Raw genomic sequence first — 144,179 nt, forward strand, 5'->3', positions numbered from 1 at the left:
TTGGTAAATTAATCCAATTTCACAGTGTTGTCTTTTGTATTGTGGTTCATAACAATTATCACAGTATGTACGTGGAAATGTTTTTAAAATAATAAATTCTAGCTCATGATTTTAAGTGGTCGTTTCAATGGGAGGTTATATTGGAAAGATGATCACAAATGGATAATTTACTGCAAGACACAAGAGCTGAATATAAGTGAGTGTTCCGTTGAAAGTGAAAGTGAAAATTTCGTTTTACAAGAGCTAAGTAGGCGTACACGCACTAAAATACTACAGCGTTTACTATTACTATGCTCAATAGATTAATCAGTAGGCCTATAGAAATGTTTTCACCACTGCAAGAAAAAATCGCGCAATAATTATACTTCTCAGTTATTGTGACGTCCGTATTTTTTTTTAAAAGAGAGGGAAAAGTTAGGCCTTCTTGCAAATGCGTAATTATGAATTCAAGGAAATTAAAGATAATGCAGTACCTTAATTAGTTGCAATACCTTATTTAATAACAATATTAATAATATTAGGTGAAAAGGGTAGGCTATAGTGCGTATATGTAAGATGTCAAGTTAATTTATTTCTGGAAATGTTTGGTGTATGAACTGAAGTACAGAGCAGACAGTCCCTCAGTTTATATGTAATATGTTTTAATATCAAGAATGACAGCCTTTTATTGTAATATAATTGAGGAGTAGAAGTTTGCAAATTACGTCTATTGTCCATAAAATATTGTACGAAGCATTTAATAAGCAATGATGAGTCCTTTAAATGTCCCAAATGTCAATGTCTTTTAAGTGTTCTGCTATGAATATATAGGGCAGAACAGCGCTCCGAGCGGCGGAATTGGCATTACGAGGGAACCACTTCAGACTCGTTTTTCAAGCTCTATGCGCCAGCTTGTATAATCTCGTAAGCAACGATCTACACAGTTCAATATTCCAATCGCGTATGCGTGCAATCTGGGAAGAATAGAATCAAGTTTAAAAGGTACGTGCATAAGGATTTTGTATCTACATGGTGAGCCGTTTTGAACGTGGTCTTCACTGCGTAAAGATATTAATTAATATTACATATCAATCTTGCATTCATTGCTTTAAAGTTGAAAGAAACGTTTAACCGTATAGTTGCATCTTAATGTATTCATGATCATCAATTTACGGGGAAACAGTTGGCGACAACGACTAAACGAAAGAACGACCATGCGATAAATTGATAGCGATAAATCTAGCTGCAGAAATTATCGCAAAGCCTGACTGTGATTGGTTGGAATTCAAAATTTCATTACACTTCATTGGTCGAAAATGGAATGACGTCATATAAACGAAATAGTCAATAAAAAACATGTTTTATTTGTAATTATTTTAAGTGGCAGTCTTTGTATGTAAGTAATTTACTTACGCCGTATTCTGAAGTATAGCTAATTGATTGCAATAAAACACTATTTTCGAATCCACAATAATTTACATCACTATTCTGAATCTTGATCTTACTTTTGTGCATAAAATAATATAAAAAAACATACGTTGCATATAACGAAAGCAATGAGCAAGCACAAGTACATCAATATCACTTTAGAATTTCCCGCCTCCATTCAGAGTTGCCAGACCATAGACTTACTAAATAACCGCCAGACCGCTCACTGGCGCTAGTGTTATGCTCCCAAATTGAACAGTCGACGAGCGGCCATTTGTTTGGTAGAGCTGAATAAGTATGGTTCTTTCGTGTGCTGCTTTTTATTGCAGCAATGCACACGGATGTAACGATAAAGAAGGAAGGAATGTTATATTTTTTCACTGGTTAGTTAATCCTTAATTTCTACGACGATTTTTTCTCCATATTATGTTACAGAAGACAAAATATTGTACTTGCCATGGGACTCTTTATGCTTCAAGTTTCCTCTGAATAAAGATTCCCTTAACCGAAAGTGGATAGGTGCAATCCGCAGAGAGAATTTCTACCCTACATTGAATCATTCAGTGTGTTCAACTCATTTCGAAGATAGTAATTACCTTTCAAACTACGTTATTATATACTGTTATTGTCCTTCACTCACTCTATAACATTCATTTTCTTCAAACACCTGACGTTTCAGTGCATACATGAATAATAAAATTATTCACCGAACTGAAACATACAGAAACTGCATTAATATATATATATATATATAATCACATAATACCACACAACATAAAACATCAACTCAGACCAATCAAACCAGCAGCACCTAAACTCAATGCACTACCCAAAATACACAAAGAAAACATACCTATCAGACCCCTAATCAACTACAGACAGGCACCAGCACACAAACTAGCCACACACATGGACAAAATCATCAGAAACAACATAAAATTCAGAGAACAGACAACAATAAAGATCACTATAGACCTCGTCAACAAAACAAAACAACAACACATACCACACAGTGCAACACTAGCATAATTCGATATCACCAACTTATACACTAATATACCAATACAGGACACATTACAGATACTAAAACAAATGCTCACAGATAACAACACACCACAAGAATACACCGAAGAAATCATCGAAATCACAGACATAACAAAGCAAAACTATTTCACACACAACAACAAATACTACACCCAAACAGAAGGATTGCCAATGGGATCACCCATATCCAGCATACTAGCAGAGATATTTTTACACAACATAGAACAAACATACATACTCAACAATGAACACAACAAATATGCAGACAACATAATATACTGGCACAGATATGTAGATGATATACTCATACTATACAAAGGAAACAAAAGACAAATACACAAACTACACCAATACATAAACAAATTACACCCAAAACTTCAATACACACTAGAACTTGAAAACAACAACTCCATAAATGTCCTAGACATCACCATAACAAAAATCGCCAACAAACACACCTTCAAATTATACAGAAAACCAATCACCACCACCACACACATACACAACACATCTAACCACCCCATACAACACAAACATGCTGCATTCAGGACAATGGTACACAGATTACTCAACATACCCATGAACCAACAACACTACAATGAAGAAGTGAACACAATCAAATACATAGCACAAGAAAACGGATACAATCCAAACATAATAGACAACATCATAAGGAAGACAAAACAAAAACTTAACAAACACAAAAGTACACAAAACACAACACAAACACAAGAACACAAGAAATACATCACACTAACATATGAAAACAAAAGCACACATAAGATCGCATCTTCATTCAGAAAACAGAAATACAACATAACATACAGAACAGAAAACACACTACAAAGACATCTCAACACACAAAAACACAAACAAATAAATACGACCACACAGGTGCATACAAACTCAAATGTCATAGTTGCGACAAGTTCTACATAGGACAGACAGGCAGATCATTCCAAACACACTACAAAGAACATATTAAAGCTATAACCAGAGGACACAATACATCTACATACGCCAACCACATAACCAACGCTAACCATACATACAATAACATAAATACGGACATGGAAATCCTACACACACAACCCAAGAACCAAAAACTCAACACACTAGAATAATACGAAATATATTATAAACACACTAAAACACACCCCGATCAAATCCTCAACACACAGATCAATTTCTGTACACACACTCTATTCGACTCCACACTTCAACACCTTCCAACAATAAAACACACCCTCTTAACAGGCAGAGAAGTTCGAGATGGCGCCGCGATCTAGTAGGCTCTGATGATGGTGCGTGAAGCACTGAAACAGCTATAAGCCGGATAAATATTACATATTTAAGACGAGTAAGTCCACTAGTTCATCTATTAATTATATTTAAGTGTTAAAATTGGTGTACGCAAGATTAACATGGATAATTTGTTTAAATATGTTCAACGCTGATATCTGTAAAATCGGGATTTTTGCCATTCCCGACTCTCTTTAATCGGGACTCAACCAGGAAATTGGGAGAATCCCGTTTAATTTGGGATACCCGACAACCCTGGCTGTCAGACATAGGTACTGTGTTCAGACTTGCATAATTTTCATAGGAACTCTCAATGTGAACATACGTAATCACGGGTAATAAAAGAATTAATATGTCAACTTTTTAATTCTATCTGTAAGTTAAGCTGCTGTATGAAGTCAAAAAAGTAGTAGCAGCAGTAGCAGGAATAGTAGTAGTAATAATAGCAGTAGCAGCAGCAATAGCATAAGAAAATGTTTCATTAATCCGTAACTAAGACAGGAATTACTTTCAATCAGTTATATATATATATATATATATATATATATATATATATATATATATATATATATATATATATATTAATGCAGTTTCTGTATGTTTCAGTTCGGTGAATAATTTTATTATTCATGTATGCACTGAAACGTCAGGTTTTTGAAGAAAATGAATGTTATAGAGTGAGTGAAGGACAATAGCAGTGTATAATAACGTAGTTTGAAAGGTAATTACTATCTTCGAAATGAATTGAACACACTGAATGATTCAATGTAGGGTAGAAATTCTCTCTGCGGATTGCACCTATCCACTTTCGGTTAAGGGAATCTTTATTCAGAGGAAACTTGAAGCATAAAGAGTCCCATGGCAAGTACAATATTTTGTCTTCTGTAACATAATATGGAGAAAAAATCGTCGTAGAAATTAAGGATTAACTAACCAGTGAAAAAATATAACATTCCTTCCTTCTTTATCGTTACATCCGTGTGCATTGCTGCAATAAAAAGCAGCACACGAAAGAACCATACTTATTCAGCTCTACCAAACAAATGGCCGCTCGTCGACTGTTCAATTTGGGAGCATAACACTAGCGCCAGTGTGTATTTTCTATTATCCGATATTTTTTATTTATATAGTGACTCAAATGGTAACATTGTAAACACGGAGATAACCTGCAGATATTTAGTAAGTGTATGAGGTAGCCCAGCTGATTGCCGTAAGGCAAATAAACTCGCAAAATAATACTTCTTCTAGTTCTACCGCATTGTTGATTATTCCGTTCCGGTCCCTAGTCGCTGTTCTCGCAATTAGTAAAAATTGTGTATTTCAAGTGTGTTTTCTGACAAGAAAGATAGCGTTTTGATATCGTACTTTACACTAATAGCATAGACATACAATTGCTGCGTTTTATAGTTTAGTGAAATATGTTTAAACATGGATTCATCGTCAGATAGTGAAACTGTTGCAGTACCGGTTTCAAAATTAATTTATTAGCAAATTGTTAAAACATGGGCTATTCGCGGTTAGTAAAAGAAAAAATTATTATAGTGTTCACTGTACTGCGTGTCCTTCGTATTTTAGTGTTTCTCACGGAGGCGAATAGGCCTATTACATTAAAAAGCACGTGAACACTATGCAGAATACTGCTATAAATCTTATGATAGGCTAAATTGTTGACAAGTCTAATGTCTTAGGTTAGCTTCTGATATCCCGACTTCCCTCGCAGAAAACCTAGCAACTCTGCTGATAGTAGAGACACGGTATTAAAGGTATCGCAAAGGAAGCATTGTTCCTTTAAACAAAAACATTTAGCTTTCGGATACGCAATACAACACGTATTCAAATAGCGGTTTCGAAATCCCGCGCGTTTTCTACGTAACAAATGGCGGCTTTCTGCTGCTTTTTTTTTTATTTACATGCCATTTTACAACCTGTGTTTTGCCATAGGCATATCACAAGATATTTACATTAGTGGTGACTACAATTTGATTGTTCAGAGTCTATTCTTGAAGTGTGCGGAAGATGTTGCTGATAAAGTTTGTGACAGCGACAGTGTTGATGTGGAACTTCAGTATCTAGGGCAGCGTTTGGGTTGTTAGAACACAAGGCCGGTCTGTTGAGTACAAGGAGCATTCTGTCAGAAGGTGTCTTGCTGTCTGAGGTGACTTTTCTGGGCAGTTACATAGGGGAGATGGTGCCTTGTTGATCCTGTGAAGATATGTACGGAAACAACTGTGATTGGTCAGGAATTGGGTGATAATGTAATTAGGCCATAGGGATATAGAGAGCCTGTGGTGGATAGAGGGGATGAACTGTTTTGTGTGATGTGCTACCTCGGAGTTGATATAAGTTGCATTCCAAATGTTTGTGTAGTAATTTTCCAGAAGTTGCTTGGCTCGAGACATAGGGATGGAGTTGTAGGCTATAGTACTTTTATAATTGGCAGCAATCTTTGCTAGGTAGTCGGCTCGTTCATTACCCCTGATTCCTGTATGTCCTCTGACCCAGTTTAATGAAATATGAGTTGACTTCTTGAGAGTGATAATTTTCTTTCTAATGTAGACTGCTATTGGTTGTGTAGTTCTTTTGTTTGCGATGGCAAAGAGTGCTGCTTGCGAGTCTACGTGTATTGCATGTGAGATTTTATCTTTACTTTGCTGTTGAATCCAGTCGACTGCCATTTGGATGCCTAGAAGTTTTGCATGGAATACCGAGCAATCGTTGTCCAGTCTACGTGCTTCGGTGTAGATCTCCATTGAATTTTCTACTGCGACCATGCCTGCTCCGACGTGTTTTTCAGTTTTTGACCCGTCCGTGAATATCTGTATATTGGCTGGGATGACTGTACCACTGTTGCCTATTGTTACGCTGTTGTCTTTCGGATGGATTCCTCCGTATCTTGTTGGTAGTTCAGTCTTCTTGAGTTTGGGCAGAACTGCATTGGTGGGTAAGCCTCTTCTAACAGTCTTCATATCTTTAATCAGATGCAGGGCTTGCTCTATCGGCATAATCCCTGCTATTGCCTGCATTGCAACGTTGGACACAGTTTTGTAGGATTTGATCGTAAACATTAGAAATGATCTTTGGATCTGCGTTAGTTTGATGGAGGCTGTTCTGGATATTGTCTGGCACCAGGCCTCCGCAGCATACGAGACGACTGGAAAGATGGCGTGGTTATACATGGTGAGAAGGTGGTAGTACGATATGCCCCAGGATGCTTTGGAACATCGGATTAAATTATTTCGAAGCCTTATTATTTTGTTCTCTAGAAACTGCGCGTGAGGAAACCAATTCATCTTGCAGTCGAGCATAACTCCCAAGTATTTCAATCTTGAAACATCGGTTAAACCCCACTTAATGACTGTCGGGTGGGTATTGTACTCTGTCCTTTTTCGAATGTACATTGGCATAAGTGCTGTTTTGTCCTGTGCTATTTCCAGTTTCTGTGTTTGACACCATTCCTCTATATTTTGTAGAGCAGTTTGGAGAGTGTAGAGGATGTGTGAGTGAGAGTGACCTTTGAGCATGATCATTATGTCATCCGCGTACACTATTATATCCAGGTCTGGTATGTTAGAAAGCTGTTCAATTAAACAACTGATTATAATATTCCATAGGGTGGGACCAGCAACCGATCCTTGGGGGCATCCTTTGGTGACTTGTTTGGAGATGGTCACGTTGCCTAGTTTGTAGGAGGCGGTACGATTTCGAAGGAAATCTTGGATGGTGCGAAAAATATTCGGAGGACACTCAAGGTTCCATAGTCTCTCAAGTAGGCCTGGATGCCAGGCGTTGTCGAATGCCCCAGCGATGTCTAGTTTGAGGAGGCAGCATTTTAGCCCTTGCTGTCTGTTGTGGTGGACATAATTCGTGACGGCTTTTATGGCGTCTGCGGTGTATTTTCCTGCTGTAAAGCCGTATTGTTGCCGTGGTATCCGTCCGGTGGATTCCAAGTGGAAGTTGAGTCTGTCCATTATTAGTTTTTCCAGACATTTTCCAGGAATTGACAACAGGCTGATACCCCGGTACCCTGTTATGAAGTGGTGTTTACTCTTGTCCGCTTTAGGAATTGCTATTATCGGGGCGTTTTTCCAGCTCGACGGGAAGGAGCCTAATCTCAGACATTTGTTAAATAACATTTTCCAGAAAGTTGGTAAAATCGTATGTATTGTTTGGATGATCGTGCCTTCGATGCCGTCGGGTCCTGGGCACTTATGGTTATTTAGGTGTGTTATAGTATCTTCGACTTCATGATGAGCGAACTACGGTTCTGGCTGATTGGCTGGCGTACCTCTTGCTGCTACTTGGATTCTGACAGTATTTTGTGCTTCATTGTCCAGGGCGGGAACATCGTCTGGGAAGAATTTGTTGAGCAGGGCTGTAGCTGTGTCCTCTGCGTTCAGGGTTGAGACTCCATCTTGGAGAATTAATGTTTAAGGTGCTTGCTTCCTTTCCAACTCCCTTTTGCAGGCCTTGTAAATTTTCCAGGGCGAGTCTTTAGAGCTTTCTGTACAAAACTTTTTCCATGATTCCTGCTTCGCCTTGAGGAGTTCGGTCTTGTAATTCCTTGTGATGGCATTGAGTTTTTCTTTGTAGATTTCTTTTAGCGTTTGATTTTTACATGCTTGAACCTGCGTTTTGCTGCATTAGTTTGTTTTCTGAGTACGTTTAGTTCAGTGGACCACCAAGGCTCGAATTTGTTTGTAGGGAGTAATGGAGGGAAGCAGCTACTGTTTATTTCTTCCAGATCGCGCCATATCTTATTAATTGAATTCTCTAGGTGTTCTTTGGTGTTTGATTTGTGTATCAGATTCATCCATGGAGTGCTGGAGTTTCTGTTGGTACAGGTTCCACTTCCCCACTTGGATTGCGAACTTCCTGGTAGAGTGGCTTACTTGTCGGGTTATGTTGACATACGAGCGTCGAATTATTATGTCATAGATTATTAGGTTGTGATCAGATAGTGTCTCTTCTTTGCTGATATGCCAGTTCTGGATGTTGTGTACCGCGCTGGTTGTTGTGGCAGTGATGTCGATCCAGCTGTTTCCCTGGGCTCCGGAGAAAGTGGGGCCGTCCTTTTCATTTACGGTGATCAAGCTCTGTGCTGTTAAGAATTCAGTCATCTTCCTTCCCCTGGGGTCGTTGATCGGGCTATGCCACATGCTATGTTTGCTGTTTGCGTCCAGCTCCCAGACAAAATTAGTAGGTTTTGTGGATGTTAGAAAGCACTCGATAGTACTGAGGTCCTGTTCAAGAGTGTCATAAGGAGGGAGATAGGAACTAGCGAGGTACAGGGGGGGATTAGTTGAAGTTGAAGCTATTATTATGTTATCAGGAGTGGAGTGAGTATGGATCATGATAAAATTGTGGACTGCTGCTTCAATTTGGGAACATATTTCTCACTTCTCCGCTACGGCGTGGTAGGGGCTCGTGCCAGATCTACCCATGCTCCGGCTTGTAAAGCCTGGTTCAGACGGTGCGTGTTTCTGTGATGGATTCCAAGGTGGCTAGCAGGCTGGGTGCCGTGGTGGCTACGGTGCTGGGTTCCGTGGTGGCTGCGGTGATGGTTTTCGTTCACACGGAGCGAGCTGCCTTGCATGCTGGATCCAAAGAGTTTGAAGTATTACAAACTCTTTGGCTGGATCCCAGTTTGGAAGTTGGAGATGCTGGCGCGGTACGATTTGTAAACATCAAATATGGAAGCTGTATGTGAAGCTGTTCGAAGAAGACGTTTAGCAGCCTTTGCTGTTTTGCTAGCTTTGAACGCTGAGGAGACGGAGCAAATTAAAAAGAGTAGAATGTGGAGCCGAAAATGGTTACTGCGTAGAAATACGGGTCAAGATATCTTAACAATGCTGTTTGTATAGCATATAAACATGTTTCTTCTCTGTACGCCTCAATTAAAGTTCTGACTTGATCTTTGGTCCAACCGTAGGAATTCATAATCAAAATTTTCGACTTGCTCTCTTTAAGGGGAGAGGATGGTATTTTTCAAAACTTTTTTCCTATTTGGTGTAAATTATTAATTTTTTGTATGTAGAGAGCTCATAGCTCTGGTAACTCAACTAAATAAAAATATTTTGAAAAAAAAAAAAAGAATTATTTGGGGTCCCAAATTTGAAAAAAAATATACCCAATGCAGGATTGTACTAAAACCGATATATCTAAACCGTTTTTAAAGATAGATTCAAACAGTTTTTGCAATGTATTTGCAAAAGTATGTTCTACAAACTATATGTAACAGAATTTTGATATTAGTCCCTACGTTGGTAAAATAAACAATTAAAATTTAATAACAATTTTCTGATTTCCTTTCTTGCAAACAAACGGACGTATTTTTAAAATTAAATCAATTAACAAAATTCTGTTACAGAGAAAAGTTTCCTAATAGCCTAAAGAATGTGTGTTCTAAATATCATGCATGTATCTTTAATAGTTCAGAAATTATATTCATTTTGTCTGGCAATGTAGCAAAAAAAAAAATGAAGTTACTGGAAACCAATAAAACCGGGCGTGTGATATAAAAATCCATAGCGCAGGAAGTTTAAAAATGACGTCTCAACATCCAATAAGGGCACAAATACCCACAAAATGTTATGCAATGTATTCCACACATATGAAAGGGTATTTTGAAGAAAAAAAAACAATTTTTTGAAAATTTAATTTACCGAAAACAACAATAAAAGTGGGCGAGTGATTTAAAAATCCATAATGCAGGAAGTTTAAAAATGGCGATCCACACATATCACAGAGTATTTTAAAGAATTTTTTTTTTAATTTAGTAATTTTTCATCAAAAATACCATCCTCTCCCCTTAAAATAGTAGCTTATGCAACCTTCCCGAGGTTGATCCACACTGTTGTTTTCTCGCTTCCAAGGTCCCAGAACAGTATAGATAACACTCATGATAAACAAGAAACTAACCATTAGGGGAAAACAACTAAAATTCTACATTAACAATAGTAAATGTTGCAACAAAGCAATTAAACAAGAAGTTTAAAACAACTGAAGTTCTATATTTCATTATTCTATCCTTAGAAACTAAGAAATACATAAAAAAAAAATAGTTGGAAAAACAACTATTTTGGTGACACTGAACCAGCACAGACGCACACAGGAAAAATAGCAAGAAACCTACCCTCGAAATCCAGCAAGCTAGCCATCCACGGAGCCACCAGAGCGCATTATTTAAACGGTGAGTGACCACGCAGGCGACCCATCCGCGCAGCCACCTTGGAATCCATCACAGAAACACGCACCGTCTGAACCGGGCTTAACTTAAGAAGGCTCTGGCAGGCAGGTATTTTCACGACACGATAAAAGTCACCCTCGGCTCCCTTTATTGAGCATGCGCTATCGGTGAAGAAATTCCGCTTCCGGTGTGACGCTGAGCCCCGTTGTAAGCATAAAAATGTTTTATTTACCGCAGTAATTGTGAACTGGATTTCTTTTACTTTCATTCGAGATTGATGGATTAGTTTTCAAACTTCTGTAATAATGCCTGTGGTATGCAAACATTGCAGTACCATATTTAGTAAACAGTCGAATTTAAACAGACATTTAAGACATGTACATAAAATAGAGCACGTGAACATGATATCGTATCAGTAATATTATATCTTTCTCTTGTAAAATTTCTAGTTTTGGAATTACAAGGTTTTGATCGCCACCCGACGATGAGCCATTAGTTTCACTGTCATTAATAAAACCCAATTTATCATTGTATTCCCGTTCACTGCACTTTCAGTGGGGACAATTTTCTTTATTTATCATTTATTCATTATCAGTAGTTATATAGCCGTTGCTAATCAATTAACGAGCACACACCTACGACGACGATCATAACAAAAAAAAATCAACCTAAAAACGAGTGTTGATAATGGTTAGTTTTAAATTTTGGGTAATTAAGTAGTAATCATCAGCCAGGCCATCTTCCCGTAATAGAGATCCAGGATAGATACATCACCAAGTATATACATATATTTTAATAATTGTGTAGAAACAAACCATCGACAGGTCATATTGGCCAGGCCATCATCTTACTACAACAGAGATCCAAGGTGTAAAGTGGATACTAGATGACAAGTTAATCATATACAAACGAAATTTAATAAAAGAAAATACATATGATAACGAAGGTGCCCTGGACCTCTATTGCGGGAATATGGAGGCCTGGCCGATTATTACTACATAATTACCATACACTGTTAATTAACTGTTAGCTCTGTGTTATTTCCGCTTGGTAAGACTTAGGACCATTACTGTTCGATCCCAATAGTTCATAGATTTGAACTGAACTACAAAAATGTGGATCATGGATAGAGAAGTGGAGTCACTCTGTTGCATGTGTGAAGATTCACCGATCTCAAATTCAGGAAAGATAGCGGCATTGTGAATTGCTTTACTAACATGTTCGACAGCTGACCTCCTCTATCAGTGATTTAGATGGATAAAAACATCTAGGGCCTACAGGAACTCATAAAGTTAGTGGTATGTTTCCTAATTTACCATGATATTTAAAATACTATTGTTCTAAGGGTGTCCCGATTTGTTCTTTTGGATGGTTCCTTGTCCATTTTGTTACTCAACTGTGGAATAATAAATAATAATGAATATAGGTCTATACCGGTAATAATAAAAATATATATATATCTTCTTTTTTCCGAGATGTTCCAGTCGAACCAAACCACTACTCTCTATAGAGTTCAAATAATAATCTTTGGCCTATAACCTACTTCATCTTTCAAACAAATTAATTCAATTTTTGGCTAAACCATAGACAAATAAATAGAAAGACCCCCAACTCAATGCATTACCTTCGACACGCTATTGACGCGACGTCGAGACACTTGGCGGCAAAACATCGGAACTACATCTCGTTACACATAGTGGCAGAATGCGGAACTACATCCCTTGCTACACGGCCCGATCGGTATTACAGGTATCCGTTATGCCAACATTAGAGCATGATCGGTACTGCAGATACCTATTATACCAACACATACTGGTATTTTTCATATCGCCAAAGGAGTGTGTAATGGTTTATCAGTTTAAATAACATGTTTAACCACAAAATTTATATCACATTTTTGTTTTAACATGTGAATATAAATATAATGGTTGAACATGAAACTGAAAACCATTAACACACTCCCTCTTTTAACACCGTCATTTAACACTTTTATTAAATTGATTTATCAAATTTGACTAATAAAAGTTTTTGCATCTTCTAGATCAAATATGTAATTGAGATACAGGATGCGAATAGGATAGGATACTTCTCTCCAAAACACTTAAGCACTATTTTTAAATAATGTTATGTATCATGTATTGGAAGATGAAAACAAAGATTGACTTTGGAATATTGACTTCGAAGTTATTATTGGTCAGTTATATAATTCGCTCTTAATTTTATTATGTCAAACATTAGCTTGAATATAGTCATAAGATGTTTTGCTGTGACATAGTACAACGCACATTCATAAACATTTATAAAACACCACTTTATTTGTTTTACACCGTCAGAGCTGAACATCTATTTCTAAAAGTAACTGCCATTAGTTTAATATATGGATATTAAAAATCTAAGTAATCAATAATCACCACTGATAAAGAATACAAAGAAAACTATTTGTCTACAACAGACATAAAATTAACTTAGACTTTTAATAAAAACACCATTAAGAAATAAAAGTAAAAAAATTATTTTTCATTCTCTGATGTATAGTTGATTCAAAACACTGAACATATTAGAAAAAATGCAATACAATTTATTAGAGATAAGTCTATACTTCGCAACATTTCCTAATTTTGAGCTTTGATACTGAATGTTTGATTTGGTTGTGGCCCCATTGCTCAAAATATGTTGTTGTATTCTAATGCCAGGGGTTTGACAAAGTCATTTGACCTCTTGCACTCCAATATTTTTGGAATATATCAGTCTCCTAACTGTCCATTGTGCTACTCAAACTAAGAAATGGATTCGGAACACCTCAAAATCTGTGCTTCAGTGGCTGACCATGACAATAATTTTGAAAAATACTGGAGTGCAAGAGGTCAAATGACTTTATTGTGAAATGCCTGGCATTAGAAAACATCAACATATTTACTCTGGTCATGATAATATCTTTGAAAAATATTGGAGTGCAAGAGGTCAAATGACTTTATTGTCAAACACGTGACATTAGAAAACAACAACATATTTACTCTCTAAAAATTCTAAATAATGCACCAAAATCTCACCAGTTTCAGAAGCTGCAGATTCGTATCGCTGCCACTGGACTCCGTCCTATGCCCTATAGATGAGACAACTGAAATGCTCATTGTACTAGTAATTATTATTTGTATTTATATTACTATGTAATGTTAACTTAGAGTCTTAAAGATCGTTAGATTTATCATTGCCCTATATATTACAAAAATTATATTGCTCATAATGTAGAAGTCAAGTACTCTACTTTTTTTTCAGATGAATGAATGAATTCCCCTTATTTTCCTTCAATTAACTGAAGAAATCAACACATTAAACGAATGAGATAACAATGATGATGATGATAATAATAATAATAATAATAATAATAATAATAATAATAATAATAATAATAATAATTCATTCTAGTACCGAGGTCATGGAAAGCATGGGGCTCTACCTCCATGCCCCCCAAATGCCTTCTTGGCATGTTACGGGGATACCTTTACTTTTTACCTTTAATAATAATAATAATAATAATAATAATAATAATAATAATGAAGTCCATTACCATACCCTTGTCAACAAAATTAAACACAATTTTGTTAAAAGATAAAGACAATGAATGAATCACTCAATGAAAGAGAATACAGGTTCAAATTGATGCCACAGTGAAGTGCAATGAATGAAGCAATTATGTTAGGTGGTGAAAAAGGTTAATGTAAGTAGGCTGGTGATGAAGTGGGTCGTAGTTCTTGAGTGGGATACCAAGCATCCCTTGATGGAATGGCCCCTCTTAGTAAGTTACATCTGAAGTCACCGTTATACTGATTACTGCGAAAATGGCTTGCACATATATAGGCCCTTCTGTAAGGATGAGGATTTTCTGCCACAGCTGCCCACATGTGGTACCTGTTACAATCAAAATTCTATTATTATCTTAAAAAAAAAATACACAAACCAGGGTTGGTATTAATTTAAATTAATGATTTAATCATGATGTAAATAAAATAATTTTCATTTTATTTACATCAAATAATTGTTACTACTTAAATCATAGATTAAAATTATATGCACCTAACATGATTAAGATGAGAAATTAACTTCCTGAAAAAAAATATATAAACGTTTTTACATATGACTGTTCTGCTGCTTCTTAAAACTATTAGCAATATATATGAGTAGCAAACTTGCATCTCTGCAATGAACAAAATATTTTCTATGGTGAAATATATTTTTCTTCCTATGAATTCATATAAAATTTCACCACAGAAAAATCTTTGTTTATTACAGACATATAATTCTAGAATTTTCTGAAGAAATGGACAGGTTTTGAAAGTTTGCTTCTCATATGTCTTTTCCCAACTCCTAATTAAGGAGCAACAGAACACATGGTACAGGTAGTCAAGTAGAGTTTACTTTCGGAATCACCACCTAATTAAAGCACAGTATGATGCTGAGGATTGAAATGAATAGTTGTAGCTCATAACAATATTCAAAGCAAAAGTTGCACAATGCCAAATGGACTACGTATTTATTCTGAAAACACACAATGCTAAGCTCTTCTGATAAATTTATTTGTAAATATTAATCTCCCTAAATAGTTGAATTCTTTTCTAATGAATAACAAACTGAGCATAATATCTTGCCTAAGTCTAAGGTAATTATTATTATCATTAAATGCAGGTTATTAGTGCTGTAACTCTTTATGTATTAATAATGAGGCCTATGTGTAAACATAGTAAATTATTTTTGAAGCGATGTTGTTAATTACTTAAAATAACACATTAACAAAATACACAATTATGTAGGAACTAATGCACAAATTAAGTTTAAATGAATTACAAAAGAAGGCAAAAACTCATTTTAATAAAAAGAAATATGAATTTGACAAATAATTCTCACTTAAATTTAAAAATCACTACAGTTTACCAACCCTGACTATTTACTGATGATATATAAGGATATCTTTGCATTGAGCTTATGCCAATGCCATTGCTTACCTTTTAAGCTGTGCTGCATTACTTGGCACAGGAAACAGGAATAACCAGGTCTTCTCATTACTATCCGATTTCTGACAGTACACTGCAGCACATTCACAGTGTAAAACTCCGCCATTTGTCTTTCTATTAACTGAAACAAACCAGCAGTAGCCTAGTATCATATAATGCATTAATAACACTACATTTCATAGAACAATTGAAGGATTGCAGTATAATCAACGTTTGTGAAATATTCCTGGAAGAATTCTATCCACGAGTCTATAAAAATAATAAATATCTCCGGCAATTTAACTCTTTTTATTTTATCAAAATTATTCCAGTAAAGGTACTACTGTTAACTGTAAAGTCAAATTTCTAAAATATATCTTTTCGGGAAGAACACTTCTTTACTATTGCGTTGCCAAGCTAAGGTACCCCGCCATCCTTTGGTAACGCAACTGTAAAGAATTACACCGGGAACAACATATTTAGTCATATCAGATTCTGTCCCAAGAATTTTAAGATGTCTGACCAACTTAACTTAGCTATATACAAAAATAAGATGTTCGTTCATACCCAGAGTGTATATTAACTCTGTTAGCTTACCTTTAAAGCTCTTGGCGTAATTGCAGTTAGGCCTAATACACTGTTGTAATTCAACACAGAAGTCAGTTCATCATGTGGTAGTGGTAGTAGGAAGGTAATCGCGTTCTGAAGTTTATCCCTGAAAACAATTACAGATCTCAGTTTAATAAACGTTAAAGATATGATGGAAGAATTCAGTTTAAATGAGAAAACATGACGGTGCAGTTTAGCTGCATCTACACGGTTCAGTTTTTCATGCTCGTACGCACGCAGTCTGGGAAGAATATTGAAAGAATCAAGTTTAAAGCGCATGTTGAATTAAGATACATTAAGATTTTCTATTTACAAGGTACGCCATATTAATATTAAAATACCAAAATACCATGTGATGGAGTGTAAAAACCGATTATAGTTTCACTGACCAAGTTCTGCAGCAGCGAAAGCTAAAATAATATATTATCCTGCACATTGTGTGCACTTCCGTTATTATTAAATACCAATCTTGCAGGCATTGCTTGAATGTGTGAAGTTGAAGGAAAAGTTGAACCGTGTAGATGTAATCTCAAACATATTTCTTTCTTACCTTTAACGTTGCGAATTATTTCTTGTTGCAGGAAAGCACCAGTAACTTCTCAATTAACTCGATCTGTTCAAATTTCTTCCTTAAGCAGCCATGTTCGTCCATTCCATAATTTATACAAGATTTAAACAGAATAGGAATGCCAACATCCAACAATTGATCAACTGAACAAATGAGGTTAATAGGTCATACACAGTACACTAATATGGCTACTTTGTCCTCTAATGAAAATGCAAATTAGCTATATAGTAATAGTAATAATAATCCGAATATTATAAAACTGACACATTCTGTAAATAATGGCTATTAATAATATCTGTTTAAAACTGTCATATTGGCAAAACTTATACCAAAGAACTTTCGAAACCAAAAAGTTTTGTACTGCTAATTTTACAAACTCTGTGATCGAAATACAGCCAGCGCTGTCCTGACCACATGCGGCAAACTATGGAACGTCTATGAGCATCCAACATCTATCATTTGAGTTAAACCCCCCTGGCTAAACTAGTGCTGAAGTAGTTCCCCGCTTATATACATGTTGCATATACGAATCTGTGACAGGTTAGATTTGGTTAGTTTAGGGTTTTGTTACGTCATGCATATATTTGTCTATGATGCATATACGATCAACTGTATCTACATAAAAAGAAACCCTTATAAATTCAACAATTTTCACTTCCGAAATCACCAGAACTACTTCAGCGCTAGTTTCGCCGCTTTATTTACATAGGAATATCTCTTCGAATTGTTAACAAGGTTGAGATCACTCTTAATTTTACTGGATGTGATGCCCCTGGTTTTATAAATTTGGACACAAAGTGTCTTGCAGCCCCTCTAAAGTTGGCACCTACGTTTGGTGATATTTATTTGCATATCACGAGATTCGTAAGTTGGTTTACAGTTGAAATATCCAGAACTACCTCAGCGCTAGTTCTTGCCGCCCCTCTGAAGTTGTAGATGGAATATTGTGTTAGCAAGTTTAATATCAATACTACTAACAGAAATTAAGGTTAAACGAGCGTTGAGCGGATTCTGCCGATTTTGGAATAGACACCGACGCACTTAGGTTAGGTTAGGTTAGTTTAGGCTTTTATTATCCCGTCAAGATGAAGGTGAAAGCGATTGAGTGTGATTTTTTGTTTTCTATGTTGGCATTTCAAGTACGTCGGTGTCTATTCCAAAATCGGCGGAATCCGCTCAACGCTCGAAATTAACTCTTAATACATATAGCCTATCAAGACTTATGAGGAAATATTCTGGAATACAATTATACGAAAATAACGTTTGACTTGGATAACAGGAGCTGGAGTAATAATTGTGAAATCTATCAATGCACTATTATTATAATTACGTAACTTGTATCACCGAAATGTAAATAATATATGATCGTGACGAAGGTGAATCTAGAATGCGGTGAATAAAACAATTTTTATGCTTACAACGAGGCCCAGCATCACATCGGAAGCGGAAATACTACACCGATGGCGCATGCGCAAAAAGAGAGCCGAGGGTGACTTTTATCGTCTCGTGGTATTTTCGGTGCAATCCAGAGGGCGTCGAGCAAAAACAATTGAAATAAGTTTTGCCAACTGTATTTCGTCTCTTTCCAACTGTTAAGATTACATCGTGAGTTGATTGGCAACTCTTATTGATAATCAGTAGTAGTTAACAGGTACTTGTAACAATATCAAGGGAGAAGCGTGCTTTTTTTTTAATAGGAACATTGCCACAAAGGAAATTATTTAACTTTTCATATAATTATAACTACGTGTAAGTGACATGGCTACGGAAATCATGAAGTCCTTCGGGGCTCTGCAAGCAGAACTCGAGAAAGCTAAGGATAACCTTAAAGGAGTGGATGAACACATTAAAAAACTCATAGGAAGGGATCCCAGTGAAGGACAACAGCGGTAAGTTGTCTAATATTTCACTAATTTTTTTCTGTTTTACTGAGTTGTATGAACATTGAAAAGGGTAAGTATAGAAAAGCCGGGAAAAACGAGCGTTGAGGTAGTTACGGTGATTTTGATAGTGAAAATGATCGAATTTGTAAGGGATTTCTTGCGGAGATGAATTTCCAAGTTAAGGATTTTATATGGAAAAATTTCGAGAAAAGGAAATTGTTCGGAAATGTAAGTTACGTGTGAAATGACAGCTGCGTGGTAATGGAAATGCAAACGTTGTGATTTGTAGTGAAGGAAAGGAACGTAGGGACATAAAACATACGATACGATGTAATGTGAAGAACGTAAAACTTGTGTTATCCATTCACTAACCACTGGAATACAGTGAATCACAACAAATAATAAAATAGACACACAATTCCTTTATTGGGTCATTCCACGATTTCGCGACATTTTACTATTTTATCTTTCTGCAATGGTAACGTGTTACATAGGCTATATCAGTCATTCCACGAAAAGTGGGAATTGTAGTTAAAAATATAAAATTTAGAAAGAAGTATTATTTCATACTACAAATAGTTTAAAACACATTAAATTTTAAGGTTCCACCTTGATTTCCTCAATTTTATAGAGGTAAAAGAAGTTTTAGGCATCTTTCTTGTAGGTACTTTTCATGTACCCAACACCGATTCCAAAATATGTGGGTTGGGCAGCCTATAGCATTCAATCTTATCAGCTGATATCAGCCATTTTTGTTTTAAAGCATGGCATAAACATTGTAGTTTCTTGAACTGATTGTTACATTTTCAAGGTATGTACCAAATTATATTTAAATCTTATTTGAAATTCAGTTAACCAATGTAGCATCCGTTACATGAAAGTTGTCTTTTTTTACTATAACATTGTAAGTATTATTAGAAACAAAACCACAGCTCATGAAAGTAATTATACAGTTCCAACATTGCCTTTACATATATTTTTGCATTTCTAAAGTGAATTAAAAACATAATGGACTGTAACGGATTCTACACTGTAACGGATTCTACATGACAACCTGTTTTCTTTTTTTACGATTTTAGGCCTAATTTTCTACAGAATCATGGCAGATCACAGTAAATACAATAATCGTATGGCTAAGCTGAAATTTAGGGCTAAGAAGAAAGAAGATAAAAAAAATGGACTGAATATCTGAAGAAAGATCGAGATAGAAATATTGGTGGATTAAACCAATTTTCAATCCGAAAAATTTTTGACATATTCTTCAATTAATCATATAGGGTGAATATTAGTACTATAAATATTGGAGAAAATATATTATTCATTTACTTTCTAATCTATTCAATACTAACTTTAACAATCATTACAATCGTTAGATCACATCAAATTTAATTTATTAATCAAACATTTTTAATAGGGAATGAAATATCCACAGTAAAAGTCCTAATATTCACCACTTTATTGTCATTAGGGGGATTAAAGTAAAAGGGACCAATTAAAGGTAAGGCGTCAGTCAGATAGAATATTGGATAATATGCTAAAACGGGCAAAGAGAGAAGCAATGAGGAAATATAGAAAAAAGAAAGCAGAAGAAAATAAGACAATAGATGGGTCAAAACCAGAAAAGGCTTTTGGGTCTTACCAGTGTACCAGCACTTTAAGAAAAGCTGTAAAAAAAGTACAAAATGTACCGTACTCAGTCCTACCACTGAGTCCTTCAAAGAAAAGGGCATGCTGTGTATGGCTCCCAAATGAGGAAGTGATATGTTGTGGTGAGATATTGCCAACTCCTGATTTCAAGACTCAAGGACATAGAGCAATGCACGAGTTTCACAAAGACGTTAATGTTAATGAGAAATAAACTTGTAAATATTATTGAGACTGTAAATATAAATTAAAGCTATTTTTAGTGTATGGTATAAGTTTATAACAAATTTAAGTGATAAGTACTTTTTTTTTTTCGGAGAAATTGTAGAAATATTCCCAACATTTGATTTCAGGACTCAACAGCACAGCTTAAATGTAAGAGTTTCTCAACGATGTTAATGTTATAATGAGAAGTAACCTTGAAAGTATTAATGAGACTAAAAACAGCTAATAATTCTTTGTACACAAAAATAAAACTCTTTTTAGTGTATGCTATATCTAACCAACAGTATTACATCGTTTTCCTATACATTTTTCCTTTAAACTTTATAATTTAATTTATTGTCAGAGTTCATTTATTTAATTTCAAATAGTAAATATTAAATTACTACACTTCAAAAATTAATTTTTTACTATCTTATACTTCATAAAAGATCCATAGCTACATATCAAAGTGACTTGTAGAATCCGTTACAATTGAATGTAGAATCCGTTACACTGTATAAAATTCATTAATAAATTACCTTTTTATCATTTCTAAAAAATTCTTGTAAAGAAATGAAGTGCAATTCTTAATATATAAACAAGAAAGAGATGAATTTGCTAACCTGATCCTAGAACCTGAACTTTCAGTGAGAATAATGGTAAGTCATGAATTTAACAGAGAGGCGGTAGCATCCGTTACAGCAGCTAAAAACAGTCAGTCTCCTTTATAACTAAGAACTGTAAAACAAAATTTTTCAGAATGAATGTTTGGCTTCCATATAATCAGAGAATTATAAAATATTTCGTAAAACTGAATTATTTTTTAGAAGAAAAGGGATTTAACGTGTGAACATGTAGAATCCGTTACAAATGGATTGGCTGATATAGTTTTAAAGCTAAATTATTGAAGAATCTCAATTTGACAACCTTGATTTATTTTAGATTGCCATTTTCATGTTAATCAGCAATGAAACACGTGAACTACGAAAGGAAGAAATAGTATAACATTTTTATGTCATTTTATGCCATGAAAGGGGGGGGGAGTTAAACATTATATAGTTATATTGTCATTTTAAATTTGTCATATACTAGTAGAGATATTGAGAGCATAAACGCATATTTTAAACGTTGGTAATCCACGTGACGCTTTTTAAAGTAGTGGCAATTGATGTTACATTTGTCACGAAAAACTGAAATGTTTGACATTTTCGAAAAAGTTAAAGTGAAATTGTAAAATATCTATAAAAGTTTGACCAATAACAGAAAGAACAACTTCGTTAATAAAACTTGTTTCAATGTTTGGCATTAATCCTACTAAAATGCCGTGACTAACGTAACCTCAGATGCGTTGTTAATCTTTCGAATAGTCCTATAGACCTAAATTATACAGGTATTTGAATTGAAAATATAATAGGTCTATTGGTCAATTCCACTGTGACGGGTGTTACTTTCAGAAAGAGATTCTTCGAAATTTAATTGGAATACAATAATTAATAAAATATTTTTACTAGTTCTTTTATACTCCAATGAATCTCCACTTCTTGCTTGTCAGACACAACTAATTATTTTTTTTGTAACCATTATTTGTCAGGTGATATAAGTGAAATAAACAATGTGACGGGGGTAACATAAAAAGACATGCATAAATTAATGATACAGTTTAACTGATAACTCTGTGAAGTTCACAGTTTGAATTAATTGTGTTACCTATTTTCAGTGAGAGGAAAGTTCGAGGAATCGAGTGATATAATGGATGTAATTAAAATATTAAGTCCTACACTTACAATTTAATTAACCTTATGTGATGGGTGTTACTTAATAATGTGACGGGTGTTACTTGTCTGAAGAAATTTCACATTTGGTTTTTTTTTTTGGTTCAAATCATAGAACATACATTTTCTGTAGTTCACTACATAGACTTAAGAGTACTGGTAGCCTAATATCAATGGTAGACATATGTTTTCAGAGTGTGCAATTTTTTTTAAGTTAACTTTCACTTAGTAAATTACAGATATGATGTTTACAGCTTCAAAATTGTACTTCTGACGCTCTAAAGTAAATTAATACAAATATTTAATAGAAACAATAAAAAATACAGCCATAAAATCAAAATAGTGTGACTAGAAGTACAGATTCGCTTTTGATATTAAACTGTTGTTCCTAACATAAATTTACTTTTTAGTACCTATATATGCTCACTTCAACAAATGCTAAATATAAATTTATATTTCTCACAATGGAATTTAATAAATTTTACTAAAACTGTAATTACAAAACAAAATACATCAACTTAAGCAGCATCATACTCAGAGCTGTCTCAATTTTTGCTATTTGGACAGCTTTTCCTAGTGACTGGAATGTTGTTTCACTGAAAACACTAGTGTTTATTAATGCAGCTTTTCTTGCCCTTTAGTTTTAAACTTTCAGTTTTGTTTTCTTACTGTGAGCAGTAAATTCTTTTCTTGATAGCTTCTTTGTTCTCCTAAGCTTGTCCCTCTCTTTCTCCTTCTGCAAATAGTCTTCATATCTGTGTTGTTTGGGTAAAGGGAGATGTCATAAAATGAGCTTGGTGATAAGTGAAATTTAAACTTGGAACTCTTACTGAAAATACTTTTCTACACAAAACACAACAACTGCTAGTATTATTTTCATTTTTGCACACTAACGTGTATAATTTAACTTGTGTGTTCATCTGGGGAACAAAATTCCATCTGCACAAAAAATTACTTATTCCCCTTTACTCGAACACCACAGAATTTTATCTTTATTTAATTTTCTTCGCCTAGGGCATTCAGGTTGCCTCTCAGCTGCTGATTTCCCCATTCTGCAAATAAATATATACGGTATCCAGCTATCTCAAAACGTTAAAATAAATAATTGCATGGTTAACATGCAGCTTTGTTTATCCTAAAAATGCAGCAGCTCAATCTACATTTATTTTTAGGTTATGCTGGTGGTTAATATCTTCAGTAATTCATTCCTTGTTAAGTAAGCAAGAAATAATGTTATAGAATAGAAAAGTACTATGATTAACTAAAATAGAACATAAGTACATTTACGTTTGTAGCCTATAATTTTTTATGTAAATCAGAACTTTCGACCAAACACTCAGCTTAATGTAAATTTGGTGGGAAATCTTTCAGACAAGTAAGATTTTGGAGGAAACAGGTATTGACGACTGTTGATAACTTAAACTTCAGATTTACCAACATTTGAAACCTATTTAATAATGTGTTGTGGGAACTACCTGCAATAAATCAAAATATAGAATTCCTGTGTTCTCCGTGCTCTAATTTTGTAACACCCGTCACATTAAAACACTTGTTATTTTTAGTTTAAAAAAAATTTAAAAAATACTGTACTTTTGGCATCATATTTCGACTTTTCTTTCAAAAATTGGTGCCTTCAGGACAAAAACTGAGAGCAAGAGAGTATGGTAACTTTAAGCATATTCTGTGACGGGTGTTACATAAAAACACTTATTTTAAAAATAGCAAATATTTAAACTCACTGACATTCATAAAAGTAAATTGACACTGATTTTAAAGTCTTTTCTTTCTGTTAATAGAATTACAACAGAGAACAGCCTTGTTTATTAATTTTAAGTTATGGTTTGGCAACAAACTACCAAAGTAAATTTGACAGATCAAAAGTACACACTAAAAATATTCACTTCGGATGTATGTAAAACAAAGATGAATTAAATAAATCGAACTTTTCTGTTAATTTCTGAAAATATGATCTTTCCTGAAGAAAATTATATAAAGAACATATATTGAACACGAAATTTAATTTTTAACTTCAATGTCCAACCTATCATTGAATTGACCTATTATTAAAAAGTAATAATAGTAATTAATGTTGAGCGGTAGTTAACTGTACAATGTAGGTCTAAATGTTACGTTGGTAGCGCTAAATGAATATAAAATAAGGACAGTAGGCCTAATTACAGTAATAGAAATCATAACTAAAAGAAAACCTTGTTTAAATGAGTCTACATTTAAGTCAGTGTAAGTCTTTACAGTTTCGTTACAAAAGGAAAGTGGGTAACTGTCCATATCCACCTACCGACCAAAATGCATATAGATCTATGCAAGACTTACCAAAACCTCAACTAACCACCATAACCTGTCACCGATACCCGACCTTACAGAAACTAGCTTTCCATTTATCTGTAGCCTACCTACCAAAAAGCTTACATGCAAGGTATGCGATCTCGTCTGTCTGCTTGTCACCACTTTCACAGCAACTTTCCACCCTTATTCTTCAGTGCGAAATTGGCGTTGCTGTTCAATTTGTCTTTATTTACGGTACATGTAACTCGACTAAATGCAAGGTAAATATATGCTACCTTTCTTTGGTAATGGAATTTAAAAAAAATACCAAAATCAGTAAAATGTCTTAAAGAATCTACCACTAAGAAAAAAAGACGCTGCATTGTTTTCTTGGATATCTTCAAGGCTTACTATAATGTATGTCAACACCTGAAAAGGTGTATGGCACGGACTGATATGTCAAATAACTTAAGGCAGTTGATTATTAATCTCATCCAGGATAACAGTATAACTGTAGAAAGTGGGATTAAAACATGAACTACATAAAGGTGTTGCTCAGGGCTCGCCTCTTTCTCCTACATTATTTAACAGCAATTGATGACATCATTAAGGACTTAACAGATACTGAGATTGAAGAATTATACGGCTTTGAACTTTGCCCTGAAGTTAAGAATGTATTGGCTATGGCATTTGATGACGATATTGCCATAGTTGCGAAGAATGAATCATCTGCTCAGTCACAGATATGGCCGTCATTAGCTTGTCCACAATAGGTTTGATTGTAAATTCAGTAAAGTGTAATGTCATCATCAAGAATGGTCAGCTGAGTGAAACCTTTGGTATCCGATTGGGGAACAAATTTTTACAACACGCATTAAGGCAGGTGATACGGTACCATCAAGTACCTTGGTGTAAGCTTTTCTGATGAAATCCAACTTGATATGAAGAAAATCATAAATAGGCTAATTTAGAGAAAGATTTAAATTTGCTAACACTGTCCAACTAACTCAAAGCAGATTAAAAATTAAACACAATTTGTATGGCCAGGCCTAGTCTATTCTCTTCAAAGTACATCTTTAAACAAAATCCCCTTCTCTTTCCTAAATGATGTTGATAAGATGTTAAGAACAGCAGTAAAAGAAATAATTGGCTTACCTCATAACTGCCCTAATGACATGGTATATACATCAAGGAATCATCGAGGGTTAGGACTGGTTAGAGCTGAATGGGAAGCTTACAGCGAGCATTTTAATATAGCTACAAAATTAATGAGAGTACAAGATGAACATTTGCACTTATGTAGGAATTTTCAAGAAGAGAAAAAAGAAGTGCTATCTCATTTAAGTATTACGTGCGATGAGATCTTGTCCAAATCTGGTTGTTGGCTTTGTAAGAAAATGCAGATAAATTCCTATGAGGCATGGTGTAGATTATCTCACAAGGGGAAAGGAGTCGAAGTTTACAACGACTGTCCCAAAACAAATAAGTGGGTGAGTAACAGGAAAAATCTCTCGTGTTCCAAGTGGACAAATGCTCTTAAAATATCCTGTAATGTATCACAAGTTCTTTCTGTTCCTGGGAGGAGTCAGCAAATAACGCTTTGCCACCAGCCTGGCTGTAAAGTCATAGAGATCCTTGGCCATGTAGTAGGGTTTTGCCCAAAAGGAGAACTCCTTCGTAACACCTGTCACCACCGTGTGTAGTCCTATGGAAAGCTAAATGGGAGGTGTATGAAGAAGTGCATTGCGTTTCTACTGATGGCAGACACCAATGAGCTGATATTGTAGCGATCAACAGGAAGAGAGAAGGAGGCCTTATTCTGGATCCCACCATGAGAATGGAGCAGCACATACAGCAGACAACACAAGTGAGCGATGAAAAGGAGGCAATTTATCGTCCATGCATCCCTCACTTCAGTGAGAGTTCTAATATATATACACATGCATGGGAGGTAAAGGGTCGTCTTTTTGGAGCTCGGGGAATTTGTTTTAAATATAATAATAATTAATTTGAAATCTCTAGGTACTTATAGTGCAGCATGATATAGAAAGTATTTGTCTACAAATTGTTAAGGACTCTATACTTATACTAAAACTCATTTGTATTCTATATATTAATATGATTGTATTAAAATGTTATGGCAATTTTTATAGTTGATAATACTAATTTCTGGTAATTTCCTAGAAGGCGGGCAAAATCCAACATGATGATGGAAGAGTGGAACAGAGAAAAATTCTCTCCGGCACCTGGATTTGAACCCGGGTTTTCAGCTCTATCCACTAAGCCACACAGGATTCCCATCCCGATGTTGGATTGAATCCTCTCAGTTTAAGTTCCACCCCTTGGGTTCCCTCTAGTGGCCTACCCTCATGCATTGCGTCATAGATATGACAGTGGCACAATGTCCACACATATGCAGAGGTGCACTTGTTATGAGTGACTAAGTGGCCAGGATCCGACGGAATAAGCGCTGTCTTAAATCACAAAGTGATTATTTTTCGCATATCATATATTAAGATGTACCGAAGTACATATGATATTTCAATGCAGAAATTCTGCGTCATCATATGATGATGGAAGAGTGGAACAGAGAAAAATTCTCTCCGGCACTGACATTTGAACCCTGGTTTTCAACTCTACGTGCTGATGCTCTATCCACTAAGCCACACCAGATTCCCATCTGTTCCACTCTTATTCCGTCGGATCCTGGCCACTTAGTCACACATAACGAGTGCACCTCTGCACATGTGTGGACATTGTGCCAACCAGGTGCCCGTCTTCTATGAAATTACCTAATTTCTAAATTAGTACAGTTTTCTTGTTAATTAAATTAAATTCTTGTATGTTTGTAATTTGGATCTGAATGGTCATCTGGTTTGTCAGGCAGATGTCTCCCTCTCTTTGTGAGAAGTTATTATTACTTATATTATTTTATAAACATAAATATAACTTAACCAACTATTTAATATGAGATCTCACAAAGATCCCTAAAAATTTAGTACTGATTCCTACTTTTTTCATTTTATACCAGAATATTAATTGAATAGACAATTTCATAGTTACGGGTGAGACAGTCTTACAGTAATTAGCTTCATTTATCTTGCTTGAATAACCTTTAAAATATTTGAAAGTGAGAGGAAAACTGTTTCATTCAAATCTTTTACCCTCTATTTAACTAGGTGGCCTGGATTCGAATCCCAGTCGGGGCAAGTTACCTGGTTGAGGTTTTTTCTGGGGTTTTCCCTCAACCCAATACGAGCAAATGCTGGGTAACTTTCGGTACTGGACCCCGGCCTCATTTCACCGGCATTATCACCTTCATTTCATTCAACGCTAAATAACCTATATGTTGATACAGCGTCCTAAAATAACCCAATAAAATAAAATAAAATCTATTTAACTGTGACATAAGTGATGAACTCATATACTGATTTGTAAGTGATAATTATGCTAAGCCAATTTTATTATGGGTGGGACACACTTCTGACCTGTGTTTTTTTTTTTAAATAATATGAACATGTAATAAGTTCTGCTCTGTTTGTGAATATATTCAAGTTTCTTCTTTTTGAGTTTCAACATTAGACCTTTTTGGTTTAAGAAACATTCATGTTTACAAAAGTCGCGTTCATACTATTATGTATTGAACTAACATAAATGTATTTTGTTATCATTATGGGTGGGACATAAAGATTTCTTAAACGTTTCTGTTTGTTATTTATTTTATCACAAAATCAAGATGTAGTTTTAAAATCTTACACTTTTAAATAAATTACACAAAGAATATAGATTAAAAGTAATATGCCATAAATATTGAATATAGGTCTATTAGTTCTGAAACGTCTACACCTGTGGAGTAACGGCTAGTGCGTCTGGCCACGAAACCAGGTGGCCCAGGTTCGATTCCCGGTTGGGGCAAGTTACCTGATTGAGGTTTTTTCCGGGGTTTTCCCTCAACCCAATATGAGCAAATGCTGGATAACTTTCGGTGCTGGACTCCGGACTTATTTCACCAACATTATCACCTTCATCTCATTCAGATGCTAAATAACCTAAGCTTTTTATAAAGCATCGTAAAATAACCTACTAAAAAAAAGTTCTGAAACTATCAACATGAGCAATAAAAAGTATCAGTAACAAGATTACGAATATTATCCTCACAATCTATAATTAAGTACTTTTTAGACATTGAGAGAAATGTACATACATGTTTATACTAATTGGAGAGCGGACGGGGAAAAGTGCCAAAAAATTAAATTTTCACTTTTTCCTTGAAAAGTGATATTAGGCCTCATGTTTATACAGAGTCATCAGAGCAAGAATTTGACTACACAATTGGTGAAAAGCTCAGTAAATGCCGCAGGATACAACTCTATCAGCTTAATCCATGGAGAACGATACAAGTACCAGTTGTTAATGTTAATTTTTTGACACTTCAACCTTTTTTCCATCCACTCTTCAGTTGAACATCTTTCTACATATTAAGCATACCAATTTTACAAATAAAAGTAGGTACAAGAATTAAGTGGACTATATTTCAGTTATCTTTGACCTGTAACATATTATATGATGGTAACTGAGCTTAAACAACAGATCTAACTACTGTAATCTAAAAGCTCCTTGAAAACATGTGTCCCCTGTTTTAGGTTCTGATAGGATCTTTGTTATTACTGTATAATCTTCTGTTAATCACTGCCCTTAGCATTTTCTTCTGTAAACAATTGAAAGGCTTCCCTTACAATAACCACGCATTTCTTCTGGAGTATATGCCACTTGCCTATTTTTGGATCTTTGACACACTTTGTATCTCTTTTCTCCGGAGTCTGATAACTAATGTCATCTCTGCAATAAAGGTTGTACACGAGTTCAATTTGTTCTTTTCTAATAGCTCTTTGGGACCTACATTTGCTGCCTTCAATCTTCTTAAACACAGGTGGAATTTTCGATGTTCATTTCATGAGAACAGCTTGCTGCTTCAGTGGACTTTTGGGCATTGACTTCTTTACTCTGCTGACAGCCTTTCTGAGTAACTGAATGGACTGATAAGAACCCAATGGCGACATTTCTTGCTTTGGTGGTTGCTGCATGAAAGCAAGTTTTTTTTCTTTTCCGACATTATTTTCTTCTGACGAGTACTATCTCTTGCTCATTTATCTTTTAACTTTTTAGAATTTGATAACAATTCAATTTTTTTTCTTGTTTCTTCATTTCTTTTTTTTTTTTTCAGTAAATAAGTTTCTTTTAAGTCAGAATCAGCCAACAAGCAGTGACTCTTTTACACGAAGCATTTACACACAAAGATATCCACGAGAAGTTGCATTATTTTTGGGATTGTATTGAATAAATCTACTTCACTTACTCTGCAATTAACCTATTACTATTAATAAAGAACCATCATTTTAGGCTTATGCTTAGTGCCATAGACTAAATTCCTAGAATATCGGAGAACTCCATTTAAAAAGTAACATTGATCAAACTGTTAACAAAATAGCAAGTTAAATTAAATTAAAATATTTTTTCCCGCATTGCTGACTGGATTCATAGCATAAACTGCATTCGTTGATTATTATTAAACAGTTGAAAGTGTTCAACATTTATAAAATCAGTGTATGTAATGTCATATTTCTTGAATGAATACTTCAGTTTGTTACGTTAGTCACCATGGAATGACGCTATTGTAACTTCGTTTTCACATAGGCCATTACACTGACATCACTAAATAAAAATTACCAGGCTTTGAAAGTCCTGCAGAGATTCGTATATGCAAAGCATAATAAAAGTCTTAACCTGTCACAGATTCGTATATACAAGACATAACAAAAGCCTAAACTAACCTAACACAGATTCGTATATGCAAGGCATAACCTGAGTATACACTAGCGTGAAACTTTCGTAATGTCACCAAAGTTATGTTGGTATTACATAGGAGACAACTGCAGATGTGGAAGCAAAGTGGGAAGGGAACTACTTCAGCGCTCATTTAATCAAAAGCTATAAGTTAATTTACTTTTGCATTGATGTTTGTTGGTGGTTAAGCAATGAATTTTTCTTGTGTAGGCCTAATTGTATCAACAAGAGTTCATGGCGGATCTTAAGTGAAATAATTGGGTATAACAAGTTCTTGTATATTGATATTTATTGTGGAATTTTTATGTATATAGCTAATTAACACATTATACAGAATGGGATAACATTTTCCTAATCTGTAAAACATATCCAAGATAATTTTCTGTAAAAGATGAGAATTAGCCTACTTCTACAGTTATGTCCCTGTTGACGTATATAAAATAATTAATCATACTTGCATGCATTATAGACCTAATGATACTATTAGCCTAATGGTAGTGCAATCTTTCTCTTCTTTTATTCCAGGCCAGGTGTGAAGCGTCCTGTCACACAACCTGAGGAATTTAGGGGAAGAGGTCGTGGATTCACCCCTGCCAGGTGAATACTCCTTTAATGTTTTATCGATAGAGGCGCCTTTAAGATGAATGTTTCTGTATTTGGTTTTCTGCTTGTCACTTTCTTTGGCTCCTACTGGACACTTTTGTATGTGTGAGCAGATTTTAATCGAACTTAATACAAGCACAGTGTAAGTATTCATACAGTAAGGAAACTGTATGTTAATAGAGCTATGACAACATGTTAGCTGAGCATCATTAGCACAACTGGTGATGAATAACTATAACTATATGCTCACTGTATCTATTAACTTGGAAAAATAAACACATCACAAAATATGTAATATTAAATAAAAAGATGCACATTATTTTTTATTTTTTGATTGCATATCTGATGTTTTAAATTTAAATAAATTTAAACAAAGGAACAATATGGAAAGCATAGAATTTTACTTGAGAACTGACACTAATTTCAAATGCCACTTAACCTGTAATGAAATATACTGCAGGTCCTATTATTACAAGTTTAATGACGCCAAAATGATTCATTGGAAGGTCAATATCACTGATTTTATTAAAAATAAAAAAGATACGTTAATAGAGTAGAAATATTATTATACAATAAATTCAATTCAACAGTCATAACAAACAATTACTAAATACCCATACCATGATATTACCAATAATCCTCATATTCAACACTCCAATTGGGAAATGTAAATATAGTACAGAGTTCAGTGACAGGAAAGACTTGTTCCCGATACTAAACAGAAAAGAATTAGAATATACAGATGTCCAAGAATACTGTCGGTATGGCAGTTTAGTTCTTTTTATAAGCATTGATTTATCCAAGTTTTAACATCAATGTCATATGGGATGTGTAGGATCTTTGGGTATATCAATAGCCTGTTGAGTATTGTTGAGATTCTGTTTCTATTGTGTTCATGTACCTAACTGATTTGGATTTTGTTTTAACATGTATGATATAATCTTTGGGCCATCCACTGAAACGATTGAGTGAGACCGCAAAAGGCCACCAGGCTTAATATGTGATAAGAAGAAAAAGATGTATTATATACCTGATTAAGGCAGTGATAAATCATGGTATGTAAATTTACAATCCAATATTTGGCTTAGTGGACTGGGAGAAACCATGAAACAAGAAACCTAGTCAAGTTGGTTGGGTATAGATTTCGAACCTGGGACTTCCCAAATACGAGTCTCAAGCGTTACCATCTGAGCCATTTTGCTCGGTTATAGAATTTTTAATTAATAAGCACTAATTGAAATTCATAAACTGGCTGTTATCAAAGTCTTCCGTGTATGGATGGCAATTTGCACGCAAATATTTTGTATTTTATTTTACCAAGTTCTCTCGCCGAATATTTATAACCCATTTTTTACATCTGAAATCATTATAGCAAAATTTAACTTAACAATTAAATGAAATAAAAAGATAAAAATCTTAAACTTAACTACGTTATGAGTACACACCAAGCCTAAGCCAGTATGCTTACTCTGAAATATGTATTGATTTTTTATTTCTTTTTTAAATCTTTGAAGAATGCGAATTTATGCAATTCTGGGTTTCGTCCTTTTTTGATGCTGCAATTTAAAGCCCAAATATCACCGAGGTAGCTCAGTCAGCTAAGGCCCATGCCTGCTGATCCGAAGTTGTGCTCGGGCGTGGGTTCGATTTCCGCTTGGGCTGATTACCTGGTTGGGTTTTTTCCGAGGTTTTTCCCAACCGTAAGGCAAATGTCAGGTGATCTATGGCGAATCCTTGGCCTCATATCGCCAAATATCATCTCTCACTATCACCAATTCCATCGACACTAAATAACCTCGTTGATACAGCGTCGTTAAATAACCAAGTAAAAAAAAAGCCTGAACAATACAGTTCCTTCGAAACCCTCATTCTTCTAATAAATCCTTCTCTTCTGTATTATCACCATAACATATAAATAATTGAGTATTAGCCTAGATCATATATAAAACAGATCGCTCAAGCTTATGTTAAATTTGGACGCAACTGGAAAATAACGGACGCTATGCGTCGCTAGTGTCGAGAAATGAGCTTGCGATAACAAACACTAGATGGCAGAGTACCTGAAAAGTACATAGAGTAATACGACTGTGGGAAGACTTTTTTACGTGATGCCACCTCCAAATTTCTTTCTCATTGTAAAGTGAGGTTATGTTACAATAAGACTTTGATGTGTCGCTAAATTGTAGCATACAGAAGCTTGTTTTACCCAAATTCATCAACACACATAGATGACATTTTGGTACATGGCTGATATAATGTTGTTTGCGTTCAATATATAAATCTGTCATCATTTGATGTACGATAACTAATTGTTTTTAATTTTCAGTATACAATACCTCCCTAGCAACAACTATCACAAAATACTAAAAAGAGCAGATTTGTCTGCGTTTGTTGAATGCACATCATGATGCTCACGAAAAGGCACTAATTTATTTTGTGTGACCAAGATTACAATTTTTGAATATGAAGGAAAAGCAGGTATCCCTCTTCTGAAATTTATCCGAAAGGGGAAGAATTACAACTCCCTCTCCCTACACGTTTTCATTTTACAGGTGTATTATATGATGCGATATTGAAGCAGATAAATAATAACTGTACATTTCTCGTCCACATTAAATTCAACGTGTTCATAACGTAGACCTGATATATTGCTTCATGTAGGCTACACAGCTGGCAGTGTTCTTTTTACAAATAAGCGGTCGTACTAATCATTTTCTTTTCATCTGAACTATTGCTAGAATATGCGTTTGTGTTTTTATTTGCTCTGTATGTTGTTAAATAACTACTGAACATCGTCTTTGTTTAACAAATTGTTCTAGTATTCGTTTCATATCAGTCTTACGGTATTGAATTATGTCCATAACGTGGGCGAGATATTATCAGGCTGGAAAATTCGCTCTGAATGCATTTTTTTTACACAATTTTCTAATTTTCAACAGATTTAAGATACCCTGTGCGGTTTCTCTGCCAATGCAGAGTTAATTGCAATATACGGTAATTCTGTTATTTTCCTGGAACTTTTATATCCGTTCTCATAAACGTACTGATTTAGATTCTTTACCCTACTGTAGGTATTTTGCTCTCTACAAATAATCGTTAGTCAAATGAAATAGCCTATAATAGTTGTTTGTAACGAATTAGTAGACAACCTCAATCCCTCCTGACCGCCTCCCTTACGAATTTCTTTCTCGCTTTAATCAAATTTACTTTATACTGGTCCTTAAATTACTGAAACTAGTGCTGAGGTAGTTACGGTGATTTCTGAAGTGAAAATAGTTCAATTTATAAGGGTGAAATCAAAAATAATTTTTGTAGCCTTTCCTTGTCCTTAATTGGAAATTTGAGTAACTTCATATGACGACAATATTTCTTCCTTCTTCTGCAGTTAACATAATCGCAGATGGACATTTCTAAATGAAGTTTGTTACACAGAAACCTTTGAGACAATATTGACACTTGAAATTCTTTATATAGTTCATCTATAAGAGTTAAACTAGCGCTGAGGTAGTTTCCTTCATACTCCGCTTATTCACCTTGCATACATGAGTCTGTAAACAGGTTAGGTTTGGTCAGTGCTGTCATGGTAATTTTTTTCTTGGCCATACACCCCACCCCTTGTTTTCTCCCTTGAAATATATTTTACTCTCCTCTCTCTATCTCTCCAATTGCCATTTAATTATTTTTTTTTAATATTAAAGAAGAAGTAAATAAATTGTTTTGCTTTACAATTTAATTGTACAAGTTTGATTTAAAGAATACACCATGTAGCACCACCATAGATGCACACTTGTCTCGATGAATCTTGGAGTGTATATTTGCAGCACTTCTTGTTTTTCAACCATTATTTTATATAATTCTGGATTCCAGTGCTGAAGAGGTGGATAATTTTTGTTTATGAACATCAAACAAAATAGGTACAGTAGGAACAGGAAGAGATGATCTAAGATCTGTATAGCTCTCCACATACAAAACTTAGGCACCATATGCCGTATGGCTCCTTACAGACAAAATGTTCATTTCCCCATACGATTAATTAAAAAAAAATTGTAGGTTCCATACGATATATGGCCTCATGTGGCCTCCATGACATCACTGGGGTCAGTTAGTTTAGGCACTTTTACACCTTGCATATACAATCAACTGCATCTCCACAAAAAAATTCCTTATAAATTGAACGGTTTTCACTTCAGAAATCACAGGAACCGCTTCACCCAGGTAAGTAGTTAGCAGTTAATCATTTCAAAGCTCTTGTTATATTATGAAATAGCATCACACAATGCTGCCAAAATAAATGTTCCCAGTGTTAAAATTACAGAGTGTAAATTTCGCTTAGGACAGTTTTTGCTCTGGAAAATTAAAGGAAACAAACAGTATATCAAACCAGCAGCTGAGACACAAAGCACCTGAAATTCGAAAGTGGTTAAAAATTTTTATATTTCGTTCTTTCTTATTTACCAGCAACAGAAGTACCGGTATCAGATTTTTTGCAGAGCTAATATCAGAGGCCCCTCCTATTAGAGAATGTTTTGAATATTATTATATTCTGGAAAACTACATTGGCACATCAACCTCCCCTCCCCCCGCCTGAATTCTGGGCTGAAGCACGAAAATTTCGAAATGTACAAACTACAGATGCGGCAGAATATTACCACAATGGTCTTCAGCAAGAATTTTGTAAGACATATCCAAATATCTTCATGGTCATTACTTACTTACTTACTTACAAATGGCTTTTAAGGAACCCGAAGGTTCATTGCCGCCCTCACATAAGCCCGCCATCGGTCCCTATCCTGTGCAAGATTAATCCAGTCTCTATCATCATACCCCACCTCCCTCAAATCCATTTTATCTTCATGGTCATTATATGTATTAAAATAAAACATATATTACATGTGAAGTACCTACTAAAAATGAGAGAAATAGAAATGGGAAGGACAATAAAAAAAGTGGAATGGACAAACACTAAGAAATTATTCATCTTGAATCAGTATGAACAATAGGATACTTTTTTTTGGTGCTAGTGGTATAGAATATGAAATTAAGTTGCATCAATAAGTTTTTCGAGTTTAGCATTACTTTAAGTATTTATTGTCCCCTGTTGGAAAGATGGAATTACTTTGTTTGAAACTTGATGAAATTTTATTGTACCTTAACTCAATTTATTAAGGTAAAATAAAATTCAAAATAATAACTGCAGGCCATTTTAAAATAAATCTGTTGGATGTAAATTATTTCTTAATTTATTAGGACCATAAAGGTATTGTTACAAGCGATAGATTGAATCATTTTTATCTTAATAATTTAATGTAGGATGATTATTTCGGGAATTGTTATGCTCTAAATTGTGAGGATATTTTAATACTTTTTTAAAATATAAATTTGGAATATGTTTCCAGTTAGTAAAGAGTAATTCAGAGAGACAGAGGTCTCAAGCATATTTAATGACACATGCCAGAATTATTAAATATGAAAAAAAGAGTTCTTGCACTAACATACTGTTTATAAAGTAACCAAATCTTAAGAAATACAGTATATGTACTGGTATTCTATATAAAGGCATAGGAGTGAATATAAATCTGTTTTAAGGAATTCCTATTTAATATTCCTGCTATAGGAACATGACAAAATAAATACAACGCAGCATGGAAGCTAATTCAACTTTATCGAGTATTGTTGATGAGATGTGTTATGAAGGTAGACCGAATCATTCAATATAAATGTATAAATAGGACGAATAATAATAGATTAATTTCAATGTATGTAGTATCAAAACTGAAAGCGGTAACTAGTCTATGAATGATGTCTTAACAAGTATAAATAAAATGGACTCTTGACAATAGACACACATTTGGCTTCAATAATAACTAGGACTTCAAGGAATTTATGGTAGCTCACCTGTCAGGCAAAACTCTGAATAGTCTGCATTGTCGAACTATAGAAGCGCGATTAAAAAGTATTTTTTTCCCCACCCATTACATATGATTGCTTTTTTCAAGTCCCGGTAATAACATTATTAAATTAATTATCCCACATATTTGGGTGGTGCCTTTCTCTTTGTTTCTGACATAATTTATGAGAGTTTCTCTTTTACACTTCAATAGAGAAATACAACTTTCAGTGGACAATGAACGTGTAACTCTAATGGAACTCTAAGAACCACAGCATTAATGTTTTCTTCTTTTCTTTCATGCCCTTTAGTTTTTGTTGCAGATAACATCATGCTATTGGATAATTATACATGCACCTTTCTAATAAAATTGGCATATATTTCACTGGTCTCAGAAGTAAAATTAAATGTATAATAGCTTCTCGGTGCAAAATATTTACTGAAAATTATTGTAGGATTTGAATAGAAATGCCACTTCTCAGGCAAGGTTATTCGTGGATGACTGTATAATATATAGAAAAAATTAGTGATAAATCTTGTATCACCGCCTTGCAAAACTAGCTTGACGTTATTGAAAACTGGACTACAACAAATAAAATTAAAATCAATGTGAGCAAAAGTAAATCAATATGTATCCTTCTGTAAAACACAAAATTAAATTCGTCTCATATACCAATTAAATGGATCACCAGTGCCACAAGTAAACACTTAGGTACTGTATATATTTTAGTAACAAACTGGTTGAAATAAGTCACTAATATTACAAGGATAGCCTGAAAACACTACATTTCTTTATGCGTATTCTTAAGAAAGCTAACTGAAAGTCAAAAGAATTAATGTACATAACCCATGTTCGGTCCACTGCTGTGGAGTAATGGTAGGCACATCTGACCGTGAAATGAGTGGGCCCAGGTTCAAATCCTGATTGGGGCAAGTTACCTGGTTGAGGTTTTTTCCGAGGTTTTCCCCAATTGTAAGGCGAATGTCATGTAATCTATGGCGAATCCTCAACCTCATCTCGCCAAATATCATTTCACTATCACCAATCCCATCGAGGCTAAATAACCTAGTAGTTGATACAACATCGTTAAATAATCAATTTAAAAAAAAGACGTCAGATAAGCAGAGGAAGTTACAAAAGCTTGTGGTGGTGAATTTAAAGTTTCCGTGATGTTCAAGAAAGGAAAGTACTACAAATGGGAGGAAAAATAGATAGCCTATATTGGTATATTCAGCACATGATATTACACAGGAGATATCACCACATATGGTTGTAAATAACCAAGAACATTTTAAATCTGAATGTGTATTTTAGTGTAATCAAGTGTTGCTTTGTATAATAAGAACTGTAGGCACTGTGTATAAATCTCGATATGCATCTGAAAAAAATAGTAATCAACTTGGCAGAAATGTTCGTGTGTCACAATATAATTCGTAATATTTTATTTGTTAATGGCACTGTTATTTTGATTAAAGTATGTCAGCAGTTACATGTACTACACAAGTGTCTTAATTCTTTGGAAAACAACTATTTATGTCATTTGGAACAATAATATGAACATTTTCCATTTTGGTAATAAATTAAGTGGCAAGAAAATGTTCGTCACACCATATAATATTTCATATTTTTTACACGATTAATTATTCCTTTTCATTAAGATTTTCTGTTTATATTTTGGAATGCTTACGTTAAAAGACAGTGATGTCTCTTTCATAAACTCTTAAGTATTTAATTAAATATCCTGTGAAGATCATAGTTACTTCGAAAATGTTATGTGTGTCACTATGGAATGACCCATCAGTATTGTTGGTATTGTTACAAATTACAAAACCTGAAACTGTTAAAATGGGATCAGGAGTAGTGACAAAAAAATGTAATGTTTTAGGCCTACATCAACATGACTATTTTAATCCAGTGTCTAATAGTTTTTAAGATTTTAAGGCCTTTTGAGGTAAACAGTATTGAAAATGTGAGGGAAGGGGTATTTCTTGGTAATGGATTAGGCCTGTATATTTTATATTATTAACTATATATTGTTAAAGTACCTAGTAAATATCGTAATATGTATATTATATAATACTGTAAACGAGACATCACAGGCTGCAAACTAGATTATTCTTGTTTTTGTATAATTATACGAACATGTATGAAATAAACAAGACTACTATTGCTTAGGTTAGGATAGTATTACTTATATATTGTAATCAGGCTATATGCACAAATTTTCCAATATACTACTATCATAACTAAATAGGTAATGTTAACATTAATTTTCATACGTTTTTGTGGTGCAAGTTAAAATAATTCAAAGTAAAGTATAACGAAACTCCGACAACATTATAATTATGAACGTCAAATTCTCTTATTTTATTTATTTTTCAGTGTTTGGTCCCTTATTTCCCATTATTCTTTGGATTTATCTTAGTAAAATATCAATTAACGGATAAATTATGTTATACACTCAGTTGATAATATAAATAATATTCACGACAAATATATAAAAACAGAAGAGATAACGAATCATAATTTAGCCGACCGATAACTTTATAACATGGTCTACATATTCTATATTCTATATAGGTACATTGGCTTTGCGCCGAGAGATTGTATTGCATTCTATTCAATACAAAGGCGTACTTTATCTTATCTCTTAGCTTCGCCCACGTGACAACTATATTTAGCTCCCTCGTTCCGAACTTGCCGAGGTCATATAGGCCAATAATATTTATCCATGGTCATCAGTTGTCGACAGTACATACGAGATAATCTCGTAAGCAGGAAATAATCGATTTAGACCGACCAGACCGGTTCAGAGTTCGTGTCTCGTGATGGTGTTTGTCGTTGTGCCATCTGTTGACGATTATTGAACTACATCAAGCCGGCCTCGACTGCAAACCCTAAAGCCTATATAAAAGAGCTATCTGTTAGTATATATGATCTAGGGTATTAGTTATGTTACTTGGGTCACTAGCTGTATGCATGCGTATGTCTGTCTGGCAGAAAAAATGGTGAAGTTTCCTTACTGTATGAATACCTATGCTGTGGTACAAGTAAGCCTGAAATTCATTGCATTCCTGTTAGAACCTGATATTAGTTGTGAAATTTTTGTATGGTTCCATGTAGATTAATGCTTTAACCAAAAAACCTAGTGGTTGCTGATCTATGATGCCATTGAGTAGAAATCATATGTGCTTCTGACATGAGTACATCTCATGTCACAAGTGAACATTTTTCTTAGTGGTCTAGTAACATGCAAGAAAATATTGCTTCACCCCTTGAAGCACCTAAACACTTTCTACCTCTTAAATTGAAAAAGAATCTTATACACACACACTTGTGATGCCTCATTTCTAGTACTATGATTCCTTGTTAACAAATTTAAGCTCTAACTTAAATGGAAGATTGCAACATGTTCATAATGTGTGTAGAGTAGAACCCCAATTATCCATCACCCTATTAACCGATTGGTGGATTATATGTTTTTCTCTCGGTCTATTTTTTTTCTCTAGAAAAGTGTAGGCTTACTGTGCATTATGTTAGTAAGATTTTTTTTCTAGAGAGGGTCATTGCAAGCCTATACCTTTACCAGCATGTAGCAGGAATGCTATTACTGGCAACAGGAACAGTTACTTGTGGGAGGAGATGTTTTTCTCAATTTATAAAATAGTCACTGCCTGCTTTCATAGAAATGTTCCCAAGAACTTCCACACAGTTCAAACTTGTGCGCCATTCAGTCCTTCCAACTGTTTAAGTGTCCATACTGTATAACTTGTATGTAAAATGTCTTCCACGGGCATCAAAAGAAAACATGTTATACTAAGTATCGTAAAAAAGTGTAAATAATTCAGCTGTTTGGAAAAGGATAAACTATAGCTTACCTCGCATCAGAATACGAGACTGATGTTACAAGTGTGCGTGATGTAATAAGGAAACAAAGGTTAAAGTGCTAAGTAGTGCTGTATTTTCCTGTATTTGTGTTTATTATAACCATAATATTGTATAGTGTGGTTTGTAGTATACAAACACCAGTGAATGCAGTACAGTAGGAGCTTCAGATTAGGGCACTGTAAGGGCTGATGTTCTTAATTTATGAAAATCTTTTATGGTATGGATTATCCGATTTTTTTGATTAACCGTTGAGTTCACCCCCTTCATTACCACAGATAATAGGAATTCTACTTTATAAGATTCATCTATAATATTCGGAAATTTGGCCATGTAATACCATCTCTTGAACTGCTTTCATGGGCTCGTCTAAAGGGACAAAGAATCATACATGCTCCTTCACTTCTATACAAAATTTTACATAACTCTTCTCCAAATTACTTGTCTTCATGCTTTCAGTTCCTCACTACTTCATGAAATCAGCATCGATCTCTTCTTTCTAATCCTTATCACAGAACTTGCCTATAGTCATCTTTCTACACATTGCCTCACCATCCTGCAATACATTACTTAGTGATGTCAGGGATTGCCGGACACTGTCACAGTTTCAAATTAAAGCAGAAAAGTATGTTTTGTCTCACGAAATCTGTTACTGAGAAGTTGCTAGATTTATGCTGACAATGTTTTATCTTTAACATTAATTTATTTCTGTTTGATTAATGCTTTCTCTTGTCTTTGTGCCAGGATACTAGAACAATTTATCTTCCTTTGATTAATAATAATGAAGCTGAGTATCACTGTTATTTTGTGTCTGTTTTTGATTAAAAAATTTTTTTTGTACAATTCCTTAATATGCTAGAATAATTTTTATTATTTTGAATTTCTACTGTATGTTCAATTGTTTTTTTAATATTATATTAATTTTGTCACACATTATTATATTAGATTAATTTATGTGGTGGTGTACAATTTTTCTTGTAGTTGTATTGCATTTCTAGTGGTGTGGAAGAGAAGGCCTGATGGCCTTAACTGCACCAGAGTAAATAAATAAATGAATATGAATGAATAAGTGAGTAACTAAACTTGGACATCACAAAGAGTAAATAAAATACATATTTATACGTATTTATGCAAGATTTTACATTTTCTATTATCTGTTAGTCTGTCTCAGTTTGAAACTGTAATGAGTTACCATCACTGCAGTTAGTGAGAAGGAAGCAGGGTGGGAAAAAAATTGTGAATATTTTGAATTAAAATGAAAATCAGTGATTTTTTTTATTTAAATCAGATATTTTTATTTCAATAAAATTGTTTTACTTAAATACTTTTAATTAATTTTTTAATTGGATTTATTACAGTAAAGAAAATATTGTTAACAAATCATACCAATGACCAAACAGGAGTTAGACTTTTTCGAGTTTTAAGTTTAAAAAATTCCATACTTGAAACAAATGAAACCAAAAGCTTCACAAATGAATGCTCAACCTAAAATACACAAGCATAATATACCGATCAGACTCCTAGTTAATCACATGACTGCACCTGCATAAAAGCTAGCTAAATACATGGAAAACATAATCAGGAACAACATACAATTCATCAGTCACACTACAGTCAAGAACACAGACCTAGTCAACTACATCAAGGACAAAAACATATCCCACAATTCAATACTATCATCATTTGAAATCACCAATCTATACACTCACTAAAAAAAATCATACACGAAACAATAAAAATACTAGAACATAATATGTACCGTTAAAAGACAACACACCACAACCACAAGTAGATGAAAACTCAGCAAATTATTTTTAAATAGTTTCTTCGTCTTGGATTGTGTTTATTGGTGTCTGCTTATTCAAATGTTTGTATAGAAACACAAGTTTTGATGCTTTGTCTGTACCAAGCCTGTTGCGTAACTTAGAATGCACAACACCAAATGTAGAGAAAACACGTTCTACACCAGCAGAAGATGCTCTTGCAGTTAGCAGCTGACTAATTGCATTCATGATGTCTTTGCCGTTAATAAGATAGATTCTTGTGATTTCCACCACTGCAGTGCAGACACACCATCTGAGTACATAATTTTTGAAAATGGGCAAGACATTTACTTATATTTCACTATTGTAAGTTAGTTTGAGTAAACTGAAGTGCAGATTCACGTTTTTCTGCAGTTAGTTTATATTTGGACAAATGTTGAAGCTTAGGATCAACCAAAAAAGCTAAAAAATGTGATGGTGTAAGTGCTTGAGTATAGTGCTTTTGAAGTATTTGTTGTGAGATGATTCTTGTTTTTGTGTAGTATTATATTTGGTCTTTCCAAGTTATCTTTCAGGGCTTTCCATTGTTCGACAGCTTGGCCAATTGTGCAATCATTTTTCTGACATATGCCAAGTGCTACTGATATAGGTTTTAACATATTTAACAAGTCTTCTGCATTACGCATAATTTGAAAGTCACTCACTTATTTCGAAATTGAGCTGTGAATTTTGTCTCTGTTCTCTTCACAAATTTTCATGAACAAATTTTTATGTATGCAGTGAGACAGCCTACAAGTTTGTATCATCTCACATCTTGTAGTAATATTAACTTTTTTTTTTACTTGGTTATTTAACGACTGTATCAACTACGAGGTTATTTAGCGTCGATAGAATTGGTGATAGCGAGATGTTATTTAGCGAGATGAGGCCGAGGATTCACATAGATTACCTGACATTTGCCTTATGGTTGGGGAGAACCTCGGAAAAAACCCAACCAGGTAATCAGCCCAAGCGGGAATTGAACCCACACCTGAATGCAACATCGAATCGGCAGGCAAGTGTCTTAGCCGACTGAGCTATGCCAGTGGCTTTAACCTTTTAATGGCTGATTTTTATACATCTTGATTACATGCTTTTAATATTTGTATTACTAGTAATTTGGTGAATTTGTTATATAAACAGCTTCCCTATGTTAATGAAAACTATTATGGTATTTTACCTTAGTTAATGATGAATTTTGGCTTGATTGCGTCACCCGCGCCATCAGAGTGACGGTCGATGTAAGGATACATAGTGAATTTGTCTGCTGTTACTCTGACAACCTAAACAGCGAAAAGGTTAATAACTGTCTACTTTCATTTTTTAATTTAGCATTTTCAAAATGATTGTTGCAAAAGTATTTTACAATTTCTGTGACATGTTCTTTCACATTTGGAACATTGTTTTTGTATAAATCTTGAGGTAAAAGATTCAAAGTATGGGCAGAACAACCATAAGTAATCACATCAAGGTCTTCACGATTCTTAAGAGCATCCTTAATTTTTTACATATTACTTGCGTTATCAGTAACAAACTTCTAACACTACATCTGAATTCTCTCTCACAACTTTTCGCAGAATCCATAGTAATTTCAGTCATTTAATGTGAAGTGTATGGGTAAACTGATATATCAGTTGTGTTGCATGAGTTCGCATCACCAGCCTCTGTGGTCAGTCACACAAACTATTGGTTCATTATGAATATTTGACCAGCCATCCAAATTCATACAAACAGTTTGTTCACTCATATTTCCGAAACATTCATCTTGTTCACTCCTATAAATATCTTCAAATATCTTCAAGAAGGAGTCCAGCAACATCCTTGAGTGAGGGAGAACAGTAACCAGGTCATAACATTTGTGTTAACTTGATAAATTCTGGATGTTGAATGTATTAAAATGAAATGTTTGTTGCATAACAAAATTTAGCTACTTGCTTGTCCAGTGTATCTTTCTGTTGGACAGTTGTTTTGACAAAAAAGGAGCCGAGTTGACTTTGAGTAATGTTTTTGCATTGAATTACATGACCTGACTCCATTTCTTCTGCAGCTGAAAATCTTCTCAGCTTCATTGCTGATGGTGTTTTGCACATTTCATTACTGGTACTAGCGGATGAGCTTGGCCTAATTGAATCACCTGTAAGAAATGACTACTTCGTAAATTTCCAATAGCAGATGAACTTGGCCTAGTTGGATCACCAATAAGAAAATGACTACTTTATAAATTTTCAATAGGATATCGACTATATACATACCTACTTTTACTTTATCACTTGTAAATTGTAATAAATCAGATAACAACACACTTGGAAATCTAATCTAATATGAAATAATATTTTAATATCCTACTTAATACTGGAGAAGAGAGTAAGTATCCATTACAATTAAATCAATTTTAATTCATTTATTCAAACTTACTTTCATTAAATGGTGCTTGTTCTTTAGAATCAGAAAAAACTTCACAATCTTTATCTTCCTGAATCTTCTTACATTTCAGAAGATGGTTTCATTCTTGCTACTAAACATTGCATTTCTAAACCACATATTTTACATTTTGCTTTGGAACCTATGCCACTGTTTATTGAAAGCTTTATAAAATATTCCCATTCTTCCATTCATAGCATTCCGCACAAGAACAGGTCTTTCATTGCAAATCCAGCATTCTCCAGTCTCTATTTTCTGCCTTCCTCTTTGTTCCTTCATATGACCCATATATCTTAATGTCGTCTATCATCTGATATCTTCTTCTGCCCGGAGCTCTTCTCCCGTTCACCATTCCTTCCAGTGCATCCTTCAGAAGACAGTTTCTTCTCAACCAGTGACCCAGCTAGTTTCTTTTCCTCTTTGCGATCAGTTTCAGCATCATTCTTTCTTCATCCACAGCTTCGTTTCTTATTCTGTCTGTCCATTTCACATGCTCCACCCTTCTCCATATCCACATTTCAAATGCTTCTATTCACTCCACTTCGTCGTAATGTCCATGTTTCTGTCCCATACCATGCTACACTCCACACAAAGCACTTCACTAGTATCTTCTTTAGTTCTTTCTCCAGAGTTCCGCAGAAGATGCTCCTTTTTGTATTAAAAGCTTCCTTGACCATTGTTAATCTCATTTTGACTCTTGGCAGCAGCTCATGTTACTGCTTATAAGTTAGTACACCCCGAGTATCTGAAACTGTCCACTTGCTCTACTGCCTCATTTAGAATTCGCAAGTTTACCTTCTTTACTTTTCTTCCTGTGACCATGGTCTTCGTCTTTGTTGGCATTTATCTTCATCCCATATTGTTCATAGCTGTCATTTAGCTCCAGTAGCATATCCCTTAGTATCATCTTCTCTTCTGCTAACAACGCCATATCATCAGCAAATCTTATCACTTTATTCTTCTTTTTGTCCAGACTTTTGACCAGACATTTCCATTGAAAAAATTAACTATTAATAAAAAGGGTAAAAGTATTGGATAACGAAAGGCATACTATACTAATATGTCAAAGGAAGAAAATTTTGCACAGAGGATTTAAAACACCAAAAGATGAGATCTTCAAAACTTACTGTAAGAAATATTGTAAAAATCCTTAAAAGGTAATATGTAATATGTGAAGCAAAAAAACTTAATAATAATAATAATAATAATAATAATAATAATAATAATAATTTTATTTATTTATTTAATGCAGGGCTGTAGAGTTTATCTTCAGCCGTATAATAATAATAATAATAATAATAATAATAATAATAATAATAATAATAATAATGTCCAGAAATCAAATGAAAGCCCTATGGACTGTAGTTAAAAGTCAAATGCATGAATTTTAAAAAAACAATCTGTACTAATAATAAAACTGTAGCCCAAATTTTTCTGGTAATTTAAAAAAAAAATGGTGTTAACATGCATAATGAACTATTCTGAGACCGAAAATCACCATTTTGAAATTTTTGTTTATATGTCTGTAACAAAGCTGGGTTTACAGTGAAAGTTCTGCCCTTGGGCAGAACACTAAATGAATGAATGAAGTCTGTATTTTTGTTACCTTTCCACTTGATAATGAATGACCGAACCAATTTCTATGACAATTTATATGTATAAGTTAGTTCCCACTTAGATTTTAGGCTATATGACATTCAAAATACTTTCTTTAATAGGGGAGTTATAAGAATTAATAGTTGGACGAGGAATAAACTGTTTATTATTTTTTAAATTTAATTTTTACAGTTTTAATCTTACAAGCTTCCTCATTAATACAGTGTTGGCACCTGTTAGTTTAAGTATAGAGGCATAAAAATCTCAAGTGGTCAACATAAAATTTCTCCAGAACATCATATAATGATGATATTAAGGGCATATGTTGACATAAACCGTTAATACCAACAAAATTTTAGAAAATGAGACATAAGGCAAATTGATCGTTTTACTGTATTATGACTTCTATTCCATCCACACACAATTCCGCAATACCAAATGAAAACTTAAGTTTTTCTTTTTAATAGTTTTCAGAAACTAAAAATTGTAAAAAAAAAGAAGTGACTTAAGCCCCATTGACCAGGCACTGAAGGACTTAAATAGCCATAGTAGCCAACATACCCTTTTTAAATCCCACTAATTAACTAACCATGCATCGAAGAATTATGAAAATAAAAATTTTACTTTATGCACTAATCTTTAGACCTCCTGCGGCTCAGTGGAAAATGTAATCAGGAATCTAGTTTTTTTTTTTTACTGATTATAATAGAGACTAAAAGACAACTTTAGTACACACTTATGTTTTGAATTTCGGATTTTTTTTTTCGATACACCCTAGTGCTCAGTCCTCTAGCCTGAATAATGTGATGAACACAGTTGTTAAGACTGTGAATTATATAAGAGCAAGTTCATTGAGACACTGCAAGTTTCAGGGATTTCTAAATAATTAGGATCTGAATACACAACCTATTCCTACTACTCGAAAGTAAGTCGACTAAACAGAGGGGCAGTATTCAGACGATTTTTTTGTCCTACTTCATGAAATAGACGAATTTATGAAAACACAGGTTAGTATCCCTACCTCCCTCTCCTCTCTCCTTCTCCTCCACCCTCCCTCTCGCTACTTCTCTCCCTCACTCACTCTTTCACCCTCCCTCTACTCTCCTCCCTCTCCCATACCTCTCTTTCTCCCTCCGTCCCTCTCCCCCTTTCTCTCTTTCTTTTGTGTTAACGCTAAGAACAATTAATAAAATTAGTTACATGGCCTACTGAAGAAACTGGCAGATGACAGTAATCAGCTTTCTCTGCCATTTTCAAGCTTTTACAAAATCTAAAAGTCTACATACTTTTCATATTAAATCCTCGTAGTTGTTTTCCATGAAGAATTTGTAATAAATACATTGTTGGTATGCTCTTCCTTTTCTGTAATCATTTTTTCATCCAAGCAAATTAAAATACCGGTATATTAAGAAAATTTTATATTGTAGCTTTTTGATAAATAATTGTAGATTTCCTAGTCATCTTGCAATTATATATTTCTGTTACTGTTATTTAAATAACTAAAATATTACAGGGGGCGGCGGGACCCAGGAGGAAGACCTGAAGAAGAGGAATCACCACTGATCAAGAGGAGACCTGGTGATCCTAGAACTGTTTTTAGCAGGTAACTCTGAATTTTGTTAATAATAATATAAATTTAAAATCCTTAATGATACTACCGGTAATAATAATAATAATAATATATATATATATATATATATATATATATCACAACAATGGAAAAAGGGAATTATATCAGTCATTCATGAAAGGGAAGAAGATTGCAAAAATTATAGAACTACAATATTAAGTACATTTATCGTTTATGTGGGAGCAAGGAGATCAACAGCTGATCAATGATGATGTATTTATAGTCAAAGGAATCCTTTAGGAGAAAGATTTACTTCGTATCCTTTTATTTGGAAAAAACTTATCACAATGTACCATTAAATAAATTATGGGAAGTATTGGAGAATTATAAAAATTATCGACAAGGATGTAGTATTTTTCCCACATTATTCAATATATAGCCTATTTACAAAAATCATTAGAAGCATGGAAGAAGAAATGTTCTAAAATGGAAGTAGGCTATTTATTGGAGAAGAAACACATTATTGTTTGCAGATGAAGTAGTAATAACACAAAAATATTAAAGTGCAGAAAATAATATGACGAGAAAATTGACAGAAGAATATGACATATAGGGATTAAAAATAAATTTAGGAAAGAACATTTTATATGGGATGTATTGAAAATACTAGAGATTTAATTTTACGAGATGGGAAAAGTCTCATAAGAGGATGTAATGAATTTGAATATTTGGGTGTCAAAATTAATAAGGAGGGCTAGTCAAGAAGATGACATTAAACATAGAATAAATGTAGGGGGATCAGCAACAGTGATATTAATTGGGATATTAGAGAACAAAAGTATATTTAAAGATAACAAAATTCAAACACATAAATGTATAGTTGGAAGTACAGTGGCATATTAAGTGGAAACTTCAATGGAAATGGGCTTTTGAGACGTTCAGCCATACATTTTAGACAAGAAATAACTTCACTGGTTGATGGGTGTTTAAAAAAGTCCATAAAAGAATAGAAACATGTCTTGGTTGTAATGCTCGATGTGTCACAAGCTTGTGATACTGTAAGCTTAGATCATTTAGATAATTGTCTTGACTCTCAGCCCATTCCATCGTCATTGTGGAACTTGCTTAAAAATTTTGCAAGAGATAATTTTACAAGAATTCACAATAATAAACAAATCTCAGATCCCATTGAGCTTAAAAGAGATGTTTTTCAAGGGTCACCTCTATCCCCATTCTATTTAACCTAACAATAGACTTTCTTCATAAAGAGTTGTCAGAGAAACAAATTTCACATAAATATGGCTTTGAAATTTCCAATAATATAGGAAAATTAACGGTACTTGCTTTTGTTGATGATCTGGTTATTATAGGGAAAAATATTGGCTGTACAAGAATTGGTAATGATGACAAAATCTCTGATTGAGACGATAGAGCTCCAACTAAATATAAAAAATCGGCATCCATCAGTATCGAAAAAGGCAAATTGGTAGATAAGGATCTAATTCTTTATGATGGTTATGTTATAAGAGGCATTAAACTTGGAGAAAAGATAAAACATTTAGGAGTGTCCTTTAAAGAAGAAATAATATTTCTTTGTATACTCTGTATTTATATACAAGGCCTGTCTAAAAAGTATCCGACCTTTAGCCAGAAAAAATATTTCAAATACCTGACGGGGTTGGGACCCTAATCCCCTTCAAAGTAGGCCCCTTGTGCTTGCACACACTTAGCCCACCAATCCTTCCACTGCCGGAAACACCTCTGGAAGTCTTCTTTTGGAATGGTGTTCAGCTCCGTCGTCGCGTTCCGCATTATCTCTTCTCTACTCTCAAAACGGGATCCTTTCAGTGCTGTCTTCAATTTTGGAAACAACCAGAAGTCGCAAGGAGCCAGGTCTGGAGAGTAGGGAGGTTGGCGAACGGTTGTAATTCCATGTTTGGCCAAGAAAGTGTGGATCAATTGGGATGAATGTGCGGGGGCGTTGTCGTGATGCAAGTGCCAGTTGTTCGCCGTCCACATGTCTGGTCTTTTGCGCCGAACTGCATCACGGAGTCGCCAGAGAACATCGTGATAGTACTCCTTTGTCACCGTTTGTCCTTCCAGTGCGTATTCGTGATGCACAATTCCACGGACACCAAAGAAAACAGTCAGCATCACCTTGATTTTGCTTCACACCTGCCGCGCTTTCTTCGGCCTTGGAGACTCGGGATGCTTCCATTGCGACGACTGTCTTTTTGTTTCTGGGTCGTACCCATACACCCATGACTCATCTCCAGTTATCATGGTGTTCAGAAACCCAGGATCAGTGTTGGCGGTGTCCAGAAGGTCCTGTGCAACGTTACGAAGGAGGTCTTTTTGTTCCGGGGACAACAACTTGGGCACGAATTTCGCAGCCACTCAGTTCATGTTCAAATCACCACGCAAAATTGCATGTGCAGAATCTTTACTCACTCCAACCTCTTTGGCAATCTCCCGCACGATCAAACGACGATCTGCCATCACCAAATTTCGCACCCTCTCAACAACAGCTGCACTCTGAGCAGTTTGGGGCCTGCCACAACGCTGCTCACTCTCCGCTGATGTGCGGCCATCTTTGAATCGGTTGAACCACTCCTTAATTTGTGTTACACCCATCGCATCTTCCCCAAACACCCGCTGAATCTTACGAATTGTTTGACTTTGAGAATCACCAAGCTTTTGACAAAATTTGATGCAGTATCTTTGCTCAATTCGTTCAGTCATCTTGCGAGAAAACTAAATCCGACAAACACTTAGAACAGCACCTTACTTGGCGACCACCAGCCAGTGACTGGCACAAGCGAATGCGGTGAAAAAATTCAAGCATGCACATTACGGTTCCTCCTTCCACCGTGCACAGTGGCGCCGCCTTAGAATCACTACTTTGTGCGGGAAAATTTAAGGTCGGATACATTTTAGACAGGCCTCGTATGTAAATCATATGTCAGTATACTGAGGCTTAAGAGTCTGCCTCTGTTGGAAGGCAGTTCGTAATAAATAAAAATGAAGTGACTAGGCAAAAAATGATTATGGAAAAGTCAAGTTTGGATTATGTACAGTGCAGACAATTGGAGTGGTATGGACATGTAAAATGAATGAGAGATGAAAGATTGCTAAACTGAAAACTACAGTGTATTCCGAATGGAAGAAAAAGAAGAGCTCAGACCTCGAAATATTATAGATAGATGAAGGAAGTGAAGAAAACAATGTGTGAAAAGGGGTTACAAGAACGAAGGTGGGAAGATAGGGAGGGAAGATTGGAGAAAGGAATTAAAAGTGTAGATTTTGAGCAGAGTAAGGTGCTGCTAATGCATTAAAAACCTGAATAATATTCCTCTTCTTCTTCTTCCTCTTCCTGTCATGTGTTAGAGTGCTACTGGCCTGTTATGGCCTCAAACCATATCTGAATAGTAATAATAGTAGTAATAATAATAATAATAATAATAATAATAATAATAATAAACACTTGCAACATAATTATATGCCAGGTAGTAGTAGTTGTTGTTGTTTTCTAATGCCAGGCGTTTGACAATAAAGTCATTTGACCTCTTGCACTCCAATATTTTTCAAAGATATTATCATGACCAGCCAATGAAGCACAGATTTTGAGGTGTTCCGAATCCATTTCTTGGTTTGAGTTGCACAATGGACAGTTAGGGGACTGATATATTCCAATTCTATGCAGGTGTTTAGCCAAACAATCATGGCCTGTTGCCAATCTAAATGCAGCTACAGACGATTTTCGTGGTAAATCGGGAATTAACTGTGGATTTTGATGCAGAGAGTTCCATTTTTTCCCTTGAGATTGTGTTATCAAATTTTGTTTGTTGAAGTCTAAGTATGTAGATTTAATAAATCTCTTCACAGAGTAATACATAGATTTAGTAACAGGTCTGTAAGTAGCAGTGCTGCCCTTCTTTGCTAAAGCATTCACATTCTCGTTTCCCAGGATTCCACAATGGGATGGTATCCATTGGAATACAATTCTTTTATTGAGTGATATTAATTGAGAGAGCATTTTAGTTATATCTGCTGTTTGAGATGAAGGTGTGTGTTTAGAGACGATTGATAGAATAGCTGCTTTGGAGTCTGACAATATAACTGCATTCCTAAATTTATTGATGTGGCATAGAAGATTCCTGAGACATTCACTTATTGCAATGATTTCACCATTAAAACTTGTTGTTCCATATCCAAGTGATCTATAAAGTGAGAAGAGACAGCACATAACACCTGCATCGGCACCTTGTTCTCTGGAGATCAAGGATCCGTCGTTGTATAAATGAAGCCAGTTTTGTGGAGGGTACCTAATATTAATTGTCTCTAAAGACAATTGTTTCAGTATTTCAGTGTTTACTTCTGATTTCAGTATTTCTTGTGTTAAATTTAGATTATATTCTATATTTAATAGAGCTAAAGGGTTTGGTTTAATTTGTAAGTTTTCTTTTAAATTCGGGATATTGATTTTCTGTTTTAATTCTTGAACAATGGATATGAAACTTTTTTGAGTTTTCAGTCTACAGAGAGGACTGTATGAATGCCAATTGTTTCCTGGTAATCTAATAAGTTTTTCATATTGAATCAGTGCTTTTTCTTCTATTATCATTTTGATGCTGTTAATATTAGTGAGGAATCTCATAGAATCTATTGGAGTTGTTTTGATTCCACCAGTAATGAGTCTGAGAGCTTGGTTTTGAACATATTCTATGTTATGGAACATGTTCTCTCTTTTCATTTTACTGTCGTGCTGGACCGAAGTCAGTTAATTTTGATGAAGTGTTAATGACTAAAACATCTGTCAACAATGCAATATCTCGAATAGATCTAATTGTATTTATTAGAGTTATTATCCTTTGTGACCAATGCAGCCTTTCAGGCAATCTTAAATTCAAAACACTTTTCAAGCAAGAAAATGCAATAAGAAGCGCAATCTGCTTCAGAACTCTTGTAAACAAGTACCTTTTCTCATTATAATAAAACCGGACTGAAGATTCCAAAGAAGAATTTTTGTATTCTGTAAATTAGAAAAAGAAACATATCTTATCTTCACTCATTTAGCTGAATTGGTATAGCATTTGTTTTCCATGCTGTTAACCTGGATTCGAATCCCAGTAGATCGAAGTGAAATTTGTGATGGACAAAGATGGCACTTGATACTATCATTTTTCCTACCAGCATCCCACTATTTATCCTGTAATAATCATCATTATGTGGTGCTATGTAGTTCGCCTCCCATGAGGCATTGAGGGCAACATCTATGGCTGCAAAAAGTTCATCAGCCTGTTTAGTAATTTCTCACATATAGGTCTCTCTAACTCGCCCTTTATCATACTCTTTTGCACTAATTGAAAGTCTACTACAGCACTTGTACACAAATCCATGACAAAATATGTCAGAGGCAGAATACCCGGGTGAGTTGTATTCTCCATTCCCTGCTAGCCAAATATCGTTCCCGAAATTTTTCATACAGCTATTTTTTTCTGTCATTTTTCCACAGCTGCTTAATTACTGGAGCAGCAAACTTGTTTACAATCTAATCAAATACTGTTCCAGAAATCATTGTCATGCTAATAGATCGACAGAAAGATTGAAATAATGTGAACAGAATAGCAGAAAGCAACAATGCAGACACAATCAATATAGTTATTTCCTTCTGGTCGTTTGCTCTTCATGAGCTGAGGCATCCAGGCATAAATATTACCATATTCACGAAACATTTTAACATGCAGCATTATATTCCTCGTGTAGTGCTTTATAGTTTTAATTTCTGCTTACATACAGTACAACACAGATCTCGAACAGTAGTATCAGACTACTTCAAGCCATGATAAAATTATCATGTAATCCCACAGTTTCATTTCTCACATCATTATTGTCACTACTAAACCAAAAAAATCACTTATTTCTTTATTACTTGGTATATATAAATCACCATCTAAATTCGTCTCGTTTGTATCTGAATCACTATAAGACACTGAGGATGGAAATTCTGTATAATAGTGAAACATTTCAGAACTCATTTCACACTGTATTCCTTCATTATGTTGGGACAGACACAGCAGGGAGTTCGTCTATGTCTTCTATAGTTTCTTCTTTGTTTTCTAAAATATGGTGAACTACTTTCTCTGCTTTCTTTTATATTTCTTACATCATATCTGTTTTGTCGTTGACGGTCCATCACAGTGATTTGAAATATTGTCATTAATACCTGGTTTGAAATTATGATTCACACATTTCACACTAGATATAGGCCCAGGTTTTAATCTAGGACTGTATTCGTCTTTCTTCTGTTTCATTTTTAGTAATTAAGACTGGTCAAAGTCATTTTCAGTGAAATGTAACGAACATAACTAGCTCCAGATCCATAATTAAAATGTTTCCTTTTGCAGTATCACCTCCAATTTTGGTGAGGAATTACGATTAGGAAATCTATGAAGAAATATTCCCAGCTTTTTGTTATCAAGAGTTGTTGGTATTGTTAGAACAACCGAAGATACTACAAAAAGGCATATTAAATTAATAAAAATTCTAACTGAATGAAAACTCAAAGTAACAAAAAAATTCTGAATTACTACATTTGAGTATATGCATATGCTATACAAGTTTTAATGACAGACCTTGACTATTGGCTCAGTGATGTCACGTAAACATTTTTACAGCTGATTGCAAGAGAATGCGGTGACAGAAGAAAGAAATTGAGTCATTGTTGAATATGATTAATTGGAAACTTTCATTAAATGAGTTATTTTGTGTTTGTGTTCCCCTTTAAAGAAGAGGACGTGTCAGGGGAAAAGAGGTCATATGGTAACCCTAGCTTGAGAAAATACTCTATTAAACTGTATATTATTATGTTAGATAATGAATCAATTGATTTCATTCATAGTTCTCTGCCCAAGGGCAGGTCTTTAACTGCATACCCAGCATTCTTCAATCTTTTCTATTTTCTGCTTTCCTCTTGGCTTCACATATGACCCATGTATCTTAATGTTGTCTATCATCTGATATATTCTTCTGCTTCGAACTTTTCTTCCTTTCACCTTCCTTCCAGTGCATCCTTCAGTAGGGAGTTTCTTCTCAGCCAATGACCCAACCAATTCCTTTTTCTTTTCCAGGTCAGTTTCAGCATCATTCTTTCTTCACCCACTCTTTCCAACACAACTTCCTTTCTTATTCTGTCCGTCCTTTTCACATGCTCCATTCTTCTCCAAATCCACATTTCAAATGCATCTAGTTGCTTCTCTTCATTTAGTCGTAATATCCATGTTTCTGCCCCATACAATGTCACATTTCACACAAAGCACTTCACTAGTCTTTTCCTTTGTTCTTTTTCCAGAGTTCCGCAGAAGATGCTCCTTTTTCTGTTAAAAGCTTCTTTTGCAATTGCTATTTTCCTTATGACTTCCTGGCAACAGCTCATGTTACTGCTTATAGTACACCCCAAATATTTGAAGCTGTCCGCTTGTTCTACTTCCTCATTTAGGATTCGTTTTATTGATCTGTCTTTTACAGAATAGAAACATATCTGCATACCTATTGAAAATTTTATTCATGTTTATATGAACATTTTTACTTAAAATATCCCATACTACCACACCCTAAAATTTTTACTGAAAAGGAATATACATCTTGATTACACAAATTTTAACACTGTATCACTTCGGAATATGTATGTTAAGACTTTCCTGTGTTAAATTTCAACGTACTTCGTTTACATGTTTATTATTTTGTATACATACTGTATATAAACATAATAGACAACATAATACATAAGACAAAACATAATCACAAAAAACATAAGAATACAACACAAACACAAGAACACAAAAAATACATCACACTAACATACGGAAACAAAAACACACACAAAATTGCAACCTCATTCAAGAAATTAAATTACAACATCGCATACAGAACAAATAACACTCTACAAAAACATCTCAACACACAAACAACACAAACAAACAAATACAACCACACAGGCGTATGCAAACTCAAATGTAACACCTGCAACAACTTCTACATAGGACAGACAGGCAGATTGTTTCAAACACGTTACAAAGAACACATCACAGCCATAACAAAATTACAAAACACCTCCACATATGCAGAACACATCACAAATGCTAACCACACCCATAGAGACATCAACACAGACATGGAAATACTACACATCCAATCAAAAAGCCAGAAACTAAACACACTAGAACAATATGAAATATACAGACACACGAAAACACACCCCAACGAAATTCTCAACACACAACTCAACTTCAAAACACAGACACTCTTTGACTCTACACTATACCACACGAACACACCCTCACAGGAAACAGAACAACAAGCGCCAAGACCAACAACGACCAGTTCTGAAGATGACCCATAAATAGGTCGAAACATGTAAATGAGGTACGTTGAAATTTAACACAGGTAAGTCTTACCATACATATTCCGAAGTGAAAAGAAATCCTAGAAACCCTATGAGAAGGCTATGAATCATAGCTATTTCATGTGGAAATGTAGGATCCTCTTCATTAACTGTGTAATATAATTTTTATTTATCCACTGTAAAATAGGTGCCACAGTGGGATTGCTTGTACACAATACGTTGGATGATGTACTTCGACAGTTCATCAAGTTTCATAAATACTTTTTTTATTTGGTTTAGAGCATGTTGATTATTCGAGCAGCAGTTCTGTGAAACCCGAACGTCCTAGACACTGACATTACAGGATTCTTCACTGCTGGATTTGAACGTCTTTCATGTAACAATAACATAATAAATATGCATCCATCTCCTGAAATAGGACCAGATCAATGCTGACTCCCAAAGCCTTCAAAATGCCATCACTGCAATAGTGCTTTATGATCTAATGTGGCCGACTGTTTGCTTGGACACTCCTGATTTCAAGTGTGCAGTTCGCACTTCAGCAGACACAGACCAGAGCAGCAGTAAGACGAGTTGCTGTCTGAGACTTACCACCAACTGCAATGTCACTTACGATACTGAATGAACTATACTTGTGAAGAATATTAGCTCTCATTCATGTAGCTGTCTTTGCGATAGAATAAACTATGTGTAATTATACATTTTTGTTGTAGATTATCAGGACCACCAAGGTTGAAGCGGGATGGAGACAGTGGTGATGAGGAAGACATTACAAGCAAGGTAAAGTGCTTACAGTTCTTTCTGTAGCACCAATTCTGTAAGAATATTGCATACACTTTAAATTTTGTCCATTCCATGTACAATAACATTTCATTTTCTATATTATGCAAGAACAAATTAATTATTGGAGTATTTTCGTTTGATGGAAAAATCAAGTCAGATTACATTGAGCATAAGACCTAATACTTGTAGGGAAGAAGAAGAAATGTTGGTGTAATTGTAATATCTTATGAATTGAAGAGCACTATTTTACAGATTTATTATTGCGACTCTAAGTCATAACTGAACTAAAGAATGGTTGTGAGTAACCATGTTGCAATAATTTATTACTTGAGTACAAGACAGTACTTCACTTTTATGGATATATATATATATATATATATATATATATATATATATATATATATATATATATATATATATAGGCACACTCATCACTCACTCACGTAAAATTGACACTTTTAGAATATACTTTTTTTTCGCTAAAACTAAGTACGAAGGTTATTCCAAATTGAATTACACTTTATTTCTTTATATTCATCCAGAACATCTATGCTGCGGCAGATACATCCACTTTCTCAATATAGTCTCCATTAACTACACACTTGCACCATCAATGTGGCAACTTCTCTAGGCCCTCCTGGAACCACATTTTTGGAGTTTGTCGCATCCATGTCAGGACAGCTGCTTTCAGTTCCTGGAAGTCAGTGAAATGAAGTTTGTGCAGAGCTCCAAATAGGTGGTAATCAGAAGAGGCCAAGTTAGGAGAATATGGTGGGTGTGGTAGCACCTGGAACCCTTCTCAGCAATGGTGGTTGTGGTTGCCCGACTCATGTGGGGACAAGCATTGTCATGTTGAAGGAGCACACCTTTCTCCCATTTTCCTGACTGTTTCTTTTGAATTGCATGGCACAAACTCCGAAGGATCGCCACATATGCCGTGCTGTTAATGGTGGTCCCTGGCTCGAACCAGTCGATGAGGATGATTCCATCATTGTCCCAAAAGACTGGCCATTCATTTGGCTACTGATGGCACTGTTCTGAACTTCTTTAGCATGGGGCTGCCTTTATGCTTCCACTGCATTGATTGGGCTTTAGTCTCTGGCTCATGGTAATGGAGCCAAGTCTCATCGCCAGTCAAGAGTTTGGACATGAAGCTTTCTGGATCCTGACTGTGGCGTTGAAGGAGATCACTGCTCACGTTCTTGCGCTGTTGTCTGTGTGCTGCAGTCAGAAACTTGGGCACCCACCTGGCAGACACCTCCTTCCCCATCTTAAGGTGTTCATGTACTATGCAGTGCAGAATGATTCTTTCAAGTCCTATGACTGTCTCCAGTTTCGAGAATGTGATGCACCTGTTCTCCAGAATATGCCGCTCTACTCTAGAGATGTTGACTGGCGTTGTCACGGTCACTTTCCTTCCAGAACTGGCTCCCTTCTCCATTGATATGCGGACATGTTTCCAGCCATCCACCCAGTTGTACACTGTTTTTCGTGACGATGCATGCTCACCACACACTGCCACCAATTGCCTGTGAATTTCTGCAGTGTTTACACCCTCTTTCCATAGAAACCACGTCGTCCTTGATGATCCACTTATGTAATGACAACAGTTGGGGAAATGCGCTATAGTTTGCAGAAATTGCATTCCTCTATATCGTACTGCCACCTGCGGGCAGATGTATGTACTGCATGCTTGCAACTGTAATGACAAGCCAAATGGTGGACCATGGATGGTGGGAAATTTGAAAGTGTAAATCAATATGGAACGCCCCTCATACATTTACATGTGATTATTGATATTTGCATACATCATTAGAATTCAGTATTTGGTATGATTCCCTTGAGGCAAAACCTCGATTCTTCTTGGCATCTCTTCAACCAAAGTTTTGCATAAAATTGCTAAGTTCTCCTCTTCTCTTCAAATGGCAAGGGTATGTACTATCAGTTGAGCATTGGTGATAGGTTTTCTTGCTTTACTTCAGTTTTTAACACATTTCACAAAGACTTAATAGGGTGCTTGTGTGTGCTATTGCCTGGCCATTGAAGCACGGAAATGTCCAAAGAAGCATGGAAACAAATTAAATGTAGGCACTACGCAGTCCATGATGACATTCTTGTATTATGTACTGTTCATATTTACTCCAACAACATGTATTTTTTTCTTGTCCATATATTGAAATAGTCCCTCAGATGGGACTTTGGTTGGACATTTCACATGTTGCGACATTCTTTTTTGAAAGCTTCTCCCGGACTTGTTACATATTGAGGTCTTTCATCTTCTACATAAATTACAGTTTTATCACTGAACACCTCATGAAACAAATGTAATCAACAGGGCCGCCGACAGAATTTATGGGCCCCTCTGCAATACTGTACTAGGACCCCCGTTGAAAAAAGTAACAATTACAAGTTACCAGTTATTCTAACCATAATAATTATTTGCAGAATAAATGAAAGATAACCCCGTGCACAGATACAAACCTAAAAATATACACTTTTATTACATTGAAAACTTTTAGCAAAACTTCACGTTAACACAATATATTATATTCATAAAACATTATTCCTAAATACCTGTAATTTCTAACTTGCAGTGCAACATCAATAAAAACTCTCCTTGACTTCATTGATGCAAAATCATTAATTATATCATCAAAATTTAAAGACCTAGCAAGATCGCTCTCCAGACTAAGGAGGCCAAGATTACTCAGTCGTTCTTGACACATTGTTTGTCTGAATACATTTTTTTATTTCCTTCATTTTGCTGAAGGATTTTTCAGCATCAGCAACAGATACGAACCTAAAACACTTTTATTACATTGAAAACTTTTAGCAAAACTTCACGTTAACACAATATATTATATTCATATTCATAAAACATTATTCCTAAACACTTGTAATTTCTAACTTGCAGTCCAACATCAATAAACAACTCTCCTTGACTTCATTGATGCAAAATCATTAATTATATCATCAAAATTTAAAGACCTAGCAAGATCGCTCTCCAGACTAAGGAGGCCAAGATTACTCAGTCATTCTTGACACATTGTTTGTCTGAATACATTTTTTATTTCCTTCATTTTGCTGAAGGATTTTTCAGCATCAGCAACTGTCACAGGAATTGTATAGAATATTCTAATGGCTATACAAATATTTGGAAATAAACTGTTTAGTTTTAATTCTCTTAGACTATTTAGGACATTCATAGGTTTCAGCAGGGTTGGCCCTAAATAAGAGGTATGAATTGATTTTAAATATTTCGGCTCATCACTGATCTCTTTGTTAATGTCTTCATAATATTTTTCACACAGTCTAGCACCCATATTAATACCTTCTAATTTTTTCTGACTCTCCTTGTGCTTCTCAGCTCCTGACTTATGCTGTACTTGTCCATTGTGCAATTAAACTATAGCCGGTAACACTAATGAACAGAATTTAACTAGGCAAACGACAACGAAAAGACGAAAGTTTCGACATGAAACATACAATGTACTGAAAAGGAAACGTGATCCTATGACTTCGGTTTGGCAGAGTCCACTAGCACAGCATTTCTCAAACTATGGTCCTTGAGGTCTGACCTTGTGGTCCTTCAAAAAAGACAGAAGAAAGAATAAAATTCAAACGAATTGCATATCACACTATAGCTGAAAATCTCATAGTTTGAAAATGACCAAGGCAATAGCTTTTCACTTTTTCTCCCATTACTGAAGTTTAATGAAATTTGTTACCCTACCTGTCTACCGACTTCCCACTACACTCTCAACAACAAAAGAGGGATTTGAAGCACTATGAACATGGTGTTTCTCGCCATCTGGCGACGCCCCTGTAACCCAGCCAGGGACCACACGATTCCATAACAGAGGACCGAACCTTTTCATGTATTTATGACTTTCTTAATAGTTTTGCCGACACTCAGTCTGCACATTGAAATGGTCAAGTACTGTACATCGTACACCAATAATACAACTCTGAGGTCACAATTTGAAACTTATTTTCCAAGTAAATATGACGAATTTTCATGGGTTCGTGATCACTTTCATTGCGATATTGAAACTAACAAACTTTCATTGAGTGAAAGAGAACAGTTAATTGAACTCTCGAATGAAACTGGACTTAAAATGAAACTCCAAGTGGAAGGTATGTTTAATTTCTGGACCTCATCATAAGTGAAAAGAGAATACAGTGAAGTGTACTATGGTGCTTTACAGATTATAATTCAGTTTGCTTCTATGTATCTGTATGAGAAAGGGTTTTCATCACTAACTCTAATAAAAACGAAGTACCGAAATCGACTTGATGTATGTGATGATCTCCGACTTAAGGTTACCAGCATAATCCAAATATAGAACAACTGTGCAAGAATAGGCAGGGTCATCCGTCTTATTAATGCGAGTACCAACATTTATTTAGTTTTTTTTTTAGTTAATTAGTTAAAGATTATCCAAACTCTAATACCTTGAATTATTAAAAAAAATGAAAATGAATTTTCTTCTATTAACATTAACTTAATTAGTTGATACTAATATAAAATTAATTGAATTAAATTAATTTTAATTAATTAATTCTATTTTAAAATATAATTATACTGGTATTAAAATATGCTAAAAAAATTATAAATTTGCTTTCAAAGGGAACAAGAGTAAGGTGGTCCGTGGAACTCTTCTGACTTAAAAAAGTGGTCCCCACTTCAAAAAAGTTTGAGAAATGCTGCACTAGCATATTGTGGTGAGCCAGTGGAGGGTTGGTAGTTAAAAAGGACAAGCCAATAAATAATTGAACGTATTCGGTACAAGCGACGGGAACATGGTTCAGGCAAATGCCGGGGCCCTCAAGTGTCATGTCAGTGAACGTTAATGTGGGGAACCGATATTCTATTATTGTATATAAAAGTCAAATATTTACATATGAAGTGGTAATTTGTATTAATTATACTATTGTTGAGTTGATATGTCAAATTTATGTAACAAATGTTCTTATAAAATTTTATAGTACCCGTATATATCTATGAATAATTATTCATGTTAATAAAAAGTAATCAGACTCAATCTGATGGGCCCTCATTGCTCACGGGCCCATATGCACTCGTCCCCTTTGCCCCCCCCCCTTCTCGGCAGCCCTGGTAATCGACATTTGTTTTAGTTATTTGTAAAATGAAACAAAATAACTATTCAAATTAGGCCCGTATTTGCTATGTTTTGCTTCCTAAATATTATTAATAATTATACAGAGTGATTCACGAAGTTCTCCCCAGTTTATGGAGGTGATTCCTGAGGTTATTTGGAACAAAACATGTGAATAAATTAATGGGATCATATTCATAATTTCGGAGTTACAACACATTTTCAAAACGTGTTATAATGAATGGAGCACTAGGCATGTTTGTTGCCATAACTACAGTAGCGTGAAAATTAATCCGAACACGACATATTTTTACATTTTCTGTCATTGTTGGCCTCACAGCTGTTCATACCACTTTAATTGACATCTGTAGTACGTGTAATTCCATTGTTGAAGGTCTGTCATTATTTTTTTATAATATGTGACATTTTGCCTGTCGTTTTGTACTTACAAGGATTTCAGGTGTGTTGAAGAGTTAATACTGCAATCCTGTGTACATTCTGTCGTCTGCACAAATGGATACAACTCCACGAAAACAGTCTAAAATTATAACATTAGCAGAGCATTCTTCTATGACACAGAGGCAAATTGCTGCAGAATGTCACATCAGTTTGGCTACTGTTAATTTGATCATAAAACGATACAGGGAGACTGGATCCATCACACCCCAGAAAAAAGGAAACTGTGGCCAGAAAAGGAAGACTTCACCTGCAGATGATCGTTTAATTGTCAGGAAAAGTAAATTAAATCCTAGACTAACTGCTGTCGACTTAATCCGCGAGTTAATGGCTACCACTGGGGCGAATATTCACGTCACAACAGTGCGGCGTAGGCTTTTGGAAGCTGGACGAAGGGCTCGTAAGCCTATTAAGAAGCAACTGCTAACCCCTGTTATGTGCAGAAAACGCTTAATGTGGGCAAAATTACATCAACACTGGACAGTGAATGACTGAAAGGATGTATTTTTTTCCGATGAGTCTCATTTCGAGGTCCATGGCCACCGTGTTTCTTACGTACGGAAAGGATCCGAAAAAGTAACAGCAGCTCATCTCCAACAAGCACCCAAATACCCCCCTAAAGTAATGTTTTGGGGTTGTTTTACACATGAAGGGCCTGGAGCATTAATACCTATCAAGGGAATGATGAATTCTGACAAATATATTCACTTATTGGAAACCAGAATCGTACCCCAGCTGCAAAAATCGTTTCCGGATGGCAGAGGTGTGTTCCAACAAGACCTGGCACCATGCCATACGTCTCGAAAAACTACAGAATTCTTCAACAAGAAGAATATTCAGGTACTCCCCTGGCCAGGCAACTCACCCGACATCAACCCCATTGAGAACTTGTGGTCAATTTGCAAAAGAAGAATGCAAAAAATGGATTGTTCTACAAAGGAGAAGATGATTTCTGCCCTCATTGGTGTATGGTTTCGCGATGAAGAAATGAAGAATATTTGTGGGAAATTAGTGGAATCCATGCCAAATCGTCTCAGAGCTGTTATTAGGAACAAGGGAGGCCACATAGATTACTGAGGTATGTCTTAGATCCTTTTTTTTTATCCCGTTTGAGTGTTTTTGCATAAGTAATTACGTTGTTCGGATTAATTTGCATGCTACTGTACATGCACGTTGTTGATAGTCGCTATTTATTATGCTGTTATCTCTTGTGTAAGTTACATCATGATGCCGTACAGATTTTCTTCTAAGGTGTATGCTGATATGGTGTTTATTTTGATTGTGTGTGACGGTAATGCAAAAGCTGTTGCTGTCGAATATCACCGTTGTTATCCTGATCATAGACTTTCGAGTTCCAAAACCTTTAGTGAAACATATCAAACATTGTGACAAACTCGTACTCTTGTATTCAATACGAAAGAACTCGTGACGTGCGAAAAGATGAAAATACTCTTGCTGCAGTAGAGCGCAGTTCATGTACTAGTACAAGATGCCTTGTTAGCCGGTTTAACGTTTCACAGTCCAAGGCATGAAGAACTCTTCATGAGAATGGACTGTATCCTTCTCATTTACACGAAGTACAGCATTTAGAACCAGGAGATTGAGTCCAGTGTTTGCAATTCTGTAACTGGGTAAATGGGAATCAGCAGTGGTACCACTTCATAATGTTCAGTGATGAGAGACAGTTTATGCGGGATGGAATCAACAATAAGCATAGCTTGCTGTGTGGGGAGACGATAATTCCTACGCCACGTTAGAATCTAATTTTCAACGTCGATTCAGTCTGAGTGTGTGGTGTGGTATTCTGGATGACTAGCTGCTGGGATTGTTCATTTTCCCTGGACACTTAACTGGTGAGATGTACCTTCAGTTTTTACAAGAACAGTTACCACAGCTTACCAAAGATGTTCCTGTGACAAGAAGACACCAAATGTACTTCCAACATGATGGGGTGCCTGCTCATTTCTACTGCACAGTAAGAGCTCACTTGGATCAGCAATTCCCACAGCGATGAGTTGGTCGCAGGGGACCCTATCACCTGGCCTCCCAGATCTCCAGATTTAACACTCTTAGATTACTGCATCTGGAAGTGTATGAAAGACATGGTTTATTAGGTTAAGGTACAAACACACAAAGAGTTATTTCAACGCATTCTGGATGCTGTAACGACAATAAACAAATGTGTGAAGCTGTGAAATGCTACATATGTGGTTCACTCCCATGCGGACCTTTGCCTTGAGATTCAGGGAGGCATTTTTGGAAATGTGATTTAAATTCACTCTAAATGAAAGAGGCTGATATATAAACAATCATTTGTATTTTAATTATTTTTTGCATTTTTGTTAGTGAAATCCTGAAATAATAGTTTTTTTCTGCTGTTTTTATATTACTGTAACTCCGTAATTATGAATGTGATACCATTAATTTATTTATATTTTTTTTCCTCCTCAGGAATCACCTCAATAAACTGGGGGAGAACTTCGTGAGTCACCCTGTATATTACCACGTTTACTTCCATTTATTTAGTTTAAAATTATCTCCATTGCTGAATGGTCTGGTCCTGGTATGATTTAACCCATTGAAGTAGTTTTTTCGTCATGATAGACATTGGCATTATGAGAATCTGGAATATTGTGGGGGACACTCAGGTTTGCTCCAAATCGTATCTGAGAGACCAGACAGTGATCCTCATCAAACCTGCGTACTTTTCTGGTTCTGTATTACACCTAATTGAAATCATAATATATAGGCCTACTTATAAGTATTTTTCTGCCCTGATTTATTTTTATTTTGTCATCATTTTAGGATCTCCTTTGGTTCATCTAAACTAGGATCAGATTTCGGATTAAAATAAAGATAATTCACATTTACTATTCACTACTTTAATAATTGCTATTTATTTGCAATGACTATATATACTATTATACCGCATCAATAACTTTGTTGTTAACTTGTAAATACAATAGTACATTGCTCTGTGTAATAGTAATAGGAAAAATATTGTTTTTAGATCTAAACATTTCCGAACATATACTTCCTTGGATCATTCTTGAAAAAAAAAAAAAAAAAATGTTGGAACCTTCTTGTTGCCAATCTCATCCAGTACTTATTTGCTATATGGTTGAGAATTTTTTGAGTCAAAGTTGATCGCAAGTTGGGACTGTTATATGCAGGATATTTTAACATTATTCCTTATGGCAGGCCTGGGCATCAGGAGCGGAACTAGACTCTAAACAGGGATGCTTAATATTCATCCGTCACTGAATCAACGCTGCGCGGTGTTCTGCGGGGAAGAAAGGGGATGAAGAGAAATCATATGGCTCCCCATGAGAGAGTAGAATCTGCTCTTGCTGCCCGGGCCTACCTTATGGGATGGATCAAAGAACAAAAAGGACCAAGAAAAATAAGCATTAAAGACAGAAAAGTATTATGAGCAGGAGGTTTAATTTAGTTTGTCATTTGAGTAATAGTTGAAAAATAGTAAACTGTAATGTCATTGGTAACATGAACTGAATTGCTGCAAAATGCTTAAAACATAAGAAATTATGTCATCTTCATGACTGTTTTTTTTTGGTATCTGTGAAAATTTAACCGAAATGGCGCAATAAATACTCTACAAGAAAAAATTGTCGTAAGAACTATATAGTTTTTCGAAGTTTTTCTTTTTGTAGACAGATATGTTCAACTTGAAAAGGAAGTAATGGCAACACTTAAATATAGTATTTTCAGTGAAACAACTACTGCTGTTTCTTAAAGAGATATCACATCTTGTAATAAACTGATGTTGATTTTATTGTGATGTCATTTCACCATATTATGATAGGCTGTTGATGTTCTCCAATGGCATGGGGATTATTTGATCTGGATTATTTTCCCCCTACTCCCAATAAAAGCCAGCGATATTGCCACTTACGAGTCCAGTGCATTTTTCCAGATGTCCTTATTTTGCAATGCTTCTGTGTCCCTGCAAATGATACTTCTATCAGATGGAATGCAGTTTATCCTGTACAGATGTTCAGCTAGTTTCCATATTATATTATAAAACTGTAAAATATTAATAATATTCTCATTGTAACATTATTATTGCAATTAATGTGAATTTTGTTGTCTTAGTTATTTAAAGTGACTTACCATTATCACAAAGGAGAAAATGCTTAAATTTGGTTAATATTAATTTTATAACATTAATTTTTCTTTTATTTTTTATAGCCTGCAATTTCATCTCGGGTTATTGCTACCCCTAAAGAACTGCCATCCAGACAGGAAGCCATGGCCGCACAAAGCACAGATGAACGGAGTAAAGCTAGGTATGCTGTAAAATTTGTGTTTTTGGTAATATATGTGAAGCAGATGTTGGTAGGCAGTTTAAGTAAGTAGATAGAAATAGGTATTTTAGGTATAGTTAAATGCTTCTACATGTTATTCATTAAAATATTCATTCATATACATTTTAACATAATTTCTAAAATTTGTAATTTATTAAGTTATTACTGAGTACATTTTCTTCCACTTCGTTCATTGGTTTTTTCTATTGGCTATATAAATTCACGACTCTGTACCTTTGCAAGGATTCTAGGGGCTTATCTTACATTTTATTTCTGTTGCGCAAGAATTAAAACTACAAGTCATTTTTAACTTTACTATGTTTATTTGTAATTTATAATTAACAAGGGTCGTTACATTTTTACAATAGATTAATTCTTCAGTATACATTATTGTTGTATTTTATTTTTTATTATTTCAGTTTTTATTTCTGTTTTAAGTATTTAATGTACTTTCCTTTACAAACTGGAAACAGTAGATTGAATTTTGTGTGTCCCTCTTTATATACTCCAATGACTTAGAGGCTAATATTTTGTTTTCTATGAATCTTTATGCCATGAAACATGCTATGATCATTTGAAAAATGAAATATATCAAAATGGCACATAGCAAACTGTAACAAGTTTATGTCTCTATATTCATATTTGAAGAGTCCACTGCAAGAATGGTGGATGTCATTTGGAATACATTTTTCAGGAGAAGCAATTGAAAGTTTGAAATGCTTAGTGCTCAAAGCATTTTCAGATCATTACTGGACAATAACTATCAGTGTTAATGCCATATAACTCTCTATGTACATTCTATAATATGTCTTAAGCTATGCATTGACAGTCTTGGTTCATTTTCGACAAGAAAGTGACATCCATCATTCTTGCAGTGGACTCTTCATTTGTTTATACAAAAAAAAAATCAAGTAGGATGGTTTCCAGTTGCTTTTTAGTATTTTTCAAGAAACAAAAACAATTGAGTAGTTTAATATCAAAGACGGACATCTGTCATCTGCATAGTTTTGATCTAGAGGCAATTTTTTATTTCACAGTGTTCTTTGTAATATTTAACACAATTTATTTTATAAATGTAGTGTTAGAGTTTGCATATTGTTTCACTATAACTGGAAAAAGCATGAAAAATTGTATAAGAAATCACAGTTACCTAAATTTCGATTGAGGGGGTCAGATGTCCGCCTTTGATATTAAGCTACTCAATTTTAATATTGGTTCGTACATAAATTCATGTCATACAACTTGTGATGTTTGGTCATGGAGGGATTGCATTATAAAAAAACCTAAATATCAAATGAAAACATTAGTATTTTACAATGGCAAATCATTCATAATGATGACATGTGTTCGATGTCCAATTATGGATTGTAGAATTTAGTCATGAAGGGATTACAGAGTGAAAAATCTAAACGTCAAATGAAAACATTACAATTTCTGAATGTGAACATATGCTTATCTAAATTATTATTTTAATTGACACTCTATATCTGCTGAGTGGATTCATACACATTTACTCTTAGAGAAGCCATAATTTTTTTAAGTGACATCCTTTTCCATTGAGTGATACACGTTTACTCCTAGAGGAGCCATAATTTCTTGAAGTGACACTCTTTCTCATTGAGTGGACTCGCCCATTTTCAAATAAACCTAAACATTAATTTTTAATTGAAACTTCACTCCAATGAGTGGAATCAAACACACTGGCATCTGAAGAAATCATATATATTCGACTTGATAATCTATGCCTATTGTGAGTCAACTCTTCGAGATTTCACTTGGGCATCTGCCTATAGTGTTGGATGTTGATGGTAGGATGAGGTGTTGGTTTTCATTGTCATGGCAGTGTCGGATTTAATAGTGCATGTATCTTAGTGAACTAATTGGGAAAAAAGTCATCAAATGTCATAGTTTGTAATTATGACCACTATTAAGTTTATTAATTATTTTAATATTTGGTTAATGTGTTATATTTGTTGGTTTCATTTGTGTATACGTAATGTTTCTTTTTCTCATTTTATAGGAATAAAAGAATGTTTGGTGCATTGCTTGGGACTCTTCAGAAATTTCGCCAAGAAGAAACACGAATGAGAGACAAGGTACAATATTAATTTTCTTCTTCATTGACATGAATATGAGCAGATATGGGATAGGGACAGAACTGGGCAAAGATAAATTGGCTTTTCCAGTAGAGTGGCAGACTCTTGACTGAAAGAGCCTGACTTCAAACCCAGGTGAAGGCAGAACTTTTCATTTCGTCATAACTTCCGGAATAGCTCTGGGTTTACTTACTCCCATATGAAATTGTAAACTGATCTTTCCAGCAGTTAAAAATGGCCACCTTCTTGCAGTACTGCTGGTAGTAAAGTATGGAAGTTCTTTATTCCTGCTTTCTGTGTACTTCTGTAGTACGTACATAAGTTCCTTTACCATTATAAAGTTGAGCAGAAACTCATTTCTTAATCAAGTTTATTGGCAGAACTACACAATCGAGTCAGTAAGTTACAAATTGAAATAGCAATTTACATTTATGAATGAGGTGCCTTAAGCTATTACCATTAGATGACAGTATTATCCAGGTGCCAAAGTGATTGAAATGTGCACAAATGAAACAAAGAAGCAGCAGTTGCAAGATACAGTGCTCTGTTGTGTGTTTTTCCTGGACAAAAGATCAGGCAGCAAAAGATATTCATAAAGAAATGCTGTCTGTGTATGGGAGCATTCCCTGTCACATCAGGTTGTCGTCTACGGTTGGGTGCAGAATTTATCTGAAGGGCAGACAAGCATTGAAGACTGAGTCGATCGTCCAGTGGATATTGTCATGGCGGCAAATGTGCAACAGACTGGCAACCTGATCTGAGCAAAGAGGATTTAAGGGATGATATGCTAGTAACAGGTGATGAGTCTTGGTTGCATCATTATCAGCCTGATACAAAGCATGCATCAGTGCTCAGATCAAGCATCACTGGTACACTAGTGCAAAGGTGCCGCTATCTTACAACTTCTGTTTCTTTATTATGCTTTTGCGCATATTGATAACACTGCCACTTTGCAGTGATGGTTTTAGGCACCTCATTAAAAATGTAGGTCGTTACTTCAATTTATATTGTACTTACTGATTCTCTCTTATAAGTTTGCTGTCTTATGTTTAAATTACATTAATTCTTTATATTATTAATATCTTTGTGATATATTTCTTCCTCCTCTGCAGCTGTCTGCTAGAGTGTAAACTCATCATTCTACAGACATAGGTTCAATCCCTGGCATTGACTGGAATAATACTTGTGGTGGACAAGACTGCAGGATGAGAGCTTTTCTCAGTGTTCTTCCATATTCCTCAACTTTAAAAAGTCATTCCACCAATACACTACATGTTACTTGCCTTTCCCTTCATTTAATTTTAAAATATGGGGCACAATATGACATAATATCACAGTCTACTATATACAGTCACGAAGCTTGAGTTTTGAGGGTGCTAGAAACAATAGACTGTGATGGTACTATTTTGCATTGCCTGTAATGAGGCGATATTAGTGATCCTAGTGGTGAGCAACTATCTAATGTTTGCATATTTACTACGTATTGAGCTTCGTGACTGTATATACTAGACTGTGATAATATCTTAGGTGATATCAGATGGAGATGATCAGCCAGATGTACAGCACTCACGTCCTTGTTGGACTGACACCATTGTGATACATTGTGGTGTCACAGTACTTATAGAGAACTCCCACTTGGCAAGAAGAGAAGGCCTGTAATATCTGGCGACTTTTAAGGAACTATATTTTGATAACTTCGGACTGAATTTCCACTCATTGAGTTCTCTTGTTGTCCCTCTTGCATAATAGACATATTAGTAGTTGCAGTGCAGCAAGACTTCTGTCTACTTTTCAAAATGTAAAAATTATACATTTTTTAACAGAGGAATATTTACGAATCCGTAATTGATAAATATAGATGTCATGAGTATTTTCTCTTCAACAAAGTGTTCTTTTTTTGTGTGTGTTACCTTACCACACTGGTATGTGGTTAAGGGATGATTTACTTATTTATTTTTGTGCTTTATAAGAAAACATAGGTTTTATGATGTAATGTCTCCTTCTTCAGCTCTAAAACTACTGTTTCAAATCAATAATAGTATATTCACAGCGTACTGTTAATAAAAGTGAGCGAGTGTTACAGAAATAATATACTTTTATCATACTGGTAAAGTGAGGATAATTTTGGAACTTTCATTAAATTGGCACTTCACTGAAATTTCTCATGGCTATATAAAATTTTCAGTATACACTGATTACTTGCTATTTTCAAGCACTGAGGTCACTACAGATGTGAATGCATTTTTGAGAGTAGTAGAACAGTTTTTTAAATAACACATATCAAGCTTCTTAATATTATCGTTTTTATTGCAATATTTAAAACATAATTAGTACTTTCATTTCAATACACAATAAATGACAGATTTGCATTGTTTTTCTCTTAATTTCATATCATTTTAACATATTTAACTTTTCTGTCCATGAATATGTTGTTAAGAGTAGAAAGTTACTTCTTCGTGATTCAATTTATCTCGAAATATTTTTCAATGCATAAGAAACGGAAAATGTAAAGAATACGAAACTTATTCAGTGAATCTTGTCTTAACAGACACTTCTAAATAATGGACACTTGTTATTAATGGACAGTTTAAAATTTACTGACAAATTTGTAGGAATTTTTCAGTAACAGACACTGTTATTAGCAGATGTGGATTCTGAAATACGCTTGCATAGTGTTTCTGATTTTCTCAGTACCATGTATATACAGTGAAACCTGTCCAAATTGGAACCTGAATAATCTGAAATCCTGTCTGTTTTGGAAAAATTTGTTTGTCCCAACAAAATTCTTATCCATTATACGCAATTTTTCCTGAATAAAACAGAAACTGTACAACGCGGAAATGGAAACTGTCTGCTACTGTTCAAAATGGAAATAATATTTTGAATACACTATACTTTAATGTAAACTATATTTTGAAACACTATGTAAATTCAAGGAATGTACGAAGTACTGTATGTAGGTCACTAAGATAAAAACAAGTTTTCTTTGCAGCATTTTCGAGGGTGCGAGGGTGTGTTGGGCTAGTGGTAATAAATTTTATTACCCTATTGACTAGGCAGACGAATCCCTTCAAAGATTTTCTATACTTCACATCAATGTTTTGTTGTGACAGAGCAGAGTGCAAGATTAGTGATTTCATGTTAAAATGTCCCATAAAAATGTGGTGCTATCATTAAGTGTTAAAGTAAATGTTATCCAGCTAAAAGAAAAGCAGAAACGAAGTATACGAGAAATAATGCTGAAGTTCAGTTGCGGAATAACTCAGGTGTATGACACTTCAAAAAAATAAAGACTGTATCATGAGTGAATCGCAACCAAAAGTAATAACAACTTAAACACTATTGTTTTAAATTATATAACTCTTGAGAATGTCTCTAACTTTAGATATCTTGGTTCGATACTTACTGATGACAACAATGTTAACAGAGATTAAGGGGAAAATTGCTATTGGTAATCAATGTCTTAGAGCATTACATAGAATCATAAGAGCTAGATATATCTCAAGAAAGGTTAAAGTGAGAATTTATAAGACTATCATTAAACCTACGGTTTCTTTTGGAAGTGAAACTTGGACCCTACCTGAACGAGCAATAACTACCTTAACACTTGGGAAAGGAAAATTTTAAGAAAAATTTATGGTTCTGTTTATGATAAGGGAGTTTGGAGAATCAGAACTAATTCTGAATTACAAGTATTATACAAGGATACAAATATTGTCACTGATATAAAAATCATAAGGTTGGGGTGGCTGGGCCACGTCATCAGGATGGACAATAATAGAATTTCTAAAATACTAGTAGATGTGAAACCAAGTGGTAAAAGAAGAGTTGGTAGGCCCAAATAATGATGGCTGGATGATGTCCAAGATGATCTTGTCAAGGCAGGAATTTGGAGATGGACGCAGAGAGCATTGGATAGAGAGGATTGGGCGAAGATTCTTAAGGAGGTCAAGACTAAACTAAAAGGGCTGTAGGACCACAGATGATGATGATGATGATGATGATGATGATGATGATTATGAGTGAATGTCTTGCGAGCAATAATGGTGATATGAAAAGGAAACAGAAAGCAACTGATTATGAGGAAATAAATGAACTGTTGTGGGAGTAGTTTGTTCATGCACGTTCAAAGAACATGCCAATTTCTGGTCCTATTCTGCAGAACCAAGCCCTTGAATTGGCAAAAAAATTAGGTAACCTGGAATTCAAGGCTTCTAATGGATGGCTAGAAAGCTTCAGAAACAGGCACAAAATTGTTTGGAACCAAATGTGTGGGGAAGTGATTGATGTAAATAGATCTGTTGTTCATGAGTGGCATGAAAATTGAAAACATTAGTGGAAGGATTTCAACCAAACGATATTTACAACAGTGACGAAACAGGTTTATTTTTTAGGGCACTTCCTTCAAAATCACTCTCCCTGCGCAGAGAAAAATGTGTAGGTGGAAAGATGTCGAAAGAACGTCTTACTGTTTTTCTTTGTGGCAATATGGCAGGAAAACTTCGAAAACCATTAGTGATAGGAAAATCAACTAAGCCTCGTTGTTTCAGACATCTGAATACAAATAAACTGCCATGAGTTTGGAGGTCAAACAGAAAAGCCTGGATGATTGCTGCAATGATGAAAGAATGGCTCAATAATTTCAGTGCTATGATGAAGGAAGAAAATCATATTGTGCTGCTATTCCTCGACAACATTACTTGTCACCCACACATTAATTTATCCAATGTGACGCTGACTTCATTTCCACCTAACACTACCAGTGTCACCCAGCCCACGGATCAAGGTGTGATCTACACTTTTAAAAGTCACTACAGGAGACTAGTTCTGCAGGCAGTAATTGCAAAGATGGAAGATGCAAGCAATGCCAATGAAATTGCGAAATCCATTTCTGTACTACTGTAAATGCTGTGAACTGGATTCATGCAGTCACACAGAAAATAAGCCGGAGACAATCACCAATTGTTTCAGAAAGGCGAATTTTCTCCCTCATTCTGAAGAGGACGAAGACTTCGATGAAGCAGAAAACAATATAGAAATCATATCAGCTCTGTGTTCAAATGGGAAGTTTGATATGGATGCTGCAGAGTACATTAACCCTGCAAAGTCTGAATTATTTTTTATTCGAAATTTTTAAAATCTTTGCTTCATTCAGTTACACTTGTCCTTAATAACATAACGAACACAGGCATTTTGACTAAATATGGCATATTTCGCGAAAAATGCCCGATGCCATATGGCATTGCTAGGATCTTATGTTAGCATTATATACCTTCATGTAGTTTTTGTTTGAAATTGAAAGTAACACAAGACAATATATAATAATTGAAGAAAAACTTAACAAAACGTGATATGAATACAATTTGCATTTTGATATGAACTAAACGGAACACTCAATACATATTCTAATATCACACTTCTTATATTGGAACTAATCTGTTTTTTGCAATTTTCATATGCACAACAGTGTCTCTTCTTATCCTTGGTTGAGGTGACAAGATGATCCAGCCTATTATAGTATCTGATGTTTTTTTTTTTAACATCCTTGAGTTTTTTCCTGTGCAGAGAGCTATTGATGATCTGCCAGATCTTTTAGAGTTCTATACCTGACCAGACATGTCTGAAAGAAATCATTCCTAAACTCTAGCTGCCTTAGCTGTGAATCTGAATCACTCGTAACATTGCCCTAATTGTTCCTTACAAGAGTCGATGAAAATGTCCTTGCAATATTCCACGGATAGTAGGGTGGTCTTCATAATGGGGAAAATAAGCCTTTTATTTTGAATAGGCATACAAACTATTTAGTTTCAATATTTGAAAAAGTAACCAATTTATCAAATGGCAATTTTCTCACATTGTCAGGCAAGTTGTCTATCATTTGTGCCAATGGGGCTGCTGCTTTTTCAAAATCATTTTCATAAATGTCGCCCTCAATAGCATAGTTGGTATTGTGCTGGCCTTCTGTGCTTGAGGTGCGAGTTCGATCCCAGCCAAGGTTGTTGGCATTTAAGTGTGTTTAAATGCGACAGGCTAATGTCAGTAGATTTACTGGCATGTAAAAGAACTCCTGCGGGACAAAATTCCGGTACACCAGCTACTGTGCTGATATAACCTCTACAGTTGCGAGCGTCATTAAATAAACCTTTTCCCCCCCCCATAAATATCATTCCCTGTGGCTTTTTTCCTTGATGCACATCAAAGTTTACTAGGTAACCATTTTATGTATTTAGGCAAAAACTTCGTAACCAAAGCAGAGTAACTTTCCTCTGTTACATTGTTTGTAACTATGGCACCATAATAGGATACCATGCATTCATCATAAGCAATAATTTGCATCATTTTCCTCGGCTCTGAAATTCTCTGAAAACTTGAGTTACAGAATATCCATTACATATTTCAATTTCCACATTTTGCCTTTAGACTGTTTACAACCATTTCATTTCTCATGTATGTAGAGAAATTCCAGTATCTGCGTTTCTCAGGTAAAATAATATATCCATTCGGGAATAGTATAGGCCTACCAATGAATACTCTCATTTTTTCATAACTTAAGTATAATAATATTATTTTTTTGCAGACAGTTTCCTTATTTTGTCTTTTTTTCTTTTTCCAAATCCTCTAAGAGAGCCAGTGCTTTGGACAAATTCGTCAGATGACAATTTACTTCATAGTACATCTTGACACTTTTAACACTTTATATTACTGTATTACTTATGAATTTTAAAGAGAATCAAAATCTATCTCCCGAATACACAGCCATTAGAACAGACTTTTTGAGTTTTGCATGATGTCCAATGAAAGACAACTGCCAAAGATTCTGAAATAAGATGTATTATTGTATAACTTCATGATAGAAGTTTCAAATATGTTGTTGTTTTCTAATGCCAGGCGTTTGACAATAAAGTCATTTGACCTCTTGCACTCCAATATTTTTCAAAGATATCATGGTCAGCCACTGAAGCACACTGTTACGAATCCATTTCTTGGTTTGAGTTGGTACACAATGGGCAGTTAGAGGACTGATATATTCCTATTCTATGCAGGTGTTGATTTGACCTTATTTAGGACAGTTTGCATTCACCTAAAAAATTATTATTATTATTATTATTATTATTATTATTATTATTATTATTATTATCCTCTCCTTCAACGATCAATTTGGCTTAAGAGCACTTACATTTACAAATATCTCACATTTCTCCACTGAGCCTAGATTAAAACTTACCAAATATATTAGTGTCTAATAATTTTCTGAATAACAGACACTTCTCAAAATAGCAGATACTTTTAATTCCTATTGGAAAATTACACTGTTTTTATAAAACATAGAAAATGAAAAATTACATATGAATAATGGCAAAAAAAAAAACATAAGATAATGTCATAAAATAGAAAAAGAGGAACTTATTACAAATATGTTATGTTCTTTTGTGTCTCATAATTGTTAATGTTAAATAAAGTGAACCAATGCTGCCACAACATCAGACATGAATATTTTTTTTTTTTACCATGGCAATTTGTGTAGATTTTGTTCCTAAAAAAAGTAAAATATGTTGACTCAGATAATTTTGCCACCCACATCTGTAATGTCTCACTGAAATCTCGGAATTGTCTATTTCAAACACTGAATTCACTAACATGACGTCTCATAGGGTTGTATAATTATCTAACATGTCTGTAGTTATATCTATAATTACAAAATTTGAATGGATTGTAATATTGAAATGTTTTTTACAATAGGAAGAAAAGAGAGCAAAGGTTGAAAAGAAATTGGAAGAAAATGCTAAACGTGAAAAAGAGGAATTAAAAAAAGAACGTCAAGAGTTGTTTCAAGAGCGAAAACGAAAACAAGCTGAAATAAAGAAAATTGAATTGAAGATGTTGAGAATTAAGGAAGTGAGTAATGAATTACTTTAATATGTTTATGTCAGAAAGTAATACTATAATAGATAATGCAAGGTATTTCAGTTTGTTGGGCATAAATATACACGTAATTATACTGAAATTACATGGCTTGTATTTTAATTAATTCTTATTTTCAATGTACAGAGAGATTATTTACAATCTTGATCTTCAACCGGTCTCATGTTGCACTGTCACTAGTCCCACCAATATATCAAATAATCTTAGTTACATGCGTGACTTTATAATCAATAATTCACTTAAGAAAATGTATTTATATTGTTAATTTTATTGTGATAATTTGTGGCATTCGTATTGTCAGTTATAGTTTTTGTGAATATGGTTCATCATGGCACAATATTTTCTTGAACAGTATGTCCTTATATGATTATTTCTTTCATGAAGCTCTAGTATGTATATGGCAAAGTGAGAGTGTTGTGAGCAGAGAATGAAAACAGAATTATTAGGCTGTTTGTCCACTGACGTCCAAAACCATGCATCTAGTCACCTATGTCCAATTGATTAATCATCCAGGCAACTTTTCCATTTAAACAATTCTTCTCTCATCCACTGAGACAACATCGATTTAAGAGAAACATGATTTATTTAAATATATTAATTCAGTGTTAAATTTCTTTCCAAATGGATTGTTTCAACATTATTCTGCAGCTACTCACACTGCAGACAATTTCATGTTTGACCTGAGATATGTGTTTAGTGACAGAATAATATATCATGGTTTGTGACAGCTCTTTTTCTGACCTTACTCCATGTGATTTTATTTATAAGTTACTTAAGGAAACAAAATGCAGTGTCTCCATGCAGTTAAAGAATTTAAGAACAACATCTACAGAGAAATTCTGGCAATTACTCCAGAAAAACTTCAGGTTAATCAAAATCTTTTTAGGAAGTCGAGAGAATACTTGGAGTGGCAGCATTTCCAGCATCTCTTGTAATTCAGATAACCTTAGTTTCTCAGATGACTGAATGACTGACTGTATGTCATTATCAACTAGAAGTTCATGCATTTAGCAGTGCATATGGCTTATGGGCTCGGTCAGTAGGTAAATAACCTCTCTATACATCTATTGCACAATAATCAACTTACAAGTTTTAGGATGTGATTTACTGTAAGAAAAATTTTAAAGATCTCATAATGTTAAAAGGATTAAAGAATTGGCATTCAAGTTAGATTTTCTTTTTGTACTTGGTTTCTATGTAAATTATGGCATATTATACGACGTAACTACATAGTAAAATACATTGGTCTTTTGTTGAAGTGGAAGTTCTCAGTGTGCTTCTATTCGCGTTGCAAATAGACTTGCTTACATCAATGAAATAAAATAACCACTCTTGTTGATGTCATATTATCAAATAAACTAACAAAGAAATGGAAACCCTATTACTATATTCATGACTTCTTTGCTGAGAATACGTAATGCAATTTAGAAGAGAATAATGCTTTATTTAATCACGTGGCAAATTTAATTAATTATTAAGGCAAATGCCGGGTAATATTTTGGCGAATCCTCGGACCTCATCTCATCTCACTACATCTAGCCAAAATGTAAAAAAATGTAAAAAAATTGTACAAAATTGTAAAAATTGTAGAAAATTACTAAATTGTAAAACTATAAAAATTTGTAAAAATTGTAATTGTAATATTGTAAAATGTTGACATGTTCCACATCTTAAAGCTTCATTGCTCATGTAAGATCTATGGAATAAAATAAATGAATGAAATGAATGAATGAACGAATAATTAGGCTTGTAATGTTGGGGACCGATAGGGTGCATTACGGTGTTTTCAAGTTTACTATCTGTTCATCAGTCAGTACTTTGCATGCATAAACACGTACCTGCTGAATACTCCATTCACCAGACACTACTGTAGCACACGTAAACAGTGCACCTACTGAATAATAATGCTGAAGATTAAAAGTTCTCAGGCACATATTTTTGCAGTGGAATTTGGCGAGTGTTTTGAAGTGAATGTGAGTGAATTCTGTGATAATTCTTCTGCACATAACGAAAGGTACGTAAAAATATATCTTTGTAATGCTATTAGCTTATATTTACTTTTAGAGCTGTCCAGATTTATGTTCACCTTGTTATTCTCGTAATTGATCACAGAACCAAGTCAATGTCCTCTTACTAGCTCACGTCCCTGGCCTATGTACCATGCTGCAGTCAACATTTGTAATCAGTCACCAACATTGCAAGCTTAATTATAATTAGATCTAATTATAATTAATATTGAGCCATTCAGAGCAAAAGTGGTGTAAGTCAAAATTGGGTAATGAGGTTTAAAGTAAAAATTCTGTAAAATACAGCGCAAAGTAGCAGTTAATATGTACTTCATGCTATCCACTGGCTACTAATAGTTTAAATAAATCGAATATTAATTTCTACTTTGCTATGTTTACTTTAACCCTCATTACCCATTTTTAACTTACACCTCTTCTGCTCTGAATGGCTCAATTGTAGTTACCAATGTAATGTAATATGTTAGAATTAGTTATCCTGCATGGTCTATGAACTGTTTTGTGTGCCTCTGACCTGAAAGTTCGCGAGTTCGATCATCATGAATTTTTTGGGAAAAAATCTTGTGTTGCTTCTATTGGATGAGGAAGAAAAGTACGTTTGTCTCTATTTAATAAATTTATTATATACAAAAGATTTCTTTTAGAGAACAAAGATGAATAGAAACAAAATTCTATGCTTAGTTGTACTGTTACTCGGCTTTTGTAACAGGTGTCACTGTGATAATAATTAATGAAGGAAAGTGGGAATATGTCATTAACCTCGCTGGGCACAGAGCCATACCAGTATGAGATGCAAAATTGTAATTAAAATGGATATCTGTTATACTGAGAATAGTTGAACCAATGAATGAGCATTAGAAACTAACCATCATTATGTTAGAAATTCATTAACCTTTGTTTATTTATAGCAAGATGAATGGGAGGCAAAACACAGACATCTCCTGAACTTCATTCAGACACGTTCTAAACCTCATATATTTTATCTTCCAAAAAGTCACAACCTGAAAACAGAAGAAAGGCTTGTCGCTAGCCAGAAGATAGTAGCAAGTAAGTTATTGACGAAGATACGATTCTTTAGAAGTAGATGTACTAAAAATGAAAGTTTGCAATGCTTAATATACTTAACAAGGTATATAAATGTAATTAGAATAGATCTGTGCCATAGCATCATGGTCTAAGGTATCATGCCTGGACTCACTTTATGGAATGAGTGTTGGTTTGAGTCCTCATAGCGAAGAAATTTTCGCATCAGTATTAGGCCAGTGTATGGGACCAGTGCCCACCTACCATCGTGATGAATTTGGGGAGCTGTGGTAGATAGGAAAATCCTGTTCTGTGAACCAGCTTTAATGACCAGAGGGATCATTGTACTGATCACGTGATACCTCTGTAATGGATGATTGTTCACCTCTTCTAAGGCATGTGGACGTGAGGCCAACAGTCAGCTGGTTGACTTTGGCTCTCTCACATCCAGATTGTTATACAAATAGAATTCATATGTTTTATCTGAATTGAGTTGTATTAGGTTTCATTAACATTCTTTTGTGGCAATAGTGATAAACTCTCACGTCTATGACTATTTCTAAATATTGTGTTAAGTTATACTTCATTTCAAGGATTACTGCTTTTCTTACACAAGGATTGGGGTCTTAGATAGCGACAAGAAATGTTGAACTTGCTGTTATTCATACAACCATATATAATGATGAAATGAAGGTGGAAATAATACATTCTCTCTTTCTCCCTCATTCTCTCCCACTCTCTCCTACCTTCCCCCCTCTCTCTCTCATAATTATTTAAAGTAAAAATTCATGGCCATTACACATAATCTAAAACTCTTAGATTTTTAGTAGACCCATATCTTTTTTTTTTCTAATGAGTCGTCATTCTTGTTTAGTCTTATTTTTTTTATTTGAAATTTTAATACAAAATTTACAATACAAATATACAAAACGAATGTCTAGTGTTAGCTCTGATTGAGGTTCTGGCTGATATTTACATCTGTTATCAGGCATTACAGCTCACTTGACGATATGTCAGAGGAAGAACAGTAAATTGTTTGTATACATCTGGAATCTGATTTGTGTAATCTGTATCTAGCCAGCAATGTATGTAATGAAGGGGGAAAGGAACTGGCCATCCTATCCCATTATCTCCTGGCCTAGTTGCCTCATGAGTGATGCCTTGTTGGTGTCACTTGTCAGATCCAGACCTGTCTTCAGACAGTTGACTAAACAGCAATATCTAGTACAGTCATATTCAACTGGGGGACCTCAGCACTTTGGGGTCCTAATACAGGAAAAAGGGGCTGTGAAAGTTTTTTTAAATTCTTTTATAAAAATTTCAAGATGTCAGTTTTACACACCATATAAAAAAATACAGAAATTCTATTACAACCTTGTGACTTTATAGTATACATTCAGTTTAATTTTTAGGTCATCATTTTTCTGTTATTTGTATTAACAACGTAAAATAAAAGGAATTGTAGTTTTCTTAGAATGTAGGATTTCATGGCCGGTGTTGATAGGATGGGCATTTTCCAGCCCTCAGAAGCACACACATCAAACCCTTTCTCTGACAATTAGACACTATGACAAACTATTAGAACACCGTGGCCACTGGTGCGGACTGCAGCAATGACAAGCCACAACCCTCCCACACCTTAAATATCTACGTGCTACCAGTCTCAGTACCAGTTCTTGATACACATAGCAGATCTCTCCGCGCACGTGTACCACGCCACTGAAGATGTCCACCGGAGTAGTGGATGAAACATTTGGTTGTAATTGTAGTTTTTGTTCATTGCATATTTTTAATTTCTATTACTGGCATTTATAGCAACTATATAAAAATGAATTCTGGGAACTCTTGAGATGGAAACTATTGTAAACAATAGGGAATTTGTAGTGAAATTGTAAAAATGGGTAAAGAAGTTTGAATCAGAAACGATTATTGGTCATTGTTGAGACAAATTGCAGTCCCCCCCTCCCCTATTTAAAATGCATATGTCTTTCAGTCTGCCAGAATCATTCTGTTATTGTGCAACCCAATGGAATCAAAAAAATATTCTGTGTAAATTTTTGAAACATGAAATTAGCACTAAGAAAGGAGAAGTATATGAAGTTAATAAATCAATCAGTGAAGTTGATAAAGGCAATTCTGAAGAAAACCAGTGTCTTGAAGATACGTATCCTACAGCAACAGATGAAACAACTTCGACTGCTGGCACATCCTGCCATGTGAAGAGACTACATTAAGAGAAGAAGTGTGAAGAGCAAAACACACAAATACATGGATTTATATATTAATTTTGGTTTAGTTATGAAACTATTGATTACGTACATTTTCCAATATATGTCAAATGAGGTTTAAAACTATCTCATGAGGCTCTGAAACCAAAGAAACTGAAATGACATCTATAAAGTGTTCATTGTAATGTTATTAATAAGCCACTTGATTATTTGAAGAAAACAAAACGCCTTCAATGATAAAAAATGCTCAGAAAGATGTGTATGGTGTTGCTTTTATAAAGTCGTCATTCTTAGTTGCTCACAAAATTGCTAAAAAGTATGGAGGCATTTGCAATTGATGAATTACTTTTTAAGCCATGTTTACTGCAAGTTGTAAATGAGTTGTTTGGAGAGTCACAGGCATTGAAAGTTTAAAGATCTCCCATTATCTAATGACACTTTCACTAGACGTGTTAATAAGATTGTTGATGATACAGAATATCAATCAGCTAATTGATAAATTATCACCGTGGTTTGCTATACAGATAGATGACCTCACTGATATAGTTCACTGGTCATGCTGTTTTGATGGTCTACATTAGATTTATAAACCACAAAACTGCATCTATTGTGGAAGAATTGCTGCCTTGTCTTGAAATTGCCAATACTACTGCAGAAGGCATTTTCAATGTCTGGAATACATACTTTAATACTGGAGGTTTAGGCTGTAAGTATTGTGTTGGTTTATGCAGCAATGATTCACCCATATTATGGTATTAGTGCTCATTCTCCTTACATGAGTACAAATCAGCATAATTTACCAAGAACATCTTGCCTGTAGTGATATGCATCACCAGAGTTACATGTCGCTTTACCAGATGCAGTTAAAATAGTGAATATGATTAAAACATCCCAAAAACCCTTAGGTTATCAGCAACTTTCTGTTTTGAAGTTGAAGCTTGATATTCCGCTTTTGTACTACATTCTGTAAAGTACATTGGCTGAGCCATGGAAAAGTATTGTCAGGGTTATTGGAACTAGTAATTGAAGATGAAATACTGTATTTTTTAAATGATATAGGTGAGGAGGTGAGACTTGGCATGTGAGCTGTGTGAGAAGGGAAAGAATGAGCTATCAGAAAGAAAGTTTCTTTTATGATGGTTAATATTATACCAACCTATTGACACAGAAGTTCATCTTAGACTAAAACTTATCTTCCCCCTCCATACCCATTCGTAATGTAGCCATTGCAAATGATAAGGTCACAGGACAGATCTTGCCTCCTCTACTGTAAAAGGTCTCCTTGGTTTGTTGAATGTATGATGATCATTGGCTAATGAAGTTGGCATATCTCAATGATATATTTTGTTTAGTTGAACTCAACCTTACAACTTCAGGTACCTTCAATAAACATATTTAATACTGTACCATGGCTCGAATTAATGCATTCAGAAGGAAACTTGATGCCTGGAAAGAAAGGGTGAGAAAACATGTTACAAACTTGTTTCTGTTTAGACTAAAGTACTTGAAAGTAAAGTACTGGGGAAAATATTATTATAATACATTTGAAAAACTGTAAGAGAGAAATTTGAATATTATTTCCTCCTTCCAAAGAAAATAATGAGTGGATTCAATTCCCATTAACTGTAGTCGTGAAACCTCTCTTCAGCCATGTGAAGAAGACAATTTGATAAAGTTATTTGACAGGATTCTGAAGAAGAAATTCTTGGAAACAACATTATAAGAATTATGGATAAGTGTAAGCAAAGAGTATCCTTCACTTAGCAGTGACCACTACCGTCTGTATCTTTAAACTGCCTGCTCTATGCTAACCTTTTCGCGTAGCCAGTCACATCATAGATGGCAGCACCGAACACCGCAAGTCAACTATGTATATCTATACGTCCCACATAAGTATTTTGTGTTTTAGCCCTTAATTAGATCATACTGAAGTATATAAACTTTACGTACATGTAAAATCTTACCTGGTAAATATAATAAAGATTCCTGAAGATCAAGAACCCCAGTTTATAACTTCAGAACCTTTCTGGACGAAGCTTTTGAATGGCAAATGGAACGGGACACTTTTTGCGTTCTTCTGTTTCCTATGTTAGTTAGAAAAGGTCTAACAAATTTCAGTACCAGTAACTCACTGATTATCTGTTGGTGATTTTGCTCCCCACACATCAACAATGTACACTGCTTTAATGGCAAAGTGACGTAAGTAGAAGTAGTTTGCACTAAGCAGCTGGACTTTTTACAATAAGGCACAGCAGCTTCAACAAATTCCTGCAGGTGTTTGATCAAACCTACAAAGCATGGTTTAGGATACTTAAGTCCTCCTCTGTCCTGGTGACGAATTATGTCCATTAATGGTGTCGATACCTTAGGCATGGAAATAGTGCTGATGCACATGTCGCAATTCACTCTTTCTTCTATCACGCGCACTAAATATCCACATACCAGAGCTTGTGAAACTGTTTGTAAATTGATATCTATTCTACAATCAGGAAGTCGAAGTTTGTCCAGAATACACAATACGTGATCAGGAAGAACTTGGTGAGAACAATGATTTACATCCCCATTGACAGAACTGTTGCCTTCTGAGTTGATGGCTGTCCCACAATAATCATATATATTGTTGGCGATATTAGCAGATTTCGAAGGTGTCATGAGCCCAGATTTGACAATTCTCTTGATTACGAATGCCGCCGTACGTGCGTCAGTCATGTCATTGATTCCACCACCCATTCTGACAGCACTAAATAAAGCTTCCACAGGATTGCTAGAGAATCTTCTGGTGAGGACATAAAAAAAACCATTGTCAAGAAGGTGCACTACACACTGAACCTGGAATTGGCCGTAAATAAAAGAGCTTCAGCCGTTTCCTTTGTTAGTCCTTGCAGACTGGCTCGTTTAGATTCAATTTGAATTTTCTCTATATAGTGACAGAAATCTTCTTTCAACCATTGTAGTCTTTGTTCATTTGCTGCATAGAAATGCATAGAATCAGGATTGTTTAGCCGTAGATGTTGAGTTTTATCACTTACATCATGCACTGTAAAAAATTTATACATGCATTTCATGAAATTTATTGTTGAAGTGGCGTCTGCAAAATTCAAATTAGTGACAAATCGAGTGTGATTGTCCTTCATGAACTCTATTGTGGCGGTCACCGCAGGGGAGAAAATCTAAATGGCAGAAAGAACATTCATCTTCTCGAAAGAGGTCGGTTCTATATGTTTTCTTGTCAAATATCGAACAGGCTTTACAGTCAAATCTTTCTGTAGACGATAAATTTCCTTCAAGTATTTTGAACTTATTATCCCTTTGCCATCAGCCATTTCCCTATCCAGAAATTGCGACCTCACATTTTTTATGATGTGACAATTATCGAAACTTAGAAAAAGTTGTCTCTGCGGATGGCAAGGATGCGGAACACAAGTTCGGAGATCACCATTACCAAAATGTTTAAACATAGAATGGTTGGTTCTATGGTTATCTGTCACTAATCTTAAGACATGAAAGCCACAGTCTTCTACAGCTCTGATTACTTTTTCAGTCAATAGAAAAAGATCAGGGCCCTGTAAACTCCTCACAAGAAAATAAGCTGCTGGGATGCTGTACTTGGTTGAGAGTCCAGTCACGACAAAACAGAGTAACTTGTTTGCTAAAGTAGGATTAAGGCCAATACATTCATCATAAACCCCCTCAGCATTGACAACTCCGAAAAATTTATCACTAGCTCTATCATATAGCAACCTTTCTTTGATTGCCATTTCATCGTCTATTATAGATACTATCTTTTCCATTGGTTGGAGACTTTCACATTCAGCCCTAAGTCTGCATTTAATCAGTGGTGAAATTCCAGCATCGCAATCAGTATTTCCTATATACCTGTTTAAAGTGGAGCGCGAAGGAGCTGACAATAGTTTGGAATTTCGGGCGTGTTCATAACCCTTTGGGAATATTGATCTCCATGCTATACAATAGCGAATGCTCAACTCTGACCATTCCGGTTTTTTTCGTCCAAAATTATTTAATTGGTCCATTAGATATACAGCTTTGATGTCCTTTTTGCCCGTAGCATCTTTCAGAGCCATGACCTTATTAATTTCAATGTGACTATCTGACTGTTTTTGTTTGTTTTGAAATCATTTTCCAATTCCGTAATTTTCTTTTGTAGCCTCAGAATTTGGAATGAAGCCTATTAATTTCTTTCGTTTGATACAGATTTGCACTATTTCTTGTATCAATAATGTCTACTTGAATTGCTACATCACATTTAGTGTTTGTAACTTCATCTTGGATATCGATTCTTGTGTCGTGAGAGAGAGTTTCTGAAGTAATCAAAGAGCTTACTTAAATTAAGAAATTCATACTTTTGTATTTAGGATTTTACATAAAATGAACATTTTTTAAAAATATTAAGTAGGCCTACATACCGTTGTCTATGTCGATGCGAATTTCGTTCTTTGCTCTGGAGACAGCAGGTTCCTTTCGCAATTTCTTCTCTCTTGGTTGTAGGTAACACGGGTAATTTGGAAATTTGCTTGGTATGACACCAGGTTTTAAAATTTTCCTTGCACAATTTTCTCTATAGTCTTCTATGCGAAAGTGGAGACTACAAACACGAGAATGGTCGGCGGGAATCCAACTACTACCCTTACACGCGCCTTTGCCCACGTGCATCAACGTCGGTTAGTGTAACCATCGGTTAAAATTGTGACCTAATCCCCGATTAAGCATTTTTACGGTGGATCGACCTCGGTTACGACTTAAATAGGAAGTTAACCACAGTAATCTCTAACCGGCCAAATATGAGCGGTTAAAGGAGATAACCAGCGATTAGTAGAGCAAGTAAAGCAAAATGGCGGCCATAACCACAGGTGATTATTTCGAAGACGATTATTATTGTGCAGTACTTGAATTACTTGGATAGAGCATGAGCGTGAAGGTTATTTAGTGGAAAGAGAGAATTCTTGCGAGCAATTAGGTGACAGAAAATTTCAGGAGGGATTTCGTTTATCAAAATCTACAAATGGATCAATTGAAATAACACAAGAACAATCATATTTCTCCTACGGATCGGCTGCTTATATTACGATTCTATGTAACTATTATTTTCTGTATTTTAAAAGGGAATACTCGAATACCAGTATCTCTTTCTCTATGTCACTGGCTGAACAAAGAGAGGTTATGGATGGATCTTAGGATAATGCACAATTCCCTGGTGTAGTCAAAGATCGTACACACATTCCTACCAATTTTCTGCATCCTTTTCCTTTATGGATATTCCATCTTTTTTATATAATAGGCCTACATTTAAATCTAGTAATTAAGTCTATCGATACTTCAACCTAACATTGGGATATAATCATTTTTGGATTCAATTTTCCATTTTGTACGATTTTAACCTAAAAGTACTGAAAAACAAAGAAATGGAACTCACAAATATAACAGCGCCCAAAGGCAAACAAATGCAACGCGAAAATGTAGGATACGTTCATTTCGATGTAGAACATAGTGAGCGCAGTCGTTTTTTAGACGTTGACTATTATCTTTGCAGCGGTATGGATGCTTTCCTTTAGTCATTTTGTAGAAACAATGTACCATCATAGACTTTACTCTGGTTAAATGAGGTGTCAGCTAGCCATGTTTTAGTAATCGGTGATTATGAATGGTGCACATAAATTACATTTTAACCACGGCTACTGTTTAACCATCGTTTCGTAATCTATGATTACTGCGTTTTTAATCAATGTTGATGCACTTCGCCACTTGTCTAGAAATTGTCGAAAGCCACTTTTCTCGAAGTTCCTTAGCCGATGGTATCTCATGATATCGTATACCTTTAGACTGAGAACTTCGTTGATTCGATTTACATAATGGCACACAACAATTTACCATTTTCAAAAACCGAAAATAACACTAAAATAATGCATGCACAACCACGTGCAAGACATGTGCTATTAGTACTGATGCGGTGTTGACTAGTGTACTCTGACAGCAGATTGTAAAAACACAGCTGCACGCAACTTTCCATACAAAACTTAAGCATAGAGTAGGCAGTTTAAAGATACAGGCGGTAGTGGTAGTGACATAGTGAAAAATCTTCTTACATTCTTCTATGTTAAGTGATGCATGCTTTTCGGCAATGGATGCAGTATGTTCAAAGGAAAGGAATTGGCTGGGACCACAAAATATACAAAACTGTTTATACTTGGATCTAAATAAAATATTGAGGCTATGAATTGGCAATCTTGTAGAATTACAAACAAATATCACATTAAATTTGTTGTAAAATTTAAGTGTTTTATTTATCATTATCAATTCAAGGATTGTAAACTATTAACATGTCAGGAATTGAGTATGTTGTGGTATAATAATTTTGCAACATTTATTAATTTCAAACATTTTGATTTGTACTGTTAACCTTAGTTTCACTTTTTTGGAAATTATGTATCTTCTGTAATGGAGCATGGTGTACTTAATAAATTAAAAACTAGCACACCTAAACATTAACATTTTAGGAGGCTGCATTAATATAATGTAACAGAAAGGGAGCTGCTCCATAAAAACATTTGAGAAACACTGATCTAGTAATTTTTATTTTCTCTAGATTAAAGAATACGTTATAAACCAGGGAAAATGTGGAAAACTGGAGAACATAATAAAGTGAGAACAAAGGAGATTCTGTGAAATGTGGGAGAGCTGGTGACTCTAATCCACTTCCACACACTTTCACTTTCTCTCATACATACTATCTGTCTTAGACTTCTTCCATTCACACTCTCATACTTCCTCTCTTACACATGCGCGTGTGCGTGCACACGCACGCACGCACGCACACACATACACACACACACACACACACAGTGGCTGTCTCTCTTGTAACTTCTCTGTTATCTGCTGGTAAATTATAATCCACTTGTGGGATTATGAGTGAAAGTTAAGTGTTTATGATAAGGAAATGGTCTATCCATGCCAATGAAATTCTGGTATATCTACTGCATGTTTGTAATTGCCTCATTAATTACTATTAACTGATTTTTAATGTTCCTGGATGATGTCTGATTATTTCTTCATTGTTTTGTAAATGTAAGGACAGTTTTCCTTGTAATATTTGTGTAGTGTCAAAGTTCGAAGAAAAGCACAGTTTAAGATCTTATTAAGGAAGTGGAATTAACAAGATCACTTTCTATTTTGATGACAGCAGAGTAGATAGTGTAAAACAATCTAACAGCTGTTCGATAATAACAGTAACCCTTAATGTTACTGGCGTGGAAAATGAACTAACCTTCTGGCAATGATCTTACTCTTCAGTTTACCCAGTGTGGGTGCAGATTAAGTAAACTGGAGTTATTTTTGTAATATAAGTCCATGGGAATACTTAATAAATATTGATATCAGATATTTTTAAAGAAACAGAAGACCAATCAGTATTCTGGGATTGTATCATTTTCTACAGAAGATGTTAAAGTAACCAGCAAAGAAATAGAGGAAAACACTGGAAGAATGCTTAGTAATCAAATTTCTAATAAGGATATTGGAAAGTACATTGGATTATATAATATTAACAATAACTTCAAGTAAACATGACATAAAGATTAGCACATGGAATGTGCGCTCACTTTATAGAGCAGGCGCTTTAAAAGCTCTTGTTGAACAACTTAATTTATACCAACCAGGGGTAGTGGCCATACAGGAAATACGATGGACGGGTAGTGGAATACTGGAAAGGAAGGATTATACAATATGCTATAGCTGTGAACCTAAACAACATGTCCTGGGCACCGGATTTCTAATTCATAATAAATTTAAGTCTGCTATCGTAGATTTTAAACCTGTCAATTCCAGACTTTGTGTCTTAAGATTGAAAGGAATCTTTTTTAATTACAGCATTATTAATGTACAATGCTCCAACAGAAGTATCGGATGATATAGAAAAAGAACAGTTTTATGATTCCTTAGAAAGGATCTATGACAACTGCCCTAAACACGATATTAAAATAGTGATGGGGAACTTCAATGCTCAAGTAGGCCAGGAAGAAGTGTACTGTCCAACTATTGGTTGTCATAGCCTTCATGAACTAACAAATGACAACGGGTCTAGATTAATACAATTTGCGGCATCTCGGGACATGGTTGTAGGAACAACACTCTTTCCACACAAGAATATTCACAAAGCAACATGGAGATCACCAGACAATTCAACATTTAACCAGATTGATCATCTTTTACTAGATAAAAGACATAGATCTAATCTTTTGGATGTTAGGACGTACCGTGGTGCGAACGTAGACTCCGACCACTTTCTGGTCACTGCACGCCTAAGAGCACGAATATCTAATGCAAAGCAAATAAATGGTAGTAGAGCTAAAAAATATAATATAATGAAAATGAATGAGCCAGAAGTGGTAAAAAAGTACAAATCTAAATTGGAACAGGGATTAAAACAGATCATATCAATACAAGATAATATTGAAGAGCAATGGGAAAAAGGAAAAGCAGTAATACATGCAGCTGCAGAACAGGAATTTGGGGAAATGGAATCCCAGCGCCCTAAGACATGGTTTGACGAGGAGTGTCAAAACGCCACTGAAAACAAAAATATAGCATATAGGAAATTACAACAGGGACATGGAACAAGAAGTTTACTTGAAGAGTATAGGAATAAAAGGAGAGTAGAAAAGACAATTCATAAGAGGAAAAAGAAAGAATGGATGAATGCTGAATTAGAGAAATTAGAACTTTTACGAGACCAGTAAGATACCAGAAATTTCTACAAAGGCATTAACATGGCTAGGAAACAGTTCAAACCAAGATTAACCTTATGCAGGCATGAGGATGAATCTCTCATTAGTAACAACAATCATATTCTTGAGTGCTGGGTAAGACATTTTGATTGTTTATTAAACAGGGGCAGTGTCGACCAAGTAAGCACAACCACAGTAACAAACCAGTCTGCTTTGAATGTAGTAAATGATGAAATAGAACCAATAACAATGGAAGAAATTGAGACAGCATTAAACAAACTTAACAATAATAAAGCATGTGGATCAGATAATCTAGCAGCTGAATTGTTAAAGAATGGCGGAAGAGGACTAAATCAATATCTGGAGCACATTTTCAACTTAGTATAGAATACTGAAATAATCCCAAAAGACTGGCTCATAGGAATTATATAACCACTACATAAAAGTGGAGATCAATTAGTATGTGCAAATTTTAGAGGCATTACTTTGTTAAATACAGTGTACAAAACGTTGTCCAATATCTTATACTACAGGCTTCGTCCTTACGTAGAAAACTTATTGGGGGACTATCAAACAGGGTTTCGCACCGGAAAATCTACAATTAACCAGATTTTTATTTTACGACAAATTTTAGAAAAAATGAAGGAATTTTGTATCCCAATTCATCTGCTTTGTATCGATTTTAAGTGTGCCTATGATAGTATTAATAGGGAAAGGCTCTACGTGGCAATGGAAGAATTGAATATCCCAACTAAATTAATTAGAATGGTTAAATTGCTAATGAATAACACATACAACCAAGTTAAAATACAGAACCTAACATCGAAGCCATTCCAAATACACAATGGAGTTCGTCAAGGAGATGCATTAGCATGCCTCCTATTCAATAGTGTCGTCAGGAAGTCTGAAGTGCAAACACGGAGCAACATTTTTTATAAATCCACACAAATATTGGCATTTGCGGATGACATTGTCATTATTGGGAGATCCATGAAATATGTAAAGGAAGTGTTCCTTTCCTTGGAACAAGCTGGAAAAGAAATAGGCCTCATCATCAACGAGAGGAAAACAAAATATATGTTGGCAGATAATGGAAAGATAGGTGACAAAATAGACAGCCTGCAGATATCAGATTATAATTTTGAGAAAGTTGACAACGTTACATATTTAGGATCAGTGGTCACTAGCGATAATAACATGTCCAAAGAAATCTAATCGATTAATGAAAGCAAACAGAGCATATTTTGGCTTGAAATCTCACTTTAGTTCGCATGCTCTATCCAGGAAAGTAAAAGTTATTCTTTACAAAACATTAGTGAGACCAGTTTTGACATATGCGGCAGAAACGTGGTCAATCTCCAAAAACGATGAAAAAAGATTGGAGATTTTCGAAAGAAAGATTCTGCGAAGGATCTATGGCCCAACATTTGAGGAAGGTCTCTGGAGGAGGAGATGCAACTATGAATTATATAGACTTCTAGGAGAGCCAAATATAATCAATACAGTTAAAACTAGCAGATTGAGGTGGGCAGGACATGTAATACGCATGGGCCCAAGTGAACCTTGCAAAAAAATTGTAACAACAAATCCGGGAGGTCAGAGAAGACGAGGTCGACCGCACTTGCGGTGGATTGATGGAGTGGAAGAGGATGCCAGAAAATTGGGGTGCAAGAATTGGAAGGCTGCTACATAAGATAGAGACGGATGGCGACAATTACTAAGGGAGGCCCAGGCCCACCAAGGGCTGTAGCGCCAATGATGATGATGATGATGAACAATAACTTCAAAACTAGAAATCTATTAATTTTATCAACAAATTACAATGTCAAAGGCATCGTTGAGGAAGGATTACAGCATTTTGTCATCAGTGGTTATCACAAAATAGTGAGTGATTTGTGTATTCCGCCAAGTGAAAGGAGTTCTTTGCAAAATATGTGTTCTTTCCTGGCCTATTGTGAAAAGAGGAAATCAGGGTCAGTATGTAACAAAATTCTTCACCAGATACAAGAATTTCCTCTGCAGCTTTAAAGACCTCACAAAAAAATCAGTGGCATCCAATAGACGAATCACTATCAACAGTGACATATGCCTTCTCTTCATATGCACTGTGGAAAGATTTGGAATTTAACCCAGGCATATCAGTACACAATCTACTCTTGTATAAGTATGCTTTAGTGTAAACTGTACTCTGCAAGCAGCCATACAATCACGTGCGCATAGTGACAAGTTGTAATGCTGCAACATGTCACCATTATTGCAGTGCTTGACTCGTAACCTAAGACAGCTTATAGCAGATTCATTATTTATATATTGGAAGAAAATTACTAAAGGAAAGTATTATCAAAACTGGGTGTGTAGCAAGAAAACAAACTGAACATAATGAGGTATTTTTAAGATTTGTAAATGGTTTATATGTGGAAACGTCATAGATATTTATATTTTAAATAAGTGATGTTAAAGGTTAACATGAGTAGATAAGTGTAAATAACTTAAGACAAGGAACTTTAACATAATTACCTCAGCAAGTAGCTAAGGAATATTACGAAGATTGTATATCATTGCATAATAATAATAATAATAATAATAATAATAATAATAATAATAATAATAATAATAGAATGTATATAACTTGAATTTTTAAGTTCTTAAAATATTTAATACATAAGTAAACTATGGTATGTGTTATTATTATTATTATTATTATTATTATTATATTTGATATTTTCAGAAATGATTGAGAAAAAACGTCAAGAAGTACAATTGGAACTAGAAGCTATTGAAAAGCGGGGACGTTGGCGACAGGGTTTGGGAGATTCTGAGGGAGGGTTAGGCCAGGCAACAAATGCTGAACTCCAAGCTATGGTCGATTTGGAAACCTTGGAAGCCGGAGATAAGGAGAACCGACTAGAGGGTAATGTATTATTAGTGATTAGAAACTTGGATAAGTTCACACATTCACAGTCACCTTCATTGTCATGAAATTTTGATTCAGGAGTCAGTAAAAAGGTTTAGAAAAAAGTCAAGAAATGTCATGAAGTAGTTCACCACTGCCTGACCATGAAATGAGTGGACCCGGGTTCAAATCTTGGTTGGGACAAGTTACCTGATTTTTTCTTAACCCATTAAGAGCAAATGCTGGGTAAATTTTCGTGCTGGACCCCCGACTCATTTCGCTGGTATTAGCACCTTCATTTCAATTCAGATAGATAGATAGATTTATTCGTTCCATAATATTCTTACATTTTCTTTATAGCATAGAATAAAGAACATGTCCAATTCTTACGTTTAACAATAAAATGCAATACATATAAAATGCAAATATGAAATTATCTATATCTATCTATCTATCTATCTATCTATCTATCTATCTATCTATCTATCTATCTATCTATCTATCTATCTATCTATCTATCTATCTATCTATCTATCTATCTATCTATCTATCTATCTACCTACCTACCTACCTACCTACCTACCTACCTACCTACCTACCTACCTACCTACCTACCTACCTACCTACCTACCTACCTACCTACCTACCTACCTACCTACCTACCTACCTACCTACCTACCTACCTACCTACCTACCTACCTACCTACCTACCTACCTACCTACCTACCTACCTACCTACCTACCTACCTACCTACCTACCTACCTACCTACCTACCTACCTACCTACCTACCTACCTACCTACCTACCTACCTACCTACCTACCTACCTACCTACCAGATGCTAGATAACTACAGAAGTTGATGAAGCATTGTAAAATAACCAATTAAAAAAAATGTCATGGAATATGTGGTTGATACAAGTTCATTTTGACATATGAAGTTGCTTAGAGTCCAATATAAAAGCAAACCCATATAAACACACTTAGCTATTGTAACTTCATTGATTATTCATTTTACACATATTCCACATTACTAATTTGTGTGCCCACCTTTTGTCTCCCAGACAGCACACAATCTTTCAGGATAGGAACCCAGTAGTGTAACAAAAAGATTTATATCCCATTCTGTGACATTTAGAACCACTGTGAGGAGTGCCCCAGTTCTGAGAATACCTATGATGTCATCGTTTCTGCATCATCAGAATCTCTACTGCATTCTTCAATATTGCCTCAAAATGATCGGCCACATTAAGATCTGTTGATGCATGAGACCATTCTGCATCATGAAGAAATTAATGCTACTTTGTTGCATTTACCTTAAGCCATGGTGCTTTTATCGTGCAGGAAACAAACCTTCTGAGAATCAAGGGTGTTACCAGAATCTCTAAAAAATGGGAAACCTTCGTTTTTTAAAACTGTATTTTCAAAATGGTATTCTTGAAGTAGTCACCATTCCTTGATGCATCTTTTTTGATAATCCAGGTTATGACCAACCCTGTACATATGTATTGAATATCACTGATTAAGTTAACTTGGTTTATGCCTAGTTGCATAAAACTCGAGATATCTATTCCTTAGCTATTTGTTACATAACTTTATGGAATAGATAAGTCTGTGCCCTTTTCGAAAGCAAATCTTTGTATCCAATACATTCGATAGCTCACTTTAAATTTGGCCACTAGATGGTGACCTGTGTTTCCAGTTTGATTTGAGCAGTCTTGCAAACTTAGTGATTTTGAACTTCAATTTAGCGACAAAATATCACACATTTACTATAGTTGATATAGAAATTAATTGACTGTTTAACTTCTCATGGGACAAAAATACAATATTCATCAACAACTTCAGCACATTTTCTTTAAGGTCATCCATGAATTGGAGTTGCCAACATTGATTGTATGTAATTACTCACTGTAAAAATGTCAGCGAAACATGGAATGATTTTCAAAAGAATTTAGTTATGAAAATAATTTTTGCACAACTTGCACTTCTCTATTCTTATATTTCAAGAACTCATATTGGTAGAAGGTTGTCATCTATTCATGCTGCTGAAGTTTGAATGTAGCCTACAACAGGATAGCATCAGATTTGACAATATTAAATACTGTAAATATAGGAATTGGTTGTGGAACTTGGACTCTCACTTTGAGAGAGGAACAGAGAGAGACTATGGGTGTTTGAGAATAAGATTCTTAGGAAAATATTTGGGGCTAAGAGAGATGAAGTTTCAGGAGAATGGAGAAAGTTACACAACACAGAACTTCACGCATTGTATTCTTCACCTGACATAATTAGGAACATTAAATCCAGACGTTTGAGATGGGCAGGGCATGTAGCACGTATGGGCGAATCTAGAAATGCATATAGAGTGTTAGTTGGGAGGCCGGAGGGAAAAAGGCTTACGTGAGGGCGGCAATGAACCTCCGGGTTCCTTAAAAGCCAGTAAGTAAGTAAGTAAATATAGGAATAAGGAGAGCTGACAAAAATATAATGAGCTATGAAAGAATACAGTAATGCAGTGACAGAAAAGAACTAGGAAAAAAAAATTAAGAAATGCGTGTATTCGATCTACTCATCTCTCGAATATGGACCTCACACATTATCCAATAGGCTGCAGAATTGTTTGGGATACCAAGTCATTATGTATATTCTTATATTGTTATAAGGACGAGAATATAATTCAAAAACTAAATTGTTCAATTGACGCCATTTCGCCCAGTTTTTGTGTGGATGTTGATTTGCCTGTATATCTAAAGGTCAAACATAGCTTATTTTAAGATAATCCCGTAAAATATCATAGAAGAATATATTAATCATTGTTATCCTACATTATTCTTCAGTATTGCTGAAATTGTAATTAACTTTATGTAATTATTGTCACAGTCCAACATAAATATGAAAAATGTGATTTTACTTCTTAAATAAAGTATGTATTAATTATAGTCCTCCAAGCTGCATTCTCTTGAACATCATCAATTTGTGTAACATCAAGATTTTCTGCCTCGAGTATTAGCTCTTATGTCATCATATTGAATGTTTATCAAATACATAAGGAGTTACCTGGTCATTTAGCTTCAGATAAGTTATGGGAATGTTTATGTGTATGTAGTCGATAACTGTTATCTGATATTTCAGAAACACTTATCGAACATATAATGCTAATGAATAGATATCTGACGTTCCAGAAACCGACCATTAAAGATAATCTTTTAGACCTTTTCGCTACTTTTAGAACTTCAATTTCTTGAATTTTAAGCATGTAGTGACTTTTTGTCTAGGTAGGGTTGCCATATTTTGAAATGATGAAATGAGGACACCTCTCTCGACAATGAATGAGTCATTACATAACATTTTAAAGATATCAATACCCATTGTATGTATTTAATTATGTCAATATTCAGTAACAAGAAATTGTGTGCTGTAGTATTGTGTATCCAGCATGCTCAAAATTTGTTATAAAACATTAACCTATAAATATAAATGAACCATCCCCTAAAAATACAATTACAGTTATAAATCCTGACAATTACATTTACACTTCTGTATGCCATGCATATTTTCCAGATGACCTGATTTTTTTCAGAAAGTCTTTCTTTTTAAGCAAATAGTAAAATTGGGAGCATGTGAAATGTTTGAAGTTAAATTGCACTAGTGCAATTGATCTCACTGAATCAACGCTAGTTTAGTCCTCTCAGTGGTCCACTGAGCTTTAATTAAAGAAAAAAGTCTTTCAACAGAATATTATAGATTTATTAATTTGTCATACAGAATAATATCTGTAATATTGACAATTAATATTTGAGGAGAAAAATTCGCTCCAGTGCGGGGATCGAACCCGGATCCTTGGTTCTATGTACCAAGCGCTCTGACCACTGAGCTACGCCAAATTCAATCCACAGCGCCAGATCGAAACTTCCTCCTTCAATGTTTCCCTTTATGGCCTGACTCCAAGTTAGGCATATATGTTGACGTGTATGTCCAATGTCAACTGCCATTATACTAGGAGGGCACTCAGCTGAGTGACTTGTTTGGCCGGGATTCCGCAGTTAAGTGCACAGTAATCTGTACAGACATGTGCACTGCTAGCTATGAGAATATTATAGATTTATTAATTTCTCATACAGAATAATATCTGTAATATTGACAATTAATATTTGAGGAGATTACTGTGCACTTAACTGCGGAATCCTGGCCAAATAAGTCACTCAGCTTAGTGCGCTCCTAGTATAATGGCAGATGACATTGGACATATACGTCAACATATATGCCTAACTTGGAGTCAGGCCATAAAGGGAAACATTGAAGGAGAATTCGATCCGGTGCTGTGGATTGAATTCGGCGTAGGTCAGTGGTCAGAGCGCTTGGTACATAGAACCAAGGACCCAGGTTCGATCCCCGGCGCCAGAGCAAATTTTTCTCCTCAAATATTAACTTTCAACAGAAGCATTGTGTGCTGGAATAGCAAAGAAAAACTGTGCTATTTTCACTATTTCTGAATACTGTTCCTCACTTCTGCAGTTCTCAATAAAGTCCAACCATTTTTTCTGTGACGGCACTTGATTGTTGTAGATGACCGCAAATTTCTCCAAATTACAATACTGATCAAAACATTTTGCATCAGTTATGTGCACACCTTTATCGGTCAAAAAGCTGATGGAAGCTTCCACACTTTTCCACGACATGTTTCCAAAACCCAGTCACTCAAAGCATGAAAATTCACATCTTGAGGTACTTCAAGCATCCTTCATAAAGTGTTTCATCTTCATGGCCATCATTTTCCAATTGCTTGATCATGTCTTTCGCTTTTAATGGGATGAAGGTTTTGTTTTTTCTCTCTTTTAAAGGAGCATGCACTGATGAGAGAATCCTTATTAATCAAGGAATTGCCCTCCTTTACTATTTCACTCAAGTGGGAATGAAACACTGTGACAAGAGACTGTACATGATTGAATTGAATTGAATTTAAGAGGGTGGAAGGCTATAACAGCCCTAGCACCACGATCTTTTAGATCTATTGCTCATCACCGTCATAATATCCGATCAGTCCAATGGTTTGATGTTCTTAATGAGCTGGATCAAAGTATGGACTGGGACAGTTGATAGCTCATCAAGCTTTGGAAAATGTTTTCCAAAGATGAGAGCTCTTTGATGAGCAAGTGCATTGCAGTTGCACAATAGATGAGCTACAGACTCATCTCCATGAGAACGAGTATAGGTTGGGTTGATATTATATCCGATCCTGTACAGGTTCTTCTAGAGGGCACAGTGTCCTGTAAGGAATCCAACTACCAATGGAGCTGTTTTTTTGCTCAATTTTAACAAGTCATTTGACCTGTTTTTATTAAAATCTCTTATGAGGGCCTTTGAGTGTCTACAGCCCTCACTTGAGTTCCAATACTTTTTATGTTTTTTGAGAGCCCAGTCCTGCTTTACTGGTCTTAGAGACTGTACATGATACAAATCACTTCACTTAAAGGATCTTCGAAAAACTTCTTCAAAGCAATAGGGGGTTTGTTGTTTGACAAAAAGAATGATCGTAAGGCAGGGAACATTTGGATAAGTCTCTGAACTGCTGGGAACAAAGAGAGCCAGCAAGTTTTACTATGATAAAGTAGCTGTTGATACACAACAAAGTCACAAAATTCCTTCAAAGATTTGACACGAAACAGTGTAGATTGAGAAATGGTTCTAAACTTTCAAAATCAATAACTGCAAATAATGTCCAACAAATCTGTCCCATGCTCAATGCAGTTGTTAAGAATATGGGGTGGACACCCTACCCCAATTAATGACAGCTTAATCAGTCTCTTCAAATTTGAATAAACATTACTTCTGTCCCTTTTGTTAACACTTCCAAACATTGTATTGCAGTTGTCTCCTCCAAAAGCTACACATTTATTGTGAAGATCAAATTTGTGTAACATTTCACTCACATAACTTGCTATTGTCTCCGCTGTTTCATTGCGTTTGCTTTTAAGCTCTAAAACTTTTACATCAGGCCACCATTTTCATAATCAAAATAATGAATCATAATAGGATTAATAGCACTGTGATTACCTGCATCTGTAGATGTGCCTATGAAGGGGATATTTTGCAATGACTCCGTTACTGTTTCCAAAGAATGAGGAGCCAGTACAGAATTAACTATCGCTTCAGTCTTTGTTTTTGCAGTTGACACTTTAGCAGCTATTTTCGAATCAGAAAATACATATTTAAAAACCCAGATGTACAATTCATAAAATTGTAGTTATTACGATGTCTGACAACGTGGAAGGCAAGAGCACCCTCTGCACTACACACCAAATCATCAACTTCTGCATTCTGTTTGGTAAAATAATTTGTTACTTTTTCTGACGAATTTGTTCCCCTCACACATCTGGAATGCTTCTCTGAGTTGATGTGAATTTCTAAATCTCTAGCACCATGGTTAGCCACTGAAACATATGTACCAGGATTGCAGGACATACATTCTGCTTCTCATGTCATTCGACCAGGGCAAAAAGACAGAAATCTTTTCTGAAGTTTGTTCATAAAATGACATTTCCTTTCTGGCATTTCGATACAGATCTGAAAAAATTACACAAGAAATTAGTAGGTATAATCTATAAACATCAGTCTTAATGTGCGTTGTATTTTTGCACTTTAAATAGTTTTAAATATTATTTCATAATGATACATATTTACCTTTCAGCTGACTTGTATAATATGAAAATGGGTAACTTCAACAAGATAATGTTTTGCTTCCGATGATTTTTGATTATATTTTATGCAAAACACACACGATGCATGCATGGGAGCAGATACCACATTACTTGTCGCTGGCAGAACTGGCCTGCTCTCCGGAAAAAGATTAAATGTAAACTATAAAGTCACTGCCTCCTAGATTGTACTATCAGTTTAACATAGAAAAAAGTTGTATACTTGTATGAGAAAAGTTTATAAATACTACCAGACATCTGCATTCAACATGAAAGAAGATAAAGTGCGTGACTTCTTTCTCGAAAGTGATAATTTTGCTTTCAATGAACAAATTGTGGCCAAACGAATGGATTTTCAAAATTGTTTGCAGACGTCATTTTTCTGCTCAAAATGAGGACATGTCCACAAAAATGAGGATGTATGGCAACCCTCTGTCTAGGTAATATCACTTTAAAAATTTATTTGAGATATTGTAGTGAAGTCAAATAGAATTTTGAGTGAAATTATGTTGTGGGATCACATTATCTTCTAACTTATAACTACGGCTCGGATTTTTAGATGCTAGAAATCGGGAAAAATGTTTATTTTATATGTACTAAAAATCGGGAAAATGTGACGAAAAAAAAAAGGAAAAATATTTAATTATGTGTCAATTATTTTATGTGAATATAAACAGTATGCAGTACTCATAAGTATAAATTATGCTGTCTCACCAACTGCTAAAGAATTACAGTACACAATGAGATTCCTCCTCAAGTTGTCCATCACAAATGACTGACAATTATTGCAGAACACTGTCTTGTACTGGGAAGAGCGTGCCTCGTCACAAAAAGTCAGCCTGGCACATTTGTGGCAGGGTATGTTACATTCACATCAATATCCTTTTCTTGCTGGCTATCCAACACACACAGAATCTTACACATAGTGTGAAACACACTATTTTTTTCAAACACATTTCTATATTTTTAGTGTAACACATGTGCTGTAGATCCACTAAGACTTAAGTTTTTCTCGACATCACGAAAATGCTGAACTGTTTCTGACAGAAGGATCCCTTCTGCTTCAATTTTGTCAATTGTACTGCAAAGAAAACACAAGTTGGCAGAGATATATGTCAAATTGTTTTTTAACACTGTGTCACTTAACATTTCCTGAAGAATTCCAATTGAAGCGGCATCATTTTTGTTGAGTTCATTAACGACAGAAGCATAACCATAAAAATTTTCTGCATAATACTGTACTGCAGCAAGCCAAGTTCCCCCCCACGTTATTACAAGTCTGGGTAGCAGCGGTATGTTGGGATTTTTATTCTTGAATACCTATGTCAATTCTTCTCAGTGACTTAATGAACACCTTTTTCCATTAGAAATCAATTTATCCACATTAAGATATAGCATTCTAATTTCTTCACATATTCTGTGTAATCCATGTGCAATACATGTAACATGAATCATTTTAGGATGACTAACAACAGGTCTGCTGCTGGCTGCCTTCTTCATATACAGTATGCTGCAGCATCTGTCAAAAATAGTGAAACATTGTCATATTTCACACCACCTGGCCACAAAATGTGCATTGCTTCGTTAAATAACCTTGCAACTGTCACATGGTTCACAACGGTAATTTCTTGGCATGTTCACAGAAAACATTTCTTTGAAATCACTTCATCATTTTTTAATACTCCAACAATGACATTCCTAACTTTCCTTCTAGTAGAGTCCAAAGTTTCTTCGTAACACTTCGGAACATAATTTTTTCTCAACGTTGACTCTTCAGAAGTGTCAATATTTGGCGAGAAACTTTTGAACATGGGATTATTTCTTTATAAAGGGGTATGTCGGCTGACAAATGCCCTACATAAATCTGGACAATAAACTGAAAATTTAGAAGGTCCTTTAGAATAACCTGAAACTGGATCACTAATTACAGCTTGTTTCTTCATCATGTTTGAAACTGTAGCGATGTGTTTGTTGCCAGTTATGTGTTGTGTGACCTGGGATTGCTGTTCAGCCTTTATTGCTTTTCCACATGGCTGGTAATACAGGATGCTTCTACCTGAACTAAAAATATCCTTAAATTCTTTAAGATATTGCTGCAAATGATAACTTTTATTGCTTTTCCTTTAGGCATTGTTGTAATACACTAAGGAAATGTAACTGTAAAAACCCCACCTCACAGTATCAGAAATTAATAACTCAGTGATCTGGTCTCTACTCATGTACCAGTATGTAATGTTTTGAAAGAACAGAATACTTCTGAAATATTTATGGTAAGATTGATAAGGAGCCCTGGCCATTCAGAAATAACATTCATTCCCTAGAGACATGAAAACGAAAACAGAGGCAGCTGATGTTTATGAAATGATAATTGCTTCCTGAATCAGAGCTATGATAACTTACAAGGCACTCCTAAATGACACATCAATGTTTATGTGTGTTACAGTACAATTTTTTAGTGGTGACAGCTCTTATTGTTTGTGGTAAGAGAGCAGACTGAAGTTCCACAGGTCCACAGATAACACATTTCTGAGAAACAGTTGCCAGCTGTCATGTCTAAGCAACTACACTGAACATTCGGGTGATGATTAATCTGAAATGGGGCTTTTGTTGAAAATTATTTGATGAAAACTTAATTTTTTTTGTGTGTTTTTATGTGAATATTTGAAAATATATAGCTATTTACATTTAAAAAAAATTCAAAATGTGTGTTTTTATGTGAAATGAAATTTCAAATACATGCTCAGGTGACCTTGTCCGAAACTTAAAACAGAAATTACGAGTTTTTATTACAGTGCAAATAAAATAGATCTATTTATTTACTTAAGAATGGAGGTATATTTTTCACTTATTACTGAATATTTCTACAACCTATTATTATTACACTGGTCAACAACTTTCTTTTCTCAATATAGCTAAACTATCCTAATTTTGGGTCGAGAAAAACGAATATGACGTTAAATTTTGTTTATTAGTTGTAGGTTTTTAGATATATTAACCTCAAACAGAAAGTTCTTCACACCGTCAGACCCTAATCATGCAACAACTTCATCTGAATGTCCGGCATACAAAAGAATCGTTGAAATAATAAAATAAAAAATTAATTATGGCTGAAATTGTGATCTACCAACAAAATTTACATAGATCTCTAGTGCCAACGCAAGAACTACTGTTTAATAGTGAATTTCACACCGACCAAAACACAAATAGGAACTCCGGTATAGCAGAGATAAAAGTACTTTGTGTTCAAGAACCTAACACAAGACATAAGCTAGCGTCTGTTTTCGGATCACCAGTTTATGAAACTGATGATAATAATCAAAGAACTCGCTCGGCCATCATAACAAAATACAAAAAAACTTTAAAATTACAACAGTTCTGTACACCAGATCTGGTTCTGGTAAACATTATTATAAATACTATCAGTTTATATATATATGTAATATATATTGTGACTCTAATTTGGACCACAAAATAGAAGAACTAACTAAAATATGTCAAGCGGTAAATGGGAACCCTCTACTAATCATAGGGGACATAAATGTAAAACATACAGCATGGTCAAGTCCAATTACTGACGACCGCGGCAAAAAATTTGATGACTTTTGTTCTATCAGCAACCTCATCATCCTTAATGAGGACAATATGCCAACATATAGACGCGGAAATTCTATTAGTTTTATAGATCTGAGTGTATGTAATTCTATAATGTTACCATATATTACTGACTGGAGAGTGAGCGACAAGGCATCCCTTTCAGACCACAGTCTGATTGTTACTAAAATAAACACCATTAAATACATGTGGCAACATTGAGGGAATGTATTTCACAAGGAAGTATAGAACAAAAAATGTACTGTGGGAGCATTTTAAAAAATCAGCTACTCGAAAACTCGAACCAGTATCAGCAGAGCTACAAAATGTTAATAATTCTTCCGAGTTAAATATTGTTACTAAAAAACTCACGGATGTTATAGCACGACTTTGTGAAGCCCATCTACCAAAACTAAGCCAGAAACCTTTGAAGAACTACTGGTGGAACACTGAACTTACAATAATGAGAAAACGTGTCCTCGCATGTCACCGAAGGTATAAACAAATTAAGTGTGACCTTCTTCGTGTGAAGTATGAAAAAATCTACAAGAAGGTCAAATCTCAATACAGATTGATGATGTCGCAAGCGAAAGCAAACAGTTGGAAAATCTTTTGTTCTACACAAACAAACCCCTGGGGTATTGTATATAAATACTCTCGGAAGCCACAAAATTTTAATAAAGTGCTAACAACACTGGAAACGGAAAATGGACCCACTGTAAATGCAAAAGACACTGCAAACGCCCTGACTAGAAAATTTTTTCCGGATGACACGGAAGATAATGATGTCCAAAAAGTAATTCGTGCAACAACAGATGCTGAGCCAGATACGTTAGATGATTTATACTTCACACCTCGTGAAGTGGAACACATAATTCTGAAGCAAAATGATCTTAAGGCTCCGGGACTTGATGGACTATCGGCAAATGTTGTCAAACAAATACATTTCTCACATCCTTCACTTCTGTTAAATCTGTATAATAAATGTTTGGAGCTCGGAGTTTTCCCTGATTGCTGGAAACTCGGTGTAGTTAAGGTAATACCGAAATTTCAAAGTAGCAACAAAGTTACTACCTCTTCTTTCCGACCAATCAGCTTGCTGCCTGTGTTGGGAAAATGCCCAGAGAAACTCGTCATAGATCGCATTATGTATCACTTACTAAGCAACAGTTCCCTCAGTGAACTTCAGTTTGGATTCATGCCGCTGAAATCGACAGAATTGGCAGTTTGTAAAGTTGTAGAGTGGATACAGGAGGTACACTCAAACAAAGAAATTGGACTATTAATCTCCTTGGACATATCAGGTGCGTTTGACAATGCCTGGTGGCCAAAAATACTTCATCAACTAAAACTAAAAAAAATGTCCTAGAAATTTATATAGAATAGTTAAAAACTATTTCGAAGACCGCAGAAGTCAGCTCACCATAAGCGACGAGACCATTATCAAGAATGTGACGAGAGGATGTCCACAAGGATCAGCATGCAGTCCAGGTTTCTGGATTATACTTTATGATGATCTGCTACAACAACGACTCCCTGAAGGATGCACGCTGCACGCTTACGCCGACGGTGCTATAATACTTGCAAAATAAAGCACATTTAGGCACTTAGAGGACATAGCCAATGAAGCACTAGCGGCCGTCCACATGTGGGGCAAGACAAACAAACTCAACTTCAATGCGTCCAAAACATCAGCAATGCTAACTACAAGAAAAAGAAAAATAGAACCGATAAGCATCTCTATGGATAACACAAGCATTGTACTAGTTGATGAACTTAAGTACTTAGGCATAGTCCTAGATAAGTGCCTGACTTTCCGTCCACATCTTCAACACATTGCTGGTAAAGCTAACAAGCTACTTTCTGCTCTCTCCGCTGCAATTAGACCCACATGGGGCCTTAACTCCTCTATACTAAAGATAATATATCGGGGAGCAGTAGAACCTATGGTTCTGTACTGTGTGGCAGCATTTCAACATATATTACAGAAAAAATGGGTGCAAGAAAAACTGTCTCAGATTCAACGAGGATATCTCTTACGAATCATCCGAGGATATCGTACAATATCTACTGCAGCCTCTCAGGTTATAGCAGATATTGAACCATTATATTTGGTTGGTGAATTTAAAGCAAACATCAGCAATATAAAACAAGGCCGAAAAATCCCTCAGTTTTTGACACATCTCCGTGTAGAAGAACCAGCAAATCCTCTCCGGGCAGGGCATCCATCTTTATACATACCCTGTCTCAAAGAAATTTGTGATGCAGATTCCCATGACTGTTTGATCTATATAGATGGATCGCGTTTGGATAAACTGTCGAATCAAAATGCCAAAGTAGGCTGTGCTTTTGTCGCCTACAGGAACGACAGCGAACACACCTCAGCCATCTTCAGACTCTCCTCAGAGTGCTCAGTGTTTCAGGCGGAACTATTAGCTTTGCGAGAAGCAATCAAATGGTGTAGTCAGTCTGGTTACAGCGCTTGCGTTCACAGTGACTCGCAGTCAGCAGTAATATCAATTAGTGATAAATATAACACTAACATTATTGCCTCAGAGATAAGAACTTTAATAATGAAAAGTGTCGTCCATATTTGTATAACTTGAGTCAGAGGGCATACTGGGATAGTTGGAAATGAGAGAGCCGATGAATTGGCAAAGATGGCAGCCAACTCTGATGTGCCATTGTCGTACAATTTATGTCCGATATCATATATAAAAAAAGTAGCCAAAGAACATTATATGCAAGAATGGAACAAAAGATGGGTCAATAGTGATAGGGGAATTCTTACAAAAGAGCTGTATTTTCCAACAGTCTATGATCGTAATAAATGTAAAGTAATAACACCAAATTTCGTACTGACACAGTTTTTGACTGGGCATGGAAAATTCGGGGAATACTTAAATAGATTCCATATTAAAGACGATGCAACTTGCATTTGTGGGGAGGAATCTCAAGATGTCAAACATGTATTATATGATTGTCCAGTCTTTTGCCGTGAAAGATACGAGCTTGAGTTGTTACTGAACACTCTAAATTATACATTTACCAAACCGTTAACCAATATACTTACCAACTCCAAATCATATAAGTATTTCATGTCCTTCTTGAATAGAATATTCGTGAAACTGTAAAATGTTAAATTATTCCGGGGGAAAAAAATCGTATTAGTTCTAATCAACTATAATGAAACTGTAAGTCTTCAATTTCGCATACTATAATATTGTACTATTAGTTTTAATTTTTATTTTAATTAGGCATTTGATTTCTAATTTTGAGCCATTTCTTGTAATACCTGATTATTGCCAATTGTTGTTTTATGACACAATATTTGAAAATAAGAGTAGGCCTAACTAGCTTTTAAACAAACCATTTAAAAATAAATACATGTTAAAATATCTTAATGACTTTGAATATAAGAGAATTATTAAATTTTTTTTTCAAATTATTTAGATGATTCATATCTACCAAGTTCATAATACAGTTCTAAGAAGAAATACCAATTCTATATCACAGAGACACTCATTGCTGAAACTCCAGTTGTGAACTAAATTCCTCCATGGAAATGGGTAATTCCAGAACATAGCATACAAATTTCAGGAAATCATTCCAAAAATGATCCTCCATACATTCTTAAGTTAGATGCCATGGAACTAATCTACAGCACATATAAGGATCACCTTCAAATTTATGTAGATGGATATCTAAATCCTAATAATGGGACATCAGGAGCAGGGTATTATATTCTAAAATATCAAGAAAGTTATTTCATACCATGTCCATCCTCCGCCAGTCTTGACACTGAATTGCTAGCTATTGATGCTGCTCTTCAGTGTGTTACTCAAATTTCTGAAAAATCTATTTGCATACTTACCGACTCCAAGGGGGCTATATTTAATATAATTAAATATGTACCAAACCTATACGCACATAGAATTATTCCAATTCAGAAACAACTAAGTAAACTAAAAAAACTCCAAAAGAAAATAACATTTCAATGTATACCTAGTCATTGTGGCATACCTGGAAACGAGAAAGTCGATAATATTGCAAAACATAACTACAGAGGTTGCAACATATTTGCAACCAAGACCTCTTCAAGTGATACTTCTATGCAGTGCCTTTGCTTCAGTAAAGTTTCATTTTATAAATATATGGATCAACAATTGGTTCTCTTCTGACAAAGGAAAAATTTTACGGTCCATTCAAAAGAAACCAAATGACCTGGAAATGTACAAAAACTTGTCCAGACATGTTCAAACATTTTTAACAAGAGCCAGAACAGGTCACATTGTCACACAATTGTACCTACACCGATTTCACCTTTCTGATACTCCTACTTGCCTGTGGTGTAATAATCATGATGAAGATCTGGAACACATTCTTCTATACTGTTCATCCATAAACCACAAAAGAAAAATTAAAATTATCAGTACCAGTTGCAGAAAACACAGCTCTGCAGTATATGTGGACTACACCCCAACTCTGGCTACTAGCAACAGGCATCTGTAATGAACTCCGATCAAAATACCCCTCATTTCTCATGAAAAACAAGAACTGACAAGACTACAGTGGACTATGGTGGACTTTATGTTGTCAACAAACAGCTGGATACATTAAGGAGATTGATTGATTGATTGATTGATTGATTGATTGATTGATTGATTGATTGATTGATTGATTGATTGATTGATTGATTGATAATATAGTTCTAATTCTGATATTCAAATGACATTGTGCTGTTAATGGAAATGTATGTCTCCTATGTACTGTATTGTTTATTAATAGCTATTTATTATACAAGTTCATAAACATTCCCTTTTTGGCACAGGTATGAAGTTTGTGAAACGAGGCGAAGCCGAGCTTCACAAACACATGAAGGCCAAAAAAAAAAAAACTTTACGAATGTGTATCATACAATGCTTTTTTTTTTTATGATAACACAGATTTACATAAGTAAATATTTCAAGTTGGAGAAGTTATAAGATCACGATTTCACGACCGTTTAAACAGAACCATTAAGAAATAAGTATCCATGGAATGACAACCTGTTTTATTCATGATTACGATTTCATGGCTGTCTAAACCGGCCATATAACCAACAAAGACTTAGGAAAAGTTGAATGCTAAACCTTGTTGCAGTGAGTACTACAGATGTAACTTCAGAATAATACGTGCTGAAATGTAAATATAAATGTTAAATTTCTTACTTTTTTGGTTACGTGTAATATTTAAGTCATGAAAGGTCGAGATAATGCATTAATTTCTTATTGAATGGAATTTGTACGTTGAATAGTACATTTTCTTTGGCAGTGCGTAAAATGAATAGCAGCGCGTAAAGTGATCACTTTTTTTTTATGCATTAATGTTTTAAAGGCTCACTTTACACACTGATAGCAGTGGTAAAATGCAACTTTATGTACTATCATAGAAAAATATATTGCAGTTGGTATTTAATATTAGATGACAGAAAAATCAAATTCGTCAAGAAAATTTAATGCCACAAAATATGTGTGCAATCTCAGTAACTGACTGAAGCACATGATATACCCAGGTCATAAAATATATCTTCCCCATTCCACTCATCAGCTGCCAGTGTTGTTCTTTCCTCTTCTCGACCTTAGTGTGAATGAACTCTGAAAGGTCTAAGGGTGAGAATTGAGTGTTGTGAAATTTTAAATATGGCATCCTTGTGTGATCATCACTGTGCAATTGACAAACTTTTGCAAACGCTGTGTAGTGCACTGAGTTTTAGCGATTCCTCCAAAACCTTTTCTTATTCTGGAAACAAAGATCTGCATTATAAACAAAAAGGCAAAACTGTTGACAGAGTATTACTTTTACTTATTTAAACATACTCATTCATAGTCTTCTCTCCAAGGACAGGTATTTCAGTGCAAACCCAGCATTCTCCAATCTTTCCTATTTTCTGCCTTCCTTTTAGTCTCCGCTTATGATCTTTTAAACATGTATGACTCTTAATTTAAATTATTGTAAAATTATATTCTTATCTTTAATAAATTGTAATAATTATTATTACTAACTTATTCTTGGGTTGCGTCCCCTGTTTCGGAAGCCATGCTGTGCTACTGTCTTTATGACTTCTGCTTTTAATTCTTGCTCAGTCTCTTTCCTTTTTTAGGTATTAAGTTTTTGGATCAGAACAGCTTATAATTTTTTGGTCTTGAGATGTGTTTCTTTGCAACCTCTGTAGTTATTTTGATAAAACTTTTCGGTTTGCCTTTTGGAAATTCCAGGACGGTTTTGGGTCATTTTTTGTGTTCTTATTGTTCTTTCTTAGTTTTATAATGGCGATTACTGCTCTGTGACCAAATATGGGATCTTCTGTAACCTTTTTGGTAGTTTGTTGTTATATGTCTGAGGTTATTAGTAGGAGATCAGGATTAGTGCTTGAGCCAGAGTGGTGTATGAAGGTTTGTGAGTTTTCCTTTCTGTGTGCTACTTCTGTGAGAATTCTTCCTAGTTGGTTAGTTGTTTCATAACCCCATTGTTTAGGGTGGGCATTAAAGTCTCTGATAATTATTGTTTTTATCTGTACTTCAGTTTGATCAAGATTTGGAATATTGTTAGGAGGATTGTAGGCATTCATTCATTCATTCATTCATTCATTCATTCATTCATTCTTTTCTGCCCAAGGGTAGGTCCTTCACTGCAAACTCAGATTTCTCCAATCTTTCCTAATTTCTGTCTTCCTCTTGGTATCCGCATATAATCTATATATCTTAATGTTCTTTGTAAACTGATATGTAGGAGATCCAAATAGGGGACTGTTTTGTCTCCAGAATGTTTTACTTTATGGTTCTTCATATTGGAGTGTCTTCTTAGCAAAGTGTAACTGTTTTGATGCACAGACAATGTTTTACGATTTGGCGGTTATGTCATCTGCATTCAGTCCCCAATATATATATGGAGAGACCCATCTGTCTTTGATCAGTGGGTCTGTCAGACCTAGTCGGGAGATCGTATGATCACTAACCATTCCCGTCATCTTCCACCTGGAAGATGTGCCTCTATGCTGTGACAGTCCAGCAGAAGGAGACTGGAAAATATGGTGACCATAAATTATGGCTTACCTGATTATGAAACACAGATTCGAACATTTGTACAGAGTAACTGGCAGTATATTGTATATACTTGCATTATCTTCCAGAAACAGATACATTATTTTCGATCATTTCTTAGTTCATGAAAGTATGATCTAAGGCATTTGCATGCCGAGTAAATTATGTATGAAATATTAGTCAAATCTTCAAATATATTTCCGAATAATTTACAATAATTTTAAAATAAGTTGTTCTTAATTCAATAAATTACAATAGAATTTTGTTTATATTCAATACATTGAACATAACAAACTATAGTTATCAGTGGCGTATACTGGTTTAAGGGCCTGGGCTACCACTGACCCTATTATTACACAAAATATATTTTAAAGTCCCTATAATAAAATTCCTTACCTATTTATATATGAATTCCAGACATCTTGATTGGGACGAAAATGCTTTGATGACTTCGTCATTGAAATTACAGTTGGGCCGCTTGCGAAGTTTCTGTAGAAATGACTTTTCAATGGACATCAGTGCCAAGCCGGATAAACGTTCTTGTGTATGAGTTGATCTACAGTAGGATTTTATTCTCTTCAACGCAGAAAATGTTCTTTCTACTGATGCTGACGTAGCTGGTATTGTCACAATTAATGTTGCCAATTTAAGGACTTCAGGAGTAACTTGGTTCAGCTGGTTTTCATATATGGCAGATAATATTTCATGGATAGGTTTGTTCGAAAAATCAAAGACTTCTGCTGAATATATTACACTTAATTCATTTTTCAAACGTACTTGATCAAAGTGACTGTTATAGGACTGAAATAATTTGTTTAGTACCTCATTCAGGAAGTTTTCTCTATAAGCAGAAAATTTTTGAGAATCTAGAAGATATGTGAACTGAAGCTTTCCATAATCAGAAAATCTGTCAGTAATTTCCATGTGCATACGATCTAGTATGCTGTAGTACAGCTGCCTGTATTTCAATTCATCATCTCCTTTTCTTCGCTTTAATGGTGGTTCCATTGTATTGGCTGAAGAATTTTCATTTTCCATATTACTCCATTTGGACGGAAACCCATTACGTCTGAACTCGAATACAGTATTTTTTAACTTTGATACCTCTTGCAACCAGTATGCTATGTCTAGACTTTTTATCTGAAGAATATTGTAGAGCACATCTGTATGTGCGAACACTCTAGCATAGACTTCAAGAAGAAATATATTCTGAAACTGTGTGAAAAAAATACAAATATCCTTGAGCCTGCACAATTACATCATCAACCCAGTTTTCTTCAGAGTCATTACAAATGATATTTTCAAAGAAAGCAGTCAGTTGTTCTCTGTATTCCTTTACTGTATTTACAAGCCGAGATGTAAAATTGCATCTAGTTGGTGCTACTTTTGGGAGTTTCTTTTTCATAAATTCTTGAGTTTTTCTGATCTTTTAGGAGATGATGAGAAAAATGCAGCTAAACCCGACAGTGTTTTGAAAAAAAAATGCGGCATTCTGGAATGGATGAAGTAGTTTGTTGCAAAACTAAATTGAGAACATGGCTGTAACAATGGACAAATAGTGCTTGAGGATACTTTCCTTGAACTTTTGTTTTTAAGCCATTAATATTTCCTGCCATAACTGAAGCACCATCGTATGTCTGTGCAATTAACTTATTGCCGACATTGTATTCTGCTATAACACCTTCCACATGCTGAAACCAAGCAGCAGCAGTTTTGCCCGAACTGACATTTGTGAATCCTATAAACCGTTCTTGAACATTGGCAGTACTATCGACATATCTTAAAACAGTGGGCAATTGACTCTGATTAGAGCAGTAACTTGTTTCATCAACAACAATGGCCGCAAAAGGTGCTTCTTCTATTTCAGATTTTATGTTCTTTATCATAACCCCACTTATAGCAAATATTAAGTCATTATGAATTGCGGGAGAAGTACCACGAAATACTGTTGAACTCTCAAGATGATTGGCCAGTAAATGGTCAAATTCACTTAAGGAACTTAAATATTCAATATAATTTCCTCTATTGTCTGATTCCACACTCTCATTATGATCCCGAAAAGCCAATTCTTGTTTTCCTAGAAAGCAGACTGCGTTAATAAGACGCAGTAAAATCTCCTGATTTTTTTTCCACAGGAGCATTGTGTTAGTTGATATGTAGAGCTTTTTGCTTATCTAGCTGTAAATCAATTCTTGTCTTCCCAAAGTTTGCAAAGTTCATGCTACTACAAATATGAGCTTTTGATTTGTCGTGTTTTAGGACTGCCGTTCGAAGGGAGTTGATATTAGAAAACCCTCTTTTGACCACACATTAGTTTCGCGGCTAAATAACAAACATGGCCAGCAAAATAGTTTAGACAGTTTAGAACTACCACACAACCAATTTCACTTACCATATGATGTTGAAGTGAAATGGCATGTGTACTCACACTGTTTTTCTTTTACGTCCATGGACAAATTTAACTCAGGAGTTGGTCTTTCCATTTTCACAATTTCAACTTCCTCGTTGTATGTACGACGGTTAAAAGGCACTTAATAAACCTTCTATTACACAGTCATTTTCAACACGAACCTCTCCAGAAACTTGTTCTGCCATATTTTTCACAATATCACTTAATTGGGAAATTAAAAACTTAATAATTCACAATTAATATAACTCTTAGACACTCGAACAAATCACAAATTTAAAATACTGCACTGCAAGAACACAATTACATTCATGAGCTAGCGTGCTAAGCGTATTGTTACTTCGCACCTGCGAAGAAACCGATCACGAGAGCGGCAACTCATCCGCCTACACTGCACGATGGAAACAGAAGAGAGCGGGGGGATGGGCAGTTGTGCGACAGACAGCGTGCGCGGTACGGTCACAGGCTACCTCACGTAGCAAGCGGTTTCTCCAGTGATGCCGCCTTGACAACTTGTTTCTTTTCGAGAGCAGAGAGCGCATATAAATCTAACAATTACTTTAATTTTAATTACTGTGGTAAAACTAATAATACAAAATTATTACATTATGTTATATTATAAACTTTTTCTTTTGTAATTTCCTTGGGGCTACCCGGTAGCCCCGGTAGTCCGCAAAATACGCCCCTGATAGTTATATGACAAAGAGGGATGTGACAGCCTCTTAAAAATGGCCGTGAATTTATTAATTAGAAATCTTTTACCATTGACACCTTTTTTGTGAAAACAAATAATTGTAATGTATAGATTCTTTAACTATTTAACTACAATTCTCATGAAAAGAGAAAATATCAATGTCCATTTAAACAATGAGCAAATGCGTGATCTGGTTGAGAATATACCCTAAGATTATGCTATGTATGCTAAGAGTACTCCTAACATAGGTCTCTGTATTTATTGTTTTTTAAAAATACTCATTCTAGAATTCCCACACCAATATTATCAGTTAAAGTATATGTTCTTCAGTTTCTCTTGTTAAAAGAAGTTTGTCTCTATTACACGTATTATCACTGGTGTCTGAATTGTGTTCTTTTAAGATATAGTAACTTAAGAATTCTTTCTTGTGAATTCAGCCCTACAATCTGTAAATGATTTCGCTTTTACTGTAGTATGTATAATATATTTTGATCTAATGAATACCTACTGAAGCAAACAAACTGATGAAACTTCTCTATTTCCATAGCATTTGTCAGAAGTTAAAATTGGATCTGTTTGTCAGGACAAAATGTAGATATCTGTAGACCAGAGTGGAACTTTCTTTTATTGGCTATATTATTGGAAGGCCATGGCTGTTCTTCCCAGGTGCTACACTAGTGCTGACCATTAACGTTACCAACAGAAATAAATAGGCGTTGATTGTCAGTGAAACATTCTTTATATAACTATGCTGTGTTTATTTACATTTTTATTATATTTAAAAAAAATTTCTATTGTGTTAGATATGTACTTTGTATCAAATTTGTCATTTTGTTTTTTCCAGGTGGTGATGATCTTAACGTAGATAATAATGAAAATATTGAAGTCCCTGAAACAGGTAAGGTTGATATTGGGGTGGAAAGGATAGAAGAGGGCCAAAAAGTTAGTAATCCTATATCTAGAAATATTGAAACTGAAATGGAGGTTGAGGAGTTCAGGAATGACGAAAGGGTTGGGGGCAAAGAAAGTTTAGTAAGCGATAACTTATCTGTGGGACTGATAAAGAAAGAGGTAAATGAGGATGAGGATGAGGAGGAGGAGGATGATGAGGAGGAGGATGAGGACGAGGAGGAAGATAATGATGACGATGATGAGGAGGAGGACAATGAAGGTAGCAGAAAGGAGGAATTGTCTCGTGACTCCCCAGAAAAGGAGATAGGATCAAATAAAGAGGAGTTGACTATAAAGTCAGAATCTGTTTATGAATCCGGGTAATCCCTAGTAATCTGCATGTAAATAGGCCAATTAATTTAAGTGTTTTAACCAGGTAAATGCCTCAGCTCTTCCTGTGTGAAAGTGTGTGTGTGTTTGTATATGCATGTGTGTGCGTGCGTGTATGTATGTGTGTTTGCTTTCTTAATTTCCTTACAGCTAGCATATCTTGAATTTCTGTGTCGCTGTTTCACAGTGAAAATAAACATGCACTTCTTTCTTTTAGGGCTTGGTTATACACATTCGTTGCCTCCAGAATTTATAGGTTTTATTACTTTGTATTTTTGTTCCGTCTTTACTATAACATCGGCAATTTGGCAAATGAATTGTATCAAAAATACAAAAAATGCTCACATTAATAACCCATTTAATAAACTACATCAGAATTCAGGTAAGTATGTCATTGTGTTGATAAACATGTTTGTTCCAAATCAGAATGAAGTGTCTACTATTGAAACAATTAGAAGAAAATGGAGTTTATTTACAGTAGATTGATATCGAATGCAAAAGAGTTGTACGGTGTGTTCGTATAATAATTATGAAGGCTTGAACTGAATTCCGCAGGCTTGATATTGATGGGAGAAATTGGGTCTGCATGTGTCGTGCAATAGTGGAGTGAAATAGACAAACTGCAATGTAAATATGAGAATTTGACTACCAGTAATACTTTTTGTTGTCTTCTGGATAAGAAGGAACATAACAGATTTTGTGTAATAATCATATTAATAAAATGTATGTTTTATATCTGGTGGTTGTTGGCATTTATACTGACATGAAAGGCTGTGAAACAGATGTGGGAGTGGTGTATTATAGAATGAAAATCTTCACAAATTTTTCAAACCAGGAAAGTTAATGGAACATTTTCTAACCACTCCTACAGGTTTGTTTTATATGCCATTTATTGCACACGATAAGCCTGATTACCAAATAAAAGTGAATCCTTATTGTATGAAGTTCATGAAAATAGCTAGGCTGTTCTATGTTCTTGAAATGAAATATTAATTTTATTAACACTATAAGGTTTTGTTTCAGGTAACATTTTTTTTTTTAATTTAATCCAGTAGAGAAAAAGTTAATATAGACTCTTGATACTGAAATAATACTGTTGTTAAATTCAAAGACTAACAAAAGTGAAACATCAAGCAATGTGGAGTTGCCTTATATTTCGAATAAAATATGTGACTGTATAACCTCCATAATTCTTTTTATATGCCTTCATGTGATCATTGTAATGTTTAATATTATGATATGACTTCACAAGCAATTCATTAACACTAAAGGGACGACTTTTGTGAACATTTTGAATTCGTAAGAAAATGTGTTGATCGACCACCGAAATGCTTGTCATACATCACATTTTCACAGATAAGTAATATAATAACTTATACACATTTCAGCACCTGCAATAATGGATGATAGTGGAGTGTAAAGAATTGATTTTTGTAAAAGTAAAAAAGAAATTGTGTAATAAAATTTCATTTATTTTAATCCATGTTGACTATTTAAATTTATTGTGTATTAATTTACTCTCATTCCCAAGAAACTAGTTCGATTAATTAAAATGTATCTCAGTGAAACATACAGCAGAGTCCGTATAGATCAGTTTCTATCTGATGCTTTTCCAATTCACTGCGGGCTAAAGCAGGGAGATGCACTATCACCTTTACTTTTTAACTTCGCGCTTGAATATGCCATTAGGAAAGTTCAGGATAACAGGCATGGTTTGGAATTGAACGGGTTACATCAGCTTCTTGTCTATGCGGATGACGTGAATATGTTAGGAGAAAATACACAAATGATTAGGGAAAACGCGGAAATTTTACTTGAAGCAAGTAGAGCGATCGGTTTGGAAGTAAATCCCGAAAAGACAAAGTATATGATTATGTCTCGTGACCAGAATATTGTACGAAATGGAAATATAAAAATTGGAGATTTAGCCTTCGAAGAGGTGGAAAAATTCAAATATCTTGGAGCAACAGTAACAAATATAAATGACACTCGGGAGGAAATTAAACGCAGAATAAATATGGGAAATGCGTGTTATTATTCGGTTGAGAAGCTCTTATCATCCAGTCTGCTGTCCAAAAATCTGAAAGTTAGAATTTATAAAACAGTTATATTACCGGTTCTTCTGTATGGTTGTGAAACTTGGACTCTCACTCTGAGAGAGGAACATAGGTTCAGGGTGTTTGAGAATAAGGTGCTTAGAAAAATATTTGGGGCTAAGCGGGATGAAGTTACAGGAGAATGGAGAAAGTTACACAACACAGAACTGCACGCATTGTATTCTTCACCTGACATAATTAGGAACATTAAATCCAGACGTTTGAGATGGGCAGGGCATGTAGCACGTATGGGCGAATCCAGAAATGCATATAGAGTGTTAGTTGGGAGGCCGGAGGGAAAAAGACCTTTAGGGAGGCCGAGACGTAGATGGGAGGATAATATTAAAATGGATTTGAGGGAGGTGGGGTATGATGATAGAGACTGGATTAATCTTGCACAGGATAGGGACCGTTGGCGGGCTTATGTGAGGGCGGCAATGAACCTTCGGGTTCCTTAAAAGCCATTTGTAAGTAAGTAAGTATTAATTTACTCTCAGTTTAATTATTTCAGTTATCAAAATTTTCTACTCTATATTAATAATTCACAGAAGAACTCTTAGCAAGGATGGGAATTTCCTGATTTGAAAACTAAACTAAATTGTCTCACATATAACTTCATATGTTTGACTTGATTTTCTGGGTTGTGTTAATCTAATAATATAGACTTTTCAGTTGTGACAATTTTGTAATTTTCCAGTAAGGTGACAGTGTAGTTTTCAGTCTTAATTTTTTTTACAATTTGGTAATTTAAACAAACTTACCAAAAGAGTTCAGTTAATCGTATTTCAAATCATGGCGCAGTAATTTCTTTCAGATACAACACATTAATATGAGATATTTAGTCGACATTTAATTACGAGTCTTGCATATATACATTGGCGCAGCAAGAGGGGATTTTGGGAGTTAAACCCCTCTCTCCCAAAACTCCAGAAAAAATGAAATGCTCTGTGTTGGCTCTCATGTTACATACATGAGAAAGTTCTATGAATGAAAATTATGTGCTCAAGGAACTAGCTAAGAAACGCGGAAGGTTGAAATATATTGTGTCTGGCTTAAAAGTATAATAAAAAAAGTCATCAGTCATTTCATCGCAGTTTAATTTTTTTTCATTTCAGCGCATAAATATTTTTTATTTCATTGCATGGTAACACTAATGTAGAGAGACCAGACATCTCATTTTTACCGGAACTGTCATTTTTTTTTTTTTTCATGTTCTGTCTGGTGTCCCAACAAATTTTAATAGGATGCCAATGTCCCATTTTTTTTTTTCCAAACTTGCAACAAATGGCTCTTTAATTTATGAGATTAATTTTTTTAAGTATTCTACCTCTATAATATGAAAGATTATTATTTTTAACAGTTTTTAATCAAAAATACGTTTTTCAAGGCGAAAGAACGCATAGGCCTACCTACAGATTCGAAAATGAAGCTCAGTTCTTTTTTTTTTTTTTCTCTCTCCATGTTTTCACAATAATTCACTTGGTTACCACCAGATAGCACCCGATACCCTGTTTCTGCTTTCTCTTCCTTCTGCTGCTCTCTCTTTCTTCATTCTGCAGTCAGCATTCTCTCATTTTGCACGTGGTTTTTATAGTGTTTAGTTCTATTAGTTACATCTGCAGACTTGTGTTTTCCCTAATAGTTTAAAACAAGAGTTCCCCTTCTTGAAGGAAGATGGCACAACAAACATAATGGAATGTACGTTGTGCCATTCAGTTTTCTCTGTTGAACATGGAGGGTGATCTGATATCACAGCATGTAAAGAAGAAGAAGAAGCATGTGTTGACTGTTGCCACCAAGACTTCCTGTCAGTGTCTCATCATTTGTGAGTACAAATAGTGGACTACAAAGTGAAGAAGAGAAACATGTTGCTGCTGAAGGAGGTCTCTTTTCTTTCCACACAGCAAAACATAACCATTCTTTTAGGTCAATGGACTGTACAATAAGTTTAAAAAAGAATGGGCCGGCGACAAATATCTAACTTCCAGAAACAGAACAGTGTGCATGCCCATCTCCTTGAAGCTCCAGTTCACAAGATGACATAATTAAACTATGTAAATGTGCTGTAGGCTATTTTGTTCTAAAATATGATATAAAATAAAACGAAGGGTTGATTCTAGCTGCATCAGGGCCTCTGAAGAATGAAATAGCAATAAAATTGATAAATACTAAATCGAAGTGGGGTACAAAATTTATCGAAACGAAGATGAACAAGAAAGCTACGTAATATGCCAGATTAAAGTATGAGCCATTGCAGCATAGGTAGCTTAAGCAGATAGCTTTGGTTGTAGGAGGTTCGAATCTCCATTAGTTTTAATTTTTTATATTACAAATTTACCATAATAAATTTTATAAACACCATTTACACAAGTACCAAGTGACGACATCGCCTGGAAGTCGATTGAATGTTTAGTAAATAGCACAACCCTTCCCCTGGGCAACACTCCTGTCTGTTAATAAAACAGTCTGCTTTATATCTTGATTTATAGCTTTTAAAAATATATTTAACTACAACATTAAAACATGTTACCATTGTAAACATAAAATTTAGTTCTAGTTGTTTTAATAATGACAATACTGAAGTGTACTGTTACCATTCCTCAGTTCATATTGGACTTTAGCTTTCTGTATTTTTTTTGTTTACCTATATTCTTCACAGGGAGCGGTGACATCATTGACAGTCTGTCTCGTCATTACTCTTCAAGATGGCAGATAGAGCAGACAGATAGCAACAGCTCTCTTTCGCGTAGGTTAGTGTGCATCGAGTGCAGCAAGAGAAATTGGAGTCCCTTTGACAACTGCTAAGAGGGCAAAATTATTTCTTGAGAACAATGAAATTTCGAATCGTCCAATTCCTGGTCGGCCACATATCTCTTCAAGGGAAGAGGACGCCATCTTAATCAGAGACGTTGAAAACCACCCTTTTCGAAGTGCCTTTGAATTGAAGATGGCGTCTATCTTTCCTGGCTCTCCACTAACTGTGAGGAGATGTTTTAGAGAGTGTGGCATAAGGTCTCGTTGAACTGCGACGAAAGAATATTTGAAAATGAATCATGTCGTGGATCGTCTAGCTTATGCTACTATCCGGCATAGAGACAACTGCCAGTTGTCTCCAATAGCACTTATGGTCCTGCTCGTGTGTATTGTATGAGTGACCACTGATACAATGAACACTTTGTGGGATGACTTCACAGGTCGGGTTGCGTGAGCGTTGCGTGTTGATATCATACACTGGGGCAGGGTCTCTAGAAAGCATCCACGGTCAGTTTATGGCAGAAGTATATGAACACAGTTTGACAAATGTAATGATTCATTTCGCCCGAGATAGAACACTTGTGTTCCAGCAGGACAACCACTCGATACACACCGCCAATCACATTCAAAGATGGTTTACGAGGAGACCTGATGTCGACCTGCTCGAATTGCCTCCAAATTCACCTGATATGAATCCAATTGAAAATGTGTGGGCTAGATTTAAAAGGATCCTATGCTCTAATTGGGCAGAACCACCCACATGAACAACAGAAGAATTATGGGACAGAATACTAGCTGCGTGGGAGGAGGTGGCCACAGATGTAGACCTATTCCATAATCTTGTGGACTCCATGCCGTGTAGAATGAGGGCAGTTGTTGATGCAGGTGGTTTGTGGACGAAATACTAGTTCCTACCACAGGCCTTTTTTTTTTTAATATATTTTTTTGCATAATTTTTATTTATTTATATTTGATGTGCTTCTGATTGTTGAAGAAGCAAGTAAGCTATTAATTTTGTATACAGACCAGGTCGTGTCTAATAATAACCCACGAATAATGGGCTATAATATGTTTGCAAGACTTGTATAACCAAGTTTATTAACAAATTTCACTAACACTTGTCATTAAAAATGTAAAATAATACAGTAAAAAAAATCAACCCTGCCGGGAAGCGAACTTACAACCTCTGGTTCCGAAATCAGAAACCTTACCCCTATGCTACACTACCTCGTAGCACTTGCTGTAGATCACTATCAAAGAATCAGCAGGAACAAACATCACAGCATTGCCTTGGAATGCAATGAGTTTACTCATGTGAACCTGCTTTAAAAACTTCACATTTAAACCACCAAGTGTCGTCCCATTCTTTTTGAACCCAATTGTACTGTACATTCATTACAAATAGTGAGGGACTTGTTTGGAAAAAAAAAGTTCGCATGTTGCAGAACAATGTGTTGAGTCTATAATATGAACATTGTCACCGTATGCAATGCATGAAATTCATGCAGAACTTAAAAGTGCTAAATATATTTGTGATGGTTGATGCATCTAACCATAAAAGTTTAAAGTTAGTGCCATTTCTTGTACGATATTTCGTTCCTGATCTGGGTGTTAAGTGTAAAGTTATCTGTTTCCAGAATATTAGTGACAAAAGAGCTGATTTATTAACTAATCGTGTTCTAGGTGACCTGAAGAAAAATAATTTAACTGATAAAATTGTTGCATTTTGTGCAGATAACTGCAATACGAATTTTGGAGGTTATAAGAGGCTGTAAAGAACAATGTTTTTCATAAATTGAACAATGAACTTTAAAATGAACATTCAAAGGATTGATTGTCCTGCACATGTGGTACATAATGCTGTGCAGATTGAGTATAAATTTTCTTCCCATTGATGTGGAAGCTGTGGTTAACAAAATATTTCAATACTTCCACATTTATACTGTAAGGATGGAAGAATTTAAATCATTTTATAATTTTATTGCTACTGATTATAAGCAGGTTCTAGGTAATGTCAAAAGTAGATGGTTGTCATTGTTGACTGCAGTAACAAGGTCATTGATATGTTTGATTCCCTCAAGACATATTTCATGTCACAGGACAGGTGCCCTACTTTATTGAAACAATTTTTTGAAAACCCACAGTCACTTTTTTGGCTTCACTTCATTCAAAGTCAGCTGAAAACATTTTAAAATTCTTTAAAAAAGAAATGAAAACTGAAGTAGCTGAAAAATTAGATTTACTTCAGCAAATGTGTCAACTTTCAAACCTCGGCTGTTAGTTCAATTTTGACCCAGTTAGAGAATGAAGGTCTTTTCATAAAATCAAAATTTGAAGAAATAGCAAATTTATTTTATGATACTTCCATACATTATTTTGAAAAGTGGGTTTCTCCATATGAACCTATGAAAATATTTAATTGGATGACACTGAAAAATGTTATATTCTGGCATGACATTTCCAAATCTCTTAATGTTCTAAAAAGTAATAGAGTCAGGCTCATCAGTTCAGATAGATGAAGATGAACTATTTGATGAAATTTTGCATGTGAACATGATTGTAACTTGCAAACTTTGGTGTGACGTTTTTAATGCACTTAAAAGTGCATTCATACAGTTTAAAAACAAAGAAGTTGCTGTATGCTTTGCATTGACTGTACCAGGTACAAATGCTGTTGTAGAAAGAATCTTTTCAATTGTGAACGTCTGTGGACTGATGAAAAGAATCGTTTCATAACTGAAACTGTACATGCTATTATTATTATTATTTTTAAGACTCATTTTCAGGATCTAAGTTGTAAAGAGTTTTACAATATGTTATTGAATAATCCTAAACTTTTGTAGGAGATAAAATCATCTGAAAAATACAAGGTTAAGAACAAAGTTTCTGATATTAAAGAAACCAGTTCATGTTTAACAGATTAAAAGATCCATATGCTTGTATGTGTGAAATAAATATAATTGTTGGTAATTGTAAATGTTAAATTATTTCATTCATAAAAAGATTTTGACACAGTGCAGTTCCACTTCATGATTTTAATTAATAATAGTCACAATTAAATAGTGTTATTTGATGATAGAATGAAGTCTCATAGCAATAAGTTATCTGATATTGAACTGGAACTGTAAGACTTAGAAAGAATGCTTGTGCTCTTTGTATTCAGGTGTCCTGTTTTGTCTTTTTTTTTTTTTAACAAATTTTGTAAAATGTCCTGTTTTTTTAAGTTTATAAATCTGGCCACCCTACTGTAATCAAAATTTAAATCTGTGGTCACTCATTCTCGATGTCCCATGCTCCTCGAGTAGTACTGTATACGAGATATCTCGTTTGAAGTGTATTGTTCATAATGATTCAAGAATAATTCCTTACATATTTGTCCATTCTGCTTTTTTTTTTTACTGTCCTTCCCATGTCTACTTCTCACATTTTTAGTGCGACGAAATGAACTGCAGCGAGAAAAATTTACATTTCATATTTATGCATCAGCACAAGCAATGCATAATGTGAAAGATAAACTCAAAGGTTTTTTTTATGATAATGTGACATGTGATAATGCATTGCACATGTGCATAATTGCATTGTTGCCAAGAAAGCATATTGATGGCCTAGATCTAATACCACATATTATGTGATTTTCTTTTTAATTTTCAGGAGAGACACAAAACTGTTTATTATTTATACATTCGATCTATTTGAACCACTGAGAAGCACAGTAATCAGTAAGAATGTAGTATTCAAGTATCTACATAAAGATTAATTTTTGGTCCTGCAGAATATATCTATTATGGTAACAATGATTATTAGAGGAGAAAAATTCGCTCTGACGCCAGGGATCGAACCCGGGTCCTTGGTTCTACGTACCAAGTGCTCTGACCACTGAACTACGCCGAAGTTCAATCCACAACACTGAATCGAATCCCTCTCCAGTGTTTTTCCCTTTGTGGCCTGACTCCAAGTTCGACATATGTTGACATAATTATATTAAGTCAACTGCCATTATACAAGGAGCACACTCAATTGAGTGACTTGGTGGCCGAGATTCCACAGTAATATGCACTGTAGGGCGAAGAATCGACATAAAGATTAATTTTTGGTCCTACAGAATTTATCTGTTGTGGTAACAATGATTTTAGAGGAGAAAAGTTCGCTCCAGCGCTGAGGATCGAACCCAGGTCCTTGATTCTACATACCAAGTGCTCTAACCACTGAGTTACGCCGATTCTTCGCCCAGCAGTGCATATTTCTGTGGAATCTCGGCCACCAAGTCACTCAATGAGTGCGCTCCTTGTATAATGGCAGTTGACTTAATATATGTCAACATATGTCGAACTTGGAGCAGTGGCGGCTCGTGCCGGATAAATTAGGTGAAGGTCAATAGAATTCTAGGTAATTTCCTGGAATCGTTATATACCCGTGACGTCGCGAATGCTTTTGTAACCTATACGATGGGCATATTGAATTAATGTAATATATTCACAATTTTCTTAAGTTTTATGAAAAGCACAGCATATAAAATAAACAAATTTTCAACATTTTCGGAAGCTACGTCCTCTTAATCCCGAAGAATTCACTGTCCCAACAAAACTTCCACACAATACATACCACAACATAATAAAACAACCACAAGTCCACATGACATAAAAAGACAAAATCTAACACATTTTATACAACACATCAAATTAAAAGAGTACACAAGAAATAGGACCCATAACAAAATTCAAAATCACAATCATAATCGCAAATTGTATTCATATTTTAAATCAACTTCGGAACATGCAACTTCCAATATAAGTTTACCTATCCAGTAAAATCAAGTAGCTACTATTAAATCAAAGCAGTATTCTCTTGAACAGAAAACTTACACTTGAACGGAAAAGAAAGGGGCACTTGTAATTTCATCTCTTACAAGTTCATTGATGCATTCAGAAATACAATCAATTATTTCACTTTGAATCGTTTTAGATTTCCCAGAAAGAACAGGCCTAATTTTTTTCATAGTGATTTCTAATTTTCATAGGGCCGATGAAATGAGAGCCAATAATTCTTTGAAATTCCCCCTGTTCTGTGACGAAATACTCTCATCATGACCGCGAAAAGCCAACTCCTGCTTGCTTAGAAACAATACCGTATCGATTGCGGTGTGCATTACCAGTCTATTTAAACGTACGTTTTCATTAAATTGACTTACGTATAACCTATAACTTTCCTTTAGTGCATCCGCAATGGTGTTCATGTTCTTCTGCAGTGTCTTTAATTGCAAAATACATTTAATGTGTTCAGCTGAATCTGCATGGCTGTAAAGACCGCGATTGACATTTCTGAAATCGCAAAATCCAGTTGAATTCCAAGCGGGTTTCTTGTTCCCCAGAAGAAGACAAGGCCAACAATATACTGTAACTTCTCGTTATAGTGACTCCCACATGACCAGTTGCAATCAGCATACCACGAATCTTAAAACTGAATATTGTATGACCGACCACCACTTTTCACTTTTTTCATAGTTATATTAATGTGACTTGTTGTTCTGCGGTATTTTAAAATATCTTGCTATCTTCTGCACAACAACGAGAGAACGGTGTCTCCAAAAGATTACACACTAAATCGTTTAACGGATTCATGTTTTCATCGCATTAATACAAGTAGTAACACCTTCACACTTCGCTGCACTTGTCACAACAAAGAAATAAGAATACGTAAAGCGAAATCGTTGGTCAGCGCGGGTCAAATGTACAACATAGTTTCAAATGTTATGCCAACTTTCTTTATTACAGGATACTCAAATTATTTCAAAATCCATACAAAACATAATATTCAAAAGGTGCTAACGTTAAAAAATACCAAAATATATACGTTATATACTAAATGTAAACAATATTTAACTTCTTTACAGAATATTTTATGTTTTCTTATTTAGTTGCAAAATATTACCGTTTGCCACCCTGATCCAATGTTTGGACGAGAGAGAGATTCTGTCTTTCAAGAATAGAGAAAGGAGATGAATGCCTGCTCCACAGACCCTCATAATAGTCTCGCAAAAGGGACCGGTAATTCATAGTAAGCAGCTCGTTGTCATGGCAACCGGGTGTGTTTACTGAAGGCGAAAAGGAAAGCCTCATTCGGACCTTCAGCTGGTCTACTAGCCAGTAGCCACATGGCCTGGCTGGTGAGGGGTTCGTGTGAAGTACTGCAGTGAACGTTAACTGAGCGGATTAAGCCGAACAAGATATTAAAAAATAGAGCAAAATATGGTTTAGTGAAGAATTCATTTTATTTTAATTTCTTGATAAAATGTATTTTATTAAAGCACGAAAAAAGGGGTGAAGGTGGCCTTCATGTACTTCACTTGAATAACCGCCACTGACTTGGAGTCAGGCCACAAAGGGAAAAACATTGGAGGAAAGGGATTCGATCTGGTGTTGTGGATTGAACTTCGGCGTAGCTCAGTGGTTAGAGCACTTGGTAAATAGAACCGAGGATCCAGGTTCGATCCCCGGTGCTGGAGCGAATTTTTCTTCTATAAAAATCATTGTAATCAGTATTCAAATAGATGGAATGTATAAATGAGGGGTTCAAAGCAACAGTTGCTTTTTTGTTTTGACTTACGCCTCACATATATAGTGGAACCTTGTCGCTTTCATTTGCAACATCGGCGTATGTCATTTATATACTAACTTGTCAGACAAATATGTCTTTTAAAATTTTAAAATGTTGATGCAAACAGGTTATGTTAACATAGTGAGTTCTCTTCACATTAAAATTAACACAGCTTTATAATTATTTTTATAATTTATAATTATTTTTATAATTTATAATTATTTTTATAATTATTCCTGCAACATATTATGCAGCAAGGAACTGGAACTTATGCACACATTACACTAAACAAAAATTTTAATTGTATTATTTTATTTATTTGTTTCTTACTATACTGGAGCTGAGACTAAATTTGACAGTGTCAGAAAAACTGGCAGTGGAGGAGGAAAGCCAGCAAAAATTACTGCAGTTGATGAATTGGTATTAGATTATTAGGAAAAAATTCTGCAAGTGTTGTAGGTCTAGGACAAAAAGACCTGATGGCATTGGAAAATAATCAACATCCAATTTGTAGAGCAATTTGTATTTCAAGCTTTGCTGATAATGCATGACAAAATCATCAGAAACAACATAAAATTCAGAAAACAGAAACAATAAAAAACACTATAGACCTAGTCAACAAAACAAAACAACACATTCCACACAGTGCAACACTGGCATCTTTCGATATCACCAACTTATACATTAACATACCGAGACAAGACACATTACAGATACTAAAACAAATGCTCATAGACAACAACACACCACAAGAACATATCGAAGAAATTATCCAAATCACAGACATCATAACAAAGCAAAATTATTTCACACACAACAACAAATACTACACCCAAACAGAAGGATTGCCAATGGGATCACCCATATCTAGCATACTAACAGAGATATTTTTACACAACATAGAACAAGCATACATACTCAACAATGAACAAAACAAATATGCAGACAACATAATATACTGGCACATACATAGATGACATACTCATACTATACAAAAGAAACAAACGACAAATACACAAACTACACCAATACATAAACAAAATACACCCAAAACTCCAATACACACTGGAACTCGAAAACAATAACTCCATAAATTTCCTAGACATCACCATAACAAAAGTTGACAACAAACACACCTTCAAAATATACAGAAAACCAACCACCACCACCATACACATACACAATACATCTAACAACCCCACACAACACAAACATGCTGCATTCAGGACAATGGTACACAGATTACTCAACATACCCATGAGCCAACAACACTACAATGAAGAAGTGAACACAATCAAATACATAGCACAAGAAAATGGTTACAACCCAAACATAATAGACAACATCATAAGGAAGACAAAACAAAAACTCAACAAACACAAAAACATACAAAACACAACAAGAACACAAGAAATACATCACACTAACATACGAAAACAAAAACACAAGATCGCATCCTCATTCATAAAACAGAAATACAACATACCGGTAGCATACAGAACAGAAAACACACTACAAAGACATCTCAACACACAAACAACACAAACAAATAAATACAACTACACAGGTGTATACAAACTCACATGCAATAGCTGCGACAGTTTCTACATTGGACAGACAGGCAGATCATTCCAAACTCGATACAAAGAACACATTAAAGCAATAACCAGAGGACACAATACATCTACATATGCCGAACACATAACCAATGCTAACCACACATACAATAACATAAATACAGACATGGAAATCCTACACATACAACCCAAAAACCAAAAACTCAACACACTAGAACAATATGAAATATACAGACACACTAAAACACACCCTAATCAAATTCTCAACACACAGATCAATTTTAGAACACACACACACTATTTGACCCCACATTTCAACACTTTTCAACAATCGAACGCACCCACACAACAGCCAGCGAAGTTCGAGATGACACCGAGATCTAGTAGGCTCTGAGGATGGTGTGAAGAAGCACCGAAACAGCTGTAAGCCGCACATGCTTACACAATTAACACGAGTAATATCGCCATTTAATCAATTATTCATTGACTTCTATTTGTTTGTCTTGTTATGGCAGGTCCCACTATATTTAACAAATCTTCAAGCTTTTCAGAACTTTATCTAAACCATTCATTATATTTAAACAGTGCTCCCATAAAGGAATAATTGTTCCTTCTCGATATAGTTTTAGCTCTTCTCACAACAACTTCTTCATCACTTCAGTCAGAACCAGTAAACCACATATTAAAAAAATAACTGCAATATTTTGTTTTGATTATCTGAGAAAGGTTGTCACTGGTAACTGATAATATAGAAATCATCAGTCTTTAGAGTCTTGTAGCAATATTCCTGTTGAATCTTAGTATAATCAACTAAATTCGCATTTTAAGAAACAGAATCACTTAAGAACGGGTGAAATCAACCAATAGGGGAACGTTGAAACAAAGGCCACCTTGAAACAATCCCGCCATTTCTTGTAAATAAATATGAGAGGAAAATTTTTGTTGCCTAGTGTTGGCAGGCTTTTAGAACCATTACATATTTCTTGCTCGTGTGGATTGTGAATGTTGTTTTTCAGTTACAGCAGAAAGTGTCTTACTATTAATGGTGAGTAAATTTTCAGTAGTTTGTTCCAAAAGGTCCTTCTTTAAAATAATTCGTTTGTTTTCTTTATAGTAATAGAAAATGAAATGTTTAAGTCATTGTAATAATAATTTCAAAAGTTATGAAACCAGCATGGTATCTTTATAACCATAATATGCATATAATGAGAATTAGTGCATATGGTCCACCATGAAACATAGCATAATGGGCCACCATGAAACACTGATGATAAAGAGGCCACAATGAAACAATATTTTATATTAGAGTTTTATTTTAAAAATATAACCTAAATTATAGTTGTAGCTGGGCATGGTAAACATAGGCCCGTAAGTTACATTTATGTTGTATTTTCAGATTAAACATGGGAAGGAATAGACAAAGAAAAACAAATAAGGGAAACTTCTCTGAAGAGCAAATGAGAAATGCTATAAGTCAAGTGAAATCAGAAGGGAAAACATTGAGAGAAGCTGCAGATGCACATGGAATTTCATATGCTACTCTTCACCGTTATGTAAAGAAATTTGAATTGGATCCTACAGTGAAACTGAAACCTAAATATGATACGAGAAGGGTTATTCCAGACCATATTGAAGAATTATTAGTCACGTACCTTCAACAGTCAGCTGATAGAGCCTATGGTAACACACCAAAAGAATGCCGTAAATTGGCACATCAAATTGCTTTAAAAATGCTATTTTAGTGCCAAGAAACTGGCAAGAACAAGAGATGGCTGGATTGGATTGGTTATATTACTTCCTGAAGCGACATCCTGAGCTGAGCATTCGGAAACCTGAATCATGCAGCCTAAGTAGAGCGACTGCATTCAACAAAAGCAACGTAAAGGTGTTTTTTGATAATTTACGGAAATGCTATGAACGAAACCCAGATTTTGCAAATGGGACAAGAGTGTTTAATTTAGATGAGACTGGTACAAAAACTGTTCCCGACAGTCAACACAGTCAACCACGTATCATTGCTCAAAAAGGGAAGAAGAGTGTTTGCCAAGTGACCAGTGGTGAACGCAGTGTTCTCGTGACAACATGTTGCATTGTGTCCGCAAGTGGTGTGGCACTTCCACCAGTGCTGATTTTCCCAAGGGTGCACTTCAAGGAAAACATGCTTCATGGTACTCCTTCCGGATCCTTGGGTTTGGCCTCAAAATCAGGTTGGATGACAACTAATTTATTTACAGAGGTTATTAGACATTTTATTAAACATTCTGGCACAACTCCAGAGAACCCTGCACTGCACATTTATGATAATCATGAGAGCCATCTTTCAGTGGAAGCAGTTGATCTTGCTAAAAGAAGTGGAGTAACCATTCTTACAATACCACCACACTGTTCAGCGATACTTCACCCTTTGGATATGTCAGTGTTCTTTTCATTTAAGGCACATTATAATTCTGCTTTGAATGCTGCAGTTCTTAAGAAATCAGGGACCCCAGTGACCATTACGATGTAGCATCCTGTGTTGGAATTGCCCATAGCAGAGATAGCAGAGGAATGACCCCAGAAAATATCATGAGTGGATTTAAGAAAAGCGGAATATTTCCATATGATCCTGATGTCTTTAGTCATGTTGATTTTCTTCCAAGTGAAGTGACAAACAGGCTCCTTCCTGCTCTTCCTACAGATTTGGATAAGGACATTCAAGAACAGGAAAACAGAGTTCCTAAAACACCGGAGAAACAAAAGATGAGCGATCATGCAGTTGTCACCCCGGAAGAAATTCGACCCTTCCCAAAGGCACAAGAAAGAAGACCTGCAGCATCTAAAAGACGTAGAGTAAGAAGTGTCATCATCACCGATACACCTGAGAAAATGGCAAATGAGGGAATAAGGAAGAACCGAAATCCTCAAGGGAAAAATATGAATAAAAGACCTCTGAAGAAACAAGTACGAGAAACAGTGACTGATTCAGAATGTGATGAATTTCAGTCAGAAGATCACCGTTCATCAGATGAGGATGTTGATTGGGCTAGTTCTGATCCAGTTCCTCCCATGAATTTTAATGGGGATCCTGTAAAAGGTGACTTTGTGTTAGTGAAATTTATGACTGAACGAGGAGGTGTTGCCTCAACAATTTATTATACCGGGCAGGTTGTGAAAGTGATGGCAGATGACGTTGAAGTAAACTTTTTAAGAAAAAGTGTAAAATTTGAAAACAAATTTATTTTTCCTGCAGTTCCAGATCAAGTGAGGTAGAAAAACAGCAAATTGTGTTTATTTTGCCACAACCCACTATGTTGGGTAAAACAAAACGACAGCAGTCATTTATTTCCTTTGAAATTAATCTATCAAGTTACAACATTCGTTAACGAATCACTGAAATGTGACATTTGTGCTTATATTTGTAGGTATTTCGTTGTAATGGATGTTTAATTAATAACAATGTTTTTTTCATGGTCCTTAGTGTTATTGTCTTACTATTAACATTCTGTTTCAAGGTGGACTTAACTGTGTTTCAACCTGCTCCATGGTATGGGGCACAATGAAACACATGCACATTATAAGATTGCAATTTTTTCACACAAAGTTTCAATTAATGTTAGCTAGCTTGATATGGTATTGATAGTTTATTGATATGTCTTGCCTCTGAAACAAAAATTCTGAGAATTATTCAAAATAAAAAAAAATATAAAAAATAAAATATATTTTTTATTTCAATGTGGCCCATGTTCCCCTATTACTAGTCTGTGAACTGGTAACTACTACTTTACGCTTGTAGTTTCTAGAAACACAGACTTTGTAAAATAAACTAATATTACTACTGTGCAGAATAATATTACTAGTCCATGAGTTTTGAGAAACAGGCTCCTTGTCTAGATCGAGAAGGCATTGATATCAGTCTTCAGTGTGAACCCAGTCAGGGCTATATTTGCCAAGTTCGATCCCTGACTTTTAATTATTATTTTTGGCTACACCAGAGTCACATTCGCTGTCATTGAATATCAGTCTTCAGTTTGAACCTAGTCAGGGCTATATTTCTCGAGTTCGATCCCCAACATTTAATTATCATTTAATGTAGGTATAATGAAATCGTTGGAAAAATCTAAAAACACATATACACAATGAACCTCTCGCTTCAAATGTCATTCCACAGTTGGAACCCACTGACAGCTATATTTCCTCAGTTCGAGCCCCGAAATTTAATTATCCTTTATTCTAGGTATAATACAATTGCTAGAAAAATCTAAAAAAAAAAAAAAAAAGAAAAAAAGAAAGTATACACAATTACCCTCACACCTTAGTCTACAGTTTGAACCCAGTGGCGACTATATATTCTCAGTTGGAGACCCGAAATTTAATTAAATTTATTACATTACTAATTTTGACAACAGCTTGACTTGTTAATTTAAAATGGCTGTGTTATTACATTACTAATTTTGATAACAGCTTCGCTTGTTAATTTAAAATGGCTGTGTTATTACATTATTAATTTTGACAAGAGCTAGTCTTGTTAATTTAAAATGGCTGTGTTATTACATTATTAATTTTGACAACAGCATGGCTTGTTAATTAAAAATGGCTATGTTATGACTAGGGGTCGGATGTTGATGACATTTAAATATTATTCACCGTACTCGCACCACAAATTCTTAAAATTAGTCACCTTGTTTCAATGACTGCCCTGCAAATCCTGGAATTTGGCTAAGATAAAGGAAAAGAACATGCAACAAAATGAAGGTTTTAAGGGAAAACTATAGATTTTAATGAGGGTTTACAATGTGTTTCAATCAGGGATGGTTCATGTCAGTGCCTTCATTCTCCGCCTCCTCCTTCTGCGCTTCACTTTTGCTACCAGATCTTCCAGATGAGGGAGTGTGAATGACAAAACAAATTGTGGGCGAAGTATGCATTCTTGCAATCTTTGTGTTAAAAATACTGTCTACTAAAGTAGACATTCCTTCCGAACCATGTTGAGGACACAAACGTCCTGCCCAGGATATGGTAAAAGTTCCCCCCTTCCAAACATAAATTCTAAAGACACCCTCGTACCGACAAAAGAACAGTAGCGATCAAAGTCCTCACTTAAACTAAGCTGCTCTCAAGCATTTTATATTACTTCCATTGTGTGAACTGAAGCCTTCAGTGGAATAAGGAATGGACTTTAGAGTTTGTTCCAAACTATAAAACTTAAACGTCATTGTTATTCACTTATTCAGTAGGTAATTACTACTGACCTATTTGGTTAGAAAATGATTTAACAGACCTATCGGTAAAGAAGAAAGTAAAATGCATTCCAAATGATCTAAAAGTTCTTCAAAGTAATAAAAATGACCAAAAATGCCGAAAAATATAAAAAATGACCTATTAGTTCAAGAAATGCTATATAAGAAATTACTTTTTTCGTTGATGTGAACATAGAAAGGATTTCTATATTAACAGGCATCGTCTTAATATGAAAAATAAGATGAACGTGGCGGATTTTCAGGGGAGGCAAGGGAGGCCGTGCCTCCCCTAGTATTTTACCAGAACACAATATGGCAGTAATAACACAGTCTACTATATACAGTCTCGAAGCTCAATATGTAGTAAAAATGCAAACATGGGTAGTTGCCCACCACTAGGATCGCTACTATCGCCTCATCATCGCAGATCTCTCTCTCCTAGCAGACGACAAAATATGTTACACTTTCGTTGTCGTGTTCTTTTGTAAAAATTAACACCTTCCTTCCATTATTGAAATATTAAATGCATAAAGTTAATTTATTATTTTAATGAAGTATATTAAATTCCACCATAAACTCGAAGATACCTGCAAGAAATAAGTTAATATAATTTTTGTTTGTGCAAAACGAACTGAAATTTACTATAATAGTTTCACTCATTCAAGATTATAGTGATAATTAACTATGAAACCAATAAATATTAATTTGCATTTCTCTTTACAACAATAATAATGGAAATATGAATTAATGGAGTAACTTACGTGTACCGGTACTTGTAGTGTAGGCTTACGTAGTTAACAAAGTGGGATGAGGTTAAGCAATAATAATCACACCAGAATTGGAAATAAAACGTGATCAATAAATTTTATTGTAACAGACTTTTTCTATGTCTCTAGTAAAGTAACAAATAAAATTAACAACAAAATTAACAGCTATAATTAAAAACATATCCTTTGAAAAAAAAAAAAAAGGCCTAAGCAATAATAATCCCACCAGAATTGAAAATAAAACGTGATCAATAAATTTCATTAAAACAAATTTAATTTTTCTACGTCTCTAGTAAAATATAATTATTCCAATTATTGTATTTTAGCCATTAACATTTTCATTACAACCAATAACGAACATTTCACAAGCATCAATGTGAAATACGCAACGAGCTAGCACTCGATGGAAATACGACACAGTCCAAAGTCGACCGTGGACAGTCTATTGTTTCTAGTTGCTAATCGCTTGGAGCGCTTTATCACGAGATTTGCAAAAAATCACCTCAAGCTTCGCGACTGTATATAGTAGACTGTGGTAATAATTTCAGCTGAATTAAGGTTACAGCAAATGACGAACATTTTTCCTTTTATATTAATTTTACTATTCACTACGACTAAGATGTACTGTAAGTTACGTGAAGTCAACCACATTCAGTTGGTGATGCCCGCTCGCTATACTGTAGATAGTACAAATAATTCGTACTGAAAAATAACAGATAGCTCTATAATCTGTATAGTCGACATCTAGCAGCCAGTTGTGTCTATGCGAGAGCGGGAGAGAGGAGTCGGCTACATGACGCTACTCCCAGGTAACCATGACAACAGCAGTTCAACCAATAAAACAGCTGGTTGGAAGTGTGTTTAAACTTGATAGAACGCGCGAGGGGAGCCGATTTGGAGACGTCCTACCCACCGATGAAACTGTACTGCTTAAAGTCACGGCTGGTTTCGGCTATATTGGGAAGCTCTCTCTCTTTCTCTCTTCTTGGTTTTTAGAAAATTGAGTCACGTGTTGTTAGTTTTCTTTCCCTGCGTAAAAGTTTTCATTTATGTTGTTAGATTTTCTCTTGTTTGCGGGTGTTCTTGTTATTTTATTCTTTTGTGTTACGAGATTTATTTACTTATACAGTATTTTAAATGTATCGAGAATTTAGAAACAAATGCAGATTTGTCTCTAGCTTCTTCTAGTAGCAGTTATTCAGTATGTTGATCGGTTTGCGAAGAAAGAGGAACGTCGAGTTAATTTGCTGTAAAATTAGACTATGTAATAGTAATGAGCAAGCCCCGGATTCTTAGGTTCGAATCAATTTTGTTGCTATCTCCTTATTCTCGAAATATTGCTTTTCTTATTCATTTTATGTAGCACAGTGTAACATTCTTAAATTCAATATGACCTAAAAAGACCTAATTCGTAGGTTAGGTCCTGGAGTGTCCTAAAGAGAGGCAATCTTTACCAAGCCGTTGTAATATATTAATAGTATGTTGTTTATTCCCCCCCCCCCCGTAAAATCATATAAATTCCTAAACATAAGATTTAAAATCCTAAAACATAAATTGGAAAACCTAATTTTAATTTCTTAAAACCTATAACTTCTGTGCTTGGTAATGAGGTACATTACAGGCCTTATATTTTTATATTCTCATCGTTCACGTCTTGGCCTCCCCAACTTTCAAACCCACCGTCCGTTACTGTAAGATGATGACTTTTCATCAACATCCGCCCCCTATACCTTGACCAAAACTACTTCCGACTTGACAGCTTATAGAGAAGGGGGAGCAATGTTGTCATGTTGCCCATCTTTCGTGTAAGCGAGCGCGCTGCCGATAGAGTGCAGTAATGAACGGCTGACATGAACACATACATTTCTAACCAATTTGTTGAACACTATACCACAGTCTAATACTTACAGTAGCGCAACTTCAACACTTTTTTTGCCAACATTCGCGACACTAGCGCCCAAGCGGCAGGCAAGGCACTGGTCATAGGGTTGATACAGCCAGCACGTGCTTTAAAGGGATGCGAGATGTTATAATAACGTTTTAATCATGCGTCCGAATAAAGGCAATGTGTGCAATGACGAAAATTGCAGTAACAACAAGTTTAAATCTCCGAATTTGTCGTTCTTCAGATTCCCTAAAGACCAAGAGAAAATCATAACTCAGTCATAACCAATAATCCACGTTGTAGGTAGCCTACGTATTGTGTTCTATAAAACATTTATTACTTATCAGTTACCTATTTGTATGTCAGGAAGGACAGTTTAAATAAAAACAAAGTAAATACCTGTTACAGTATATTATTTTTTTGCAGAGATCATATGTGTAAATGTGTAACCATTCCGATTTTGGATAATATATCTACAGTTTTTAATGCAAGTAATTTCATAATTTTTGTATTCGTGTTTTTTTCTTTATATTTTTCAAGAATGTTACATAGCATTCAAGTAGGTATCATGGTGATAATTTTGCAAGAATTCATGGAGTATAGTAATCCTTTTGCAAAATATTCACTTCTTGAATAAATCCAGACTGTGTCGATAAATTTCTGATGTGTTGGTGTAGATTCATGTGCCAGACTTATTAAGTTCTCAAGAAATAAAAGAGCCTTTTTAAATTTAATATAAAAAAGCAATCTTTTCTGTAATAATTTGCATGACTGTTATTGGTGTTGATTTTACATTCCCAGTGATTATTTGAGCCGTTCAGTGCAGAAGTGGTGTAAGTCAAAATCAGGTAATGAGGTTTAAAGTAAAAATTCTGTAAAATACTGCGCAAAGTAGCAATTAATATATCCTTCGTGCTATTCACTGACAATTAATAGTTTAAATACATTCAATATTAACTGCCACTTTGCGCTCTATTTTATAGAATGTTTACTTTAACCCCTCATTACCCATTTTTGACTTACACCACTTCTGCTCTGAAAATAAAATTAGGCCTACATTTTCTGAGTTAATTGAAGTTACAATTTTTTCAACAAAATTGTGTGTTCATTTATTTGTTCTCACCTACGTCACAGTGGCGTATACTAGTTAAAGGGTTTGGGCTACCGCTGACCCTATTATTACACAAAATATATCTAACAATTACTTTAATTTTAATTACTATGGTAAAATTAATAATACAAAATTATTACATTATGTTATATTATAAACTTTTTCTTTTGTAATTTCCTTGGGCTACCGCCGGTAGCCCCGGTAGCCCGCAAAAACGCCCCTGCTACTTCATATTAACAGTAAGTGCATGTAAATTACGTATTATATAGGTAGGATAAGTTAAAATTAGGCATTATGTGTGAAAACTGGAAATGTAATGTAAAAAGCGGTAAAATTACCATACAAATTTAAACCATAACATCAGCACTATTTGTGACTCAAAATAATAAAGAAAATACCGGTTCTTAAGAAATGGAAAAATAATGAACTTCATATTAATATTTAAATCCTCCCCTTTTCTTTATTTTCAAGTTTACCTCAGCGGCCGAGTTTACCCCAATTTGCGGTATGCAAAATCGATAATTTCTCAGGAAATAGGAAGAGCGTTCACCACGCGATGTACCCTACGAGATATGCCCTACAATTCTGAAGATACTAATTTTTACTCTTCTCACAGGAAATACAAAGTTCCAATGATTCATAAATATATTTAGAAATGAATTGAATTAACCGACCACGCACGAACAATTATGTTATTTCAAACCATGATACGCTATCAGGGCCATGATTCAGTTGTAAGGAGCAGAAAGAATTACGTTTATTCCCAGCTTCTGAAACTTGTAGATTAACTGCGTGTGAAATTCTTCCAGGATTCTAAAGTAGAATTAATTAGAACCATATACACTTATTGTATAGCATAAACATATAAAATAAATTATGCAAAACCCGTTTTCTGATGTGTTATCATATGTCGTGTGAACACTTTTAACTTGCCTGCCGCTAGAGGGCTACTGTCGCGCCAGCTGTCAAATGTTGGCATATTTTATACGTATGAGTTGCGTGACTGTATCTATTAGACTGTGACTATACGTTGACCAAAACTACTTCCGACTTGACAGCTTATAGAGAAGGGGGAGCAATGTTGTCATGTTGCCCATCTTTCGTGTAAGCGAGCGCGCTGCCGATAGAGTGCAGTAATGAACGGCTGACACGAACACATACATTTCTAACCAATTTGTTGAACACTAGGCATTAAAATTTGTGTACATTATTATTTTTATTAGCCTATAATAATAGAATAATAATAATAACAATAATAATAATAATAATAATAATAATAATAATAATAAAATTAGTAGTAGTAATAGTAGTAGTAGTAGTAGTAGTAGTAGTAGTAGTAGTAGTACCGGTATTCTTCAATGTAAATACCGTTAGAAAAGCGTCGAAAGGACTGTAAACTGTAAAAACAGTTTTAATTTAATACAAAGCCTCTACTTTTATGAGTGTTGGTATTCTTCAATGTAATATTGTTAGAAAGGCGTTGAAAAAATTGTAAATTGTAAAAATATTTATAATTAAAAATCTGCACAGCCTTTTTCTTTTCAAATATTGGTAACAGTGCTCTTATTAATTTTAACACAAGCAACAGTTCTCAATACGACTTGCGCCAAAGGTAAAAGAGGCCCGCCATTATCTTTTCTCCTGTCAAAATACTCTCTTACATAACACACCATCTCTCGCGCTTGACTCTTTAACGGGGCACCTTGTCCAATATTCTTTATTCTCCGCCTGCCTTTCCTTCCTTCCTTGCGACATTGCACAAGTCATCTATTTAAAAACTCTAGCAGGAACTAGAAAACACACTCCACCAATGACAACGAAGATAATAGTGTAATATAATTTAAACACAATAATTATCGATACACTAAAACAATAATACAACTAAATAATATTTTTAATTCGCACAAAGCACGCATTAACCAGCCAACTCAGTCATTCCGGCCACTGTATTCACCACTATACTTGTTTTTTTTTGAAAGATGGGACATGACACGAGCGTTGCGATCGGAAAAACAACTGAATGTCACATAGCGTGGTAGGTCTGTTGCTATGGTAACAACTGTTGAGTTGCCGAACTTATACTTCCCACATGAGGAGTGCTTAATAGCTCTCTTGGCGACATTTATTGGTCACACAATGTTAGCATTGGTGCGTTTCGTCTTTGATTCTCTGTCGATTTTTGTATTGTTTTCTTACCTTCGCGTCAATTACCAATGAATGTTTTAACGTCAGCAATCTTAACGACAATTGCTAGCTTCAATCAGCTGGCAGGATGGCAGTCCTTATTGGCAACATGGCACTGTAGTTCCAAGCTCGGCCGCTTAACTGTCATGTCCCATCTTTAAAAAAAAATAAGTATAGGCCCTGGCATTCACGTGCAACTTGTAAACATAGACAAGGCAACACCGTCCCGTTACCATGGTTACGCGTCTCTTGTGATTGGTTGATTTGAATGGTTGCCATGGTAACATGCTAAAGGCGCCATTTGTCAGGTCGGAAGTTGTTTTGGACAGACCATAGTTATTACATTACTAATTTTGACAACAGCTTGGCTTGTTAATTTAAAATGGCTGTGTTATTACTGTACGTTAATAATAATTTAGACAACAGCATGGCTTGTTAATTTAAAATGGCTATGTTATTAGTTATTACATTACTGCAGTTGATAAATGGGCAATCGTAAAGTTTAGCGGTCCCTGCTTAGGTCGTTCTTGTACGCATGAAAATAGCAATGGAATTTACACTCTTTGGACAGGAAGTACTATGTGACTCAAAAGGATGACGGAAATAACAGAAGGCTAACGGTTTCATCTATGGAATTATGGACGTAGTTTACGAAGGCTACACCAGAGTCGCATTCGCGGTATATGTCTGCAGTTTGAACCTAGTTTGGGCAATATTTGCTCCATCCCCGACATGAAATTATTATTTTTGAGTATAGCAGAGTCGCATTCGCATTGAAAATAATACATATTTGATGAAATTATTATTTTTGGGTACAGCAGAATCACATTCGCATTGGCAATAATACATATTTGATAATATACAGAACATTCGCGGAATATGTCTGCAGTTTGAACCCAGTGAGGGCAATATTTGCTCGATCCCCACATGAAATTATTATTTTTGGGTACAGCAGAGTCGCATTCGCATTGAAAATAATACATATTTGATAATATACAGAACATTCGCGGAATATGTCTGCAGTTTGAACCCAGTGAGGGCAATATTTGCTCGATCCCCGACATGAAATTATTATTTTTGGGTACAGCAAAGTCGCATTCGCATTGAAAATAATACATATTTGATAATATACACAATTAGAACTAAAAACAAGATGTATATTACTAAAAATTTTACCATCTAGATTTCATTACTGTTACAATACCTAATATTGTAATTAAATGAAATGAAGCGTGCTTCATTACGAAATTCTTGCACATTCATTTATGCATGAATCAATAATTTTCAGTTGCATCGCACGCATATTTTGGTGTTTTAAAATTATAGGTTATGTTTACTCTATCACTACTTACTTTATTTTTACATTCGCAGTTATGCAATTACAATTAAGCATAACGTTACGTATGACGACTTGTAAACGTAATTTGTTTACACATCAATTGCAGTTATTCGTTTCATAAGTCTGATTAGTTAAATATGTTACTAGGACTAAACTAGCGCACATACTCCTTGCATATACGAATTAGTTGGGTTAATATAGACTTTTATTATGCCTTGTTTATAGGATCAAATGCATTTCCAAAAAAAATAATTTGAACGGTTTTCACTTCCGAAATCACAAGAACTACCTCAGCGCTAGTAGTCAGTGACGTATGCAATGGAAGGGAACAGGAACTGGCCACCCTACCCCCATTATTTCTTGGCTTAGTTGCTTTATGAGTGATGCCATGGATCCATGGTGATGCTTTATTGGTCTTCGGACACTTGACTAAATGATAGCTGTATTGCAATAAGGCAACCTCAAAGCAACCAGATTTACAAGGTTATGTTGTCATGTCGAATGTGAATGTGATAGCACAATTATTCAAATTACAAATCACTGTATTAATATATGTATAAATATATTGCTGAATATTTTTTTTACAGCGAAAGAAAGCATTTGTGTTGAGAAATCTTCACATATAGGCTACTAGTTATAGACAATGATAAAGCATTTCCAGAAAATATCAGAAATGCTTAATGTACTCAGTTCAAATTGAGACCATTTGTCTAATTTTGATGTTCTCCAATGCCCCGTCATTCCATTACTACGTTATTAAGCATAATGTCACGTATGATACCCCGCACTTTCAATTTGTATTTTAATTAACTTATTTATTACGATACTGAGTTGCATTGAATTGTATTTATCAACTATCTAGGGGAAGTAATTTACGGTAGGCCTAACCTATGTAGGCTACATTTCATAGGAGAGACTGTGGTGAATTTTCTACCTACAAGTAAGGATGGTAATTATGTTCTGAAGTCTATCCTAAATATATTCTTCTTTATTAAATCTCAAAATAGCTTTCGTTCTCAACTTAAAATGTTGATGCAAACAGGTTATGTTAACATGCTGAATTAAAATTAACACAGTTTTATAATTATACCTGCAACATATTATGCAACAAATAAATGGAACTTATGCACACTTTACACTAAATAAACATTTTAATTGTATTATTTATTTGTTTCTTACTATACTGGGTTGTATTGAATTATATTTATCTACTATCTACCAGAGGACGTAAACTAATATCACAGAAGGTACTGTGCTGAATTTTCTACCTACAGTTAAAGAAGGTAAATGTGCTGAAATGCCATCAATTTAAAGTAAATCAACTATAGTCAATATGATTAATGAATCGAAGGATAATTTATTCGGTGCTTTTTAAAGCATATTAACAAAAATGGTAAAGTAAACCAATAGACAAAAATGTTTGTAATGTATGAGGCTATGGAACTGATACCTCAGAACAAAGATTATGCATACTTTAAGAAAGCAACTTTGACAAGTACAAATTCAAGTTCACAGTTAGTATCATAATATGAACATATTATGTAGCCAGTGGGTCTACTGCCGACATGAATGTCACTTAATATGATTTGATGAAAAATTCGCTATTTTTTTCAGCTTTACATTTGATCTGTTCATGAACTATGTAGCTTTATATTTAATTTGTAGGCTAAAGTTGACAGTGTCAGAAGAACTGGCAGTGGAGGAGGGAAGCCAGCAAAAATTACTGCAGTTGATGAATTGGTATTAGATTATTAAGAAAAAATTCTGCAAGTGTTGCTGGTCTAGGACAGAAAGACCTGATGGCATTGGAAAATAATCAACATTCTAATTTGTAGAGCAACTTGTATTTGAAGCTTTGCTCATAATGCATGACTTCTATTTGTTTGTCTTGTTATGGCAGGTCCTATTATATTTAACAATTCTTCAAGCTTTTCAGCACTTTACCTAAACTGTTCATTATATTTAAACAGTACTCCCATAATGGAATAATTGTTCTTTCTGGATATAGTTTTAGCTCTTCTCACAACAACTTCATCACTTGAATCGCAACCAGTAAACCACATATTAAAAAATAACTACAATGTTTTGTTTTGATTATCTGAGAAAGGTTGTCACTGGTAACTGATAATATAGAAATCATCCAATCTTTAGAGTCTTGTAGCAATATTCCCGTTCAATACTACTTTAATCAACTAAATCAGCATTTTAAGAAACAGAATCACTTATGAACTGGTGAAATCGAACAATATTACTAGTCTGTGAACTGGTAACTACTACTTTTCCCTTGTAGTTTCTAGAAACACAGACTTTGTAAAAATTTTATTTAATAAACTAATATTACTACCAGGGCGGGTTTACCCGCCCTGTTACTACTGTGCAGACTAATATTATT

General features: G+C 34.9%; 1 protein-coding gene and 1 long non-coding RNA gene across 2 annotated transcripts; one reads left to right on the top strand and one right to left on the bottom strand.

Annotated features, from left to right (window-relative positions):
- Nucleotides 1–13,199: 13,199 nt before the first annotated feature.
- Nucleotides 13,200–17,935, bottom strand: LOC138700184 (uncharacterized). Its single transcript, XR_011332292.1, has 4 exons — nt 17,087–17,935; nt 16,525–16,642; nt 15,940–16,069; nt 13,200–14,848 (listed from the first exon to the last, which is right to left on the bottom strand). It is a non-coding gene; the product is annotated as an uncharacterized lncRNA (long non-coding RNA).
- A 694-nt stretch (nt 17,936–18,629) lies between these two features.
- On the top strand, nt 18,630–116,999 carry LOC138700183 (pinin-like). The gene is made up of 10 exons (XM_069826607.1): nt 18,630–18,993; nt 31,260–31,331; nt 48,443–48,532; nt 57,617–57,683; nt 67,472–67,569; nt 69,608–69,683; nt 77,424–77,579; nt 80,539–80,677; nt 94,348–94,530; nt 115,828–116,999. The coding sequence occupies exons 1-10, from the start codon at nt 18,863–18,865 to the stop codon at nt 116,256–116,258; spliced, it is 1,443 nt and encodes a 480-aa protein (XP_069682708.1). The 5' UTR covers nt 18,630–18,862; the 3' UTR covers nt 116,259–116,999.
- The last annotated feature ends 27,180 nt before the right edge of the window (nt 117,000–144,179 follow it).

The sequence above is a fragment of the Periplaneta americana genome, chromosome 5 (assembly GCF_040183065.1).
Source record: "Periplaneta americana isolate PAMFEO1 chromosome 5, P.americana_PAMFEO1_priV1, whole genome shotgun sequence".
Lineage (NCBI taxonomy): Eukaryota > Metazoa > Arthropoda > Insecta > Blattodea > Blattidae > Periplaneta > Periplaneta americana.

What these genes read in the sequence shown, in the direction of transcription:
- LOC138700183 (XM_069826607.1), top strand. Translation starts at nt 18,863, where the DNA reads ATGGCTACGGAAATCATGAAGTCCTTCGGGGCTCTGCAAGCAGAACTC. An exon ending in CCCAGTGAAGGACAACAGCG is followed by an intron (nt 18,994 to 31,259) that starts GTAAGTTGTCTA and finishes CTTTTATTCCAG; the next exon opens with GCCAGGTGTGAAGCGTCCTG. An exon ending in TAGCCAGAAGATAGTAGCAA is followed by an intron (nt 80,678 to 94,347) that starts GTAAGTTATTGA and finishes TGATATTTTCAG; the next exon opens with AAATGATTGAGAAAAAACGT.